The sequence below is a fragment of the Sander lucioperca genome, chromosome 6, assembly GCF_008315115.2.
Source record: "Sander lucioperca isolate FBNREF2018 chromosome 6, SLUC_FBN_1.2, whole genome shotgun sequence".
In the NCBI taxonomy this organism is placed as follows: Eukaryota; Metazoa; Chordata; class Actinopteri; order Perciformes; family Percidae; genus Sander; species Sander lucioperca.
The window spans coordinates 7,258,912-7,393,705 of record NC_050178.1 but is presented as its reverse complement, the minus strand read 5'-3'; the positions used below and the strand labels follow the sequence as shown (position 1 = coordinate 7,393,705).

At 40.2% G+C, this 134,794-nt stretch overlaps 4 protein-coding genes across 4 annotated transcripts in view; all 4 read left to right on the top strand.

Annotated features, from left to right (window-relative positions):
- Window positions 1-18,228: 18,228 nt before the first annotated feature.
- Window positions 18,229-22,263, top strand: rpl29 (ribosomal protein L29). Its single transcript, XM_031302084.2, has 4 exons — window positions 18,229-18,420; window positions 18,887-18,939; window positions 19,174-19,238; window positions 22,079-22,263. The coding sequence occupies exons 2-4, from the start codon at window positions 18,903-18,905 to the stop codon at window positions 22,178-22,180; spliced, it is 204 nt and encodes a 67-aa protein (XP_031157944.1). The 5' UTR covers window positions 18,229-18,420; window positions 18,887-18,902; the 3' UTR covers window positions 22,181-22,263.
- A 1,973-nt stretch (window positions 22,264-24,236) lies between these two features.
- Window positions 24,237-84,727, top strand: iars1 (isoleucyl-tRNA synthetase 1). The gene is made up of 34 exons (XM_031301678.2): window positions 24,237-24,494; window positions 25,213-25,336; window positions 26,495-26,651; window positions 26,744-26,863; window positions 27,195-27,277; window positions 28,439-28,556; window positions 28,678-28,825; window positions 35,235-35,322; window positions 36,026-36,086; window positions 36,333-36,428; window positions 39,347-39,469; window positions 44,368-44,459; window positions 46,313-46,411; window positions 53,359-53,485; window positions 56,786-56,859; window positions 58,314-58,508; window positions 59,002-59,088; window positions 59,725-59,808; window positions 61,077-61,221; window positions 61,907-62,027; window positions 62,188-62,279; window positions 62,607-62,684; window positions 63,350-63,471; window positions 65,694-65,796; window positions 66,016-66,099; window positions 69,928-70,102; window positions 72,253-72,365; window positions 77,760-77,855; window positions 79,988-80,164; window positions 80,482-80,602; window positions 80,781-80,906; window positions 81,341-81,487; window positions 82,592-82,744; window positions 83,647-84,727. The coding sequence occupies exons 2-34, from the start codon at window positions 25,218-25,220 to the stop codon at window positions 83,727-83,729; spliced, it is 3,807 nt and encodes a 1,268-aa protein (XP_031157538.1). The 5' UTR covers window positions 24,237-24,494; window positions 25,213-25,217; the 3' UTR covers window positions 83,730-84,727.
- On the top strand, window positions 40,243-42,577 carry LOC116051342 (desmin-like). Its single transcript, XM_031301679.2, has one exon. The coding sequence runs from the start codon at window positions 40,345-40,347 to the stop codon at window positions 41,479-41,481; it is 1,137 nt and encodes a 378-aa protein (XP_031157539.1). The 5' UTR covers window positions 40,243-40,344; the 3' UTR covers window positions 41,482-42,577.
- Window positions 84,728-104,116: 19,389 nt separating the features above from the next.
- Window positions 104,117-134,794, top strand: part of atp2b2 (ATPase plasma membrane Ca2+ transporting 2) — a 144,647-nt gene continuing 113,969 nt past the window's right edge. The window contains exon 1 of the mRNA XM_031301667.2: window positions 104,117-104,352. The gene's annotated coding sequence lies outside the window, so the exon portion shown is untranslated. The remainder of the gene's footprint in view (window positions 104,353-134,794) is intronic.

The window sequence follows — 134,794 nt, the reverse complement described above, 5'->3', positions numbered from 1 at the left end:
TAGTTTTGGATGCTGCAGCTAGATGCAGAGGGGGCTGAGAGGATTGATGGGGGCCAAGAGTTGGGTTACATCTAAAGTGCACCAGAGAATCAATAGTTTGTGGAGGCCTTGGCTCACAGTCAGAGTTATGGACTGGTCCCTCATGGGATCTGAAGCACATAGGCCTGCTCTACAGAACAGCTCTGACTAAAACAACAGATTGTGTTTCACTTTCAAAAAGCATTAGACTCGTCATCAATATTGTCAGACAAAATATATGTACCTTCTGCAAAAAAAACTGTGATGGCCTGGGTTTTTGGATACAATAGAGAGGCAAAGTCACTCCCCTTCAGGTGGACCACCATGAGATCTTATTTTGGAAAAATAAATGTACAGTAGTTAATGGCGAGGGACAAATATTTTTTTGATCCCTTATGAACTGTGCCATGAATTACAAATATAATGTTTGTAAATTTAAAAGATAATTTTGGAAGTCAAATAAGTCACAGTTTGTAGGAAAACTGTTGAAGTGTAATAGATAGATAGATAGATAGACAGATAGATAGATAGATAGATAGATAGATAGATAGATAGATAGATAGATAGATAGATAGATAGATAGATAGATAGATAGATAGATAGATAGATGGACTTTATTAATCCCAAACTGGGAAATTACTCTGTTAGAGCAGCAAGTTACAAGGACATAAACATACTCACTCACACACATACAGAAAATACAAGAAATATACAAGAAATAATAAATAATTAAAGATAAAATAAAATAAGATAACAGACAGCAGGTGTACCTGGGGCCCAACTGTGTTTTTTTCACAATTTGAAAGCTCCTCTGAGGCCCACACACCCGATGGACACCGGATGGAGAACCTGCCAGTAGCATATGCTTTTCTCAAAGATTCAGTCATGCAAGTGCAAGTAAACACGGCCAGTACAGTGAAACTGCGGATGGCTCATTCTCAGCATTTTATTCAGTACTCAATCCATATTCTCAGATTTGTATTCAATATTGAATATAAAAACAGGGCCCACAACAGGTCCCTCACCTTCCTCTCTCTGTGTGTTGCCGTTCTCGAACTCCCTTTGCTACGGGAAACAACAACAAACTTCAAGCTCGCAAGCTACACACTGAAAATGGCAAGTTTTGAAGAAAAGTTGGATTGTGCAACAACGGCAGGCCTGCTTGGTGAAATGATTGTAAAGATTTACAAGGAATATGTTTACAGCATTTACTATTTAACTGGGACGTTTTGGGACCTATGGTAAGGATTGCTATGGATGAAGTACACACGATGATACACTGGTAAGAGCAAATTATGTTTAACCATGTATCCAGCTAATTTAAATAGCTGACGTTACTGTATTGTGTGAACAGTTAACTTCATTTTATATTGTATGTGGCGTTTTCTCTTGCGGGGTGCAAATGTTCAACCAAAACAAGTTCCTTTCCAAGACCGTTTTGCAGAGCCACCGTCGCTGCGTCCAGAGCTTAGCTCCACCAAAGACAATTGTGATTGGTTTAAAGAAATGCAAAGAGCGTTTTTTTTATCCTATCCCAGAATGTATCTGTGGTGTAACCAGACCTTACTCCAAACGCTGTGGAGATAGGTCTGGCAATGCGAGACTAAAGTCACTGTAATTCATATGAAGTACTTTATTTCCATCTCAAGTTTGTACTGTTGCCTGTTACTGCTTTGAGACAGCAAAAGACAATAGTACAAACTCTTGTTTTCATTTGTAAAATCCAAGTTTGTTTTCTTTTTTTCTTTCTCCCTCTTTCTTAATATGAGCCCAGCTACTGGTGCTTCAGTACTGACTACTAGAGTGTGTGCTCATTAGAGCAGAACAACAAATCATGGGACTTTTCACAGATCACTGTGTTTCACTCAGGATGTTTGGACACAGCCAGCGATTCTGCTCGACCACATTTGTGTGTTCGGGTACACAATGGAGGCCAGACTGAGGCATGCACGTACACACACACACACACACACACACACACACACACACACACACACACACACACACAGAGTGAGTGCTCCACATTTGCCTTGCTGAACTGCAATGCAGAGCTCCAATCATAGTTAATCAATGGAGAGGAAATGTAGATCCTAGATTCTAATTATCCTTTGCAGTGGCCTCTTTCCTCTCTCTCTCTCTCTCTCTCTCTCTCTCTCTCTCTCTCTCTCTCTCTCTCTCTTTTTCACTCTCTCTCTCTCTCTCTCTCTCTCTCTCTCTCTCTCTCTCTCTCTCTCTCTCTCTCTCTCTCTCTCTCTCTCTCTCTCTCTTTCCTCCCTCATTTAATTGCCTCTCTCGTATCGTTTTTCATCCAAATTTGTCTCATACCGCCTCGCTTCATCTCTGTCAGCTCTGCTTTTCTGCCTTCATCCCATCATTCTCCTCACCCCTCCCTTTCCTCCGCCAAGACTCGTTTTTTGTTGAATGATATATCAAACAGTAGCTAGCTACTGAATGAAAAGGATTTGCTAACACCCCCTCTTCTGCAATCTCTGCAATCTCTCTCTCTCTCTCTCTCTCTCTCTCTCTCTCTCTCTCTCTCTCTCTCTCTCTCTCTCTCTCTCTCTCTCACACACACACACACACACACACACACACACACATGCACAGTACAGAGTGATCCACAAGAGGGGATCAAAGGGAGTATTAATTCCACTCAAGACATGCATACACATATGCAAGCGCGCGCGCACACACACACACACACACACACACACACACTCTCTATGCTGAAAGATATTCATTAATTAATGCTGCACATCTCAGTTTCACACATCACTGGCCTTTAGTTAGTGAAAGAGACGAGGGAACTAGAACGAGGGAGTGTGTGTGTGGATGCATGCCTGTGTATGCTCTCAATTAGTTGTTTTTCCTAGTACATGCACACGTTTTGTCTGCACATACACCGACACTATTGCTATAGGAGTATGTGGTAATAAAGCATGTTCACGCTTATGCATGGAGAGATACATTAGCATGTGCATGAATGGATGCGTAATTGTGCATGCATGCTCCTGTGCATTGCTGTCTATGCAGTTGCTCTCCGCCGCCTGCATGCTTGCTGGGATCTGCTATCACATGGCCTCTGGTCAAGAACACACGAGGCAGTGGCAGTGCAGAGGAAAATAATCATATCTCACCCTATCAGGATTTTCTTCTACTTCTCCACCTGCATGTGACAAAACACTTTAGTGGGCTTGTATTCATCAGCTTTGTTACAAATTATCTTTGGCTGTAAATGGGAGATGTTATATTGTTAATGGTTACAGCAATAACTAATCAACTGAAAACAATCCTCAACTACGACCACGGACTGTTTTTTCACCCAATCCTGCAGGATTTCTGTTCATTGCAGCTCAAACTCCTACAGATGCATCATCTCTCAGTGTTTTACTGGAAATATGTCTACCTCACCCTACAAGAAAACAAGACACATGCAGACGTTATGGATTAAACTTGAAGCTGTGGGACCTAAAATTAGGTAAAAATGTAATGGGCCGGGTCCCTGTTTCTCTGTTTGTGCTGTTTCCCATAGCAGCAGATACAAACCAGATGCTGGATTGTCTGATTTCCCAGAAGCAGTGGCATTTGCTACTATCTTTAGAGATCAGATTACGATAAGGGATAGCTGGTTTTTTTGGGTTATTGATGTTTGAGTGAAGTTTACGTAACTGTATATTACACATAGAGTGCAAGAGAGTGAAGGACAAACTAAACAGGAATTTTTAGTGCATATGGTGCTGATATAGGTGATATAGATTTAATTTCAATGGTGATGCTGACTTCCTGCTCTTGCCTACATTAGACTGAATACTGTATATCTGATGTGTATATCTCTTTGCAGTGCTCAAATGTGTCTAATGCACCCAACAGGCAGTTGGTTGAGTGGGTATATGTGAGTATCTCAACCCTTCAAGAGGGATTTTAAGACCTGCAGGAAAACACATCTGATCAACAGAGAGTGGTTGCACAAAGATTTTGGGCTGACCTTAAAATTTCCTCACCAAAAAAAGCCTCAGTCAGAGCTGCAGCTCTCTTTTTCTTTTGCCACCATGTTTAATCAACACCTTCATCTAGCAGCAAACTGCAAATGTGTGATTAACAAGACGAGAGACCTACTTTTGCCCCATCACACTGACAGCAGCGGGTTTCCAGCTGTAAGCACCGCTCTCACTCTGCATTGTGTGTGTGTGTGTGTGTGTGTGTGTGTGTGTGTGTGTGTGTGTGTGTGTGTGTGTGTGTGTGTGTGTGTGTGTGTGTGTGTGTCAACATGTACAGGCCAACCACCAAGAGCTTCCACTGTAATTACACCAGGCATTACACACACCTTGACAGCACATTAATTCCTGCTATGAAAAAGCGAGAGTGAAAGGAGGAGAAAATCAAAATATTGCACTTGAGGGAATTGAATTGGGTGTTGGGAAAGTGTCTTGGGGCTGAAAAGAGCAGTCTTAGCAGCGTAAAATACAGTTATTGTACTTGTAAAAGTGTGCTACACGTAAGACTTCTGTTTAAATAACGATTATGTGTGGTGATTTTCATTTTGAGCTTTAAGGTAATCAAAATACCTTGTGTTTGTCTGGTTTATTGTGCACATGGTAACACAAAGTTAAACAGTAACACAGACTATATGCTTACACACTGATCTACAAAGTTGTTTAAACAAAATCATTAGAAAATGATCCAGTAGTGGTTTTGTCCAGGCCTGAAGAAAAGAAGCATGATAATAATCAGAAGAAACCCAGACACAAACAAGCCCATCAACATACATCACTCAACTCTCTGAGGATCCTGTCCTTGTAATAGACGCTGTGTTTTGTTTCTCTTTAGCCTACTGTATCTCTTCACATTACCCAACAAAGAATATTGAAGGTCAAAAACAAATGCATGACCATCAATGGACCATTCTTTGCATAACAGTGCTTTTTTATAAGTTTTTTTAAACCAGAAATGTAAGACACAGTGTCAAAAGAGAAATCGAAAGTGGAAGAAAATATACAGGATTTACAGCAATTGACATTGATTCACAATAATATAGCTGAACTTATGGGCTTACCAGTCATCTCAGAGCAAAAACATTGTTCATTTAAATCATTTTTGGCTACCTAGCTTTATAGAAGAGAATAAGACACAGCCACATTATTAAAATAAAAATTATTATTATAAAAAATCAGTTGTTAGACCCCAGTCATCTTTAGTCTTATCCGTTTGTGGACTACATGCTGCTTTTCCTAAGGTGAAAGACTTTAGGGGAAAAGAATTACAGACCTAAAATACAAATACACATTAATTTTTTTTTTCTTGTGCCTCTTGACTGCATTTGAACCACAGTAGATCATCCTGTTAATGTGTGCACGCCCGATTTTCTTCAGAAAATTCAATTTCTTTTAATTAATTACTGAGCCTATTTTCACTGTAGTTTTTATGAAATTATAATGTATTGGCAATACTTTGCATGTTACAACAAATCTCAAAAGACCATTTGTATAAGTGTGAAGCTGTGACAGTAACGATTAGCAACAAGGAAAAGTGTCAGGAGCGGTGTTATTTCGACTCACTGAGGGTTCAGTGACTTTATTATATGGAAGAGTTTGGGAAGTGGGCCAGAGTGTAAATTGGTGTTAAACTGACACATGCTTTGCTTCCAACAGAATTTCTCTGCTAATTACGGCTTATATTGTTTATTTTTGTTACAGTGTCACTTTGTGCCTCTATGCAAAAGCACATGTTTTTTTTCACACATTATGTATGAAAATATGACTATATCATTGCTATTCTTTGTATGCACATATTTACTGTCACTGTGAAATGTCAGGAGGCCATGTTTGAAATTAACTCTTCCACATCACATCCCACAGCACAGGTGACAAGATGTATCTGTTACTTAAGAGGTGTGGGGAATGATTGACACAACTGGCACAGCAAGGGGAAGATTTCAAATAATGTGGCAGGTTGCTATAACTATACATTTAGACTGTGTATTTAGTTCAAATATGTGTTAGAAATGGATAGAAAGTGGTTTTAAACCACTTTTCTTATTGGTGGTGTCATTGTTCTGGTAACAGGCAACAGAAAGCAGGATCCAACTGCAGACATGGCAGCAGGGCTGGATGGTAAAGATGGTAGGCATTGCCCAGATACCTGACCCACGCAACACAAGTTCAGCTGGTCCATATGTACTAACTTCAAATCAATGCAGATTGTATTATTGTATACAAAACTTGTGCCCAGCTGGTACGTTTAGCTTGGTGTACATACAACATATCAGCACCTGGGGCTGTTTTTACAAAGATAGACTTCGACAATGGCTTAGATCTAACTAATAGTCAGACTTCATAACAAAGCGGTCTAGTTCTTGACTATCGACTAATTTGCTATACGAATTCTAGGTAAAGAAGAGATTGAATCAAACTGCTGAGATACCCCACAGTCCAGCCGTTTGCCCTCTGAAAGGATTCAAGTTACAAGGACATTTTCCTGGGGAAAAATTTAGAAGAGTGTAACAGTACAAAAAACTTTCAGTAACATAACATCTCAACACAGTGCAGAAATAAAGACGACTGATGATGTCCTCACTGCTGTATATTTCCAACGAGTTACTGCAATATTTTTCCCTTCTCATTACTCGCTCATTAACATTGTTAACAAACCACAAATTTTGAAGCCATGTTTTTTTGTCATTCGGTTCCACTTGTTAGCAGGTGTCACTGCCTGTTACCATAGAAACAAAGCTCTTAGTTCTAAGTTACCTTGGGGGTAGGGTGGCAAACTTTTTAGTCATAAAAATATACCACACAAGGGCTGAGACATCCCAGAATATGGCAACATAGAAATTATGACACACTAGTGGCAAAAAGCTGTCTTTAATGAAGCTAATGAGGGAATGAGGAACATCTGATGAGGCAGGTGATCTTCAGAGGAAAAATAACTCACTTTGGATGACCAGAGGGCAGGAGAGGCATGACTCCAGGACAAGTACTGGGACCAGGAAAAATGTAAAAAATTCCCCTAAAAAATGGCCACAAAGGAACGAAAAAAGTAGTGTCCATTGCACGCTTGTAATTGCAACCACAGTGCAGTTTTTTATTTTTAGAATTAGAATCATTCAAAACAACACCTGCAGCATATTGAGGATGATTCATAAGTGTCAGAAATTTCAATGTTATGCTAGCTATGGAGTCAAGTAGCTAGTGTTTACTACGTAGGGAATAGTAAATTAATGAATTTGATTACATTCATCTATATTGTCATTGCACACAGTAAGTACCACAGCAGAGGGCATAAATGACTTATTTTACCGTTTTTTATTGGCTATTGGGACCTTGAGTCTCCTGCCAGATGACATCAGATGGAATGATGAGTGAAGGGGGTGGGTGGGGTTATTATGATACAGGGTTGCCTTTTTGGTTATGGACCGGTTGTATAGGTTCTGTATTTGCAATTGTTTATTTCCAATGATCTTGCTGGCATGGTTAACCAGTCATCTTGTTCCTGTGTCTAACTGAGAGGTTCCCATACCAGGAGACAATATTATAGGTGAGAGTGCTCTCAGTGAGTGACCTATAGACCGTGGTCATGTTTAATTCAAAACCTCCTTTTCTAGAGCATCAAAATTACATTTTCATATCAAACGCACCTCACATCACAACACCCCCTCAGTGTTTTCTGTTCTAGTAACTCATCAGTAATTCAGTAGAAATGCCCAGTGGCAAAGGTGATAACTTTTAATCTAATCGTCATATCTCTCTCTCTCTCTCTCTCTCTCTCTCTCTCTCTCTCTCTCTCTCTCGCTCTCTCTCTCTCTCTCTCTCTCTCTCTCTCTCTCTGGAAGGACAATAGTGAGTCGTGCCTTTTTAAAGTCTCTTCCCACCTAAGATTGGCTGTCCCTGAGACACATATTGTATAACAGACTACCTAACAACACTGTGTTCAAAAATACCAAATGCTGAGCTTCACTCAGTGCAAGTGTGAGCGTAGGTGTGTTGTGAAAACACATATATGTGTGTGTCAAATATATGTGCATGCACTGTGTGAATGTGAGTGAGTGTGGCAGTGATACAAGTGAGTCACCAGAATATGATTAATACAGTTTGTTTGCCTCAGTTTCTGGTCCATTATTCAACCAGCGAATCGCTTTACATTAACCTATGTCATGTGTGATAAGGTGACGGTCCTCCTAAGAAGAACGGCAGTCGTCAGGCATCAGTCATTTCAACAAGAGCTCCAAAACGTGTACACGTTCAAACCCCTCCAGTGACCGTAGGAAGTCAAGTGACGTTATCATAGAATGACAAAGTCTGCTTAGGGAGGAGGTAGGGTCAACAAAACATTGGATTTTTTATACACATTAAACTGTTTGTTTCATGGTTCCAACAAACAGTCCACATTTACACTAAATGTTATTCTTGGTGGACTTGTTGAAGGAATGTTAAATGTCTTCATAAAGCCCTTTTAAATAATTGCAGTTTTATTGCAATTATAAGTCTTATAAATGTTGTTGCAATATATTTGGCCAACATAGCCAGCTAGCATAGCATTTCACGCATCACTGTCATTGTGGACATTGTGAACATATGCACTGTAATAAAAAAACAGTCCAAACAGTCAAACCAGTCCAAACCAGTCAAAAAATGATAAATCATGAATTATTATTTCAGTTTATTTTGTGCTTGCATGTGCCTAATAAAGTTGACACAAACAAACTACACATTAATAACTAATGCACACATATTGGACAGAGTAGAAATTAAGGGTTACCCAACAGTGTTAATCCAACCGTGCATCAGGGGTTGTGAAAAACTTGGATTTTACTTTAGCTGCTTTAGTTCATATTAGTGCTATTAGTGTATGGTTTCCTTGTCTCTTCCGTGTGAATGACGTGCTTGGGTTTAGCCTCCTGTGTGTATGTGTAGCCTGATATTTAGCCGTTTAAATGTTTATTTAGCAAATATGTGTTGCTTATTATTATTACTATAGTTGTATTTGTGTGTGTATTATATAGCCTACAGTATATTTGTATATTGCACGTAGCTATTAGGCCTACATAACACACTGCTGTATATAGTTTCTATATACAGCTGTATACATTTCTAATTTATGTGTTTCCCTAGTCTGTCGAGAAGCTACAGTAAATATGTATCCTGTGAAGAGACTGCAAGTGAATCAGTAATATATATTATTGTGTGGTGAAGGAATGTAATGCTTTTAGAAACAGAACTTTATAATCAGTATGTGCATTCACAATGCTCCAATGAAAAGAGACCGAGATAATGTAATCATATTTACTGGCTCACATTCCTTTTCTGGCTGCTGAGTTTTTAATTAGTTTGATTGAGAGCAGAGCGGGGAAGCCGGAGACAAGTACATTTCAGTAATTAATACTGAAAGGAATAACAGCATGTCTCAGTTTTTTAGGTCATTTAAACAGAGGAAAAGCCATAACTTGGGTACATTTCCAAGAATATTGGGTGTGTTGGCTATCACGTTGATACCATTTTCAGAGAAAATGTTTGATTCTTGAAAACATTTTGATGTTTAACAAATGAGATCTCTCTACAGTTATCATGTCTAAGTTATTTATCTTTGCATTCACACAGGAAAACCCAGTTTATTGCTATCTGTTACAAAAATAAATGGGAAACTGTTTGCTAACATGTTCACCATATCAACTTTTCAAAGTGAGACTATGTCCGGTCGTGTTTCCAACTTATTTCTGCTGTCCCCAAGTGGCCAAAAAAAAATATTAATAACATACATACAAGAACACATAATACAGTAATAATAAAAAATAGAAACTTCATTTTTATCCATCCATCTTCTTCCGCTTATTCGGTAACGGGTTGCGGGGGTAGCAGCTCCAGCAGGGGACCCCAAACTTCCCTTTCCCGAGCCACATTAACCAGCTCCGACTGGGGGATCCCGAGGCGTTCCCAGGCCAGGTTGGAGATATAATCCCTCCACCTAGTCCTGGGTCTTCCCCGAGGCCTCCTCCCAGCTGGACGTGCCTGGAACACCTCCCTAGGGAGGCGCCCAGGGGGCATCCTTACCAGATGCCCGAACCACCTCAACTGGCTCCTTTCGACGCGAAGGAGCAGCGGCTCTACTCCAAGCTCCTCACGGATGACTGAGCTTCTCACCCTATCTCTAAGGGAGACGCCAGCCACCCTCCTAAGGAAACCCATTTCGGCCGCTTGTACCCTGGATCTCGTTCTTTCGGTCATGACCCAGCCTTCATGACCATAGGTGAGGGTAGGAACGAAAACTGACCGGTAGATTGAGAGCTTTGCCTTCTGGCTCAGCTCTCTTTTCGTCACAACGGTGCGATAAATTGAGTGTAATACCGCACCCGCTGCGCCGATTCTCCGACCAATCTCCCGCTCCATTGTCCCCTCACTCGCGAACAATACCCCAAGGTACTTGAACTCCTTCACTTGGGGTAAAGACTCATTCCCTACCTGGAGAAGGCACTCCATCGGTTTCCTGCTGAGAACCATGGCCTCAGATTTAGAGGTGCTGATCTTCATCCCAGCCGCTTCACACTCGGCTGCGAACCGATCCAGTGAGTGCTGAAGGTCACAGGCCGACGATGCCATCAGGACCACATCATCCGCAAAAAGCAGCGATGAGATCCCCAGCTCACCAAACTGCAACCCCTCTCCACCCCGACTACGCCTCGATATCCTGTCCATAAACACTACAAACAGGATTGGTGACAAAGCGCAGCCCTGGCGGAGGCCAACTCTCACCTGAAACGAGTCCGACTTACTGCCGAGAACCCGGACACAGCTCTCGCTTTGGTCGTACAGAGATTGGATGGTCCTGAGAAGGGACCCCCTCACCCCATACTCCCGCAGCACCTCCCACAGTATCTCCCGGGGGACCCGGTCATACGCCTTCTCCAGATCCACAAAGCACATGTAGACCGGTTGGGCATACTCCCAGGCTCCCTCCAGGATCCTTGCGAGAGTAAAGATCTGGTCTGTTGTTCCACGACCAGGACAGAATCCGCATTGTTCCTCTTCAACCTGAGGTTCGACTATCGACCGAACCCTCCTCTCCAGCACCTTGGAGTAGACTTTACCGGGGAGGCTGAGAAGTGTGATACCCCTGTAATTGGCACACACCCTCTGGTCCCCCTTTTTGAAAAGGGGAACCACCACCCCGGTCTGCCACTCCTTAGGCACCGTCCCCGACTTCCACGCAATGTTGAAGAGGCGTGTCAACCAAGACAACCCCTCCACACCCAGAGCTTTAAGCATTTCTGGACGGATCTCATCAATCCCTGGGGCTTTGCCACTGTGGAGTTGTTTAACTACCTCAGCAACTTCCACCAGGGAAATTGACGACAATCCACCATCATCCTCCAGCTCTGCCTCTACCATAGAGGGCGTATTAGTCGGATTTAGGAGTTCCTCAAAGTGCTCCTTCCACCGCCCTATTACCTCCTCAGTTGAGGTCAACAGCGTCCCATCCTTACTGTACACAGCTTGGATGGTTCCCCGCTTCCCCCTCCTGAGGTGGCGAACGGTTTTCCAGAAGCACCTTGGTGCCGACCGAAAGTCCTTCTCCATGTCTTCTCCGAACTTCTCCCACACCCGCTGCTTTGCCTCTTTCACGGCAGAGGCTGCAGCCCTTCGGGCCCTTCGGTACCTTGCAACTGCCTCCGGAGTCCTCTGGGATAACATATCCCGGAAAGACTCCTTCTTCAGTCGGACGGCTTCCCTGACCACCAGTGTCCACCACGGTGTTCGTGGGTTACCGCCCCTTGAGGCACCTAAGACCCTAAGACCACAGCTCCCCGCCGCAGCTTCAGCAATGGAACCTTTGAACATTGTCCACTCAGGTTCAATGCCCCCAGCCTCCACAGGGATGCACGAAAAGCTCCGCCGGAGGTGTGAGTTGAAAGTCTGTCGGACAGGGGCCTCCTCCAGACATTCCCAATTTACCCGCACTACCCGTTTGGGCTTACCAGGTCTGTCCAGAGTCTTCCCACACCCTCTGACCCAACTCACCACCAGATGGTGATCGGTTGACAGCTCTGCCCCTCTCTTCACCCGAGTGTCCAAAACATACGGCCTCAGATCAGATGAAACGATTATAAAATCGATCATTGACCTTTGGCCTAGGGTGCTCTGGTACCAAGTACACTTATGAGCATCCCTATGTTCGAACATGGTGTTCGTTATAGACAATCCATGACTAGCACAGAAGTCCAACAACAAACAACCACTCTGGTTTAGATCAGGGAGGCCGTTCCTCCCAATCACGCCTCTCCATGTGTCGCCATCATTTCCCACGTGTGCGTTGAAGTCCCCCAGCAGAACTATGGAGTCCCCCACTGGAGCCCCATACAGGACTCCATTCAAGGTCTCCAAGAAGGCCATATACTCCGAGCTCTTGTTTGGTGCATACGCACAAACAACAGTCAGAGTTTTCCCCCCCACAACCCGCAGGCGTAGGGAGGCGACCCTCTCGTCCACCGGGGTAAACTCCAACGTAGCAACGCTCAGCCGGGGGCTTGTGAGTATCCCCACACCCGCCCGGCGCCTCACACCCTGGGCAACTCCGGAGAAGAAAAGAGTCCAACCCCTATCCAGGAGTATGGTTCCAGAACCGAGACTGTGCGTAGAGGTAAGCCCCACCAGATCTAGCACTCCACCTCCCGCACAAGTTCCGGCTCCTTCCCCCACAGAGAGGTGACGTTCCACGTCCCCAGAGCCAGCGTCTGCTGCCCGGGTCTGGTCCGTCGAGGCCCCTGACCTTCACTGCCACCCATGTGGCAGCGCACCCGACCCCAGCGGTTCCTCCCACAGGTGGTGGGCCCATGGGTTGGAGAGAGAGGTGCCACGTAGCTTTTTCGGGCTGTGCCCGGCCGGGCTCCGTGGCAAACCCGGCCACCAGGCGCTCGCTGACGGGCCCTCCATCTGGGCCTGGATCCAGACAGGGGCCCCGGGCTTCCTCCGGGCAGGGTCACTCCATCTCTACCTCGTTTTTTCATAGGGTTTTTGAACCATTCTTTGTCTGGCCCCTCCCCTGAGACCACTTTGCCTTGGGAGACCCTACCAGGACCACAAAGCTCCAGACAACACAGCCCTCAGGTTCATAGGGACACACAAACCTCTCCACCACGATAAGGTGATGGCTCATTTTTAGTATGTGGTAAAAGTTTTGTGTGTGTGTGTTAGAGGATGGATACCCGAACCGAGCCCGTCGGGACCCGGCATACCCGACGGGCCGGGCCGGGTTCGGACAGATATTTAGAAATGATGTTTGGGTTCGGGTCGGGCTCGGTCACATCAGCGCGATAAGGCATTGAACATTTTAAATTTAAAAAAGCTTATTATGTAGGTGTGTGCCTGTGTTAACGTGCGCTTGTTGCCCCGTGTGCGCTGATGTGCTCATCTGTTGACATTTCCGAATGCCTTCCTACAGTTGCTTAATAAAACCGGGCTTTCCACACAAACAAACGTACATGTGTCATTAGTATGAGAACATTTTTTGATTTTAACTGTGTCGCGTTTGGGTCGGGCTCAGACATAAATATCTTAATGCCTGTCGGACACGGGCCGGGCTCAGACAGAAAAATACGGCCCGATCCGCACTCTAGTGTGTGTGTCAGCCACAGTGATGTGGAGAATGGAAGAAGGAGAGATGAATGGATAGATTCATTCATCCCCTCCCATTAACCAATAGGAGAGCTAAATCTTAGCCAAGACCACCCACTTGTTTTCTCCCAGCACCAATATACACACTCTGCTTCCCTCTTCTACTTTCTCATTCATTCATTCTGCCTTTCATTCTCGTATAGTGATCTCTGTCCTAAGACCAGAATGAATGAAGTCAGTGCAGCAAAGCAAACAAGGAGTCAGGGCCAGAATAAATAGAAAGATGGATAGATATACGATTCAAAAGAGAGATTATGCACATTCGATTATTGCCTATGTTGCAGGTCATAAGCACAGAAAACTCAAACACAATATCTGTACAGTATTTAAGCATTCAGAATATGATGTATATTCAGGCAAAACACAAGCTCATACACACACGCACACACACACACACACACACACACACACACACACACACACATGCACACAGCAAGAGCGAGTGGATCACTCAGTGAATAAATGTCAATGCCAGCTTGATGTAGAAGTGGAGGGACTTTACAAGTGTTATGTACCAGTGATTTTCTCTGATGGAGCACAGTCAGTGTTTTGTTGTGCATCGATTTGCATTGCAAGCTTACAAAAAAGAGGGCATTACCATTGTAGTCATGTTAACCAGGCAGGAAAATATTGATATTGGATTTGCACAAATACACACGACAACTGCTGCAGAGTCTTTCTCCTGGGCAGCTAAACTTCTGTGATTCACTATGTTGCTCAAGGGCACTACTGCAGAAGCTGTTCAGGAAGGGCATGTTTAGATTGTCACCTGCTATTTTAGAGGGCTTTGCAATTTGTAGTTCAAGAGTTCTGCTTTTACATCTGCTGCATGTATCTGTTTACTTGATGATTCTTCTGACCTACTGTAACAAGAAATGTTCTGCATGTAAACCTGCCATATCCTGTAATATGCTGATTTAAGAGTTATTGTGAATTGACTTACAACAACCTGTACACCTGTACAGGTTGTAGCAAGGAAGCTAGCTAGCTGTGGAGGAGGGTAACCAGTGGAGATAGAGCAGAGTATCAGACCTATTTGAATCGCTGATCTGCTGCCTGCAGCCTCTACAAACGACACTGATGAGAGCAGTGAGAGTGAAGCAAAAGTAAAGTTACGTGCCAGCAAACCAAAACAATAAGCTGAAAGAAGGATGTTATGTAAATGCTAAGCATAGCTGAGAGGAAGTGCATACTCAGTGATAATTCTCTGCAGGTTCATTTCATCCATTGTTAACATATTTGTCATAGTTGTTTTAAGTTAGAAATTTATGTACACTTCTGTCAGAAGGCCCCATGTACTTTACTAAATCGGAAAGATGTCATGAAACAAGTCTTTAATGTTTGGAAAACTTATAAAAAGAGTATTACAACTTTACAGAGCTGATTTGATTAATCACACACAAAATACAACAATCTTTAAGCAGTAAGATTTGCCCCCTTCATTCAGTATGAGTACAGACTTTACAGTAAACAATCTCATACAGAAATACTAACCATTGGTTTATGGGCTTGTAAAACGTCAACCCCTTATTTACATTAAAGCCAAAGACAGAACCCATTACATATTGATAACCACTGTAACTCAAGCTTTCAATATCCTGGTGTTATATTCATTTGCACTTGTGCATGCGACACTTAATGGATCTTCCATTCAGTTTGGATGTGCCTCCGTATAATGTCTCCAAAATCCAGAGACATAATAAGCATCCTCTTTCATGTGCTGTGGTGAAGTGAATCCCTGAGGGACTGACTCTGTGCTGCTCAAAGACAAGATTTCCTCTCACAGATGAAAAGGAAATGAAAATGGGTGGGAGCAGTGAAAAAGAGAGCGCAACACAGGGAGTTCAGGGGTAAAACTGAGAGAGAGGTGCAAAGTGAGAAAAGAGCTAAAGACTGAGTTCAAGTTTAAGAAAAAGATAGCATGAGAAAGTAGGTGGGTCGTGATGAATGAAGAAAAAAGAGAGTAGAGGGGGATTTTTTTTTTTGAATGCAATAAAGCAGAGAGAAGTTAGAATAATAATTGGTGAGAGAAAACAGCGTTGTAATACCACAATGTAAAGTCCTGCATTGATAACTCATAGAGGTGTTAATTCAGTTCCATTGAGGATCATAATTAGTGATGTGTTGTACTGACTGCATTATATGAGATTAATGTGAATGGGACACAAACACCTCACAATGTAATGTAGTCCAGTTCAACACCACCTTTAATAAATATGACCTCAGTAATAAACATACAATAATAATAATAATAATAATAATAATAATAATAATAATAATAATAATACATGAGAACATCCTCCTGACGTTATATCATACTTTAGAGGCCTTTAAACCGTTCAACACAGAGAAAAAAAAAGTAATTACGACAAACCGATCATGGCAACAAATGAAGATGTAAAAGTAATTGGACTTTTCTGTGATATGAAATGCACAATGCAATATCAGGGAAGTAATATAGCAAAATGTTAACATAAACAAAACATAAACCACAATGGATTTGCATGTGCATTGATTTTTTGCAGTGAATATGTAATTGTTAAATGTATTCTGTAACTGAGTTAGTGTTGGTCTTGGCAGAACTGAAAGTGTGTGTATGTTTGTAGGTGTGGGTTTAGAGCAGAGATTGGATAGATAGATAGATAGTTAGATAGATAGATAGATAGATAGATAGATAGATAGATAGATAGATAGATAGATAGATAGATAGAACATTATTAATATTCATGTTGCAGTATTCAGTTGCCCCCCCCCAACAACCACAAGGGACAACAATGAGCCTATTCCACATATTGAGGAATGTTCCCATAGCACCACTTGTTGGGGAGAGTTCTAATAATTGAGTTTCAGTGAACAAAGTAAGATTATCTTGCTTTATTAATGAAGACTTCACACAGATAATACTGAGAAAATATTCAAAGAGATGTGTACCACCAAAACTACCATGTGTGAAGAATCTCACAGGACATGGAAACCAATCCTCTCTTGACTACTATCACATGAAATAACACATGTACCCAAATCTGCAATTGACTGAGCAGAGCCGAATGCTGCAGAGTGGAGCGGAGAGGCTCGTATGATCAAACAGGGGTCTAAATATAGGATGCTGCTGCTGCATGAATTCTTCAGCTTGAGCAGGGGTTCACCCAACCTCAGCTGAGAATGAGAAGAGAAGGAAGAGGAAGAGGAAAAGTTAGTTAATGTTGAGAAAAGTGTGTGTGTGTGTGTGTGTGTGTGTGTGTGTGTGTGGGCATATCTTGCTGCCCAATATGTATCAACATGCCACAACACAAGATATATACTGTATATATATATATATATATATATATATATATATATATTATTGTTGGCAAGACACAAGACAGTAGTAGTAGTTATACTTTATTATCATATCACATATATACACAGGGGAATACATGGAAGCCCATTTCTACCAGGAAAAGGTTATATAAGTTATAAGCCTCTAAGTAAGCAATATGAGATAGGAAGTTTACAAAGAATACAAAGTAAAAATGTTGTTTTTAAGTCTAAATGATAAGATAATAAATCAAAAACACTCCTGAGCCATGCTGGTGGCTGTTTGAAGCTGTACTTATAGGCACAGTGATGCTTTGAGCTAAATCCTAACACCAGCCTGCTAACATGCTCACAATGATAATGCTAACATGTTAATTGGGTTTGAGTTATATGGCAAATTATTTATTGAGACATATAACTCAAAACTACAAATGTGAACAGCATGGTGTAGCTAGAAGAAAAATCAGCAGATCACCAGAGTCATTAGGACACTTTGTCTGGAAACAAAGAATACAGACAGCACAACATTGCCATCAATAGAGCCACACTGCTAGTGTGAATTAAAATGAGACTTAGAAAGGCAAAATCATGGCATGTACAGATTAGATTATTTTATAATTCTGACTCACCTTGAGTATTTTTATTCTAATTATTCCTGACTTTTTTTTTTTTGTATTCATTTTGGGGTCAACAGCTAATGACAATATTGATGTATGTTTTTCCTCACATTCCATGACAATTTTCAATGACCTCACACTGCATTTAGAAGCTAGATATCCATCTTCCCCGTCTCAGAGAGACACTCATGTAGCGTGTACTCATCTTAGAGGCCACCTTGATTTATCATTTTTGTTCCAAAAGAAAATCCTCACAAATCAACATACTAAATGATTTCTGAACCGCATGCATTGAAGTCAAGAGGCTAACATTACACAGCTGGTGTGATATTAAGAGGAGTAAATTATGTAATAGAACAAAATATGAAACCTTTTAAGGCATATGTGTAACTACAAACCTTATTCAATTGGGGATAATTAGAAGGGCCTGTTGATAATACAGTACACTGCTCAAATAGAGCATGGTTTGGTAGTCTTCAAGAAGGCAGAATGGAAGAGGGATAAAGGGTATAGAACTAAAATAATATCAAACACACACACACACACACACACACACACACACACACACACACACACACACACACACACACACACACACACACACTTAATTTCATATGGCTGTCATACATGTAAAGGTGTCATATGAACAGAGGCTGACATCCTGTGGCCAGCTGTGGTCTATCACCCGTCATTTCAGAAACCACCAAATGGCGGCGCTGTCATTAAAACAGATCAGACTTACTTCCTCTCTTGACTCCCCTCTTCTTCTTTTCATCTACCGGGTTTGATTTTCTTTCTCTTCCGGTTGTCGTCTGTTCGTGCTGCAGGTACCCCGTTTTCCCACCTATGTGGACTTTTAAAATCTGAGTCAATCTGCTTGTATTTTACATTCCCGCACAAAAACAGTAAATGATTGTGATAAATCACCTTACTGCTCATATTTCCACCGCAGTATATTTTAGATGTGATCCTCATTAATGGTTGAATTTCACATTTGAAAAGTGCTAACGCTGCCTGAAGCAAAGTAGCTAAAGGCAGCTACCGGGCAACATTACCACTTAAAACACGGCTTACTTGTAGTATGTCTGTCTTATATGCACTTTTACATCGACACTTGACTGCTACTGTAACACCACGAAGTTGTCATTTAACAAACTCATCTTTGTTTACATAGTAACGTTACACAACTTTCTTGGTTGCCGGCTAGCGATTCAAACGTTAGCCAACATGCAAGTGGATGCAAATAAGTGATGCTAAATAAAGATAAACGTCTTTTTTTTCCCCTTTCTTCAGATTAACCAGTGACGAAATGGCCAAGTCAAAGAATCACACAACCCACAACCAGTGTAAGTATGACTAAAGTGTGAAGTTTAACGTTACTCATTTTGGAGCTTAACATTAACATTTAAAATTATAACAAGCATTCCAATAAAGGCAGACTGTCACGAATATTTCAATATTTAGTTTTACATGCATGACTATTATACATATATATTAACGTGGACTTTGCAGAGGTGAATGTTGCAAGAAATGTGACAAATGGACTAACTGTTTTGGGGTTTCTTCCCTTGTCTGAACAGCTCGTAAAGCCCACAGGAATGGCATCAAGAAGCCCAGATCTGATCGTTATGAGTCACTGAAGGGGGTAGGTACAATTCTGTGTTGATAGATAGGGTGTTTTGCATGTGCACAAGAAACCAGGTTGTCTTTACTCTGAGAAATCATTTATGAAGTAAATCAGGCGTGTTTGCATGCACGGTGGTAACCTGCTTACTGCAAAGTCGCTGTGTGTAAAATGTGGTTAAATGTGCTGAGTGACAGGGAGGTCCTTAGTTTCATGTCCCCATTTTTATGATTTGGGATTGTGATTACGTCAAGCCTTGTATGGAGAATAATGAAAGTTATATTTTCCTTTTAGCCAAGCAGTGTGTTTTAAGAGGTCATTTAGTAATTGTAAAGTCTTCAGCTAAGGGGCTGTTTACAATGCTGTTGAATTCAAAATTATCATCGCATTGTCTTATATGAAAAGTTAATGGAAATTGGTTTCAAGGCAGACTTTAAGACTGATTACATTTGATTGACATTAACTTTTAGATTTTGAATAATTAGATTTCATTTTATGTAGAAAATGTTCCTGCTACACAAGCAGCTGAGAAATTGATAAGAATATAAGGCCCTGTTTACACGACAACGCTTGTGGGTGAAAATGACAAAATATTTTATCAGATGTGCCTTTCGGTTTGACGCCGACTGCGTTTTTGGGGCTTAAAAACGCAAAAAAGTGAAATCTTAAACGCTCCACCGTCGCATTCCCATGTAAAGGGTAAAAACAAAAAGTCTGCTCACGGTGGCACCCCATATTTCTTTACATAAATCAAAATATAGTGATTACTCGCCCATGGCCACTCTGCCATTGGGTATCCACAACCTGCCTATACTTGGTCCGGATGGCTTTCAGCTTTGATGATATCTGACTTTTACAGATAGCGGCTTTCTCATGTGGATTTGACGTCCCTCCAGGTACGGGATTCTGCTGAAGAAATTTGGTCCATATGTCTATATATTTTGACTGGCAGGACTCCCAGTCCACGCCCTGTTGTGGCTTTGTAATCTAAGGTTGTTTGGAGCAATAACTCCACCTCCTCGTCTGTCCAGACAAAATTGTCAGCTTATGTTGTTCGCTTCGCCGTGTTTTGGTTTCGCGCTACTAGGGAGAGGAGAGAGGAGGAGGAGAGGGAGAGAAGTAGGAGGAAGAAGGCTCTACGCGGGCGCGCAGACTTGGTGGTATTGTGTGGCAGTGCTTCACACTACCACCTAGCCGCCTGGTGTGCAGTCACCATATGTACGCAGCTTTCCCCCCAAAATGCTTGTCTAAACGCGGAATAAAAAGTGAGAACGCAACGCCACTTAGGTTTTCTCTTCAGATCGTTTCCATCTAAACATCAATGTTAAACACCTCAAATGCTGAAAGCGTCATTGGATGTCGTCCTCCTGTTGGTAGCTGTTCGTTGTATTGTGGGAAAATTGACTTATTCAGGGCTTAAAATTCTCAAGCACCATGCCTGTGCAGTTTTACATTTATATAGTACTTAATTCAATACATTGCAGTGTTTCTGCTAGGATTTTTTCCAGCAGAGGGGAGCGGGTGTCGCAGTTTTTTGCAACAGTTTGCAGCTTTTTTTGTGCTTCATTTGCAATCGTTTCTTCAAATCGACAGTCTTCAGAATATAATCAGTTTTACTACTGTGAGTCCAGCTTTGAGAATTAATAAAGAGAGCTAATGAACAATTCCAAATACAAAACACATTTTCCAATCACATGTTCACTTACTATGACCACTACTACTGTCATTATTAAAAGTGCCAGAATATGAACAATAACATCGCCGTCAGTGGGCCTATTTAATAGTTAATAACCGCTAAGAAAAATCCAGCATCTAGATGCCACCTTAGGATACGGGAAACGGGTGATTTAACGTCTCTGCTCATTTTACATACAATTTGGCAACAAAACAAAATGTTTGGGGAACATTACAAAGTTTTTTCATGTTGGTTTTGAGCAATATACATTCCCACTAACCTGGAACAAGTTTTAAACCCTAACGTTGATACAGCATGTCAGTAATTTGTCTCCTGCAGCGGTAAGTCAAAGGCAGAGGGACCACAGGGTTTGCTAACATTAACTTCTCAGCAGATGACGTTCAACTTGAGTTCAGTGAAGCAAACAAGCTCTGCAGAGTCGCATAATTACGACTTCATGACATTTCATAAAACACCACTAAGAAATGTGTATATAGCCGAAACACTGCATTGTACACATTTCATGCTGGGCAGCATTGCAGGCTCACAAATGGATTCATGCTTTAACCCATGCTTATTTTTCCAGAGCTTACTGGTGGGCAGGTTTAGCAGTTGTAGCTGGTTGATCAAAGCTTTGTGAAATGCATTTTTTTCTTAGCTCACACTGAAGCATTGTTTACTCAAGTATACAACTTAAGCACATCCCCTCAAGATACCCTGTGCTTTCACTTACAGAAAACTGATCCTTTTTTTTTTTATTACTTCTCTCACAGGAGTGCCTATGAAATGATGCTACTTTTATTGTCACAGTTGTTGCTGTTAAGACCAGTTTAAGAATGAATTTGCTCGAGACAGATTGTCTGTGGATGAAAATATGTTGTGCCTTGGCCACTGGTTACCTTCACAGTTCAACTGTGGCAGTAACAGGACATTTCTGATTTGTATAGACCAGCTACTAGTGAGGTAGTTCTGTTATCTAGTATTTTTATTTTTTTTTATTTCATTTCAACCAGAAGCCAGATGTGTAACTACACTACTCTAATGCAGATTAACAAGTGTTTGGTTTGCTTTATTCTAACTTAAGCCCTTGTCATTTATTGTGCTGGAAGTTGCTTTAAAAAGAAATATTTTAAACGCTTTAGTCCTGCCTGCTCACTTCACTGTTTGTTTTCTTTCTTTGCTGCAGGTGGACCCTAAGTTCCTGAGGAACATGCGCTTTGCTAAAAAACACAACAAGAAGGGCATGAAGGCGGCGGCGAAGGCAGTGGCTGCAAAAGCAGCGAAATAAACCGCCATCCGGTCACCTCCATGTTTGTCAGTGTTTCATAGACTGTTTCCACCATCACAATAAAGCTATGCTTTGTTAACGAACCAACATCTGATTTTTCCCTTTTATTGTAACTGCCTCAGTCTGGTCATATGTAATCAATCACTTGATTGGATGTCTGGGATTTCTTTAAGGCGATGTTAGCTGTGTTGGTTCATCATTCATTAAAATCACAAAATGGGGAATGAGGATTGAAATGTAAGGTTTCACAGTGCGTCTGGTAGCTGAGTGGTTAAGATGCATACCATAACTGCGACGTCCCTGGTTTGATTCTGGCCGAGGACCTTTGTTGCATGTGGAACTCCACCAAGCTGTTTATATACAGCTAATTAAATCTTATAAGAGGCCTGGGTGGTATTTCAGAAAGCAGGTTCAGTGAAAACTCTGAGTTTGTTAACCCTGAGATGAGGGAAACTTTGGGTTTTCTGTTTCAGAAAGAGAGGTAACTTAACCTCAGTCAGTTACTATGGTAACTGAGCCTGTGAACCTAACCTGGTCAGGAGCAGGTTTTCTTCAAGAAACCTCGAGTATCTCTGTCTCCTCCCTCTGACACAGTGCTCTCTCATTTCCTCATTCATTCATTCAGTCAGTCTGTATCAGGTGCATTTTAGTGCAGTTTGTTATCGGCATGAATAAAAAAAGATATGTTTGTTCATGCTGCCTTTTTATTGTGGTGGTGCACGCGCATGAACCTACTCTGAGTTGATTGAACCAACTCAAATCAGCTGTTCTGAAACCGAAAACTCAGTTTCCCATCTCAGGGTAAATCAACTCAGACATCAGGGTTAGACTCAAGAGTTTGTTAAACCTTCTACCTGAAATAGGGCCCTGCTCTGTGATTTGGAAATCCTAATCTGTCCAGATTTGGATAGTACCATCTCAAATACAAGATTGAACTGTAGTTATCTGAGAGACAACCTTGCTGAAGTAGGGATTTTCTGTGAAAAGTGCCTTTACGAGAGGGAGTTTATTTCTCAAACATCCTAGATGCCTACTTTCCTGAGCTTTTGATGCATTAGGGCATAAGTCCATTTTGCCTACCTGCATGATCTAACAACCTAGTGATAGGTCTTACTTGTTAAATCATAGAAAATGGTCATTTAAGGTGATTATCTGGTCCAATATTTTTGGATTTTCCTTTCTAGATAATTCATTTACAAACTTGGGGTACATATCTACTGGTAAATTACACATTCCCACCACTGGTCCAACTAAAAGTGGCCATTACTGGGGTTTTCTGTCCCAGCATCCCATTGTAGCCCTGCGTGATATACTGTGCGGTGACATAAAGATAACTGTTCTAATGAAAAAAATAATTGCGGTGTAAACAAGAAGAATTAGGGGCTGTATGGAAATTATTGGGGTAGGGAGTGGGGCTGAATCTTATATTTCATTTAATGAAAAAGTGAGATAAAGTAGAGACTGTACGGGCTAGTGAAAAAATCACACGCTCTTTACTCAAGACGTTTAATGACTAATAAGATCCACATTGATTGTTTTTTTTTTTTTTATTAAAAGGATCTTAGCTGCTCGTTTGATGGTGATGAGAAATATAAAACTTTGAAACATCCTCAGCATGTAAATTTCCCAACTATTTTGAATAAGTCATATCTTTGAGTAGGGATCACAATCAAAGTAAACAGTCTTTGTTATATACATTCTGCAACAGCTATTATCAATGTCAGAAAATCAGTGGTGAATTACTCTTAATTATAATTCGGCCTTGAAAATCTCACTTTAGTAAAAGTAAAAGTATTACCATCTACTTAAAGTATCGAAAGTAAATGTACTAATTCTGCAGAATGGGAAATTTCAGAATGATAAAATATTGGATTATAATTAGTGATTAGTGATAGCATTATCCATATAATGTGCTGCACTAATGTTGCAGCTGTTAACGGTCGGGTTAGTTTCAGTTTCAGACACTTTATAGTAGCCTATCTACATAATTCATTAGTTGATTTATGTTTAATGTTGTCCGAATGTACAAAAGTAACTAGTTACTGCAGCTGTCAAATAAATGCAGTGGAGTGAAAAGTAAAATATTGTCTTTTTAAAAAGTAGAAGTATAAAACTAAAACGACAGTGGTAAGGTAGTATAAAAAGTTAATTTGTTTCATTTATTATGTTGGTTACGCAGATGGATATATTATTTGGTTACGCAGCAGCATTTTATTTTCGTCAAAGATTTCCTTAGTTTGCGTTATATCGTCACTTCCGCTCACGCTGACTCCCCAGCTTGCATCATTTCTTGTCTTTCGGGGGCAGATAACATGTGAGTAGGACCATTCAAACTCTATATTCATAAATTAAAGGTTTTGATTACAGCCACACTTCATTGTACATCTGATAGTATTTATGAGCGTCCAAACGCACCCTTTAACAAACTTTACTTCCCGTTTAGCTAACGTTACAAGCTAAAGAACGGCAACTAAAGCATTGACCAGCTAGCTTAGCCTGCTAGCTAACAACAAGGAGGTGTCATTCTTGTGAACGAACTGCAGTGGAAAAGTGACTTATTGGACGTAATAAACTAGTTTGGCCAAAGTTTCTGCGTGTACATGTTCGACGTGGAAATAATGTATTAGATAGCCTTGACTTTAGCGCATAAAGTGTTGAAAAGGACTGCATGTTCTGTTGACAACTGTCGAGCACCGACAGGTTTTGACAAGTTATTAATAAGATCCAAAAGGGTCTGAGGAGGGTGCGAGACATTCCCTGAGTTAGACACATTATATTTAAATATAATGTAGGTATAATTTCCTAACTTGTCCTAAACTATACGTAGCATTTAGGGTCAATGAATGTGTGACTCAGTCTTGGATCATTTATTTGTATTAGGGCCAATCATTGATATTTTAATGGGTAATAATTTGTAGGGAAAAATACAAAAAAAAATCATCATGGGCTCTTTGTGACGCGTAGAATGTGATGCATTTCAGTTTCTTCCTTCTCATGAATTGACTTTCTGATTTGGTTTCTGTTTTTGGCAGACGCCATGGTGGAGCCAGTCCCTGAGTCCATCAACTTTCCCTCTGAGGAGGAGAAGATTCTGCAGTTGTGGCAAAAAAAGGATTGCTTCCAGGAATGCCTCAAACAGTCCAAGAACAGGCCCAAGTAAATCAAACGTTCTTGTTTATAATTATGTACTATGCAAAATGTATTCCCATGGCAAGCTGTTGAAGGGCAAGCTCTTACGAATAACCTTTCACCCATGACAGCTGAAATACAATTTTCTTTGTTTAGAATGTAACTGTTTTAGGATCAAATAAAACATTGCAAAACATTATCTACAGATGAATCACATTAGCATGACTCCTTTTTGACCTACTTGTTAAAACAGTTTTTAAATGTAATAGATGGTAAAATATTCTTTACATATTTGTTAAGAAAATGTATTGTGAAATTATTATGAACACTTCATAAGTGGTTCAAAATAGCACCATAATCATATTGCTGTATATGAATGCTGTCATTGGTTCAAGTTTGTTTTTATGCATTGTCATTGGCACTGCCAAGAACAGAAGTTGCATTTCCTGGCTAACCAGTTATTGTCAGACTCCATTACATACTTTAAGAATTTGATCTTCGTAATTATCAGTACTTGTCCATCATATGAAAACATGTAGTAAGCAACTATGGAGCATTGATGTAAGCTAAATAGGTAAATACAAATGTCATTGTGTGTTAAAAGTCTGTAAATGTTAAGTACCAAGAATGGTTGTTTTTTTTATAAGTTAATTAACCACAATAAGTAGTAAAAGGGTGTTTAAAAAAAATCATTGACCGTGAAATTAATTTTGAAATCTCTGCTCAGATATCTTACTAAACTGCAGGACTTTTCAAATAATATAGATGTTTTTCCTTTTAAGCCAACAAGAGATTCAATGTCATGATGACATTTGTTAAACAAAGCAAAATTTCAGTACAGAGGAACTTTGGTCACAAGCAGACACTCACCAACACTATAGAGATTTAACAGGATGTTTGCTTACAGACACTACCAAGTTACCTTCTCTGTTCCTCAAAACTTTTACTGTTTGTTATATACAGAGATACACAGAGTAGTGAAGTTGCTGTTTTCCCTGTATGAAGCAACCATGAATACTCTCGTATAATGGAGCAGTCTTAGTGTTGTGTGTCTGTTATCTTGCAGGCTTGGTTGAGTGTTTCCAGACATCGCAGTCTTTTCGTCTCATATCTAACTTTTTTTTGTTTTCACTGAGAAGATACTGTTGACCTTAACAAATATTTTACTGCCCATTTCCCAACCAGGTACACCTTCTACGATGGCCCTCCTTTTGCCACGGGTCTACCCCACTATGGGCACATCCTGGCCGGCACCATCAAGGACATTGTTACTCGCTTCGCCCACCAGAGCGGCTTCCATGTGGACCGGCGCTTTGGCTGGGACTGTCATGGCCTGCCTGTGGTAGGAATTTGTCATCTTCAATATTGTTAAGTTCTGCCTAGATTTGCAGATTCATCCTTGTTATTTATTTTTCCCATGTTCTTTCTTTATAGGAGTATGAGATTGATAAGACTTTGGGGATCAAAGGGCCTGAAGATGTGGCCAAGATGGGCATTGCCGAGTACAACAAGCAGTGCAGAAACATTGTCATGAGATACTCCACCGAGTGGGAGGTGAGCATACAGGAAAGATCAATATGTGAGAGAACTTTGTAACCATACTTCTGAGAAAAGTTGGGTTTTTCATTTCATGTATCAATCAAAATAAAGCTTGTCTAACTTAGAACAGTGCATTGAACCTGCTCTAAAACGTAGTGAGGCTACACCATAGGTATATCTCACATGTGCAGTATATGTGTTTTTGTCTGGGAGGTTTTATGTGAGCCTTGATATGGACTGAATGGACAAAAAAGAAGAAGTTTAAAACGAGTTTCCCTGCAGAATTTTGGCATATACTTATGATGTGCTTTTGATTTGCTATGTGTATGTTTCTTTTTATTCCTAGACTTCAGTGACGAGAATGGGAAGGTGGATTGACTTCAAGAATGACTACAAGACTCTCTACCCATGGTTCATGGAGACCGTCTGGTATGAATAGGGTTGGGTATCGTTTGGGTTTTTTTTCCGATACCGGCGCTAAAACGATACTTTTAAAACGGTGCCGGTGCCTGAACCGAAATATATATAATATATTTATAATGTATATAATATAAATATAAAAAAGGAGCACAAAACGACAGTTGGCGACATTAAAGAATGGCTTGTTTATTGCTAAGGCCAATATGGTCAGAATTAAATGATTGATTAATAATGTTATAACAATTTCACCAGTAAATTGCTGGTAAATGACAAAAACAAACACCAGATGGGAAAAGGGTATTTTACAATAACTTAAAATGCACCACAAAGCTGGCGAGTTTCAAGTGAACACACCATCTGGGTTGTTTTTCCAACAATGGCAACTGCAGTCAGACTGTTACGTCTCGGTGTTTGAATCCTCTACAAGGAAATACAGTCACACTTTACACCGCCTAACGTAAGCTGTCAGCATTTTAACCATTGTGTTTAATCCAGATACTAGCTAACGGTAACGTAACCGTTTACGTCGGAACCGGTGCCCTATTGGCACCGCGTTTCTGTACCCAACCCTAGGTATGAAAGTCAAATCTACCATCTTATACATCAGACACCACCCACCAAGAGTCTGGGTCTTTTCCTCGCCACTGTCGCAATAGCCACTGCTAATGCTTGCTCTTGGGGGAACTATTGGAATTGTTGGGGCTTTGTAAATTATAGAGTGTGGTCTAGACCTACTCTACCTGTAAAGTGTCTCGAGATAACTCTTGTTATGATTTGATACTATAAATAAAATTTAATTGAAATTGAATACGTACAAGTTTTGGCTTAAAGATACATCATTTGTATTTTACTTGTATACAGTACAAGGAAATAAAGGTAGCCCCTATTTGATATACTAATAACACAAAGTACTTGTCATCAGGGAGTTCTTTTAACTTGATTATTATCCCAAAGGAAATGTAGTTTTTAGCCAGGCTTTAAACACTTAGGTCACAGGAGTACACGCATGATAATGAAAAACAACAATCTACATAGAGTAAAACACTTAAAGCAATATATAATAAAAAATGCCATACAAATCAGACTTAATCCGTGTCTCGAGTCTGTCCAATTGTGTGCAGTTTGTCTCTCCTTCTTTACATTTTTTGTGTGCCTCTTCTTTTCATTCAGGTGGGTGTTCCAACAGCTGTACGACAAGGGTCTGGTTTACCAAGGTGTCAAAGTCATGCCTTTCTCCACTGCCTGCAACACACCCCTGTCCAACTTTGAGTCCCACCAGAACTACAAGGTTGGCACAAATCACAACCCCCATGACACCTCAAGTGGTCTAATGCAGCCCTAGTGACAAAGGTTACTGTGTGGATGTAAATACTGAATTGACTTAATCTCTGTTTCACTCTTGTCTCCAGGATGTTCAGGACCCATCTGTGATTGTCACCTTCCCATTGGTTGGAAATGAGGATGTGGCTTTGATTGCCTGGACGACCACGCCCTGGACATTGCCAAGCAACCTGGCCCTCTGTGTTAACCCGGAGTTCTTGTATGTCAAGGTCAAAGGTGAGAGACGAAGCTTGACACAAGTGCTGTGTCTCAGTTCCATACTACATACTAATTGTATACAGTATATACTACAAACTAATCTTTATAGTATACTGTTTTTGGATGATGCTTGCGCAGTTAGATGTCAATCAAACAGTGACTTCATTTTTCTTTTTTTGTTTCTGATGTGTTCCTGGAGCTGTTTCACCTCCATCCCCAATCAGTTATAATTTTTTTTTCTAGCTGCTCCATAACTCCTCTATTTCTTTGTGCTTTTGATTTAGTGAGAAAAGTGTCCATCCACCAAGTTTTTTTTTGAAGTATGCATATTAACTGTTTTGAGAATATATTATTTGGTCACTTTTCCACTGTGAACACACTACATACTCAAAACCTGCTTAGAACTGGTGTGTAGTACGAAATTGGGCCACAGCGTAGGTTTTTGAAAATTAACGTTTGGTCACTCGTGCCGACATTAAAAAAAAAAAAAAAAAAAAAAACCCTGATGTGCTGATTGGGACTGAATGCTTCTCTGTGGAACTTGTTGGTCTGAAATAGGGCTGGGCAATATATCGATATTATATCGATATCGTGATATGAGACTAGATATCGTCTTAGATTTTGGATATTGTAATATCGTGATATGACATAAGTGTTGTCTTTTACTGGTTTTAAAGGCTGCATTACAGTAAAGCGATGTACTTTTCTGAACTTACCAGACTGTTCCAGCTGTTCTATTATTTGCCTTTTCCCCACTTAGACATTATGTCCACATAATGTGATGATTATTTATCTAGAATCTAAGTGTGAAGATATTTTGTTAAAAACCAATTGTCAACCCTAGAATATCGCCGCACTATCGTTATCGAGGTATTTGGTCAAGAATATCGTGATTTCTTATTTTCTCCCTATCGCCCAGCCCTAGTCTGAAATGTTTTTGTACAAATAGAATCTGCTCCCATTGTGTTATCTTGTGGTCAGGATACTTTCTGATTGTTGTCAAGAAACACCATTATTTTGTTGCTGTCGTCTGTACTTTCTTCAAGTCATTTTAGGAAAAAAAAGAGGAAATATCTGCTCTCTTATCCTGCCTTCAAACTTGTTTGTGTTGTGGATTACTTGAATTACCAGGATTGATAGTTTTGTTCAACGATGTTGCTTAAATGCTGTAGCCGAAGGCCAGAGTTTTCTGGCTGAAAATGTTGTTTCCCTTGTGGGTTGATTGTTCTGGACTACAGTATCAGCTGATGGGTGTTTTTATTCAGAAAGAACAAACAAAAACTAATTAACAGAGAGGGAGTGCTGCCTTGGCAAATTTGCACCCAGAGGAAGGGATTTCTGTACCATAATGTGTTGGAGTTTCTAGCCTTTGGCTTAGCTGAGTCTTAGCTGATGAAATGAGACTTTATTTTCCTTATATGCCAAGAGACTCTCAGTGACTGGGACTTTGTTTTTATCTACATCTAACCAGATGCTTCACATTTATGAGCACTAACTTGATGCTTACACATAACTGATGCGGGAACATTAAAAACATTATCTGTCCTCCAAGTAGGCCTGCACGATTCGGGGAAAAATATGAATCACAATTTTTTAGCTCAGAATTGATATCACCATTCTCTACCACGATTTTTTTCGCACAATGTGTAATGTTTATTGCACACATGAACTATGACAAAACAAAACAAAGTGGCAGTACCAAACATAGATTTATTTTGGCACCTATAGCACATTGCGCATCACCACAAGCCTGTAAACATAAAGGCTTCAATGAAGAGAAGGGAGAGCATTGCAGCGCTTGGGAGTGCTTTAAAACCTATTTTATACAGTCTATGTTTAAAACTCACAGAAGAAAGTAGTAGCGTTTGTGATGCAGTCGGCTCGTAAAATTAAATTAAAAAAATTATTAAAAGTTATAAAAAAAGTTATTTAAAAATTAAATCGTGAATCGAGATCGCGATTTTATAACGATTAATCGTGCAGGCCTACCTCCAAGTGCATGTAGACTCACCCACGTAAAATGGCCCTGTCAGATTTAAACAAAAGACAATTAAATATAGTTGTGTAATAACTTTGCTAATGATTTATATATAACAGGTTGCACTTACAAGTGTTTTTGCTATTTGTATTTATGACTTCTTAACGGCACCATCTCAAATCGATCGTTTGTAAAGGCACAAATGTGATCCAAATTTAACCTGAAAATATCTTTCTCAAATTGACAGGACTTTTAATACACAACACGAGACAACATCCATATTTAATTCTAAAGCAAATTTAAGCAAATTTAAGCTATTAGTTTTCCTTTAATTTTAAGAATGTTATGAAGGTGCTTTTTATCAAGTATTTCTGCTTCAAGACTACACTGCTGTCAGACCAATAATATATACTGTATACAATAGACACAATAATATATAGACACAATAATATACACTACCGGTCAAAAGTTTGGGGTCACTTAGAAATTTCCATTCCACTCCATTACAGACAGAATACCAGCTGAGATCAGTTGCATTGCTTATTAATCAGGGCAGCAGTTTTCAGATTACATTATGTGCTTACATAATTGCAAAAGGGTTCTCGACTGCTGTAGAAAGAAGTGGCTGATCTTTAATAAAATATCTACATTGCCCATTATCAGCAACCATTCATCCAATGTTCCAAAGGCACATTCTGTTTACTAATCTGATATAATTTTAAAAGGCTAACTGAGAAAACATTGGAGAACCCTTTTACAATTATGTAAGCACATAATGTAATCTGAAAACTGCTGCCCTGGTTAAAAAAACAATGCAACTGATCTCAGCTGGAATTCTGCCTATAATGGAGTGGAATGGAAATTTCTAAGTGACCCCAAACATTTGATCGGTAGTGTATATACAATAGACACACAGTTGCCAGTTTATCAGGTACACCTAGCTAAAACTAATGCAGTCTAATACAACAGCCCTGCATTAAATCCTACCCTCATAAAGTTATAATGTTCAGTTTTGGTTGAATCAGTTTTAGAGAGGTGTTGATTCAACTTTCTGGTCATTTTGAAAGCCGTAGTTTGTGGTCCTTTTGAATTGTACTGTTATAATGAGGGTATTTCTAATATTTTGTCCACCACCATTCATTTGAAATCAACTTTTTACAGGGATGTTGTATTCAGAGCTGCAATGATTGGAAGGGCAAAACAAGACATTTGAAGATGTGACTTTAGCCAGTAGGGATTATAATGGACATTTAAACTTTAATCTTGACAAAACAATTAATCTGTTTATCGATAATGGACATTTTGCAGCCCTAGTTGTATTAGACTACATCCGGTTTTAGCAAAGTGTGCCGAATAAACTGGTCACTGAGTGTGTTTATAGTTAGCTAAAATGATGGGTTGATTAGCTGATTGACAAATAATTGATGTATGACGATTTAGATATTCAATTAATTGCTTAAATCATTTTTACAGAAAACATTTGCAGGTTTCACGTCCTCAAATATGAATTTTTTTAAGTTTCATATCAATGTAAATTGGATATCTTGACTTTTTTGGCTTTTCAAATTTAGTAAAGATTTTTAAGATGTCTTTTCGGGCTCTGAAAAGTTGAGACTCAGATACACAGAGCACAAAACTTCATTTCTTCCCCATGTTAAAGCCAATTAAAAATTAATTAACAAAGAAAATAGTCATACATTTTATCCCAATATGTGTCATTTATTTATCAGCTAATTTCATAAGAAATGACAATGGCACAACACCAGGACCCTGAAACTGAAGCAGCTAAATAAAATTCTGCCGTTATTGATTTTTATTTTTATTCAAAGTCATCCTCATTGGTGTGTGATTTAGACCTGAGAAATGTGGATGTGCCTGAAATCAGGTCGCTTAAAAAAGTGTCCTTGTTCAAATATAAAAAAAAACAAAATACTCCAGAGAGGTGGCTAGTGCTTTTCTGTAACCCTCCTGCTTTAGTTTTTGGTTCCCTGTGAGAGAAACTGGTGGGTTTTTAAAAGGATGACCTAGATTCATACCAGTGTGCCATGACCTGTTTGATCCTGCAGGGGGCACTGTTGAAGCACAGTCTGTCGTCCTAACTGCACCGCCTGTGCTCTGCTGCATGGGAGACTGCCTTGGAATACCAATGAATGTTGTTTTTTTTGTATCAGCTCAGTCGTTCCTTTTTTTTTTATCTCCCATCCTCTCTCTTGCTCCATCTTTTCCCCCCTCATTTTCTTATCGCTTTCTTTGGCTCCACATCCACCTGTTTTTGTCCTTCGTTGTTCTTATTTTCTGTCTCTTTTTGTGTCTGTCTCTTTCCCTCGCTGCCTTTGTTGCTGTTTGAGTTGAGGGCTGTCAGCAGCAGCAGGTCTGAGCTGTGCAATCATTTGTCAAACCACTGAGGGGAAGAAACATATTTTATTGATGCTGCCCCCTTCTCTCTCTTTTTGTGTCTCACTGTCTCAGGCCGTTTGGTTTTTGCCCTCTTCACAACTGTTGTCCCTATTGTTCTCAACTTCTCTTCTCTTATTTTTCCTAAAATCCCCATTTGGCCAGTTTTCCAGAAGTGTTCAGTTTTCTAAACTGTCAGGCAGTTATCCTACATTTTGGTGGCAACTTTTCAATAAGCCTCAGTGTTTCCCCTACCATTGTTTTTTGGGGGGTGATGATGTGTCTGCTCCGCGGAGATCCGCTCTACAAGCGCAAAAATAGGACAATCTTCTATTTATATTTTTCACATGAGGTGTGTGCGGCCCTTTTACACAGAAATGGATCATAAAGTGTAATTATTTCTTTTAAAGGTCTCATGGCATGACAATTTCACTATGAGGTTTTTTAACATTAATATGAGTTCCCCTAGCCTGCCTATGGTCCCCCAGTGGCTAGAAATGGTGATAGGTGTAAACCGAGCCCTGGGTATCCTGCTCTGCCTTTGAGAAAATGAAAGCTCAGATGGGCCGATCTGGAATCTTCCCTTTATGACGTCATAAGGGGAAAGGTTACCCCCCTTTCTCTGCTTCGCCCGCCCAGAGAATTTGGCCCGCCCATGAGAAAGAGAGAGACATCATGGCTTGAAAACAAGCGAAGCATGGCAGTTGGTCAAGGCTACACCCCCACCCTCCACCTTGCCCTCTCTCCTCCTCAATAGCATTTAAAGCTACAGACACAGAAATGGCACTCCCTAAGGAAAGTTCATTGTGGGACTGGCTCTAGTGGCTGGAATTCTGCACCAAGGCTGAATTTCGGGAAAGAGACTTCAGATACAGTATTAGGGGACCACTAAGGCCTATATAAAAGCATCTTGAGAGTTTCTGTTTTTATTTCTTTTTTCCTCACCTGCTTCCTCTGATAACAGCTGACAGTAGATTGACGTTTTCACAGCGCTGTGCCAGCTCCGAAATCGAAGAAACAACAACAATCCCATAGCAAAAACTCTCCGTCTTGCCTGTGACTCACACAATCCTACGCAGTGTGTGCACAGCTGGTGTAGCCAGTTAAAACATACATTCCGTAGCACATACGCTCTGGTAACGGTCCGCAAGTCGAGCAACCCTGCCCCTATTTTCAACTGTTAAAAACTGTTGCTAAATATTTGTGTGATGTGTAAATCAATGTTGTTTTTATTTATTTTCAAAAAGTATGTGCACTTAACCACAATTGTGCTAGTGGTCACACAGTTAATTGTTTGGACACCCTCATCATGTGTGATGTGTAAATCAATGTTTTTATTTATTCAGCAACACCACCACCCACAGCACCCACAGTTTCTTTGGCCTCGAGTCTGTGGATGTACTGTCCATATCTTTGTCTTTTATTTGTAACCTACTTTCTCTCTTTTATGCTTTATGAAACAATGAATATTCAAATGACAAGGAATAAAAACAAACAATTAAGTAGTAGAAGACAAGTAAGTTAATAAGTTACATATAGTATTGGATTGGTGCTTCCCTTCTAAAAATGACAATAAACGAGCACAAACAAAATAACATAACATAATATAATATATATGTTATATAATATAATAATAACATAATATTGAATAAATTATAACCTAAAGTGATCTTCAAATTTAAAAGCTTATTTCAGTCAGGCTCTATTAATATCTACAATTTTACAGTTCTTTTGCTGATTTTAAAAATGACACATTTCAGAGGTTTGCAGTACAACTGGAATTTGTTGTTAAAAAGCATTAAAAGTGAAGATTGTTATTGTTATGTAGGGTTGTGACGAGACACTCAGTGGGACGAGATTTCGTCACAACTCTATTTTTATGTCATGTCAGTGCTCTTTAATCTGTCTTCATCTCATTGTTCTTACTGTTTGTGTCCTGAAATGGGACGTGTTGTTAAAAGATTAGTAGGTAACAGCGATACAGGATTTAATATAAGGAGCCTTGGGATGAGTCTGGAAAAAGCATTCACCTGTGTTTTTCTGTTCATTTCTCAGACAACGCCACAGAGAAGACCTACATTTTGATGGAGGCCAGGCTTGCAGCTCTGTTTAAGTCAGAGAGCGAGTACACTATCCTGGACAAGTAAGTACACAAGACCCTATATAGAGTTGCAAACTATCCAGCATGGCCTGCCTTTGGCGGGGGGGTGGGGGGGTTCTCTGCATCAGCTGTATGCTTGGCCAGCAAGTGGTATTTGAGACTTGGTGTACTCCAGTGGTAACTCAATAAAAATCAACAGTACATGCAAATAACATTAGTCTTGTCGAGAGAACCATCTGGAAGGGCTTTGAAACTGAACTTGCCATTTAAAAGACCCTTTTCTTGATCCATTTCTGCTCAAGGAGGCCCAAGGCCCAAATCACAGAACACATGTACGTTAATCGCACATCAAAGAAATTCGTTATTATCGCATTATTTTTGACAGCCCTACTTAAAGAAATGCAAACAAACCAGAGCATTTTCCCATATCCCAGAATAGATAGGTTCATGTCATTGTCATCGTCATTGTGAGCATGTTAGCATGCCGACATCACATTTAGCGGATTGCACCAATGGCTTCAGACTGTAAGACTCTTATTGTGTTATTTGTTTTTTTACCCTCAAACATGCAGAGGAGTTGTGTTGACAGTCTTTCTGTCGGGCTGCAACAACCTTTCAACAATCTGAGGGTTGGGCAGTATCAACAACTGAACAGTCAGAGGATACTGTTTAGACGAGTAAATTTGATGAAGGTGAATTACAGATATTGAAACATGGACTTTATATGTGTTTTATGTGTTTCTAGATTTCCCGGAAAGACACTGAAAGGGAAAAAATACAAGCCTCTTTTCCAGTACTTTGCCAAGGTTAGTAGTCTTTGTTCTTGTTCCTGGCTGTTTCACTGGCTTATGTATCGTTTGCCACAAAATGAAGACAGACCTATGTCTCACCTAAATTACCTGTCTGACTACAAATTGGCATCTCAGTTTACGTTCTCTAAATCTGTCTCTTAATCTCTCTCTGTCTATCACTATCTGTGGCTCTATTTCTTTTGCTTCCTCACACCACTAGCCCTCCTTTATCTAATTCTCCTCATCTTTGTTTCTCTTCAGTGTGGGGAGCAAGGAGCGTTCCAGGTAGTGATGGATAACTACGTCAAGGAGGAAGAGGGCACAGGAGTAGTCCACCAGGCACCTTACTTTGGAGCTGTGAGTGGTCTTTCACTGTTCTCCTGCTTTGTTCATTTTTTTTTATCAAGAGATTAATCTTTTGGTTTATAAAATGTCAGAAAAAAATGAAAATTGCCCATCGCAATTCTTTTTGTGACCAAAGACTAAGACCTAAGATATTCAAGTTAAACTGATTTTTAAAAGCACAGACTAGCAATAGAATAGCAATTATGACTTGATAAATGATCCTTTAATAGTATATAACCAGTCAATCGACTAATTGTTTCACTACTGTAGTTTACCAAAAGTACACAAGTGTATGATAGCAAGATATAAAAACTGCTAACTGAAGTCAAGGATTAGCAACTACTTACAAGTGTCTTAAAAATATTGTGATACATTTCCAGATCAATCAGATACTAGAGGATGGATACCCAAACCGAGCCCGTCGGGACCCGACGGTACCCGGCGGGCCGGGCCAGGTTCGGACAGATATTTAGAAATGATGTTCGGGTTCGGGTCAGGCTCGGTCACATCAGCGCGATAATGCATTGAACATTTTAAATTTAAAAAAGCTTATTATGTAGGTGCGTCCCTGTGTTAACGTGCGCTTGTTGCCCCGTGTGCGCTGATGCGCTCATCTGTTGACATTTCTGAATGCCTTCCTACAGTTGCTTAATAAAACCGGGCTTTCCACACAAACAAACGTACATGTGTCATTAGTATGAGAAAAAAACGAGATTTTAACTGTGTCGGACTCGGTCGGGCTTGGATATAAATATCTTAATGCCTGACGGGCTCGGGCAGGGTTCAGTTACTGCTCTGTCGGATGCGGGCCGGGCTTGGACAGAAAAATGCGGCCCGATCTGCACTCTAGTGTGTGTGTCAGCCACAGTGATGTGGAGAATGGAAGAAAAGAGATGAATGGATAGATTCATTCATCCCCTCCCATTAACCAATAATCAATCACAATCAGATACTAATGAATAATGGATGTTCTTTGGCAGTTTGTCAGAGTCTTAGGCATAAGTCTGGTGGTCAAGACTCTCAATCAAGACCCATACCGACCAAGACTTATAAGACAAGACTAACATGGTGTAAGATATAAACCACTATGCCTATTCAAAATTCAGAATTGCACAGATATACAGTGTACTGTGGTGGCTGAATGTACTGTGTGCAGTCTTTGCCGTTGATCCTGCTCCCTTCTGTCACTGTCGCGAGGCTCCACCTGTCTCTTGTCAGGCTAACTACGCTCAGCCTCCCCCTTTTTAATTATAATGTACTTCTCTTCCTCAAGTGATTTGGAATGAAGTTGAGAAATGTGCTTTTGAAACGCTGCTTCTAGTACGCTTGTTATCCAGTCTTGCAGATGCTCATATGGAGCACACTCTGGAGGAAAACGAGGTCAGCTTTTGTCAGGTGTAACTCTGTGGATGGATGGTTTGCTGCCATGTTAAAAAAAAAAAGTGCATCCAGACCTGTTTAGTCGCCCATGTCCCTCATAGAAGCATTGCCTTTACCGATGTACAATTCCATTATGTTCTATTTCTCTATTCCTTATGTTTTCTGAATTAGCAGTTTTCAGTGTTTGCTTCGATTTGTGGTCGATTTGCTTGTTTTCTCCAGTTGCACTGCGTTGAGTGCCTTTAGCCAACACAAGTGTAGGACTAACCTTCACCCGAAACAAGATTTGTTCTTGACACTAATAAATGATTAATAATTAATAATATTATTAATTATTTATACATTTGGTGTTTCAACACTTGAGCTCAAGGCCAACGCATTTCATCAAGACTAATCAGGACCCAATGGTCTTAAGATCTATGACCCTGTTTGGGGAAATCGTTTAATTAAGAGCTATGTCTTTCCATACCCTCCATCTTGATTCCTTATCATTTTGTTAACTCATTTCACATTGATGTGTATGCTTATTGAAAAATGTTAGGGAATATTTGTATTGCATGCTACAGTATCAATGTATTCCTACAGTGCCATAAGCTGTATTGGATCATTGCTAATAGGTTAAATGCCCTTGTCAAGGGTAGATGGATGCCCCGGTGGCTGTAGCCAGCTGCAGATACACACTCAGTCTTTCTCTCTTTCTTAGCTTCCTCTTCTGCACTCTGTGCCTAGTTCACTGCAGCTCACTCCATATGGGGCTGTAAAATAAACCTTTCACATAAACATCCCACATACATTTGCATTTAAATGTTTGTGTTTTTTATTTGGTAACAGTTTTGTTATTTAGTGATCACATTTACATTGATATGAACACAAATGCATTTCCTCTGAAGATATAGTGAGAAGAAATGCGCTGCCAAAGTACATTTTTCAAATTTTATGTTGTTATGACTGGATGTGAAATGACCCTGTGAACCATCCGTCTTGGATCTTGACAGGGTGTTTGAATACAAAATACATTTACAGCTGCTGGACAGTACTCCAATCTTTCATGCATAGCTGTCACATGCCAGTAGTGCTTCTTTCAACACTGCAAAAAGTATCCAGCCCAGCAATGAATTTAATATGGAGTCATAACATATCTTTAAACAAGTGAAACTGGCTGCCGAAGGGGTTAGACAATTACTTATTTTCATCGACAGCTTGAAATAAATGGTCACTGTATCAAGATAATGTAACTTCATTACTTACAAACTCTGGATGTAGTAAATGGCTAGTGTACATTGTTATAATTAGCGCAGCAACAGTTATTTTCATTATTAATTAACCGGGCGATTATTTTCTCAATTGATTAATTGTTAGATCTATAAAATGCCAGAAAATGGTCAAAAATGTCCATAATTTCCTAAAGACCAAGCTGAGATTTTCAGCTGTTTGTTTTGTCCAACAAACAGTCCCAACCCCTAAGGTATTAAGTTTATTTTCATAGATGACATTTTTTTGTTAACAAATGCACTCACTAAGCCTTTTAAACTGTATTATTCCCTCTGTAGGATGATCACAGGGTGTGCACCGAATACAAGATCATCCAGAGGGACCAGGCTCCTATCTGCCCTGTGGACGCCTCGGGCTGCTTCACTTCAGAGGTCACTGACTTTGCGGGACAGTACGTCAAAGTGAGTGACACATTAGACATTTACATGTAGATTAGGTTAGCAGACATTTTGGGTTTCCACCCGTGGTAAGAGCCACTGATACACAATATAAAAACCCTCAACGATATTGATAGCTGGGTTAATTCACCATTTCATGTACTGCTTTCTGAGCACTCACTCTCCTATTCCTCTCCATTTCCTCTTTTTATATCTCTGGAGAATACATCTTTCTATAATGATTTATTTCCTCTTTCATTCTGAACAGTTGCACTGAAACATGCCCTTTAATTTTAGGTTTAATGCTTTTTATAATGTGGTATCTGAGATGAGAATATGACATTTTCATCATGTTTTCCAAATGTAATTTTACATTATTTCTTTAGATGCATGACTTTGACATTGACATTGATGTGGAGAGAGTTAAGGGAATCAGCGTCAGAGCAGTTTCACAAAGTTGTGTAGGAAAACTTGCTGCCAAAGCACCTTTTCACTGTTTACCAGTGTACTGGGTGCCCTCCCTGGCACACCCAACTGTACTATAACAGTAAGTTAGATAGTGAGTGAAAAATAGCAGTCAAACATGATCTCATCACTATTTCACATCCTGGCTCAAATGCCAGGGAGTGGACTTGACCCGCTTGGTCAGTAACAGTACAGCGTTAGCTAATAAAGAGCATGCAGCCACAGTTCTCTGAAAGTCTGTCATAATCCACTTTTGAAATATGTTAAAACCAAGCGTGAGTTTCATGGCTGTCTGAGACATTCTTTATTGCCGCATAAAAACTCGGAGGTGATCTGAGGGAGCGTCAGTCGCGAAGTGGGCTACACATAAAGAGAAGCTGAGAGAGCAGCTGTTCCTCTGTAAACTAAAAAACAAACCCAGTATTTTACACAACATGAGAGCTGCATCTTACACCCAGAAGAGCCTGCAGGTTAGCGGCTCCAGCGGCAGAGTAAGGGTTCAGAGCCCGTCACCTTCCCGGTGCCGTGGATCCTCCTATGACAGCCGTGGCCGCTCCGGTTATCGCAGCACTGCTGTTGAGTTGGGCACAGAGATCCACCAGCAGCATGCCAACGAGAAAGAGGAGATGCAGGAACTCAATGTCAAGTTTGCAGGATACATCGAGAAGGTCCAGGCGCTAGAGCAGAGAAATGCTGCCCTTCAAGCTGAGCTAGCTGCACTGCATGGCCGCTACAAGGGAGGCCCCACAGGCATCGGAGAAGAATATGAGCTCAAGTTTAAAGAGGTGCGGGAGCTGATTGAGGCCCTGACTAATGAGAAGGGAGTAGCTGATATCGAACGAGGCTACATTGAAGAAGAGGTTGAAGTTTGGAGACTAAAGCTGGAGGAGGAGCTAGCACTCAAAGAAGAGGCAGAGATGATCCTGAGGGAGTTTCGCCAGGATGTTGACAGTGCCACTCTGCAGAAGGCTGAGCTGGAGAAGCGTATAGAGCAACTAGTGGCCGAGATAGAGTTCCTCAAGAAGCTGCATGATGAAGAGGTGGCTGACCTCATGAAGCAGATTGAGGACGCAAAGATTACCGCGGAGATGGATGGCGATCGGCCTGACCTGGCTGCTTATCTGCGCAACATGCGTGCAGAGATAGAATCTGTCGCTGCCCGCAACGTCCAGGAAGCTGAGAAGTGGTACAAGAGCAAGTTTGACACCCTCAAGGAGCATGCCGGCAAACACGAAGAGCAAATGAAAACCATGAAAGACGAGATCACGACCTTCCACAACCAAGTGACAGAGCTGCAGAACCAGATTGACGGGATGAGGGCTCGCAACACAGCCCTGGAGCAGCAGCTGGAGGACATGGAGATGTCCCACATGGATAAGGTGGGGAGCCTCGAGGGTGTCATTGCTCAGTTGGAGGCCCAGCTCTGCGAAACCAAATTAGAGATGACCAAGTATCTCCAAGACTACCAGGAACTGCTGCACATTAAGCTCAAGCTGGATGCGGAGATCGCCACCTACAGGAAGCTGCTGGAAGGAGAGGAGCATAGGCTTGGAATTGCCAAAGATGTCTAAATATCCAGGATGAGAGGAGAGTCCAAAGCAGCCACAGAGAAGACCAGCAGAGCATTGTGGAGAATGCTTCCCTATCTTACCTGATTCTTCCCCTTTACTCTTCTTACTCTAAGGGGCTGGGTATTGTTTGGAATGTTTCGACACCAGTGCCGGTTTGACTCCTGAGTTTCAGTACAGATGCTAAAATGATACTGACTTTGAGAAATATGTTTTATCTACAAAACTTTTTTTTCAATTAACAAACGGGGACAATGATATAAAATTTAAAATGTTGTCTGAACACGGTATATAAATATAATATTATAAAATTGTAATAAACTGAGGGGAAAACGCATGCCTACTCTAGTGAAATGCTGGCCTGAAGGCATTCATTCCCTCCTAAATTTGGATTCAAATCAGGAAGTGTCTGATCAAATAAATAAGCAAACAAGATTACGAGTCTGACCAAACATTTGATACCAGCTTTCTGTACTTGACAGTTAGGGGCACTCTGTGTTACAGAAGTATTGAGGTTTGATACTCAGCCCTTCTTAACCTATTGCTTACCCTGCCTCACCCTGACCCCATTATCCTTACGTCTTTGCTTACAGTGTCTGCTTGCCTCCCTATTTCTCCTTCGTACTTCAAATCTTACATAATTTTCTCAAAACAACCCTGTCCTCCTCCTTTCCTAACCAGCTCTACCACCTTTTTGTGGGCCTTTGGTCTCCTTAGTTACTCCTTCTTTTCCTTTACTCCTTTTCCTACAACACCCTTGCAAAATTCACCTTCCCTTTTTTGCCAAATCAACCCCACTACATCTTTCACCATTTGTTTCACTTTCCTTTGCTACATCTGCTCACTTTTCGCGGGCACTGCTTCTCTTGAGCCAACTTTAGGATCCCATTACACCCCTTTACAAAAAACCACCTTTGTCCTGCTGTGATGTGTCACATCTCAACCTAAACACAGCAGAACCGACATCATCAGTGTTTTGCTTGGTCTTTACAGTACCCCCTGATTATTCCAAATGTTTCGACAAGACACAACCATTGACCATTTATTCTAATGTTGACCAACTGTTACTTAATAAAGATTGAAGTGAGTGCATACAAAATAATGCATTGATGATTTTCTTTACACTTGTGATTTGCCTGTTGTACTCTTTAATGACGTGTCTTTACTTCCTAGTCTACTTTGCCTCTTCTCCGTCTGCTCTCTATCTATGTCTCTCTTTACCTTCTCTTACCCTTATTATAACCTACAAAACAATAAATCTACTGAAAAGCAGTTTTTCTCTGAGTCAGGCTCAGTAAATAATAATAATAATAATTTTAGTATTTTGCTTTACCCTGTATATAACTTCTAAATACTAAATGTGCCACTAAGGCATACAATTGCTGTGTGAATCCAGCCTTAGGTTGCTAGGCAGGCTGGGTCTGGTGGTTTAGCTTGGGTGGTTCAAATTAAGAAACTGACTGTTTTGGATCTGGAAACATTGCTGTGTAATTATGCTATGCAGTCACAAATATGTGTGAGTAATCAAGTAAATATATTGAATAACCCTTGTTTATACTAAATTGGCCAGCTGGTGACATTTTCTCATTTGGTTGCAGGCAAAGTTCCAATGAATCTCCACATCACAGGTGTTCTTTCATGTTTTAATGAGCCTTGGTCTGGGCATAACAAAATGTACTCCTGGCTGAGGAAGTTTTAAAACCTCTCTCTCTAAAAAGAGGTCACGACCAACAGTCTGCCAAACACCTTGCTGAAAAGTCATATTTATGAGCTTCCTGTGAATTGCGCTGTGCGTAATAAGGCACAGGGCTGATTGGATATTAGATTGTTTGCCGTAAACAAGGAGCCAGATGCCAAAGCAGACAATTTCTCCCTACCTTTTTGGTGGTATTTATCATACATGAATGAGGGAAACATAAAGCCATGGTGCATTCATGGATCCAGTGCTTACCTACCTGAAGGAGAAAATAATTTTTAAAAATCAAAAATGTTAACCTAGTAATAAATAATTTTTCTGTTCTTTTTCAAAGCTCTAGCCATAGCAGTGGAAACAAACTGCTAGTACTGCAGTAGTCTTACAGTGGTATGGTTTCACTTTGTACCTCTCTTAAATACAATTGAGTAAAAATACTGAAAATTGATGAGTAAACATCTTTTTTATAAGTTGCTCTTGTACAAGCGAACCACTGGTCTGTACTGAATATTATAATAATAATAATAATAATAATAATAATAATAATAATAATAATAATAATAATAAAATATATAAATATATATATATAACAATAAGATACAAGATAATATAGTCTAACTAATGCTAGTAGTTTAGCTGTATTTGTGCTACTGCACATTATGAATATACATGATTTTCTTGATTTGACGAGTTTTACAAAATATGTAAAGGACAAATGTTTAAGACAATTTTGTATAGTGTTTTTAAATTAAACACTGTTAAAATTCTGTTAATTTCTGAGATGCAGAAAATGATGGTCATCCATTTATTTTTTCACTGCAGTTTTAAATACTGCTGACATTTGTATGGCAGTATGTACAGTATATGATATTAATATTATGTGAGAAAGATGATAAAAAGAAGACTTGATATGTTTAAACAACTTAACATCTTGTTTTTGCCTACTGACCTCCCTTGCTTTAACTTCTCACCTTGCAGCAATGATGTACATGTGTACTCAAGGGTGTTTCAGTACACTATGACATCACAGCTGGGTGTAGTAATAGGTGCAACACTGCACACTTCTGACCACACCCAACCGCATGGGAACTTTAACCACAGAGAACTGTAAAACACCACTTTTCAGCCTGGTTTTAAGTTACTCTTTAACGCTGCATTTTGTAAATCATGTCTTTTGTTCTGGTGTTTTTTTATAGGATGCCGACAAGAATATCATCAAGTGGCTGAAGGAGAAGGGTCGCCTCGTCAATGCCAGCAGTTTCAAACATAGTTACCCCTTCTGCTGGAGGTGAGACAAACAATGAATGAATGAATGAAATCTTTATTATATTATATAATGAATAGAAGAGTAATAAAAAAATGAATAACTAATTTATCATAGACAAATTCACAATCCAATAAGGTAAACTAAACAGACAATTTTAAATACTACTCCAATTTACCTGATGCTCTATCTAGCTATTAAAAGAAAAAAAAGGGTTTTTATTTACCCTATTTTGCGACGGCAGTCAGACAGTGCGGCAAAAACGCAAGTTCTTCCATTCATTTTCAATGGGGCTATTGCGTTTATGCTGCGGTGGGGCTTGACCGGGTTTACCGGGGGGACAGGCAAAAAAACGCATCGGGCCTGCGGCGAAAAGTTGAGACTGACTCAACTTTTGGAGAAACGCAACCCCACGTCACGCTGCGGTGGCCAATCATGTAACCGCCGATCAGACTTATCAGTCGGTTTCGAGGCGGTGTGAGAATCCCGTACAGTAACAGGAAACATCACTGCCTCTATCGCTGCCACAAGAAAGTTTTAAAATGCAAAAGAAAAGCACCGAACTGTCCAGGAGTTTTTGTAAAAGCTGAAACAACCAAGCACAGTCGATCTGTCTTCCTCGTCTCTTTTCTTTCTCTCTTTCTCCGTGAAGCTGCCTTCAAGTGCGGTCGGAAACGTTGAGATCTCGAAACGATCTGACGGAAAACAGTAGTTGTGAAATATGTATAAAGTCTACTTGTGCTACATCGGGGGGTTAAAGAACGCAACAGGATGCCAAATAAATGGGCCGTTTCATTTTCACTCCCCCCGCGACACAACCCTGCAGCAAATCGCCGGATCGCTGTTTCCCTGTCTGAACGCAGCCTTAAAGTGCTCCTTACAACTCCCTTAAACTAACAGCTTCACTCTGTCTTCCACCGTGGACCCTTAAAACAATGGTTACCTGCTGCAGATCAGGGTTAGAGATCACAGATGATAGGCTTGTACACATTAAATATATATTATATTGAAATATATATTATATTTAAATATATATAGATATTTTCTACTTCTGTACAGGCAGCCTTATTTAGTGTTGGAGGACATAATGTACAGTTTAGCGTACAGTGTTAAAATGCAGAGGTTTGAGGTACTTCCATGCCTCTTTCTTCAGCATCAGCACAGGACGACATTAGAAGTTTTGTGGTCTCTTCACAAAGCCAATAAATGAGAGCAAGGCGACACACATAGCCTCAAGTTTCCACATTATCAGTTATTATTATTATTTAGGCACATGCATATCCGTTCCCCCGCTATTTGGATCATATTTTCCGCTGTTTTACTGTGGTCGAGAACAGGTCTTTATCCACAGCCACGCTGGTCTCTCTGAGACTGATGGAAATGTCGTTGGTTTTGCAGATATTTGGACACATTTAAATTGTGACCTGATGATGGCGCTAGATGAAAGGAAAGGGGGTCACCAAAATCATTAGGAATTAGTCTCTCTGCACCATGAATGACCAATAGTTCAGATATTTCAGTCTGAGGTAAAAAGCAAAGTGGTGGACTGCCTGGCCGAGCGACATTCCTGGAGCCATGCTGCAAGCGTGGCTAAAAAACACTGCCACTGAACCAGCCCAGTTTGTATTCAGCGGTCAATACAGCATATCAGTAGGACAAATGTATAACAAAATACACAATATGCATAAGTAAATAGCAATCGTTAAAGTCCAACTTTAAAACAAAGGGCTTGCTTCATGAATTATGACTTGTCTTAGAAATGCAATTTCCATCAATTCTTTGGAATATTATTTTTTCTTAACTTTCTTTTAAGTCAGTATGTTAGGCCTTGTGTTTTATCTGTCTATCTTTATCTTTATGTGTTTATGTACCATTAGGTCTGACACGCCCCTGATCTACAAAGCCGTTCCCAGTTGGTTTGTTCGAGTGGAGCACATGGTTGATAAACTACTGGACAACAACAGCAAATGCTACTGGTAAGCAGTTTTTTGAGACGGGTGATAACTAGCTTTTTGCTAAGTGACAGTGAATCGGCAGCTATGAGTGTCAAGTGGTCTAAAATATTTCAAGACAAGACGAACCGCATTCGCAGTCCCAAAACAATCACAGCTGCGATTCTGCACGACCACGTCAAGTTGTTTGTCTCTGTAGGACAGCTTTGTATTACTGGGCATAGCAATTTTAAAGTTAAAGATATTGGATTTAAAATGCAAGTCGTTGTAAGGATTTTCCTTTATTCGTTGCCATTAAATGGGGATAAAACATTAGCATGAGGCTAATTGTAAAGGCAGAACGTGGAGCAAAAGAAAGCGTCAGCATGATGGCTTTGCTAAGTGGTATTACCTTGGTGCTCCCAGTGCTCCTTTCTGAGCCACAGTAGCTGCCTCTGGTAATGGGACTGTCAAACTGAGATGAATGAGTAGCCGCTAGGAAGGTAAAGATGCATGCACAGAGACACATGTACACAGACCAGCACAAATGCACACACTACTTTAAAGGCTATATTTGTTTTCTGTAGAATATAAGTGATTGATTTAATACAGGACGACCATGTCCATATGTATATTGAAGTAATTTACAGTATGTTGTATTGTGTTTTCTCAGTAGAATTGGGTCATTTTATTGATTAATTAGCCTTGATTAATTTTTTTTTTTCTACTAATCAGTTAGCAAGAAATGCCCATCACAGGTTCTCAGAGCCCAAGGTGACATCTTTTGTCTGATTTAAACTCCAAAACCCAAATATATTACATTTTTCTTTTTATAGAAAACTAAGAAAACTTGTGCTGCTTTTCACATGTGAGAAGCTTGAACCAGTGAATTTGTAAATTTTTCTTAAAAAATGACTTGTCTAAATTGTTACTGATTACATTTCTAATCGACTAATCGTTTCAGCTCTAGAGTAGAAGGCATTAATTAATTATACTTTTTGATGATACGTTTAGCTGTTATACTTGAAATATTACTTCAGAAAATTACACATAAAGTATTTACACACATATTTCCTCCCTGTGTCTGTTTGGCTGCACAGTGAGGGTGATGCTCTTATGCAGCTTTCGAATTAAGCTTATTCTCCAACATTAATCCTTCAGAAAGCAAAGAACTCGTTACCATATTCTCAAAGTGATTTGTTCATTTTATTTCTTTTTCCTCAAATGGTGCAGTGGGTAGACTCAGGCTAATTTTGAGCAAGTTCAGACTGATTTCTCCAGATGTCTGTCTGTCTGAATAAATGAAGGACCAAATTAACGAGTGCTCGCAGGGGGAGCTGGTCTCTTTTGAGGCCCAAGGTGCAGGAAGCTCGGTCACAGTGGCGCCTAATTTCAGAATGTAGTTTCTTGACCATAAGTGAGAAAAGATTTTGATGTTAAGTGACTGGTCCTACAATGACTCAGGATTTTTCTCCCCCATTGGACTTTTCTTTTCCTTTTCTTCTTTTTCCTTTGTCTGTCTCTTTGATTCAAACCCAACTGTTTGCTGAACCACTTTGAAATTCATAGTCAACAATGGGTCCTTGTTTTCAGACGGTGGTACACAAAAGTAGGCTTCTCATTTCTAGCAGGCAACTGTCAATTCTGTCGGCTGAAATGACAACTGTCGCTAACAGATTTGAGTAAGCTAGTTAGCCAGACATGTTAACATTTGCAGCTAACATTCGAGCGGACAGACACACAATTTAAACCAACACTTTTGTTCTTGTATTTTTGGTTTTAGAGAGGGTTGAAAAAAGAAACTACCAACCAAACTCTTCATGTCCGAGTGTCACTCTCACTACAGGCCTGTGCACACTGCTTCAACATGTGGATGAATCCAAAGCCTGACAAACCTGCCGTGCTAGGGCTCCAGACTAACTTTTTTCACTAGGAGCACAGTGGCCCCCAACTGAAAATTTTAGGGGCGCAAACAGAAAATTTAGGGGCACACACTGTAAATCAACATGCTAACCAAATATTCATATTTCTACTAATTTCCACTGTATTAGTAAAACATACTTTGATAATAGATGCAGAAATTACAATGTTCTGTTTCAAATTCAGTGTCACTTTTGAAGATGCAACATAGGTTAATCGACAGCACCATCGCTGTCATGAAATGTTTATATATATATATATATATATATATATATATATATATATATATATATATATATATATATATACATACACACACACACACACACACACACACACACACACACACACACACACACACACACACACACACACACACACACCAGCTCTAGTCTACAATTACAATGAATTCAACTTAAAATTAAACATGCATTGTTTAGGCTACTACTGAACCAATATTGGTACCGATACCTGAAATTCGGTACCGTTACGTAACGGTACTTTTTTTTGGTACTTTCCCTCTATAATTACAAAACAATTATTTCAGTTGTAAAAAATATTGTCAAACCTATTTATCCTATGTACTTAGAACAGTATGTTATTTTATTAGAATATGTTACACTCTAAAGAAATTAAACAAAAATAAAAATAAAACCCCTCCCTCTCTCCTCCCAAACCCATCCCTACAACCTATTAAATTGAATAATTATTCCTTTCTTACTCACTGTAACTTTTATTCTTGTATTTGTATAATCTTTTTTAGCCTGTTTTATTTTCATCATGACCGTTTTTAACTGCTCTTTAATGTTTCATGTAAAGCACTTTGAATTGCCTTGTTGCTAAAAGGTGCTGTAGAAATAAAGTTGCCTTGCCTTACAACCTCAGCCTGTCAGTCAGTCCCCAGGGCATGGAAACCACTGTTGTGCCTGAAGTGTAACGTCAACAGCACCGCGACTGCTTTCGGCTCTCCATTACGGTGGCCTACAGGGGCAAACGCCCTGCAACTTAAGAAAACACACGCAAATAGACAAAACACAAGACAATTAAGAAAACAACTTCATTACTTTGACAACACATGCGCAGCATTCAGCAAACGCACTGCAAATATCACAACACAACCAAATAGATAAACGCACTGCAAATAAAAAACGATGCAAAAAGAAAAGCACGCAAACCCCGAAAAAAGAAGCGATGCAAAAAGAAAAACAACTTCATTAATTTGACAACACATGCGCAGCATTCAGCAAACGCGCTGCAAATATCACAACACAACCAAATACATAAACGTGCTGCAAATACACACAACACAACCAAATACATAAGCGCGCTGCAAATACACACAACACAACCAAATAGATAAACGCACTGCAATTATGAAACGATGCAAAAAGAAAAGCACACAAACCCCGAAAACAAATGCAACAAAAAAACGCTGCATCCAGATTACACAACGGAAGTTCTCCAGGCCTCTAGAGGGAGCAGCTAGTGGAACAGCTGGATTTTCGACCGTTATTAACCGATATTAAATTCATATTATTATTATTATTAATAACATAATATATTATTAATATACAGTCTATGCTCCGTCTCATGCCCTCCCGGCTGGTGCTGTCCCCGAGCTTCGGCTTTTCAAAATAAAAGCTCGCGTCTGGTCCGCTATGTGTTTGTACTTTGGTGTGTTGGATGTTTGTGAACTAAACAGTACGGCAATCATGCTAATAAATACAATAACGTTTTCAGCAGATGTCTTACTTACAACACGTTGGAGTTAGCAAAGCAGTTTTGTGTTTATATGTGCGGGCGGGATTTATTCAGTTTGATAAATCCCACGGTAAATTGGCTGGTTTACTAACAGGGAGGGACTAGAAATCCTGTCTGTTTTTTGTATTTCAAGAGCGAATTGCTCCACAATATGAATACAGATTGATCACTTATTTTGTTGGTAACTGTTGTTGTATAATCACAATATTACACTTGAGGAGGCCTACACTTCAGTAATTTCGGACCTCAAAATTAAACCCTCTCATGTAATATGCTTAAACAAACGTCAACGTTAAACACTGATGCAGTTTTAAATGTTTTATCACCACGAGTTTACAGACGTCTCTGCTGATTGAGTATCAGCTGGGACCTGAGCCGAGACACACCCACCAAACGAGAGAAAACAGATCTCAAACGTAGATTTAATATTTACAGTCTATGCAGTTTCTCTCTCTCTCTCTCTCTCTCTCTCTCTCTCTCTCTCTCTCTCTCTCTCTCTCTCCTTCCCTCTCTCCCCGTGAGGTCGAAAATCCAGCTGTTCCACTAGCTGCTCCCTCTAGAGGCCTGGAGAACTTCCGTTGTGTAATCTGGATGCAGCGTTTTTTTGTTGCATTTGTTTTCTGGGTTGGTGTGCTTTTCTTTTTGCATCGTTTCATATTTGCAGTGCATTTATGTATTTGGTTGTGTTGTGTGTATTTGCAGCGTGTTTATGTATTTGGTTGTGTTGTGATATTTGCAGCGCGTTTGCTGAATGCTGCGCATGTGTTGTCAAATTAATGAAGTTGTTTTTCTTTTTGCATCGCTTCTTTTTTTGGGGTTTGCGTGCTTTTCTTTTTGCATCATTTCATATTTGCAGTGCGTTTATGTATTTGGTTGTGTTGTGGTATTTGCAGCGCGTTTGCTGAATGCTGCACATGTGTTGTCAAATTAATTAAGTTGTTTTCTTAATTTGCTTGTGTTTTGTCTATTTGCGTGTGTTTTCTTAAGTTGCAGGGTGTTTGCCCCTGTCGGCCACCGTACTCCATTAATGTCACATCGCAGCAAACGTTGTCTGCGTGAAGTTTTGAAAAACTGTAACCACACTTGAAACCACTTTATCGGCATTTCCGTGACTCACTGTGACTTCAACAAAACTGCAGCCGACGTAGTTTGCACCGTCCGCAGCTATGCGTGTGTGTGCTGTCAATTTTCAGAGAGGACAGGTAAGCTTGAGCTTTCAAGTACCGAAATTTCGACGTTTAACGTGTAAAAAAGGGGGCAAATTTACTGGTCGCACATGTGCGACTGAATGTAAAATTTTGGTCGTAAAATGCGACCATTTGGTCGCAGTCTGGAGCCCTGACCGTGTATAGTTACAGTTACTAAGCCTTGATTGGACAATCACTGTTCAGGAGAAGGGGTTTATCGAACAGTCAATTGCCCTATTAGTTGCATGTTGTCCTTCATCAGTTTTTTTTTTTTCTTCCTTCTGTTTTGCTAATTTTCCTATCCTCCTTAACTTTTTTTTTAATCATGCACAGGCTCAATGTCCACAACCTCTGTTCCTCTGTCTCCCTCTTGTATCCATCCCTAGTGTCTCTGACTTATAAAAGAAGCTTGTAAATGTTAAATGGATCTTCTGTGTGTGTCAAGCACAAGACAGCACACTTTAAATTCTACATTTAGCATGAAGCAAGAGTGGGAGGGCGAGGGATGGAGGAGTGTTCAAGGGGGGCTGGTGAGCAGCAGCAGCAGAAAAAAGAAATCATTAAATTGATATATTAGGGGCCTAAATAGAAATGCCTTCTACAAATGGGAATTGATGAACTCGTTGCTTAGTGCGTGGATCCTGGTGACAATTTATACCCCCCCTGCTCTGTTCTCCTGAGCAACACTGCCTGGCACAGCAAGAGAGGGCGGCAAAAAAAATGAGAGGAAAGGGAAAAGATTGTGAGATAGGGGATTAAAGCTAGATATCGGTCGAAGCAAAATGGGAAAAGGGGAGAGCAGAAATGGGGTGCAGAGGAGGAAGATGCCTTGAAGGGAATGTTAACCTTTGCAGTTGAGCTTCACAAAAAGAGCAGCACAATTTTATTTTTAGGGCTAAAACGAGGAGGAAGAGGAAAATAAGCCACCTCAATAGGAATAAGGAATATTAATGTACATCATAATAATGCCTGCTCTTGTTGCGAGCAAATGTATTGCACATTAAATTAGCAGCGCATCTGCAGGTCTTACAAAGCACTTAATTTGAGGAAAAAGGCCTTAGAAGGTATTCATTAAATCTTAACTTTGATTATCAAAAGTCTGAAATATTTTCTTTTGTTTGCCTGTAACGTTCGTTACAAAATGGGTTTGTGTCAGATTCCAGGCTGTTGGGAAACATTAGGGAATGTGGGATTGTGGGGCTCTTTTTTTGTTTCAGACTTGGAGCTAACACTGTCACTACTGCCAGCTATAGTATCTAGGGAGCTCATTCATTTGGCATGAACCTAAATGAATAAATCACTTTTAATTGGTTAATACATCTATCTATGCCTATCTATGCCTATTTATCTATTTGTGCTGCTTATCCGGGTCCAGGTTGCGTTAAGTTAATGTTAGAGCTGGGCAATATATCGATATTATATCTATCATGATATGAGACTAGATATCGTCTTAGATTTTGGATATCATAATATTGTGATATGACATAAGTGTTGTCTTTTACTGGTTTTAAAGGCTGCATTACAGTAAAGCGATGTACTTTTCTGAACTTACCAGATTGTTCTAGCTGTTCTATTATTTGCCACTTAGACATTATGTCCACATTATTGATGATTATTTAATTAAAATCTAAGTGTGAAGATATTTTGTTAAAACACCAACTGTCAACCCTAGAATATCGCCGCAACATCGATATCGAGGTATTTGGTCAAGAATATCGTGGTATCTGATTTTCTCCCTATCGCCCAGCCCTAATTAATGTATTATATCATTGGGAATTATTAGTATACTGCTGGTAAGTACAGAAAAAAATTAAATACAATAATAAATAATGCAAGGCCATATTGTTCCTACTGACAGTGAAACGGCTATTAAATTGCATTCTATGTGGTGTTGAAAAGGTTTTAGAAAGTCTTCAATTTAACTTGGTGAACCCCACAGAAACCTTGATTAAAGGGTTGTAAATGGATGTTAAAGGAGGTTTAAAAATGGCAATATTCTTGTGTCATTTCAAGTAGACCTCTATCCTAGATGCAGATTTGAATCTCTTTGTGGTTGAAAGGATGTTCTATATTTTAAAAGAATAACTGATACCAGAACACACACCATAATGTCTGTCTCTGCAGGGTTCCAGAGTTTGTGCGTGAGAAGCGTTTCGGGAACTGGCTGAGAGACGCACGAGACTGGGCGATTTCCAGGAACCGTTACTGGGGAACACCGATCCCTCTATGGGTCAGCGACGACTTTGAGGAGGTCAGAAAAACACACACATAAGCACTTGTTGTGCTTTAAAGGTGCTCTAAGCGATGTCACACGTTTTTTAGGCTACAACATTTTTTTGTCACATACAGCTGCCTGTCCCCTGAACACACTGTAAAAAAAAAACACGGTCTCTGTAGACAGCCCAGGCTCCCCACATGGCAACAAAAACAAACTGCGCCAACCTGCACCACGAAACATAACAAACCGTGTTCCAGCCAATAACCAACAAGAAGGATTTGGGGTTGGGGGTTGGGGGGTTAGTGTGCAGAAGGGAGGGGGACGGGATGAGGAGGATGGAGGGGCGAGCTAGCCTCTGTTTTGTTTGACAATACTTCGAACGTCAACAAGAAGTGACGTCACCCAACATCGCTTAGAGCACCTTTAATAGAGTACTTAATGATTCTAATGTGTCTTTGTACTCTGTGGAGGCGACACAATTTGTCTGTGTCATGACCAAATACCAAGACAGTTACTCTTTTCTTAGCGTTGGCACCACTCACAAATTAATCTTGGCATAATTGAAAAGTTGAACCCTCTAGGATATAGGAATATTGGTTTGCTGCAGGGGTTCAGAAATCCAACTCTTCTCATAAATTGGCAGAGTGAAATTCTTTCACACTGACCTCCTTTTGACACTCTTTTTGTTTGTTTGGAGGCTTGTGTAGGAGAGCCTTTCTGGCATGGCAGAGTGAGGTGACCGTGGTGTCAAACCAGAGAGTGTAGCGTGACTCCGTACTGCAGTCAGAGTCAGCTCCCCTCAGGCACTATTGTCAACTCAACACATGAATGATTCATTAATGTAAACAGCAAATAAACATGAACCCAAATGGGTTTGGTTGCTCTTCGTGCCGGTTAAGGTGACTTCAAAGGTCCTTAAGAAAAACAGCGATCGGGGGGAGGAAAGGATAGCCTCATGAGACTGCCCTGATCTCGTAAGCTCCAGTTTTTCACTCGCAGATCAGTCTGGCATCTTGAGACAGAGAAAATTTGGAGCCGTTCGCCAAACGACCGACCAATCAGCGTTGGTTTTGAGGCGGGTTTGGGTGTGACGCAACGAGAAGCGACTGTTCAGTCTAAACAGCATGGCGGCTTCCACGGATGAGATGAGCGTAGCTATCGCGCAAGTTTTATCCGAATTAGAAAGTATTCTTTCATTGAAAGAAGAGCAAAAAAACGGCGCTGGAGGCTTTTCTCGGAGGAAAAGATGTTTTTGCTCTTCTCCCGACTGGTTTCGGCAAGAGTTTGATATATTGTTGATCTGATTGGTTGATTTGGCCCGTCTATCACCAAGATAGGTGGTGATAGACAGATGGTTTATCCAATCAGCTAACCAGTATTTTCGCCCCTTCCCAAAAGTTCTCCAACGGAAAGTTCCCAGATGGATATGCCGAGCAAATCCATCTGGCGGAGTCAGGTTAAGGAAAGGAAGGAAGACACGAAAAATAGTGGGAGGAGGAAAGGGGTCAGAATAAATTAGTCGGTGAAGAGAGATAAGTGAGAGATGAAAAGAGGGGGAGGGAAATAAATGGAAGAAGGAAAAAGAAGCATACAGTGGAGAAGCCAGCCAAACTGTATGAAGGTTTGTCTGGTTATGGATGTTCATTGCCAAACCCGGCCGACTGTGTGAAGTAGACTGAACTGAATAGAGATGTCAGAATTGGGTTGTTTGAGCGTTTGAAAAATGAAGTGTTGGTCCCCTGTCTGAAAGAGGGACATCCAGTGACCTGCTTGCTGGAAATAGCATTGTGACTGTTTCCAGAATACTCATGCTCCCTTGTGCCTCTTTCACACACCCCTCAGCAGCAAATCACACACCCAAAACTAAAGCTGTAAACGAGGGTGTCAGTCTGTGTGTGGCAGTATGATTTTTATCTCTCAGTATGTTTCTTTTTGCGCTTTCACTCTCTGTACCTGTCTTTTCTGGATATGTTTCTTTTACTCTGTCTTCTTGTGTATCTGATGGTGGTGTATCGGGCTGTATCTGGGCCATGTTACCTGGTGCTGCTGTGGTAAAATTAGAGCAGAGCCTACAGGTTGACTCTCTGAGGAGACCAGATAACACACTTTACCATACTTTCTAAGGTAAAGTTACTCAGAAAGTGTGTTGAAGTAGTCCTACTTTTATGACAAATAACTTTAAATTAGGGTACCACTGGCTTCAATTCCTGTGGGTTTAAAGTAATAGTTTGACATTTTTGGAAATATGTTTTTTGCCAAGAGTTAGATGAAAAGATAAATACCACTCTTATGTGTACAGTAAGTATGAAACTAACACCAGCAGCCTGTTAGCTTATGTTAACACAAAGACTGGAAACGGGAAACAGCTAGCCTGGCTCTGTCCAAATGTAACAAAATCCACCTACCATCACCTCTAAAGGTCACTGATAAACATGTTGTATCTCATATGTTTAATCTGCACATTTTCTCATCATTAGCTTAATGCAATACATTAAAATAGTAACATAACGTTTATTATTGCACATGGTCCTTTGCAAATAAAATACAACAAAAAAAATCTAAGACATCTAGGACAAGAAAGTGAATAAGTGTGTTTCCCAAAATGTCATAAATTCCCTATCCCAAATAAAAGGAACTGTGCGAAATAAAGGGGTTAAGTTGCCTAGTTTACACTGGCAAATACAAAATTGCTTTTGTCCACAACATTGTAAAAGGTCGCATATACTTCATTGTACACACTAATCCATTTTACTTGCTCATTGCAAAGTGTAGCCCGACCGATGACATTTTTGAGGCCAACACTGATATTGATATTTGTTTTAAAAATTACTAGTACTAATTTTATTCAACATAAACACATACCATCAACCAATAATCTGTATACAGGCTGCAATGTTGATTTTTTTTTTTAATTAACTGATTAATTGTTAAATTTTCAAATTGCTTGTATTGTTGGGCCAACAGTCCAGCGATACAAAACAGTGAAAAGCAACAAATGCTCACATTTTGAGAAGCTGGAACCAGGAAATGTTTGGTGTTTTTGCTTGGTGATTTAAACAGTTAATTAGTTATTTTATGATATAAAAGTGTTGGTGGTTAATTTTTTTTACATCAACTAATTGATTATCGACCTATAATTTCAGCAAAAATCATACATTTTTGTCTTCAGGAAACTTGCAAATGTGAATGCTGCTGACAATGCTCACTCAAACTGTACTGTGTGTGTGTGTGTGTGTGTGTGTGTGTGTGTGTGTGTGTGTGTGTGTGTGTGTGTGTGTGTGTGTGTGTGTGTGTGTGTGTGCGTGCGTGCGTGCGTGCGCGCTTGTTCATCAGGTGGTGTGTGTAGGGTCCATGGCTGAACTGGAAGAACTGACTGGAGTCAAAGTAACTGATCTGCATCGGGAGAGGTGAGTCACTGATCAAACACCGAGGTAATCAGCCAGCCACCACCTGAGCATGTACTCAGTGGTGTGGGTCTGCTGTGGTAGTGTGATACCCTCAGATTCACAGGCTATATGTGTGTACATCGGTGGACATGAGATGACAACTTTATGACATGGTGTCTCTGCTTGTCTGTGTGTGTCGGTGTATGACTTTGTCCATGAAAAATCTGCCCTCTGCCACTCTAATGTCCTGTCTGCCTGAACCAGACGTGTGCTGTCGAACAGATCACTTTACTCTTCTGCTCTTCATCCGCTAGTTACTGTTAATCACTTCAATGGGTTGGCAATCTTTAATTGATGCGGGAGGAAGAGGTCACCTTTGTCCTGCTTCTGTGTTTGGTCTGTGTTTACAGGGTGCCTGTACATGTCTGGAAGACTTGGAAGAGTGATGAAAATGATTCATGCAATATTCAAGATTAAAAAGCAACTCATGTAATTAAAGAATAACTGATTAGCTATGTAGCAGTTTATCATATGTTAAAAACCGAGTTTGAAAAGTGTGCAGTGGTTTGAACTTTACTAAATACAAACTATGTATGGATCTCTAACAACTAAATGGACAGACTATAACATCCCATTTATAAGTGGCCAGCTCCCAGAGATAATGGCCCTGCCCGCATTGCGAACATTTAATCAAAATCTTAATAGACATAATAAACTACTCAAAATGTACTGCAGTGCATTTCTTTTAGGAATATTCCTGCTTAACGCTCCCCCTTTCCTCAATAGGCCTAGTAGCAGAGTACTTAGGAGCAGCAGAGCACTGCAGCAGAGCAGCTTTAGTGGCCAACAGCAGGTTACTAAAGGTGTAATCTGCCCTTCATTGGCCTAATATTTCTAGAAATGTGTAGCAGGTTGTTGCTGGAGGGGAAAAGGGTAAATGTGTGCTAATCAACTTTCTGATATAATATATGATGTTTTGTTGTTTTTCTATTCATACAACTGAGGGAACTTTCCATACACATGCAATTAATGTAGTTTTAGTGGGAACCTCTCACAGGTTAATACTTTGTAGTTACTACAGCCAGGTTCATCTATAACTTTACTGTAGAAACAATGATTTTGTTCTTGGGCTGAATCTGAGTGAGTAGCTATATGGAGTAAATTAATCCATATCCTTGTGTCTGAAGTTTATGACCCAAAGCAATAACCGAGTTTATTCTAGTGGGTGTCAGCACAATGTTAGCACCACTGTTCTTTTTTTAAACCTCGTTCCCAGGGGTAAAGGATTATAAAATCGTTGTTTTGGACTGCAGCCAAAAAGCCTATAGACCCATGAAGCAAACAAAATGTTTAAAAAGTTCCCCATGGCAATAATAAAACCGGACTGGTCAAATTGTTATTACTGCTGTTTTTCTAAACAATTGTACCTCCTTTCTCTTTCTTTCCCTCTTTCTGTTCACACTTTCTCTGCCCAGCATCGACAGTCTGACAATCCCATCACGGTGTGGTAAGGGCGTGTTGCGGAGGGTCACAGAAGTGTTTGACTGCTGGTTTGAGAGCGGCAGCATGCCTTACGCCCAGGCCCACTACCCCTTTGAAAACAGGAAGGAGTTTGAGGACACTTTTCCCGCAGAATTCATCGCTGAAGGCATCGACCAGACGAGGGGATGGTAAGCTGTGGATGAATGGATAGATGGAAAGAGGTTGACAGAGGAGGAATGTTGACATAGAGACCTTTGCTGCTGAGTTCATTGAGGGAATTGACGAGAGCAGAGCATGAATGGATGGACACAGATACAATCAGCCAGATGAGTGTGTTCTATCATTTTTATGCCTCCGCAGGCGACAGCCATGGCCGGGTTGAAGATGTGTGTAAAGCATCCATGTTTTGCCAAAAAATACACTTAATACCTTTTATTAAATTGCCTCAAAGTCTTCACTACATATATTTTATGAGTCTGGATCGACGTGGATTTAAACTGCAACATCTGGTTGGCGGAGACTTACACCGCGGTACTTCTAGTTTAAATTAAATGGATAATGATTAAATAATGGCAAATGGCGGATTAAAAATGAATCGATTAAATTAGTTTGTTTGTTTGTAGGATTGAGGAAGATATCAAAGATGGACCTTGTGTATTATCTCTTTGTATCCTACTGTAGGTTCTACACCCTGTTGGTGCTCTCCACAGCGCTGTTTGGCAAACCGCCCTTCAAGAATGTAATTGTAAACGGATTGGTACTTGCTAGGTGAGTACAGACTTATTAACCAACCCGTCTTTCATATCGTTCTTTAATTTGCAAATAAAATTTATTTTTGTTAAAGATTAAGGCTGGTCTATGTTTTTCTTATTGTCAATAAGTGCTGTGAAATGATTAAAACCAACATTTGTCTCTCGATACTTTCCAATTTTTCAATCGGGCTTTGACTTCACAGGTAATACTCATAGCAGAATCCATTTTTGTTTTTTGTCTTTAATGAGATTTGTTGACGGTAAGAAAAACACAGTCAGTCAGTCAATTTCATACTCAATTCTGAGACATCATTTTTCTTTGCCTCCACTAATCCACGGTTTGCTCTCCTGTTTACTACCATTTTTAGATTCCTTTTCTTCTCCCTTCACCTGCCTATAATCTCCTCTTTTTTCTGCAGTTGCTTATGATCAGTGTGATATGTGGGCTGTAACATTAAGCCCTTAGAGCTGCTCTACAATAGGGCTACTTGTCCTCAGCCCCGGGGTCTCAATGCAGCGCTGTGCTCACAGGCCTGCTGACCTGGAAGGACTTGACTAATTTGAATACCAAGTGCATGGTTTCCAACATACACGTATGTGCATGCATGCGTGTGTATGTGCATTAATGCCTTTGCTTGTCTCATTCCTGCAGCGATGGACAAAAGATGAGCAAGCGCAAGAAGAACTACCCAGATCCAGGACTGATAGTGCAGCACTATGGAGCTGATGCCCTCAGGTCAGCTCTGTGCTTGAATGTGAATAAGTGTGTGTGTTTCTGAAGCATGAATGCCTGTGTGCCAGTGGCAGGGTTCTGTGTGTTAGTCTACCTTATGTAATTAGCAGGCATGGTTTAAAAAAAAGTTTGAATCGATAGTCACGCTTAGCTAGGCTTTGTCCTACAAACACTATAGACACACGCATTCTGTACATACACATTGTTTCTCCTCATACATTCACTCATTTGCCCTGAGCAGTGAGAATGCCATGGCCATATGGCCTAATGAATAAAGCACTATGCAGTTGCGCCATATGCTCACATATATACTGAAGAAGAGAGAGCTGCAGAGATAAAGAGAGAAAGGCGACAGTCTGTTTCTCTTTAAGGCTGCCATTTCTGTTTTTTCTCTTTTGTGCCTTAAAACTTTAGTCACAGTATAGCTATTATGGTACAGTGAGCTCTGTAAGTATTTTGATATACATTAGCTTGAAACTGAACCAGTATAGACTGAGGTTTTTTTGTTAAAGTTTTTTCAGTGACTCTTCATGTTGGCTCATTTTGAGGTGCCCAAAAGTATTTAACCAACTGATTGTTCTGTCTATTCTGCCTTTTATTTCAATGTATCTGTAATAGTTGCTTTTATTAAAATTGTGCAGGGCCTATTGCAGGAAGTTGCATCATGTTAGCTTGCTTCCAGAATCATCATCAAAACCTTTTCCAACCACTCTAACCCAGTGTGCTGATGCCTGCCACAAACTGTTATATTGATACGGATTATTCTGAATTTCTGTTATTGTCATGTCAACGCTGTATTTTTTGGGCTTTAATAAAGAGAAGAGATTAATTTGCACTGAGATGCTGTAGGTAAAATTAGGTTTTGGCCCACAAATGTGTTTAGAACATTTTCAAGGTGGACATTTCGACAAATTGGTGGAGCTAATCCAATTCAGATAAATTTGACAGTTGAATAACAAAACGCAGCCGGACTAGCAGCTTTCCTTTAATGGTGTCCGATAAGTGTTTTTTTTGTAGTGCTATATAATATAATATAATATTAAGAGTAGTGTGTGCCTTGGATTGTTGCAAGACGTTTTGATCAGGGTTTTAACCGTCTCCGCATCTGCATGAGCAACATACTGAAGCTCAAAGGCTGGTACTTAATACAAACCCTTAATCACTCATACACATCTATGCACACATTTAAGTTATTACCTGTGTATGTACACACTGTATGCCCTGAGTCATCCTGCCACACTCACCAACTCCTTCACTGTATCTCTTTGTAGATTATACCTCATCAACTCTCCTGTAGTGAGAGCAGAGAATCTGCGTTTCAAAGAGGAGGGTGTGCGAGACGTGTTGAAGGATGTCTTCCTGCCGTGGTACAATGCTTATCGCTTCCTGGTGCAGAACGTTCAAAGGTTACAGAAGGTAATGAACAGAATAAAAAGCTCATTCCTTCCACAACTCCTATGTTCCTTTAGCTATTCCTGGTCTTAAAAACACAGCACTGCTTGATAGTATAGCAGATTATTACTATCATTATATCAGTTCATTATTGGTACAAAAAGAAAATTTTTTGTTAGTGCCGTGAAATGCAGTAATTCCTTCCCCTAACGTCACTATGGGATTGGTTAACGGTTAATGGCTGGGTATTTGGGTTCAGATTGAAAAAAATCCATTAAAACACCAGATATTAGTTTTTGAAGATTGTATAAATGAAATCTTAACATCAAGTTATTTCAGGCACTTGGCCATCAGACAATGGGTCCTATGTGATAGTTGTTCAGCGAAGCAGTCAACTATTTAATAACTATATCAATAACATTTTTCCAGTGAGCAACATATATGTAAGAGCTCAAAAACAATAATATGTCAAACAACATCACACACACACACACACACACACACACACACACACACACACACACACAGTATCTAAAAAAAAATAGGAAAAACTGTAGTATGAACACTATTGGCCTGTAGGTGGCATGTGTAAAACCTGATCAGCCGCTTCACATCAATTATATTGTCTTTGTTAAAAATTATATTTTGTGTTAATGCTTTGTTTAACTGTGTGTGTGTGTGTGTGTGTGTGTGTGTGTGTGTGTGTCAGGAGGATGACATTGAGTTCCTGTACAATGAAAACACCGCAAAGCAGAGTGACAACATCATGGACAAATGGATTCAGTCCTTCACACAGTCCCTCATCCAGTTCTTCAAGGCTGAGATGGACGGTGAGACAGACATCCTCAAAACACACGCACACTGGTATCATCACTTGACTTTGACAGTGGCAAAGAAGATAACTACTTCATATCTTAAAATCCATCCCATCTGGTAACCTATTCATGTTTCTACATTCAGTGTAAATAAAGTGACGGTTTCTTGTTGCAGCTTACCGCTTGTACACCGTCGTGCCTCGCCTGGTCAAGTTTGTGGACATGCTCACCAACTGGTATGTGAGGACCAACAGACGCCGTCTAAAGGTGAGATAACGGCTACATCTTTCTTTTGTTTTTGTTTTGTTGACAGGCACATCAATTATTCATTTGATTAATGGAAACAGTAATTTAAGCTATCACCAAGTCTCTTCATCATAGCTTCCATCTGTGGACATTTTATAGCAATCAGTTTGTGGCCCTCCTAGTCAACATTTGGTTTGAAGGGAATTGTGGATACATTCCCTGATGTGTGCTGAGGCACTTTTATCTTTTCACTGTTCAAAGGGGACTGACTGTGTGTGTGTGTGTGTGTGTGTGTGTGTGTGTGTGTGTGTGTGTGTGTGTGTGTGTGTGTGTGTGTGTACTTTGTAGGGAGAGAGTGGCACTGAGGACTGCCTGTGGGCGCTGGAAACCCTCTTCAGTGTTCTGTTCTCCATGTGCAGGCTGATGGTGAGTCATACCGTTTCTCTGTGTGAGTGTGTGTGAGACCGAGAGAGAAAAGAGATTATGTAGGGGACATTTCTTGTGGTGAGGTTTTGCTTTTGTGTATGCAAGACACAAAGAAATAATGCTGGTACGAAAGAGGTGTGTGTGTGTGTGTGTGTGTGTGTGTGTGTGTGTGTGTGTGTGTGTGTGTGTGTGTGTGTGTGTGTGTGTGTGTGTGTGTGTGTGTGTGTGTGTGTGTGTGTGTGTGTGTGCGCGCATGCGTGCTTGCATGGCTATGAATTATGCATGAGCAGTAGGAGTTTTTATTTATAACACATTGAAGATGTTTGCATGTGAGGCGGGATGCACACTAGGAGCCAGTTAGCCTAACCCCGATCAATAAGTATCAGCTGTGAGCTACACAAATTAATTAGCCATAGCAGAAATGGAAGAGAATTACATTAGAAGTAACCTCACTCTGGCACAATTCTTTTTGAACTTTTGCACCATTTGAGGGGAAAAAAAGACTACAGTAATAATGTGTTTTTTATGCTGGTTTTACAGCTGCTTCTGACTTTTAGCCCTTTATGTCAGAATATGTAAATTAACTACATTACAGAGCATATAATAATCTTCTTCTCTTTCCTTTTCTCTCATGTCTACTTGCTTTCTTCCCTTCTTCCCCTCAGGCTCCCTTTACACCCTTCATTACAGAGATGATGTACCAGAATCTACGTCACCTCATCGACCCCGCCTCTGTTGAAGAGAAGGACAGCAGCAGCATCCACTATCTCATGCTGCCCCAAGTTAGGTTGGAAAAATCCTTCAATCAAGTTACAATTCTACAGACATCGACTGCTTCATGCGACTTATTGGCATATACATATTGGCTAAAAGTAGCTGAAAGCGATTGTGATGGTCAATGTGTCACCTGTTTTCCCCCAGCCTCTCTGCACACCTTTTAAATATTCTGGCTGAAAGGAGCAAGGCAGGAATTGAGGATGTACGTACTCTTTAAACGGAGTTTCCCACAGTGTCGAGAGGCCTGCTGCCTCACCTGAAATACAGGTCGCCTATGCTAACGTTAGAAGAAATTACTACACTATCATGAAATGTATGGAGCTTTAGGGAAAACAAGCAGAGTCGCTCAGTAAATGCTCCACAAGGTGACATTGATTGATCATCCCATCGTACTTTCGCTTTGCAGTAATTATTTAGAGCAGCACTTTACAGTAATAATAATAATAAAAATCTACATACGCACAATGCACATCAAATGTCGGGAAAACAGAGAACCTTTCGAGGTCATCTCGTTTAAAAACTGCTGCTCTTCCCACAGAGTCACCCTGCAACTCACACAGCAAACCCCCTCGTATAGTTTCTAGATAACAGTATGGCTTCACAGCAGCTGTTCCTTTTGTGTATTAACCATTTATCCTCTTCATTCTGAAGATACACCACCCCTCTGATTGAATTTTCCATTTTAATATTTAGTAATGTTATTTCTTGAGATTGATTGGTTCCGTTGACAAAGATTTGCGGTTGATTAGTTTCTGACCAGAATTTCTGTTCATGAGTCAAATGTAAGGCTCTTTGTTTCTGGGTGATAAAAGTTAATCACAGATGATGCATTTTCCACATTAGTACCATGTTAGTTCCAAGCAACAACCAGGTCATCTGTTATAGGTCATAGAGAGAGACATTGAAATCGTTGTGCACAGCCTTCCTCAAGTTCACTGCTATCTTCTCTTAAAGCAGCCTAACCCTGTTTGCATTTTTTTTGGGGTAAAACTGTTGATCCCTTCTCTGGTGAGTGATAATAGATTAAGAGAAGAGTTTGTGCACTTTTAGCAGAGAAATACCCACACAAAACTGCACAGGGCCTGTTTTTAAATGTCAGCACTGCAAGGATATTGCTAAAAAATATGATAATTTCATTCATTCATTTCAATTAATTAATTCAATTCATTTTGTAATGCCTGGGAGGAATTTCTAATTGCCCAAACTTAATTGCATCATCTTGAACTACAAAGAAGTTCGGACATGATTAAATATCCATGTGATTTAACGTAAGGAAAAAAAGTTTGTGTAATGGGTCATATAATCTCCCCTGTCACTCTGGCAGCACACAAGCAGTGCTGCTGCTTTATTAGCCGCTTGTCCTTCCGCCTGTCGAATGGGAGTACTTCACCCCCCTCCCAAAGGTCATACACCAATCAGGCGGTGGGAAGAGCTGCTCCTCAATCAGCTCATTAAATGATTGGCTGTCCCTGGAGTCCTCTCCACTCTCATTTTACTCCACTGTTGTGTGCACACATGGAGAAGCAGACTGCTCGAGTGACCAAGCATTGTGCACACACACAAAAACACGGAGTCTGTGTTCCTGCAGACAGTTAGGGCTAATATCGCAATTATGTGTGATTATCAGTGGCTGCACAGCTCTAATTTGGATTCAGGGGTGGAAGTCTCAGTGTACTTTATTAGTGGATGCTCCTAAGTTAAACTCTGGCACTGGTGGTTCTGAACTCTGTATTTAGTTAGACGTGTGGTACTGTCCTTGTCACCCTCTATTATTCATTTTCCTCAATAGAATAGCAAATTGAATTTCTAAACCAATGATTAACCAGAATGACGATTGCTGGCTGTGAGTTATGGCAGAAATGCACCTTCGTCCTCTAAGTGTGCCTTGAAATTGTACAGTATTTTACAGCATACAGAATGATTCTCGTAAGAATGTGGGTTGTTGAAAGATGTTCCTCTCATCCCCCTAAATATCACTTATTATAAGAAGGCAGTGTGTTCAGGTGGCACCCATTGTAATTTCAAAAGTCTCACATGGTATAGAGTTTCTGATAAAAAAGAAAAGAAAAACAAAGTTCTCTCCTGTATGACCCAAACTGCACAGTTATGGTTATTCAAACGCTCATACCATGGCATTGTGACTAAGGATCAGTCCGTGCTGCGTTTGGTGTATGACGCTACTTATGATGTGGCGATTCCTGGATTTTCTTTATTCGTGTTTCTGTTTTTCAGGGAGAGGGTAATTGACAAGCGCATTGAGAGTGCTGTCTCTCAGATGCAGTCTGTGATTGAGCTGGGCCGAGTGATCCGAGACAGGAAGACCCTTCCCGTTAAGGTGAATCATCAATTTTACTCAAAGTGTAAGAGGTACAGTGAAATAAAACTCAAGGAAACATACTATATATCGGCATGATATTGGATAATTGCAGATGTAGCAAGGTCGGCCGATTTAGTAACAAGAAATTGCAGCACAGACAGTTTGTCCACCAAAAAGCACTGACAACTGACACTGGCTGGAGCTATTGACCTACTGTAATGTTGGTTTGTGTTTCAGTACCCATTAAAGGAGGTGGTAGTTATTCACCAGGACCCAGAGGCTCTGAAAGACATTCAGTCCCTGCAGAAATACATCCTGGAAGTAAGTAAACCAAAAGTGCTCATTGGTTGTAGTGTGTGGTAATCTGTCTTGAAGTCAGCTTGGTGAAGTGTCATTTTACCAGTGCTCTGCTTTAAGACGAGAGGTGCATCTTCTTCTCATCTTTCCTTTAAGTGTTTTTATTTTCTCTGTTTACTATGCTTTGGTCAGTGCAAATAAATGTCTAAATTAAAGAAAAACATCCTCTAGAACCTCGTTGACACTCCAAAACCGTTTTTGGACGACTTGATAGATGGGATGTACAACAGGATTTTTTTTTTTTTTAATCCTCAGCTGTAATAAAAATTTCTGTACTCTGTTCATTTAAAAAGGGGGTGGAGCAGATGCCTTTTTTTACGATTATTTTTTGTGGTATTTTATTACTAGTACTTTATTTTTGACAGATGAAGACTTGAAAGGGGAGAGAGAGGGGGAATGACATGCAGCAAAGGGCCGCAGGTCGGAGTCAAACCCGCAGCCGCTGCGTCGAGGAGTAAACCTACACATGGGCGCCTGCTCTACCAACTGAGCTATCTGGGTGCCCGAGCAGATGCCTTTTGATATACTCCCATTTGCCACACATGCAAACTCTTCATCAAATATAGATTTCTCCAGCACACGGAAACATTATAATAATGTTAATGTGTTTGTGTACTTCATAGTCACAATAATATGCATCATTACACACGCAGCTTTTCTAGCTCTCGTTTCACATATAGAGCCGGCCAACGTTACTGAGTTGTTGCCTTTGTTTGTTTAACTTTCCAGGTAACGTGCTGTGTGTTTTACTATATGAAAACAAAATCATATAGTCAAGGACTGGGTGTTTCCAATGTTAAGTGTCATTTTTGTCAAGTACCATCATCAGTGTATGCTTATGTAACGGAGAGTGCAAATAAATTACAAAAGTTTGTCTGGCCTATTTAGGTGCTGTCCAAGAAACAGGAAAAACGAATACTCAGACAGTAGACAGTCATAGCCTTTTAGTGCAGGAAGCCATTAAACTGGCATTATCCCTTTTGTCTTTGGGTTTGATTTTCCACCAACAAAACTCAAGAAGTCAGTGCTGTTCTACAGCTGACTCTGATAACTCCGCTATGCTCTTAAGTAAGAATGCTTCAACCTTTCAGATGCTGTTGCTGGAAATGTTGCTACTTTTGTTACCGCTATAGCCATGTGAAGTTTTACTAGGTCCCAAACTGAGAAATGACTGATGCGTCTTAGATGGAAAATTGATTCCTTCTTGTTCCCATATGCTACTGACCAGGGAAATTGACACAACATATAGAGATTGAAAATTACGTGGAGAAAGGCTTCTGGTGCACCCTCCTGTTGGATCCCACAAGCTTGATCTTAGTTTGAGCCACTTCTTATCTTTCATTTTTGGCGAGGAAAACATTTAACCTTGCCGGTTTCTAGCTTCCCTCCAGTAAACAAGGTTTATTTGATCAGAATTGAGAGAAATTCTATGTCCTGCAGCCCAGGGAAGAACCTTCAATCTCTCTTACTATTGATGTAGTTTCAGTTGAGCTGAGCATTTAAAAGCGTATTATTCTATAATTATAATTATTTAACTGGTACATTTATTTTACCACTACTTGAATGTGCACGGATCGGGCACTGACTGGTTGATTTCATGGCTGACTTGCTCTCTGAGTGAATTACATTTTTTGATTGTCTCTTTCAGCACGTCTGGAGCAATTACAGTTTTTAATTTGACTCCTACAGGATGTGACAAAGCATTTAGCTTAACTTGAGACCCCTCAGAATTGCTTTTTCCAATGTATAGAGAAGCGGATACCATCAACATTAAAGGTCCCATGGCATGACCATTTCACTTTATGAGGTTTTTTAACATTAATATGAGTTCCCCTAGCCTGCCTATGGTCCCCCAGTGGCTAGAAATGGTGATAGGTGTAAACCAAGCCCTGGGTATCCTGCTCTGCCTTTGAGAAAATGAAAGCTCAGATGGGCCAATCTGGAATCTTCCCTTTATGACATCATAAGGGGAAAGGTTATCTCCTCTTTCTCTGCTTTGCCTGCCACCCACAGCTGCCCAGAGAATTTGGCCCGCCCATGAGGAAATAGAGCTACAACTGTGGCCGCAAGCTGGTCAAGGCCACACCCCCACCCTCCACCTTGCCCCCCCTCTCTCCTCCTCAATAGCATTTAAAGCTACAGACACAGAAATGGCGCATCCTAAGGAAAGCTTAGGGACTGGCTCGTAGTGGCTGTAATTCTGCACCAAGGCTGAATTTCGGGAAAGAGACTTCAGATACAGTATTAGGGGACCACTAAGGCCTATAGCATCGAAAAAGCAGCATGTCATAGGACCTTTAATACTAGCACTGGCATATTTCATGGGTTTAGTGGCCAGTGCTGAAGTCCTAACTTGCAAAAGGAAAGGAAGCAATGGCAACTTTGCATTTCAGAAACTAGCCACAAAATTAGATTCACTGTTGATGGCCAATGGCCATTTTAATTGTAGTTCTGGTCAGCGTTGCTTGGCCGACAAGCTTGTTGATGACTCCACTGTCAGCTGAGCTTAAGATGTTTAGTGGAAATATACAATAAGTTTCTGTTTGATAGCAGCCTGAATATATTGTAATGTACCAACATCACACACACACACACACACACACACACACACACACACACACACACACACACACACACACACACACACACACACACACACACACACACACACACACACACTGGGCCGCTCCGCAGTTTGGGAAATCAGGAAGCGATACAGCAGTAATGTTGGCAGAAACCAAGAAGTGCTCTGTGATAACATCCAGGGGTTGACCAAGAAGGCGTTCCTAGAGTACGTGATCTGTGATGCTTTCACCTACACCGAGCACGCCAAGAGGGAGACGGGGACAGCCATGGATGTGGTGCACGCTCTGAAGCGGCAGGGCCACACCTGTACGGCTTCGAACGTTAAACCTGATCCTGAATCACAAATAAAGAGCCACACACTTAATCTAAAGAGAGACTTCCCGTTCTGAGTAACAGGCTTTATTACTTACAACTAAATCAATGATCATTACAAAAGCAGCTCAAGACCCCCCAAAAAACAAAAGAAACAAACCTCCTTGAGCAGAAATGGATAAAGAAAAGGGTCTTTTGAACAGCAAGTTTAGTTTCAAAGCCCTTTAAGATGGTTCTCTCGACAAGACTAAAGTTATTTGCATGTACTGTCGATGTGAATTGAGTTACCACCGGAGTACGTCGAGTCTCAAATACCACTTGAGCATTAAAAACTTGAAAAATATCCCTTTTAAAGTACATTTAGAACAGATAAAATATGTGCGATTAATTTAACTATGGACAATCATGCGATTAATCGTGATTTTAATTATTTTAATCCATTGACACCCCTATTTTTTTTATTTAGTTTTCTATGCAGCGTTAGTTCACCTTTTAATGGGCATTTGCAGTTTAATAAATGCAAACAGTGTTAATGTAACTGACTCATATATGTTAAGTCTTACATTGCATTTGGTTGGGGTGGAGATATGTTGGGTGCAGGACGTGCATTGTAAAGGTTATACTGAACAAATTCAGTCGGATCACTTAACATTCATTATCATAACGTAATTTTATGCATCATTTAATTTCACTTTGGTTAGTTTTGCATTGCACATTAGTTTCATTTTAGTTGATTTGTTTTAATTTTTGAATTACTTTTCATGTTTGTTTTTATCAACTGTAATAACCCTGGTGACTGGCACTCATCAGTATACTTGGGATATTAACACAGGAAGCTACAAGACGGTGACTTCTTTTCTAAGACATAGGCTGTCTCTTTTTTTCATCCTCCAGGAGCTTAATGTGCGAAAGTTGACGATGTCAACAGACAAGGACAAGTACGGCATCCGTCTGAGAGCCGAGCCAGACCACATGGTGCTGGGCAAGAGACTAAAGGGGGCCTTCAAAGCTATCACTGCTTCTATCAAGGAGCTCACCAGCGAACAGCTAGAGGCCTTCCAGAAGACAGGTATTGCTGTGTGTGGCTGTCTGGTTGTGTGTGTGCAAAAAAATCAGTGATTTAAAAAATTCCACTCATGCAAAGGAAATTACATCCCAGAAATCTTTTTTGTATTAATTTTTCACCAAGTACTTGTGTTCTCTATACACGTGAACACACATACCAACGACCTTTGTTTACCAAATAGTTCATTAGTAAAGAGAAGTAGGTTAGTGTCAGAAAGCAAACCCTAACCCCTCTATAACTATAATCAGAGTTCGAGTACGGATCAAAGCAGTGCAAGGTATCTTGTCTCTCCAATTATAGAAAGACGAAGAGAGGCCCCAGAGTCTCTGGGGAAGGAATCAGTGGAGGTCAGCTGGGCTGTGGGAACTTAACATTTCCAATCACTCAGATGTTTGAAGTCTAGCCAATTGGTAGGAAAGAAGGATGAGCGATGGCAGGAAAGAAATAGTTGTGCTACAGGGTGGTAAAGAACTATGGAGAAAGGTAACACACAGATGAAAATGTGCACAGCGGTACCAAGTAACATTTCACTGACTTGTGATCACAGGCGAGATGCACTGTAATATTTGTGTGTACTGTACAAACCCTGCTTTTAAGATGCTGAACTGTGTTTTTGTTTAAAATGAATGGTTCAACACAGTATTAAGCTAGCAGGCAGTTTGAGTATCTTAGCACAAAGACAGAGTGGAAGCAGGGGGGAAACGGCTAGCCTGGCTCTGTTCCAGGGTAACAAAATCAGGAGAAAGGATGGAAAAAAGTTGGAATAAAAAAACTAAATAAACATCTGTTAACAAATCAGTCAGTTGGTGGAAAGTACACTACTGTCTGTGAAGCAGTCTCTGAAATAATGTATCTATAGAAAGCTACCAGCATACACTCAGTTGAGAGTCCACTTTTAACCTTTTGAGCAATTTCTAGCTTTTCAAAAAACCTTTTTAGCCTTGAAGGGTGGCAGTTTGGCTAGAAACTGATTGTGCGTTCATGGCCATTGGTTGTATTACTCATTATTCCTTACCTGTATCTTTTGATCCCATCATTTTGACAGGGAAGAAGAAAAGAGGTTAAGAGAGAAGGGGGGAAAGAGCAAAGAAGCTGGGAGGGACACAGGAAATCAAAGCATGGAAATCTAGGATTAGAGAGAAACGGAGTGACTGTTTCACCCAGCCTCTGGGTGTGGAGAAGTAAAGGGGAGAGAAGAACACGGTCACGGTTCTTAGTCAGAACACAGATGTGGGTAATTGCTGCCACTGGCAAATTGGAGATATAAACCTGACTAGATTGGATTGGCTGTATTATTTTAAAGCTCAGATCTCATGTGACCAGGAAGACTGCAATGTAAGGAATCTCAAAAATGCAAGCAAACACTGGTCCAGACCCCAGCTAATTCAAAACAAAGCCTCGGCCTGCATGCGAGTTAAGAGAGCACTTTATTCAGCATGATAGGATGTAATTAAAACCATTTCTAGAATCCTTCTCAAGAGACGGAACACCAAAATAAAGACACACAATTAGTTGGCAATTCATTCAAATTTAATAAGGAGAATAGTGGGGCACTAAATAGTTCATCATCACATTTGCATTAAAGTCTGTTGTCAGTCAGCACTGATTTAATCATAATGGTCATCAATATAAATTATTTTCATCCTCTCTGAAAATTATCCATTTTCAGCTTACTGGTGGTATTTAAGATTTTCACAGGAACACATCTGAAAATGAGTGTGTTATACTTGTCTAGTTTAATTATTATGTTATCTACTTTAATTATAATTTAGTGACGGAAGTGATCTGACATAAATGTTATAATTTTGTCCTACATGATCGTTGCTGAGAATATCCCAATCCAAGAGGAAAATCTTGTGGTTGCAAACTCTTTTAATGAGTATGTGTATGTATATTAAATATGGTTTTACTCATTTTCTCCTGGCCCCCTGGTGAGTTTTGTACGGACTGTATAATGTATAGTCGTTTAGCTATACGGTCTGATTATGATGAGACACAGTAGGGTTCCATGGTGTGGAGTTCCACATGAACAGCATATGTACACAGTTTTTCTATGAACTGATGAATGTCATAGTATGCTGCCATATAACAGTGTTTATATGTTTAGGTTCATTACCACAACTGACTAATTCATATTGTTTTGGTTAACTAAGGATCCATCAAGGTGGATGGTCATGAGCTTCATGAGGAGGACCTGAGGCTCATGTACACTTTTGACCAAAGCTCTGACTCAGCAGCACAGTATGAAGCACACTCTGATGCACAGGTATGCTTGAAATTTAAACTCCTTTTTGCATTAGATAACATTTGCATGCAAATTGAACACCAATCAAAACAAAAGGAGGAAAAAAAATATTTTGTGGACAAACAGCTTCCCTGTAAAGGAATAAAGTGTGTAGTGTGTTTGCAAGACAATATTGGGCTCCTCCTGACAGGACTGCTTAAGAATAGATGGGCCTCCACTGTGAAAAGTGGAAGATAAAAAAATATGATTTCTCTGCAAAGTTTTAGACATAAATGTGTGTGTGCCAGTTTCTGTTCAATTTTGTACAGAAAATGGGAAGAGTCTAACAAGAGTTTAACAAGAAAGTTCTTGTCTTTAATATGCATTTTTATTTCTAAGTGCCAGTTTTTAAGAGACTATAAAAACAACCTTTTATTAAAGCAATAGTTTGACATTTTGGAAATACGCTTATATGCTTTCTTGCTGAGAGTTAGATGAGAAGATCGATTCCACTCTTATATCTGTATGGGAAATGAGAAGCTACCGCTAAAGCTTATTAAATAACACAAAATCGTGTTTATTCTGTACAACAACCGAAGTGTAGCAACATCTCGTTGTGGATTTACAAGGGGGTTATGTGCCAGATTATTTTCTTGACCCAGAGCATAGACTTTTTAGAAAAGATGGAGGACGCGTCTCCACTTTCTCCCACTGTACAAAAGTGAAGCCAAAATATCCCACATACGGGTGATGCCATCTTGTAATTTTGGAGCCAGAGTCTGCGCCGTAGTGATTGGGTGGTGGAAAGTCCCGCCCAACCAATCGTGAGTCAATCACAGCTGTCAATCATGACGTTTCACTGTTTTATAGCATCAAATAACTAATAAAAAACAAACTTATCAGAAAAATGAACATTTGAACAAACATCAGCGAGATCAGAACTACCTAAAATGACCGAAACCGTCATTGAGGAAAGAGACGTGTTCTTTGACCTTTTAGTTTGGCCCATGTCCCATCCACTAACATGGAGGGGGTGGGATTTATGACATATACTGCAGCCAACCACCAGGGGGCAATTGAGATGTTTTTGGCTTCACTTATACAGTCTATGCATCAACCACTGGCCCGGAGCAGCAACTTTACTGGAGTCTTGTCATCACCACATAGTTGCCAGCCGACCAGTGGCAACTTCTAGAAGTTACTGCACCCAGCCAAGAAATAGTCCAGTCTAATGCTAGGCTAAGCTAATCATCTGCTGGCTGTAGCTTCATATTAACAGGGTTTGCGTGGGTTGTGTCTAGCAATGACAATGTCTAAAATTTCTAAAACAAAATTTTAGGCCTTAAAAAGTCTTAAATTTGCTGAAGTATTGTATTCTAGGTCTTAAATCATTTTAAACGGGTCTTAATTTTCCTACGTCCATGTAATGCTACCTCTAACGCTCATTGAAATGCTCCGGCAGCGTGCTGTGAAGGCTCTCCAGCAAACAAGCCATCAGCCAGTTCTGCCAAGTATCTGGTGGCTCCAGCCACGGCCCCAGCACTACCTTCACACTGCCTAGGCGAGACCCACACAGCAGCTCCGCAACTCCGTAAACGACCTCCGTATCGCTTTTGGATCAGAGCCAACTCTAAGAGCGGAGGTGCTCTGGGTTCTCCACACGGTGACTAGACACCAGTCCTATAATGCGAATTAGGAAATCGGGGAATTGTTTCAGACGATGTTTCCGGACTCTGACATCTGATGTTTACTTTCTTTTCTTTCTTTTTTTTTTACGTTGTGATATAGGTCTTAAATTTCATTCATAGTGGTCTTAAAAATGTCTTAAAGTGCCCATATTATGAAAAAATCACTTTTTCTGGGATTTGGGGTGTTATTTTGTGTCTCTGGTGCTTCCACACACATACAAACTTTGAAAAAAATCCATCCATGCTGTTTAGAGTGAGATACAGTTTCTGAATGTGTCCTGCCTTCAGTCTCTGGGTGAGCTGTTCAAAATCGGCACGGCTTGTGACGTCACAAGCCAAAACGAGCAGGCTAACCGCAACCATTAGCTCGTAGCGTTAGCATGCTAATGCTATGGCTAATGCTAGCATGCTAACGCTAGCATGCTACCTCGTTCTCAATAGCAAAGCACTGCTACAACACACAAGTTCACCATAATCTACAAAAGAACTACTTACATGTGCGCCCTCATTTAGAAGTCTCCCAGCTAATCCTGCCTTGTAACTGACCGAAGTTGTAGAAACAGCCTTTCTTTTACTGTATGGAGCTAGCTAGCTGACATGATCTACATCTGAGCTACTGGGCATGTGCAGTGCAATCAAAGATAGTACAGAAGAAGAAGAAAAGAGGTCTCACTCTGTAGCTAAAACAGAGACCAGGTGAAAAGAGTATCTGCAGCAGTTAGAGAGAGCACTGCAGTACAACACAAATATGGTGTTTTTTGAAAATTAAACCATGTAAACCTATTCTGGTACAACCTTAAAATACAATTATGAACCTGAAAATGAGCATAATATGGCTGCTTTAAAAAGTCTTAAATTTGACTTGGTAAAACCTGCAGAAACTCTGTATTTAGAGTACAGGCATGAGGGTGGTATCGTTTTCATCTAACTCTCAGCAAGAAAGAGAATAAACGTATTACCCAAAATGTGATGCTGTTCCTGGGACCTGGTAGCCGTCGCATCCTTTTATTTTTTTTTATTTATTTATTTTTATTTATTTTTTTAAACATTATTTTTTTGGGCATTTTTAGGCCTTTATTTGGATAGGACAATTTAGACTTGAAAGGGGAGAGAGAAGGGGAACGACCTGCAGCACAGGGCCGCAGGTCGGAGTCGAACCTGCGGCCGCTGCGTTGAGGAGTAAACCTCTATATACGGACGCCCACTCTACCAAGTGAGCTAACCAGGGGCCCGCATCCTTTTATTTTGAAGAAATATATTTTGATCTTAGTTCGTTTAGATGGTTTGATGTTTTAAATGCACATTATTCTCTTAACTATAAAATATTTTGTATCTATTTTTTCTTAAACTTGCTGCACCCACGCTTGTGGATGGTATCTCACATACCTTGTCATTATTGATAGGTCATTTGTGTACTCTTATTACACAAAGGGTAATGAATAATTTGCAAATTTGAGTCACTTGTTAACACACATCAAAAGGTATAGAAATACACACGCATACTCACACAGAGTACCCTCTCTCCTTACTGCTACATTACTATACTATAGATTGAGCTGCAAAGTATAATGTAACCTGATTTAAAGCAGCCATATTATGCTCATTTTCAGGTTCATAATTGTATTTTAAGGTTGTACCAGAATAGGTTTACATGGTTTAATTTTCAAAAAACACCATATTTTTGTTGTACTGCACCGCTCTCTCTCACTGCTGCAGATCCTCTTTTCAGCTGGTCTCTGTTTTAGCTACAGAGTGAGACCTCTTTTCTTCTTCTTCTTCTTCTGTACTATCTTTGATTGCACTTGCACATGCGCAGTAGCTCAGATGTAGATCATGTCAGCTAGCTAGCTCCATACAGTAAAAGAAAGGCTGTTTCTACAACTTCGGTCAGTTACAAGGCAGGATTAGCTGGGAGACTTCTAAATGAGGGCGCACATGTAAGTAGTTCTTTTGTAGATTATGGTGAACTTGTGTGTGTTGTAGCAGTGCTTTGCTATTGAGAACGAGGTAGCATGCTAGCATTAACATTAGCATTAGCATGCTAACGCTATGAGCTAATGTTGCGGTTAGCCTGCTCGTTTCGGCTTGTGACGTCACAAGCCGTGCCGATTTTGAACAGCTCACCCAGAGACTGAAGGCAGGACACATTCAGAAACCGTATCTCACTCTAAACAGCATGGGTGGATTTTTTTCAAAGTTTGTATGTGTGTGGAAGCACCAGAGACACAACATAACACCCCAAATCCCAGAAAAAGTGTTTTTTTTCATAATATGGGCACTTTAAAAAACATAAATGCTTCTCCGCTGCTGGTCCTGCACCAAGCTGCTGTATACTGTAAATGCATTTATTTGTCTTTACTGTGCAAGCTTGATGTATGAAATCATTTCACAGCTAAGTGGAAACCAGCATGTTTGCATTTCCCACAGGCCCCTCTCTAATCAGTGCTCCTCCAACTGTATACACACCACACGGCTGCACCTTAATACCAGTTTACTGAGCTGGCTTTTTAATTCTCTCTGCTACTCTCGCTCGCTCGCACTGACTTTCCAGCTCCCATCTCTCTGTTTCTCTGTTCTTTCTCTCTCATATTCTTTTTTTCGTTTGCTTTCGTGTACTTTTCTCTGTCACCCTGTCATCTCTTTCCCTCCTTCCCATGGTAAAGTGTTCGGGGCTGGCAGCAGCTTAGCCTTACACAGCATGACACTCATTTCACTTTAGCGACTCACACAGACTACAATATTGTCTTTATTGGTGCTTGGTTGGTTGGTTATTTTTTTATTACTTTTACATAAATATAAATGTAAGGCAGATTTATCTCATAAATGTTGCTCTCTGGATTTGACCCTGCCTTTTTAACTGTATAGTTTGTAGTGTGGGTCTGAAGGAGTCTGGTTACTCAGTGGCTACAGTAAACTCGAAGGTCTTTATGCCATGTGAAATTCTGTCACTCTCTGCTACTATTCTGTCAAATGCATATTGCAATAATTGTGGGCTGTACGTGATTAGAGTACAACCTGTCAACATTAAAGTGTTGCTGCCAGGAGCACACAGTGCAGTTTGTTGTTACAGTAACAGAAACATATTTAATTCATACCTTAACTTCATCACTATGGCTCGGAAGTCAACAAGGTTTTTCGTGTTTAGTGTGCCAGCCTAGAATTGGATAATTTACATACTTAGTTGATTGATCAAATAATTTCAAAATAAAGTATGGAGTAAAAAATACTTTTCTTTGTCCAACTATTAAAACTTAATGTCCTGATGAAAACATGTATATTTGTGCTCAAATGCATACTGAATCATCCTGGTTTGCCCCTACTTATTTGTGGGAACCCTATTGAAATTGGTATTTTATTTAATGATTGCTAGTGATTAATCATCAGGAATCCATACATTTGGTATTTAAACACTTTATATAAAGGATAACATATATTACGTATGAATATGAGGTTATGAAAATTAAGTAGTGCTGCACAATATCTAAAAAAAAGTTATCGGCATCGCAACTTTTTTCTGCGTCAACTTGCGCGATAAACATCATGAATGACTGCGATATACTGCACTGGGGGATTTTTGGGTTCGTTGAAAGAGAGCATCAGTAGAAAACTGCACTTTAAAATGTAACTATCATTGTTTTTATTGGTGCCATTAGTCTTTGGAAACATCAGGTCTGTGATCACTTTCATTATCAGTTCAATATGTAGCTTAAAACCCCTCCTGTTGTCCTCTGGATCTGTTGTCCTTTAGGTGCTGGTGCTGCTGGATGTCACCCCCGACCAGTCCATGATGGATGAAGGCGTTGCCCGAGAGGTCATCAACCGCATTCAGAAACTACGCAAGAAGGTGGGACAATTATTTCAGGAGCACTACTAGAGTGACACATAACACACTACTAGTGAATTTTACAATCCAGTGTCTAATGAATAGGGTACGACATATTAAACCGTTTGCCAACCCATGTAATTAGGGCTGTGCCAGGGTGAGCATAACATGCCGCTGAGGCAGTTTGAGGAGTTGTTCTGGAAGACAAAATACCCTTAAAAATATCCTTACCACACACACACCCCTTCCTCCTCACATATTTTGATCAATATAGTAGAGTTAAAAGATTTAAATGTATCGTTTGAGTGATTCATTAAACGAAAATACCAAATGATCGGTTTACAGCTTCTGAAATGTGCCCACCCATCTCATTATTATTTATGCATTGGAACATGTGGAATTTATTTTTTTTTGCTAATGAAAGAGAAATAGAAGAGTCAAATAATAATAATAATTTTATTTTAAGTTATAAAGTGGAATTATAGAGTATAAAGCTTCATATCACTTTTCACACTCCATTTGAATTATTATTATTATGATCATTTATTGATGCATTCAGTTATATTTTTGACTTGTCAGTTTGGGGGTTCCATACTGGACCATCGGCCGGACAAAATAGTAATTTGATGATTTGATAATTTGATTGTGTTGTGCTCTAGAAAACTGTGATTTTTTACTCTTTTCTGACATTTTATAGACTAAACTTCGAATTGATTTATTGAAATGAAAATAATCGTTAGTTGCAGCCCTACAATGTAGACCAAGCATAGAAAATTTGCTGTATTATTTTGTTACATTTCCCCCCCTTTGATCACCCTGTGCTCCCCCCTTCCTCTTTATGTCCCATGCTAATTTTGTCAGGGCAGTTTTGAAATCTTTCCACTGCAGCGTCACAGTTAGAAGTTTCTCCATTATAAGGCAGGCTTAATGGAAGCTTAATTACAGTCTGGCCCCTTTCAGATTCTAATGTTGGAGCTTTGAAGTGGTTTGGGGAGTAAAGACGGATTAGCCAACAGCCCCTTGTTTTCACAAGCAACAAACAGTTTTTTCCGTCCCCCTATAGCAGTGGTGTGCACTGGCTCCCGGCCAGGCTAAATTCCTCCAGTTATTTCAAACTGAGATCTGTTAGGAATTTTCCACCCCGGGGATGGGAATTAATTTTTAACAATTCTTTGACATGTTTGGTAGTAGTTTGTGGGTGTGCATGCAAGTCTTTATCAGTGTTTGCGTGGATTTTTGTGTGTTAGAAACAGAGGTCAGCGGTTCCTTTTTGTTATTGGACTGCTCACAAACTGAAGATCTCTGTTGCTCTGACGACACACACACACACACACACACACACACACACACACACACACACACACTGTGCTAGGTACGGTCAGTACCTTGACTTGGCAGGAAAAGCCTATAAACCTTCCCATATTGATTGACTGCTCATCTGTATCTAGCTAATGCTATTCTCTGCCCTTGAGCTACATACTGCTGTGTGTGTGTGTGTGTGTGTGTGTGTGTGTGTGTGTGTGTGTGTGTGTGCGTGCGTGCGTGCGTGCGTTACACGGAATATATATATATATATATGTGTGTATGGCTGTGCACACTGCAGATTATGATAAGATCAATGTGTTTGAATGTGTCAAGGTTAGAGGAAGCTGTCAGCACACAATGCCAAAATAGACAGGCTTCCAAAAAAAATCTCCCATTTTCTCTCCTGCCTTTATTTGTTCCTGACTTTTTTAATCCCCACCCTCTCTTTTTTTGGCCACCCTTCCATTTTGTTCATCCCATCCTCCCTTCTTTCTTGCAGGTGATTGTTTCTTCCCGATATCATTTTCTTATAGAGGAGAAAAAAGCTTTGACAGGAATAACTTGTTGCAAAATTGTGATTCTTTACGTCCTCCTTGGCAATCATTTGTTTTAATCAGATAACAAGTTTTTCTGTTATGGTGCATCGTTGTTTGAAGAGCTATTCAAGCAATACTATTAGCATATTTCCTCACTTATGGTTCCTGATGTATTTTAGCTCTTTTGCTGGTGAATCTTTTTTTCTTTTCTTTTTTTTTTTTTTACTTCTCTTTGTTTCTGAAAAATGCTGTGCTTGGTATTTGTTTCCATATGAAAACCCACGACCTGTCTCTCAATCTCTTGTCTCACAGGGTCATTTGGTGCCATCAGATGAGATAACTGTGTACTACCGCTGCCAGCCAGAGGGGGAGTACTTGGGCTCTGTGATCCAGGCTCACACTGACTTTATCCTGGCTACCACCAAGGCTCCACTGTTGCCCTTTCCTGTCCCCAAGACTGCCAGCGTCATCATAGAAGAAAAGACTCAGGTATGACAGGACACTTCAGGGCAAGCAGGATTATTGTTCGCTGTACTATGATACAAGTTCAGTTTAACAGGCAGCTTGTTGTGTACCACAGCCTTTCAACATTTTTGAAACATGCTGGTAACAGACAATGTGTAAGCGTGAGTGATACCAAAGGTTTCCTCTTAGTGGTTCCCATATTACCACTCTGAATGTGTGTGTTACAAGTCAAAATTTGATTTTTAGTTTAAAAAACATAAAAAGTCAGCACGTCTTTCTCTCTTTGCCTATGTCATACTCTAGTAATACTTTTTTTTTTATACAATTTTTTGTTGTTGCAGCTGAAGGGCTCAGACTTGGAGTTAACCATAGTAAAGGGATCTTCCGCCCCTCGGCCTCCTCTAAATGGACCAGCTTGCACCTATATGAACGTCAGGGTGAAGGTCAACAACAAAGAACAAGGTAGCACCTGGGTTGGTCGTTAAACTGTTTAACTGTCAATAGAAGTTGCTTTTAGGTTATTTTACATTTTGGGGGAAATTGAACATCTGCTTATAGTGGAGATAATAGGATATGTACCACACCATTTTTCCTTATCTTATCTTATCTGTAATTCCTGTCCGACTGGTTTCTTGTTCAGAGGGGGTGGTGCTGTTGGAGAACCCCAAAGGGGATAACCGACTTGACTTGGACAAGCTGAAGAGAGTGTGCAGCAGCATCTTTGGAACAAATAACACCCAGCTCAGATTCTTCAACGGCGGGACTGGTGAGAACTGGTTCTGGCCCCTCAGAAAGACTTAAATGCAACAAATCACTGTTACGGTAGAAACATCTGCCATCTCATATTATTTGAGTGACTGTGGGTCATCTACAGCCACCTTCTTGCTACATCCTCATGTAAAGACTAAAGTAACTAACCTTTACTGTTGTAGCATTTTTTTTAATGATTGTAGTTAACTATGGAGCCTGTAAAATGTTCTCTATGATATACAGTATAACTGGTGTAGCATCATTGAATAAACTCCTGCAAATGTAGGTTAAGCATTTGAGCCGACGAGCTAACCCTATCAAAGTTAGCTAGCTACAACTGTAATGCTACTTTGTCTGATGATTTACTCAGTTTAGCACCTCCATAGTAACCCAGGTGAAATTCTAAAACTCCTCGGTGTGCTTGTGTGTGCATTTGTGTGTTTATTACAGAGTTGACTAGCAAAATGGACCTTCAGGCTTTGAGCGGTAAAACTTTGTCAGTGACTTCAGGCTCTTCCTCCCCTGGCCCCACCCCCACTACCGACACCCTCCTGTGTCCTTATGTAAACCTGCTGCTCTGCAACGCACAACCAGCTGGTGAGATATTCACACACACACACACACACACACACACACACATTTACTGTACATGCAGCCATGCACAGATGATAAGTCCTTCAGTCCTTCTCGCTGTTATAAGGCTGCCATTACGCTTTTGAATTATAATCAACAAATGCCCTGGAGAGACCAAAACCAACAATACATTTATCTTGCTAAATTTTGTCAGTGTAGTCAAAGCTTTATTTAACTTAATGCATGGAGCATCATAGCTCCAACAGATCAGACCCTTTGCTTTAGACACACTGATCACAGTCTGACCCAGACACTGTACATTTCTCAATAGTTCTAAGTGGAAAAAATACTGCGATCTTTTACTGAAGTTATATTAGCAATACCACTATACAGAAATCACAAATTAAACTCCTGCATTCATGTTTAAGATGGAGCTAAATTTAAAGGAATAGTTAGAATAGTTAGGCATTGGGGAAAATAATTATTGTATGCCTGTTGTTTCACTGTTTGTCATTTTTATGACTCATCTGGCCTCAAAACATATATATATATATATTTATTATTTTTATCTTTCTTGCTCTAGATCTGTGCTGCCGTCTCTGCCAGCTGTTTTTAGTCTATTATATTTACCATACGGGAAAAAAATAGAATGTGTTTTTCCCAAAATGTCAAACTATTCCTTTAATCTTCATATTTTACAGGTTGATCATATGTTTTGTGTATAAAATCTGAATCTGTACAGCAACTAGAAACTGTAGCTGTTAAATAAATGTGCTTAGTTATTTTCCACCTCCGAATACGCTCATTGTGTGTTCTACTCTGTTCATTATACTGAAGGCAATGTACCATAATCCAGTTTTATCCTTTAAGTCATTCACACTCAAACCTCTCACCTTGCCCCTTTGACCCTACATCTATCAGTTGATCAGCCTGGCTCCCTCTCGCTACCTTTCTTTTTGATCTATCGTTCCTTCTCTCTGTCTTCTTCCCTTTTCCCATGGCTTAGGATTGTTACCTTTCCAGGACTTGTGAACAAGCTTCACTAACAAGCCAATCATTTCTTAATTTGTAAAGGAAATAAAGTCTGTCTGGTTCACTTTTCTTCAACACTCTTCCTATCTCCTCCAGAGGGCCAGACAGGAGAGGTGGGCACCCTCCTGGTGGTGAACCCAGTGGGCCAAAATGGGCTCGACTACTCAGGCCTGCTATCTGAGGCTGCCAAAGTTTTCGGCCTCCGTGGCAGACGGCTCAAACTCTATCTGGACCAGGACCTCACTGAGGGTAAGAGGAAAAGATGATGGCTATCATATTGACTTTAGCATCCACTTAGAAGACTTTTAAATGGATTTTAAGGCAATTAATTCTTGGCGGTGAGGGGAAAATCTGATTTGATAGTTCTTACCTTCATCATCTAACATGTCATTGATAAGAAAAGTAGTTTAGAGAGTGGGTTTGTTATTATGTTTTAATTCCTGGCTAAGAGAAAAATGTCTACTCCTGTCAGCTGGCAAATTTTTTTTTTTAAAACTCAGTTTGTTAAAATCAGCTTAAGCTAATAAAGCCATATTATTTATTTAAATGTTTTTTGCGGTCAAAGACAAATATAAGATTTACTTCACAAATTGGGGCCCACATGCAAAACATGCAAGTGACAGTAACTTTGTAGCTGCCTATGCTGTGAGAGTGTTGTCTCAGCAGAAGCAATTCACACGTCTTGTATAACAATAAACATCTTGAATCTTGAGATACTATAAATATCACTTATACTTTACCAACATGCATTTCAGTTATGTGGCCTGCAACATAGGCTACATTTAAAATGAATTACATGCTAGAGGAAGGTCAGATGTCTTGTTATCCATAAGTGAACAGGTCAGTGAGTAAGTGGCAATGGTATGCTGGCACAATTTGGATGCAATAAAGTTGTGCATTATAGTGAAAACTTTGCAGCACATTCCTTTCAGAAGTGTTTTTTTCTTAATATTTTTGTATCTTTTTTTAATGATCTCATTTAAATAAACTAGACTAACCTCCCAATTTGAGCAGCTTAAGATCTTTGGAGTGTTTAAAAAAAAAAAAAAAAGTGATCTTTTGTGATTGCTTAAATGTTTTTCCGGATTTAATTTTAGCCATAAATATAAACAAACATACTTTGTAACTGGTTGTTTCTCTATGCTTTTCAGAGCTGCCAGCTGATTCATCAGTAAAATCATTAGACACCAAAACTCTGTTTGTGAGAGTTCTTCCAACAACTGCCGAAGCATAAATCCAGAGAAGACCTCTTTTGGAACATTTGTCTTAGATGTCTCACAGGTTCCCTGAATTAAGTTTTTTACCAGTAAAATCCCACCAATAACCCCTTTGATGCACAGTGGATTTATGTCATTTGTTTAGATGTTTTTTTGGAAATCCTAATGCAATGCAGGCTTGTCTGTCAAGTTCACAACTGTTAATCCATGGAGTCACTATCACCCATGTCTTGAAATATCTGAAGACGACTTCAGGCACAAAATGAGCCTGCCGAAAGAGTTCTTGACATTTGTATTGCAATGCATTCCAAGATGTGAGGATAGCTCTTATTATTCATCATATTTAGCCAAGACTTACAGTACTGTTCTCCCTGACACAGTTTCTTTCCGTCGTACTGTCTTTAATTTGTCACCAATTATAAGTGACAGTTTCCTAAGAAAGCACAGTGTGTTGCTAGGCTATATTTATTCTGGAAGAAGAGGAGATTTACATAATATCTACACTAGAAAGTTGACGCGCTTCAAGAACAGAATGATTGTTCATACACAACAGCTGAATAGACCCGCCTGATAGATGTGTAAGTGTGCTCATGGAAATTGGGAATTGTCTGAAGGAGGGAAAGAAATGCCAAAATAAAGATTGCAGGGACCTGTCTAGCCGTCAGTATTACCAATGGATGTTTTGTCTTTATTATGCTAATGATAAAAATTACGCAAGCTACTTCTCTTTAAGGGTTACTTGAGGTGAGCTTAGTCCAGAGTAATTATTGCTGTGGTTCATAATCGGGGAACCAATTTGGCCCATTGTGCTTACACACACTTGAATTTCACAGATAAACCTGCTCTGTTCATTGCATTGAGGATTTGACTATTGTAAAGGCATTTAAAAGGTGAAATGGATTTCCGGGCTGCTGTACCTTAAGGACAAAAAGGTTCTCTAATAAAAAGAGAAACAAATCTATAATGTACTATATTAAGTGGCAAATGGAATAAATCAAAGGTGACTAATAATCAATATGTTTTTTTTTCTTACTGCTCACTCAAACCTCTGTATGACATGGGACACATCAAGTCTGTGATTGACTTAACTGCAGATGAAAAAATGTGTTTGCCTTTTTTCATCTGGTTGCCTGAGCCATTTTGACTGACTCATGGAACTTTAACTTCAAGGTCAAGGAACAAATACAACAAAGGGGTTAAACATGCCTTCAGCGGCAATAAATGAATTTAAAGGAATAGTTTGACAATTTGGTAAGTTTGATTATTCGCTTTCTTGCTGAAAGTTGGATGAGAAGATCAATACCACTCTCAATCTGCAGAGTGGTATCTATCTTCTCATCTAACTCGGCTAGAAAGTGAAAAAGCGTATTGTCCAAAATGTCAAACAATCCCTTCAAAATAATGTGTGCAGTACAACTGAACAGCTAAGGAAAGTGACAGACAGTTTTTCCTTTGTAAAATAATTTAGACTTGTCAACATTCATGTTGAAAAAGAAGCTACTGTGAGAAGATGAATTGTCGTTTACTGGTAGAAATGAGGCCACTTGACACTATGTACTGGTCCTAGGTTTGACTGGTTTCTGAATAAATCAGCCTCAACAAAGCAGCAAATCAATATTTTACCCAATGTAAAATATTGGGCTCCTCTGGCTAGAAATACCACATGATGGTACTATTTATCCTAACTAGAGGATCTTATTCTAAGTGACCTGAGGATTCTTAGTTTCAACTGATAGTGTGCACTGTGCTCTTTCTAGTTTTAGGTTTGAGTGATGAAAAGCTACTGTTTAATATTATGTTCAGGCTGTGGCTGACCCAGTAAGAAATAATTAATCATCCACTGGGTCATTCAGCTCCATTTGTTGTAACGGTGCCTCAGTTCTAGTTTTTAGTTGTAGCAGCATGTCTGAACAAGGGATTCGCTGTAGACATGATTTGAATTCAGTCACTTAAAAACTATAAAAATGTTGAACTTTTGACAAGAATACAAAGGTGCGGTGTGGCCAATATTGTGATTAGTCCTCTGTGTTGATTAATGAAGGGGCCAGAAGAGGGGACTGCTTGTTGGCAGTTCAGGTAACTCTCAATTGGGGGCGCTGCTGCAGTTCCTCTCTTCTCCTTGGATCTTTACAGCGCAATTTACTACTAATTTTCACAACACATAAATACACTATTAATGTTATACTATACTAATATTGTTCATTAACATTTGCTTACTACAGGCTGCTACACCCTTGGTACCAGCACAACATTACATGTAAACTACTTCTCCCCGCAGTATTGTCATTGGAAATACTGTGGAGTAAAAGTGTAGTCTCCCCAACACTTAATCGGTGTCACTTTAGTGTGATGCCTTTATTTATACCCCCCTCCCCTCCCCCCCGGGTGGAGCAGCATGCTGCTTCACTGGTTAAATATTAAGCACACAGCTCTTGTATCATCCTCCTCTCATCCATCTCGCTCCCATCTGCTCTTGCTGCTCAATTTGTGCTTCTGCACACCCTGGCCCGGGTAAGAGAGCAGGTCGCGACCCATCTGCTGAAAGACATCACAGAAATACAGTATTCAGTATGGGTGAAGTGAACATGAACCCTCTCATCTATCTCTAATAATGGACAACAAAACTCATTACAGTGTGCTGCAGTGACAGCGGGCAAAGAACAAAAGTTTTGACACAAAGACAGAGTGGTTTCAGGAATACATAGCCCAATAAGGTCCGTTTCCAACCAACCCACCCTGGCAACACGTGTGCTGTGTAATGGAAAATTCTAAATCTCTGCCAGTAAATCAATTTTCAGCGCCCTGCATGTTGCCCACTGCAGAATGACCGAAGCAAATACTACCTCAAACAAGCAAGCACAATAGGCAAGAGAGTGAAAGAAATAGGCATGTATGTTGTTTTGGTTGTAAAAGGTCTGTGATCTGACAGAAATTACCCTGACACCCAATGTCGTACAAGTATAACCATTTGTGGCATTCTAAAATTTAGAAAACAATTACAATAGTGGAGGGGAAAAACACCCAAGCTCAGTTTTCCCAGCTTTTAATGAGCCAGCTGTCTCTATAAGGCTGTCTTGCAAATATAATAGCTGTCAAAGTGAAGTTTGGAGGATGTACATTTATTGCCTTACAAACTACATGATACGGGGCACCCTGGTAGCTCACCTGGTTGAGCATGCGCCCCATGTACCAAGGCTCAGTCCTTACGGCAGTGGCCTGGGTTCGATTCTAATCTGTGGCCCTTTGTGCATGTGGTCCCCCCTCTCTCTACCCCCTTTAATGGCTACAGCTGTCCTATCAATTAAAGGCAAAAAAGCCCCAAAAATAATACACTATACCAAAGCCCGTCTACGGAAAGCCGTTCCACTCCCTATTTAGCCCCATTGTACCTACTTTGGTTGCAGTTCCACCAGAGTTCCACTGGGGGTGATCACGGTCCAGTGCAAAATGAATGGGACTCTATGGAGCTAGACGGCTAAATTTGTCTCTTTCACCTGATTGTCGTTGAGAAATCTCAGATTTGATTGTAGTTTTTGCAAGTTCAACATGGATTATAGGTCAAAAGTTGTATGAACGAGTACTTATGCCCTTTCGATTTGTTACAGGTTGAGTCGTTGTTGCCCATAACACGCTAGCATTCTGCTAATGAATGCTGATTGGTCAGTGAAGGACAGATTACGATCGGAGATCCCGCTTGACGGCATCCGAAGCAGAACCAGAATGCCAGAGTGAATATTTCGGCGTGGTCTTTAAAACATTAGCAAACCTCTTTCTAGCACGTGTATTAACAGGGAGAGTCTAATCTGTCAGCTGTGTTGTCGATGCCTCGAGAGAAAAAAGGAAGCGACTCAGAGCTTGCTGTAAAGCAGAATCTCTGGCCGTATATGTGTATGACGTCATTGACATTTTAAAAGGCTTTTTAGAACAAAAAAGCCACTTTAAAAAAATCTAACACCCAGCAGTGTGTATTTTCTTAGCCTCCCCTTTCAAATGCAACATTCAAATTACTAGACAAAAAATTATATTCTGAGAAAAGTGGATTTTGAGGGGTATAGCTCCATAGAGTCCCATTCATTCTGCACTGGCCTGTGAGCGCCCCCTATATGGAACTCTGGTGGAATTGCAACCAGTTCAGAAGCCGGAAGTAAGGAGAGAGTGGAACTTCTTCCCATATTAGAAATTCTTTGACTATACCTAACCCTCTGTCTTTGAAAGTGCAATATTGACATCTGCAGTGAATTTTCTCTTTTAACAGCTTGTTTGGCCAGTATGTCCACATTGCCCAGAATATCTATATGACCAGGGGCCCACATAATGTGACCTCTGTGCCACATAAAATGCCAAAAGTGACATGTTTTGTTGCTTTTCTTGTACTACACATTAGGCTGTCCAATAAATTGGACAGGCCAATAAGCGTATTGCAGATATATTTGTATCAGCATATTTGGGTTAAGTAAGAAGAAATGGCACTAGGCTACCAAAATTCCCAAAATACCGAATGTTAGGTCATTACAAAAACAGTGCTGCCGTTTCATAGGAAAGCAACGCCAGCTTATTTTTGAACTGTACACATTGTGGTCACAATGGTTTACAAAAAGTAATTTAAGGTATCCATTATGAAAATAATTGTTTATGTAAAAAAAGAAAACAAAAATAGACAATCCAGCTTTATATTGTAGGCATACGTTAGGATTTTACAAATACGGATTTTGAGTACAATTAATTTATCTTTATTAATCTTAATGTGTTTTTTGTCTTCCAGTCAATGCATTCAACACAACAAGTCTTGACGTTTTCTTCTTCTTCTTCTAACTCCGAAAGGTGTTGTTTTCAAAGTTTGGCTTGGAGTTATTGTTGAGAAAACGAAATGCTAGCAAGCTAACAATATATCTACACGTTAATGCAGATGATAATGCAATGCGGGGCGGTAGTTTATTGTGGTTGTTATTAAAAGGCGTGTGAATGGATAAAGCAACTTGTTGGAATTCACTACCAGACACCTGCATTGCAATTAGTTAGCTAACGCTACGCTACGCTAGAGTGGAGATAGGTCTGGCAATGTCAGACTAAGTTAACGCTAATGCTTCGTTGAAGTAGTTATACTGTTTAAGGCGGGCTTAGAGTCTATAACGTTAATGCCTAAGTTCAACGCGATGTTATGATGATGTAAGTTACAGGTCACGTTAGCTATGTTTGCCTCCATAAAAACCGAATTCATGGTTAGCCCTCCTTTAATAACATCACTGGTTAGAAGCTTTTCGGAAAAAGAGGATTCAGTTAAGATAACATTGCGCAACAATGGTGCTCCTCGCCTGCAGTATAGAAGCTGTGCTGAACGAGCTAGGGAGCAGCAGCACCACTTTTCTGCTACAGCTCGCTTTCTGTTATCTCCTGATCTTCTAAATGCGGCATCTATCTTCATCCTGATGCGCCTGCTGCTCCTCCTCCTCCTCTCCCTCATGGAACAGCAGAAACAGGTAGGACACGCTTCCGATTTGGCAAAAGATCACTCACATTTCCAGTTAGTGTGGGTGGGATATTCCTTCACATTCTAGTGTTTGCCTTTGTTTTTTAGTTAGTTAGTTTAGTATGTCCTGGTTGTTAGGTAGGAAACTGCTGTCAGATGAGGAATCGGTGATACGAGATGCCCTGGCATCCGTAGTGAGATGCGTCGGCAGCATTGACACACTGTTGCTACCCATTCTGCCTGCTGTCGTTGCCACAGAAACGTGCATTCTGCCGCAGGTATGCAGTGGAACATTGGGGTTGGATGCAAGTTGGATTGTGGTAGCCTACATGTAACAAATTACTGTTTTACTTTCCACTTATCTGTGGAGATGAATGCTGCACATGCAACATGGTGCATCTTCTTTCTTAATATTATAGTTTGAAGACATAATGAGTGGTTGATGATATAATAGGGTGACCTATTTTCAGTACTTTCCACTGAGAGCAGTAGGATTCAGTTAGTCAGTAGGCTCAGTGTGTGCCTCTTATGTATGTTACTGCTGTTTTGAAGGTATTTCCAGAATCCTCAAAAACTCCTCTAATCATCTGGATGAAAAAAAAAAAAATTCCATCTCTGGCATGATTAAACACTGTTACTGTAGAGTAAATAGGAAAGTATGAGTATTTACCTGTAGCCTCGGGCAGCTGCAATGACTTGTTCAGCCTCAGTCTCTGCCGATTGTCCTCACTGCACTTAACTGAAAAGTCAGATAGTTGTGTGACATCATGAGACAACAGTGGGGCGTCGCCATGCATTAATGTCAATACACTTATAATAACACTTTTGGAAAATGTTTATAGAGGCTATGACACCATGTATTAAATGGTAAAGCCCAAAACACACCGCCTACTCTACCTGTTATTGACGGCTACCTCGCTGAACTGCTGCGGCTCGCGTATGGTGTCCACACAGACAGCGTTGCTGCTGCCAGCCCCATCTTTCTACATTGAGTTTGCCCTTTGATAATGACCATCAATAATAGAGCACATGGGCTACATGGCTGCTTTAACCTGTTAACATGGCCGTTGTTGCACACGCGCCACTCAGGTAGGCAGTGTAGCCCTGGCTAGGGCTTTACATGAATTTAATCACATTTGGAGCTATTAGGTAGTTGCTGATGAGAACACAAATATGTTGAAACAGTGTTTCCCACAGATTAGAAGGCAATTTGTGGCGGGGAATACTTATTTTCATACAATCATATCAAAAACTGAGGAGGACACGATGTTGGATGCTGTCCTCCTCTCCTACTTTTTCTTCAATGCCTAACACATCTATCTATTTCTCTCCCTGACCCTGTCTTTATGATTGAGCAGCACTGGTTGAAGCCTGAAAATATTGTAAATAAATTAATAACATAACTAATTACACTGGTCGGACTGTTCAGCTTTGTTTCAGACTGATACCTCCGGTTCAGGCTGGTCCTCATCCGTGTAAGAGTCAAAAAATGACATAACATTTTTTATAATAAGTTTATTTGATTCAGAGCTGCTACATATAGTGTTTTGACCTCGACAACCCAACAGCATTTGCGACTTGCGACTAGTTAACTTTCTAAAGCAGGCGCGTGTATGGGAAACACTGTGAAAACTAAAATGTAGCATAAGTTAATTTCTATGTCTTGGATTTGACATCAATACATGGATGTATATATATATATATATGTGTGTGTGTGTGTGTGTGTGTGTGTGCATCGTATAGACCACCGCACTGAACGGGAGAAGGTAGGTTATGGGGAAACCAATCATGGTTTTGACTTAAATAGCGATAAAGCCCTAAAGATAAACTTCTGACTTGTGTGCCGCCTGCAAGAAGCATGAACGCTGAGCTATTGTTAGCTGGCTAGGCTAAATGGTGAATCAGAAATACTTCAGAAATCTTACCTGACTTCTCTGGAGATTCCCTACCAAAGCATGAGTATTTACCTCAGGGCTGTTAGATTTGGAGAAAAAGTCGCGATTGTGATTAACAACACTGTGATTGCGATATAATGGTATCATGAATCTACTTGCTTGATTAGCCTATCAAGGAAAATGCACAAAAATACAAACATTTTGAAATGTGTAGGCTATTTCTCAACTTGTACATGCAAATAAGCACAAAAAATGTGCAATACTTTTTTTTTTTTAAATAACCTAATCTTTTACAAAATTGAATAACAAAAAATAATCTTTTTAAAATAGACATTTTTGCTTTGCTCAACAGTAGAAATTAAACAAATAGGCCTAGAACAATAAATAAGAAAAATACTAATTCTTATTAAAACAATACATTTTGTATGTCCTTATAAACAATGACATTTACGATGGGTGTAATATAATAACTAGTGATTATGTTACAAAATCTACTTTGTACAACCTCCTCTTAATGTCTGCATGCTCGGAAACCCTCTACACTCTTGATACTCATGTGACCATACACGACACACACGCTACTGCCTAAACAGACTGATTGGTCATACCTTTTGTGGACGTTGTTACGAGGGTAGCACTTAAAGGTCTTTTCAGACGAGAAGCGATTGACGCGCCTAGTAATTCATTTTTAATGAGAGGCGAGCGGGATGGTAGGGGGGCGTGGGCAGTTTGACACGCGATGCGACAAGCAGGCGCAATCCCGTAAAACTGTTTTTAAATGTGGCCCAAGATGTAATCAGGGATACAATCGATGTTTAACTGTCTTTTTGGCTGACATTTACTTTATTTACCCTGTAAATCATAAGTTATACATTTAGATTATGTGAACCGTATGCTTATGATAATTGTTGTAGACTTTCTGATGGTAGTTAACTTCACACCTCTGGGGTTAAAAGAACCCCTGGCATTTACCATTTATTATGAGAAATGAACTTCAGGCACTACTGTACAGTAGGTGTAACTGTCACCAGTTGTGGCTCAGTATTTGTGTTTTCTTTTTCTGTGTGCAAGGTTAAGTGTTACAGTTGTCAGCAGTCATAGTGTCCAAGGTGAACCAACGTAAATCAAGATGGCACACTCCACATTAATGATACCTACAGTAAAAAGAGCCTGCACAGCTGCACACAAAGAAGAAATATGTTCATCTCAAAATATAATCTAAAGGGTTTTATATTAGAAAAGTCTCTTATTTTTGTAGTTGCAGTTGATTGTACATTTTGTTGACATTTAGGATGTTGCAGTGTTTCACTTGAGGCCCCATGACAAATACACCTTTAGGGTCTCTAGTAGGGGTGCACGATTTAGAAAATGTCACGATTAAAAAAACGATTCACAGTATGTAAATGTAGTTACTTTCCCCCTGTGATTGCAGTAGACATACAATTTAAAAAAATATATATAAATAGATTTTTGGAATTCTATGAATCGATTTTGAATCGGTAGAGCTTGAATCGCGATTCGAATGTGAATCGATTTTTTTGCACACCCCTAGTCTCTAGTATTTCTTTTGCTCCTCATCTTAACAAGCAAACATCCTTGATTCCTGGCAGGTATTCAAATTTAACAAAACTCTACTGAGGTCACCAGAAAGTAAAAGTAGTTACAGAACAGATTCTTAGTCATTCTATCTAACGTCACAATAGAGAACTGCCTGTCTGTTTTACCCTTAACAGAGTGTATAGTAGTTATGGTGGGCTTGTAGATCCCCACTTTCTCCAGTTTCCTATTTGGATAAGAATTAACTTTTTCATCGTTATCAGTTTCAGTAGAAATATTGTCATGAGATTTGGAGACACAGCCTCTCTGCCACACACAGCTTTACAGTGGAGGGGGTTGGATGCAACCCTGTGAACAATGTGACTGATTTTAGACAAGCCTTTTGTTTAACACATTACAGTATTTAAACCACTTATTTTGAAGTGAGAAGAAAGATGGACTAGGCTTTGCATAGTTGCCTCATAATGAAGTACTGTAGTTACTGCACTTCCAAATATTTATTTTAGATGCCTGTTTCTTTTGTTGTTTTTCGTACACTGTCGATTAATAATGCGTACATTAGGGCTGCACAATATATAATTTTTTATCGTCATTGCAATATCAACTTGCGCAATATACACATCGCAAAAGGCTGCAACGTATTGCAATAGACAATTTTTGTTAGTTGAAAGAAAATATCAGTAGAAAACTGCACATTAAAATGTAACTGTCTTTCTCTTTTTAAGTGATTCAATTTTAATGTTCAGTTTGTTCAATAGAAGAATGTTGTAAATTATTTCCTTTCATTAGTTTTAAACTCAAACGATTTGTTGTATTTAGCAGAACATGAAAGCAGCAGAAATGCAGAACTAAATACACTTTAATATCTATTAATTTATCGCAAGTAATATCGTTATCGCCATATTCAACAATGTTATCACATATTTCTCTCATATTGTGCAGCCCTATCGTACAAAATTACTTTGTTTGCAACAGAGTAAGAGGTGACATCTTATTATGTGAGGCTGCTGTCTTACAGAGGTAGTGTAGTTCTCAAATGAAGGTTGATAGAGCAATTGTTCCAGCTGTAGAAATTTGGCCAAAAGTAGACAATCCTGTCAATTCAGCATTTAAGTAAAACTAAAAAAACAATTTAATTATGTTTACACAAGCATCCGCACATTAAATACTTAATTAGCTAATAAAATCATGAATTCTAATAAGCCATTTAGGGTGGTTAATTACTGCTGCAGATTCAGTGTTCCTTCTGTCTGTCATTTGCATATCATGGCACAGTGTTAGAATCGATTTAACCATGACCAATTCTCACTTTACAATCAAAAACACTATTGCATGCATTATGGTCCTCACAGAATCTCTGGACAGATGGATGAAAAATCAGTCTCTCATTACGTTTGTTGTATGTGTGTTCTCTCTCCCCTTCATCCTCCTCCTCTCTCCATATTGCTCAGTAGCTTGATTGAATGCATGTTTTCCATGGTGTAAACTCACAATGATAAGGGCATCATTGTTTTGGCTGTTCAGTAAAAAACTTGAGATCACAGCTACAGTATTTCATATCTGTTTCTAAATCTTTTTAGTGTTTGGTTGTTATGCTTGGTTTTTATACTTATAAGGTGTACATGTCAGTTTCCTCTTTGTATTTTATAATATCATCTTTATAAATAGTACTGGTAATGGACTGCATTTACTGTAAATAGCGCTTTTCTAGTCTTAACGACCACTCAAAGTGCTTTACACTACAGGCATTCACCCCATTCACATACACATTCATACACTGCCACCTGCTTCATCACATGAACATTCACTCAGATTTACACACTGATGGCGCAGCATCGGGAACAATCAGGGGATTCAGTATTTTGCCCGGGGACACTTCGACATGTAGCCTGCAGGGGCCAGGGATCAAACCACGACCTTCCGATTGGTAGGCGACTGCTCTACTACCGCCCCGCCCCGCTTTAATGCAATGGATAGGATACACTGAAGCAGCTTCTGTCTCTTATTCTGTATTTGTAAAATTTGACATTAACGACTTGTTGAAATAATGTCGATAGTGTGGCCAGGATTTTCTCACATACAGTCAGACACAGTGTTCACTGGATACATGCAACCATCATCCTGTGAAGGACACATTTTTAAATTAACAACACACCAAAGCCTAACAACTGTTATGTGTTCGTTTTACCATTTTGATGTTAGCAGTACTGCTTCTAAAATATTTGACTGTTCGACCTGTAAATCGACTGCAGTTATGCTAATAGCCATCTAGAAAGGCTGATAGTGCTTTTTGCCAACAGTGCCCTTCAAGTGTAGCTACCAGATTGCACTCTACCCTTAAATAAACAGCCACATTTTAATTAGCTTTTATTAACCAATTCAGCTTTGTGCTACTGTTTACCTTATTATGTAAAGAATGTCTAAATAGGCTATTGTTGGCCATGCTGGGTCGACTTGCCTGATTTCTGAGTCTTGGCAAAAGTGGACTTTCAGCACTTGCAGTTAAATAATCTAGACTCCAGGGTAAACTGCACATTAGAGAGCTTACAGTGGGCTGTGTGTATTGGGTGCATTCAGGTTAAACCTTTTGCTCAACAAAGCCTTCAGTAAGACTGAAGGAACTTGCAGGATTTCATTTCCGAGGAATTGCGCTTTATAACAATGTAAGTGACAAACTTGTAATTAACTAACTTGTAATTAAATAGAAATCCATCTATATATTACTTTCAAATGCTCTTAGTATCATACATTTCTGTATATGTTTTATACATGCATTGTTTTTAGGAATTTTCATACTCCTAGGCTTAAAATTCCTGCCACGAATGAGGCACAGCAGGTACCTCCTGAGTTCCTTCCTCCTGACTTGCTGTTCTGTGTTACACTCCCCCAGAATTCACTGTGCATGTTTGTGTGGCATAAAAAAAGAGTGGAACATTTTTAAGTTGCATTGTGGGACTGCACATCATGTTTGTGAAAGGGATAGCTAATTGCTAAATGCTCAGTGGAAGATCAAATTGAATAACTCAAAATAGATGCAAGTCAGGGTTGTTCCTACTTCGGTCCAGTGTGCGCTGTTAGATTCCATATTCCTTTTACACATTACCCCCATTTAAAGCAATTCAGCAGGAGAGTAATCCTAAACATACATAAAAGGCTATTTTTATACTTTTTGTAGTCTAACAATAACATTTTCTTCACCTGACTTCAATCCAACAAACATTTTTTCATTTACAGAAGACCAGACTGAAATCAACCCTCAGCCAAAAAAACAAAAATGGAAGATAACTGCAGTACAAGCTTGGTATAGTATCATCAGGGAAGAGACCAAATGTTGCCTGATATCTACAGATTGTACATTTTAAGGCATTTGCAACCAACTATACAGAAGCTGAATTCAAACAGAGATGGTTTAGAACTGAGACACCCCAACTCAGAGTCATTTCCTGTATCTGTCAAATGGGTTTCTCCACTGCCACGCCTATCTAGGAGACTAGACTAGCGGAGGTCTATTGATTCCAATAAGAGAAGTGAACATGAACACTGATTATGACCAATTATTTCGCCCCATAGTCACCAAGGCAAATATTGGACTCATTTTTCACAAGTCACATATGTATCTCCCGAACATTCTGACACGCACATGGCATTTTTCAGTAGAACAAATCAGGAGGAGTTTGAGACCTGTTTCTGTCTCAGGAACAAACTCTTGCGAGATCTGGCAACACAGATACTGTAAGCTAACTAACGTTCCTGAACGGCGTAACAAAACAAATTTTCGTGATGCTAAATATGGCTTTTAGATGTGTAAATAGCTAATGTTAGCAAAAGAAAATAATAAATGATACAAATGTATATAATCCACACGACGGTTCACTACACTTTCAAACGAGGCCACGCCCATTTAGGAGACAGGAAGTGTATACTGTTTTTTATCATCGTGCAGCTGGTAATGCGGTATCTTAGTTATAGAGAATCTTTGATACAAAGGATTTGCAACCAAATACTAAATATGATGACTAAGTTCATGTTAACTTGTTACTCTCCTAAATTTAGGAGGTTATGTAGTTATTCTGATGTGGATTTCAGCAACGTCAAATTGAATTGAATTTAAATACAGTGACAGAAAGAATACAGAAAAAAAACTTTTTTTGACAGCACTGTGCAGTATGTAACCTTTCAGAGAGAGGGTGTTCGAAATGTTGCAATTGCATGTGACACTTGACATTTGTTTTGTCGGATTAGGTAACACACTTAGGACCTGCTGTCAGTATGAGCAGATTTCACGTAAAATGGAGGGGTGCTCTCCGATTATCATTTCCTTACACTTACAAACTGTGATCATGCACTGTGCTCATGGATCAACATTTAACAGGCAAATGTAGATCAATTTTGAATTATGTGAAGTAAAGAAAAGTCATAACTCAGTTTATTTGCATGTTATGCATTGGAAATATTGTCTCCTCAGCATTTCCGTCTTTCCCTGTCTATTTTTTATTCCCTGTCTATTTTTTATCAAGATTCAGGTATAACCATTGTTGAGGTTCCACTACCCCTGAACAACAGCAAATGCTGCACTGCAGTGCCCTTGTTAAAGATGTATTGTTTATAAAGCAGTTCAGTCTTCTCAAATACCAAATGACATAAGTGATTGTCAACAGGGCTGGACTGGGGTAAAAAAAATCAGCCCTGGACTTTTGAGACCCAGACCAGCCCACCACAATCAGCCGGACACCAACCGTCCTTGCACTCCCCTTCAACACATGTACATACCAGCAGGGTTCAACATTAGCACCAATTACCAGCCAAATGCTGGTGAATGGTGCAAGTGGCTGGTAGATTTGCTTAACTCACCAGCCAAGAAAAGTAAAATCTTAACATTCACTAGCCATTTGGCTGGTGGACAAAAAGTTAATTTTGAACCCTGCATATCAGCCCCTAATACTCTTATTTAGCTGAGTGGTAAGTAAGATAGTATGATGGAGCATGGCTGTCATCAGCATTTTGTACACAGTATGCAGCTTGTGTTATAGTGGAATGTGGATAAATCAGAACGTGCATGTTTGCAGGTGCCTTAGCTTGCTTATACATAACCAACATTTGCTTACTAACAGCTAACTTGTCCTCTCTGGTAGAGAAAGGGTGCTAAAGTAATCATTTGACATGCTTAAATCTCGTGTTTTTAGCTAGCTACCGGCACTTTGTGGTGTTATTTTCGCCGCCGGTGGGGGCATGACTTAAATGTGCTCCCTCTCTATGGTAGGATGGAAGTGGGCCATAGTAGGATGTGATTAGCTAGTGTTCAGATGAGAGACAAATCAGTGGGCCAATCATGTGATCTCTCTCCTCTCTGTGGGCCTGTCAGTCAAAGACCAAGGATGTGAATGGCCAGTGTTCATATGAAAGACACACAAGTGGGCCAATGATGTGATCTCCCTTCTCTTTATGGGCCGATCAAACCGGAGTGCAGCCCATTCAGCCCACAAAAATAGACTGGCCCACCGGGAAATCTCCTGTTACTCCCGATGGCCAATCCATGCCTAATTGTCAATCAGTCATTTGATTGTTTGACTTTGCAAGCTTCTGCCTCACTTCTACTAAAGTTCATTTGAAAAGTGTTTAGCTGCAGTGGCTGCTGCAGGACTACCAGTAAGAGGATGCATGATGTAAGCAGTTTACTGTAACATCCATGTCCCAACTTCGAGCAGACAAATTATTTCTTCACTGCCTCTTGATTTTTGGAGTGCTTTTTGGCTGCAGGGATCTGATCATATGTCAAGACATCTCAGTGTCTGTGTGAGTTAGTGTGTTTGCATGTGTACACATCTTTCCACCGTACCTAGACTAAAGCCAACGGTAACAATTACACCCACCTGAAGAGCAAAACAAACTAACATCTAAAATTACATTAATTGACTCTAGGTTGGCTATTGCAGTATTTTAACACAGTACATTTACTGTGCAATCTTTGAAGTGGTTCACTTCTGACAAATAGTTCAATAAAACCTTGTTTCTGTTCTGAGGTATTGCCTCCTGACACATAAATTATTACTGTGATCTGTTTGGACGTTAACAGTTACAGATGTTCCATGAGCTTGCCAGCGAGGCTGGAAGCTGCCCTGTATGTGGTGAAATCCTCTGTGCTGTTGTACTTTATCAAACATAAGCAGGCCAATGTTTGCAGAACTATCTTAAGTTGTACTATTTCACGTTCATTTCAATTGTATTCTTCCTGTAGTGAGAGAGAAGATGTAGCTTTGTCTCTGTTTAAAGAGTCAAGCTGATGTGCTCCATCTCACTGTGGGGAGAGGTTTGAATATATGGAGGCAGGCCAGAGTAGGCATCTAAGTATAGTTGTCTGTGTGTGTGTCTGTGTGTCTGTGTGTGTGTGTGTGTGTGTGTGTGTGCGTGCGCACGCACGCAGGGGTATATGTGTTTGTGAATGTATCTGTGTTTGTGTGTGAAGGTTTTGGGGGTACTGACTATTTACAGCTCAGCCTGTGGGAGATGTCCAAGTCCAACAGAAAGGGCAGGGGGGGGCATGGGAAGACCTCCACTCTGCCACATGTGTCATCCTTTTCTGCTTGGATTTTAAGCACTGTGTGTGTGTTTGTGTGTGTGTGTGTGTGTGTGTGTGTGTGTGTGTGTGTGTGTGTGTGTGCATGCATAAGTAAAAGAATATAACACTCTTGCTCATGCACGCACAATTGTTCAGGGGAAATTGTCTAACAAGATTATCCTTGTGGCTCCCCCCACAGCTGGTTGTTTACAAGGCCAAATACTTTCTCTTCCACTGATAGGGATTCATTATTTTGAGAGTGGAAGAGAGAAAGAGAGAAAAAAAACAAATGGTGAAACAAACTTTTATTTTACTTTGAATTGAAGAATGTTTCAAAACTCTGATTACTTCACGAAAAATGAATGTGTTGAGATATTTCCAAATTAACAAGTTATCCACTTTGAGATCCTTAAAGTCCCACTCAGTAATCTTTTTGAACATGTAAATTACAGTTATTTTCCACACAAAATGATCCTAACACAATGTCCATTCACTGGCTTTTTGCAGTGCTTTTCGTTTAGTTTGCTCAGTTCTCATGAAGAACCTTATGAGATGTGGATGAAAGTTTTGGTAAGTGGACCTTAAGTTAAAAACTACAAACTACTCAAACTACTACTTCCAAGGTCAAAAATGAACTCTCAAACTGAACTGTTATTAAATAATTGAGTTGAGATTGAGTAGATGAAACATCTGCATTTTATGTCATTCTTAACTGATTATGAAAATAATAATAATAATTTTCACTGGGCCTTTAAATGCCCGAACTCCCCGCCAGGCCGTAGAAATGGAAGAAATGACGTTTCACGTTAGGATCTGCTTGAGGCATCCTCAGCTTCCCAGCCCAACAACACTCTTCTGGCAACTGCCTTCCTCATGGGAACAGGTGTTTACCTGCTATGCTCAAGGGAACCTAAACAGCTGTAGTGGTAGAGGTGGAAGCGTAGACTAGCTCACATTAATTTCCCTTTCCCTTGTATTTCTCAGGCAGTCAAGCAACTTGAACCCAAAATGCTACATTCATAACCATCCTTCTGTAAACACTTGGTCGCCTGCAATCTCTCAAAAAAGTTTAAACAACAACCTACTATCTACTATATACTTAAGAGCTAGTAAACCATTCACTTCCAATTGACTTGCTGTACTGCAGGTGTACCATAGTTGATAAAACTAAATTAATCAATTGTGTTTAAGTTGTATCATTAAACAGGTAGCTCAAATTAAGCAATCTGATTGGTTCATAGCTGTGATATAATCACCACAGCTATGCTGTCCCGTGTTACCAGGGAAACAGTTTGAAAAAAAAAGTTGTTGTTTGAAAAAACTTTAGAATTTGATTGCAAATGTGTGAACATATAAATGAATGGTCTTAAAATGATTGTTTGGCAATTGACCATGGGCTAAGCAGGTTAATGCCCTTCAAAGTGTCCATAATCAGGTAATGAATTAACTCTGGTGGAGGCAACTAAAAAAGCAAGCTAATCCTCACCTTTGTGAAGCTGTAACTAGCCAATGTTTGGTATTTTAATGAAATGACAAACAAATTTATAATTAGGGTTGGGCAATGTCTACCGAATAGGCATATGACGATGCCCACAGTGAAACATCACGATGGACAATGACATCATTGTCAAATTTGATATGAATTCAATATTCAGGCATCTTGGTCCCAGTGCGCACTCGCTGCATGTCTGTATTGGCCTGTCTGTGTCTCCTCTCTACTGTTTCCATCCACTTGTCAATCAAATTATCTGAAGTTTGGTAAAAAAAACTCATGCGAATAAAGCCGGTGAAAGTGTGTTTCCATCCAATGGCTTTAAAGCGAATAAAAACCTGTGCGTAATGACGTCACATGCTGTTCTGCAGTCAAATTGGTATATTGAATTGATTTGACACATTTTATGGTGTTTCCATTCATTTTCGCACTGAATTGCGCAACATTCGAGCTGACATTTGCGAACAAAGTTTTGCCACACAAAATAGATTGCGTCGTCTACCTAAAAATGAGTAATATTTCACAAGTAGTAATAGTGCTTATGTGTCAGCTGATAGTGACAAATCAAGCTATAATAAGAAAACAATGACGCTGTCAACACATTGCTATGATGATGCAGATGCATGTAAATGCCCGACGGAGTTGGCCTGTGGTGTGGGAACGAGAGCGCTCCAAACTGTTCTGGGAGATTGTTGTTTAGAGACACTTCCCGGAAACCCTTTGGTTGAAGCATTTTCGGATTTGACCTGTTGTGTAATTTTACTGGCCCGTCCCTTGACCCAGATAAGTCATGGCCCTCCGGTTCCAACCGAGAAGTGTATCGCCATCGCGCTCTACAAATTGGCTACATGCGCAGAGTACAGAGTGGTAGGTAAAACGTTTGGGGTCAGCAAGACCCCTGTGTGTTTACGCCGTGTGCAATGCCATACGAACGAGGGTGATGGGAAGGTATATACCTACCTGGAGTGGATGAGGCGCATGAGATCTCGCTGCGTAACTCCAGAGTAGGATTGGGCATCGAGAACCGATTCCTACTTGGAATCGTTTCAAAAATTACGATACTAGTAGAATCGTTTCTTTATTGGAATCGTTTAGACGATTTGGTTTCAAATCCGATCATCGCTTCCCAATTTAATATGCGCAAGTTTTATTTACTTTATTTTACATTGAAAAAGCCCTGTAAAACTGCAAACCACCATTGAATCAAAATAAAACTTTCCTCTTAATTGTGAAAATAGGCATGTGAACCGTTTCAACTCCACCCCTCAAAGAATCGGAATTGGAATCAGAATGGTGTATGGCGCAAAAGACGGGACTCATGTCCCGATTAGACCCCCTGCTGAAGGCTGCAGGGATTTTGTCAACAGAAGGTGCTGGCCATCAATCGTACTACAGGCTGTAGTAGACGATCGTTGCAATGTGATGAGCTTGAATATTTATTAACAAAAAATCCATACAGCAAAAGGTGTCCAAAAACAGCAAGCAAGGTTATCCAAAAAACGAAGTAACAAAGAAGAACAGGAACCACGGGAATAAGCAACACGGAGACAAAAACAGGCAGACTAATACACAGCACTCCGACACAGAAAATACAATGACCTAACAACAGACAAGGGAAACACAGAGACTAAATACAGGAGGTAACGAGCAAACAAGGCACAGGTGATACAACAGGTAAAACACATAAGACAATCACAAGGGTGGGAAAAATAAGACAGGAAGTAAAATTAGACAAGACAAGGGAGAAAACAGAGACTTCAAAATAAAACAGGAAACACTAACAGAAACACACAATCATGACATTGTGACGTCGTTTCACTAGAAATTAGTGCGTTCTATACAGTAAAAAAAAGTGTGTTCGTAATTGTACCAGTACATGTACCTCTCGCTCACTTTCTCTCTCTCTCTCTCTCTCTCTCTCTCTCTCCCTCTCTCTCTCTCTCTCTCTCTCTCTCTCTCACTCACACACACTCCCTCTCTCTGTCTTTCTATCTCTTGGGTGCATGCTGTCCAGAGGCAATACGCAATAACAACTATCCAAACTGATTTTTTTGGGAACAGAGTGACAGAGTGTCCATCTGCAGTTGCACTCGCAAAAGCAATCTGTGCCCGGTGTTGGTGTGGGTGGAGGGTGGAGGGACATCATTATGTCTGTCATGACATCAGGATGGCCGTCTTCACCGATGGACGATGACATCATCCATCAGACCAACCCTATTTGTAATAGAAGTAATTGCTGCCGTCAATACGGGTTGGACCAGCGTTACTGTGTTGGTCTGAAATAAGGTGTAAGAGTGGGTCCTAATTAACAGATGGGACTGATTCCCATCACATTCCCAAATTTAAATTGAAAAAAACACATTTTGGCAGGGACTGTCACCACCCTGCTGTGAGAAGGTTGCCACCCTACTAGCTCTAAGAGTGCAACCTCGGCTGTAACTTGTCCTCTCTTTATGAAAAATGGATAGTATTTGCATTTTTTAATTTAGAGACTAACTGCACCTTTTGGGTGCACCGAGTCAAACCATGCCATGCTTATTTGCGTTTCCATTAACAGTTTAAATGTGCGAAGTCGCGCCCAAGATGGACCATCTCCGGAGTCGGGCCAAACCGCGTCCGACAAAGTTTGTCCTTTGTGAACTGTTAGTTTGTACTTTCAAATATCTGCTTTATTTTACTGTTTAATGTTCACTTTGAGCTGTATAGGAGTTGTGTTGAGTTACTGCTTATGAAAACCCAACATTTACTGATTATGCTGCTTCATAATAAAAGCTTTTAAATAACAAAATAACAGGGGACTTTTATTGTGATAATATTTAGGAAATGAGATGTGTTTATCCACCGTTTTACAGCCGCTACTTTGACCACTAGTCACAGAAATGGATCAGCACGCTGCTTTTAAACGTCACCAACTCAAGACAAGCGAGTTACAGTTAAAGACACACCTTCAAGTGGTTACACCTGATACAATGGAGATGCAAGTCCCTGCCGTAATGGGCTGGCACACTGAGTCAAAACCGAGTCAAGCCAAAGCCAGCACGTGTATGGAAAAGGGGCTTACTGTCTGTAACGCTCTCTTGCTCTATATTTTTGTCCAATTTTCGAATGAAGCTCACCACACAGAATGCAAACCAAGCATATACTCATCTTTTGCAGAACAAGAGGAATCCCTTTGAGTGCAAAGTTGATGATTTATCAGTATTTTTCCCGATTGACCAAAGGCTCTGGCTATGTGTATGTCAGTGAGTGCTCTGATTATAAGAGGTCATGCTAGCAGGTTCTATATATACTCATACAGTATATACCCAGCTCAGTCCCTCCCTGCCTCCCTCTCTCTTCCTTCATCTCTCCCTCCCTCCCTCCCTCCCTTCCTCCCTCCCTTCATTTGTTCTAGGGACAGAGCCCTAGTGTGAAGCTTCTTGTTCCTGTATTTCCCCGTGCAGTGCAGCTTTCCAGCCGTTCAGAATGAGTTGGCCTATGGCAAATACACTGTCCATGTGGCGTGGAAAAGCCCAATTCGGCCTGCTGTCTGCTCCTGCTACAAGCTCTCTAGGTTATATTTAGTCTTGGACAGGCCACCCTGCTTCTACAACTATCATCAGCACCAAAAGGGATACCTGGGGAAACGGTACCTAGCACCACCACCACATTTTCCTCTCTCTGCTGTTTCACTGTAAGTAAATCCTTTTGAAACAATGGCATTTCTGTTGAATTTCAGAGTCTGGTTTTGCCACTATGGAGAAGGCACAAAGGGATTAGTTGGAAGCAGTTACACTACACTTGACATGTAGTGAAGTACTTCAGTTTTTGTAATCCTTTAATATGGTTCCACTTGATATTTCCTGTAACTACTGTGGTAATATCCAACGTCACTGTATGCCTCAATGTATCAGACTGCCTTTGAAATGGGCTCAATAATCAGAACTGCTCTAGAGACGATGGTGTGGAAAGAAACATGAGGTTCAAGAGTATATTAGTTTTTTATTTGTGGTCCAAAAGCAATGATAAGAGTCTGGCTTCTAAGTGACTTTGTGGAATATAATATTTGGACTGTTATGACATAGTCAGTGTATGAAAGTCTTTAGAGCCTGTACAAAGATCAAGTTTGCCCTTGATAGCCTTTGTTTAAAACACAACTGCATATTACCAACAAGCTTTATTAAGACTGCGGTGTTAAAAAAATCCAATATGTCATTTCTTGTTTTAGTGCCCCTTTCCTTTTAATCTTTGTTCGTGACATTTTTCTTTTTCTTTTCTGCAAACACACCATGCTTGACATGGGTTTAAATAGAGAAATGCTGCAGTTAGGTAAATATTTTCTGCAGGGAAAACATTTATCCTACTCATCACTTACAAAGGAACGGGAGGGGGGTGGGATTTGGGCGATGGTTGTGCTCGCAATTGACAGAGGAAGCAGACAGCAAGACATGGAAACTTTAAAAGTGAGTTTCTCATCCCTAAAAATGGAAAGTCAGAGAGAAGGCAGACATTAAAAGAGAGAGAGAGAGAGAGACAGGATGGTGGGAACATCTGGAGAAACAAGACCAGTGCCAAACCCTGTGACAACATGAAGGGACTGGAAAGTCTCCTGAGAGGTTTGAACACACTCTCTTACACACACACGTGCATACATGACTAAGTGCACACCACAGTTGGATGATAGTATGAATACATTGGCAAGTGGCAAAGAGCTGAGTCTATGGCCAATGGACTTTATTTTGGCCAATTTAAATTACCGAGCTGAGTTTTGTTTCTGCTTTTTATGCCTCGTCAGTATTCAAGGTGTAAAGTGTGGCACAAAATGTGTGTGTAAGTCTCATATTGCCGCTATATAGGCAGTTGCAATGTGATTGACAATATGCATCTTCATTCATTGCCTGTGCCTGCACAATGTTCTACACAGCTCACCTGCTGCACACTACTGTGGCCTTCAACGAGACATCATGTGGCTATATGTTCTGTTTAAAGGCTTTGTAATCCAATGGCATACTGCCGTTTTTATACTGTAATCCAGTGGTATACTGCAGGGGGGATCCTGAACAGCAACAGGAGTTACCTTTAATCAAAATGTAATTAATTGCATCTGTTGCAGATGTGTTTTTTCTTTCATCCTAGGCGTTAAGTTACAGGAACTATTAAGCAATAACATTCAGTTTTCACGTTTAGTCTAGGATGGCATTTAATTCTCTACAAGTAGCCAGGCAGGTTTATTTTCTTAGGATTCTCATCTTTTTTTTTATTGAGTGCCATGAAAAGTAATTGGTTAAAGACAGATTTAAGTAGTATAAGGACTGAGGAAGCTCAAAATGTGTAGCACCAAATAAACCTGAGAGATGGGGGTGGAGGGCAGGAAGATGATGGGGTGAAGTGCGGGGTCGGGGTGTAAGAGAGCACTTCTGCCTTCAGGTGGACTGACAGGCTAGTTTTCATGACACCAATTATCTACAGTGGATAGTGTGTGTGAATGTGTGTAGAATTACCCCAAGCAAGTCATCATTTACTGCAGGGGAAAAGCTGTTTGATGGATAACTCCCACCTGGATTTTCCCTCTCTATTTGTTCTTTCTGTTTATTCATTACTTACCCTCACTTCTCCTCAGCTTCAAGTCTTTTTTCTTTTCTCTTCGTCTCTCCATGTGTAGGGAAATAGTAGTTAGACAAAGAAATTCTTAGCACAAGGGCCACTCACTGAACATTTCCAGAGCTTTCAACCTCATCTCATGGCCTTAATTTTTTTTTTTTTATGTGCTCCCTGTATACACCAGTCAGTGTATAGGAAATAATGGAAAAATACAGCTTGCCGTTTTCTTTCACAAGTTTGAAGGAGTGAACGGAAAAATCCTGTTCGGTCAGTGGAAATAGCCCCTGAGAGGAAATAACTTGACCATGCTAATGCTGGGTCCAGAGACGAGTGTACCACGACCATTAAAGTGCCAGGAGAGAGATACAATCAATGAACCCACGCACTCAGTTCACCAAAGAACAGTGCAGGATGGAGCATAGTGAGGAGCTACCTGCATGCCCTAGCTCACACAGAGTTCCTGCTTCACAGAAATACAGGGACACAGATATTCTTCTCTGCCAGCTGTCTTTGTTTCTGATGGGGCTGAGGGATTGTGTCCATACTATGCAAAGTATCTCTATGCTGCCTTAACAGCAAACTTTTCCTAAAATAGCCAGCTGCTCCAGTCCACTCATGGGGTTACTCAGTTCAGTCATTGGACTTAGTTAATTAGCTTCTTGTAATGATTGCAGCTAGGAGGAAAAAGAGGAGATATGTTGGTATAATGGTATGATGGTAGAGAAAGAGGAAGTTAGCGAGGAGCAGAGGAGGGGGAAGAGGAAAAGCTTCTGAAATTTTCATGTGCACAGACAAAGAATTTCATATAATTTACTGCCATAAACATGCTGTAACGTTATGTTGTTATGTTATGTTGTGCTTGTTTTTGTACTTTCACATACATTTCACAGTAGGAGCCACTGTAGAAGTCTCTGTATTTTGCATTCATTGTGCAGTTGTCCCCAGCAGTGGCTCTGCTCTAAAGTTTAATTTACATAAGGGATTTATTGGTTTTAAATTTTTTAAGTTTCTGTATTAGCAGTGAAATAAGCCATGAGTGCCAGTGCCTGTTTGGTCATTATAACCACTAGGGCTGCACCATATTATTATTTAGCTTGTAGCTGTAATTGTGGCTCACAAACGTGGCTGTGTTTGAGCTATGTTACTGGTTACTGGTTGCACGGTGTTCGTCGTTCAACTGGTCATGACTGTTATCCAAGATGGCGGCTGCATGTAAACATTAACGCTACTGTCTTTATAATCTATCTTTGTAATAAACTGTCTGTACACTTACAAAGTTCTCAATGCTTCAGTTTGCATATAGGGACCCTCATTATGCTACTGTTTAAGTGTGGTGCTATTTCGAGCCTTGTTAGTGGTATCAAATAGTGATTTACCCTGTGCCCTGAAAGCTAGCGTTAGCAGCTAACCCCCGGTTTGCGGTAGCTTGTTTCAAGCTAGAGACACATTCGATTAGCATGAAAACATATCCCAGAGAACGTTCGACTCGGTAAACATAGGTTAATTTTGTGCCGGAATTGTCCTTTAAAATAACTTAGTTAAAATGCAGAAGTTTTAGCGTGGCAGTAGAGAAGACATCCTCTTAATACACTATGTTGATGGTAGCAGCCAAGCGGTACAGTCTGCTTGAAAGTAGGAAAGGGCCTTTCAGAGATACTGCAGGTCCATATTCCCAAATGCACCCTGCAATTAATTGGGACCTAAAATAATTTGAATATTAAGTGTTAATCAATTGGGCCATGCCCCTGAGGAAAATTCTGCTTCAAACAAATATTTTTTAAGGTTACATTAAAATAAGTCAATAATGTGAAAGTTCCACATTATTGGCCCTCAGCAGCTTATTGATAGTACTTGACAGTATACTCTTTTTTTGGAATCAGACACAATTACACCTGTTTCCTTCTATGAGAGGTTATTCTAGCTGACTGTTCTCTTATAGTATACAATTAATAGGACACCACAATGGAGAGCTCCCTGCCTTTGAAAGAAGGAAAAAGTAGTGAATGTAATGGTTACGATCTAAACCAGGTCAATCACACATAGTGCATTCCTCCTAATCTAACCACCTGTGCTGTGCACCTGTGGTTAAAGCATTTCCATTACCATACATTGTGCACTCGGGCCATGTTCATTTTACTGTGCTTCGCAGTGTATGCCATTTATACATGTTGTGTGTTGTTTTTATGTGTGTTTGTGAAAGTGATTACATCTCTATTTGTACAGAGATGGTGCCGGGAGATATGTACCATAGTCAGTTGACTTAATCAAACATGGAAAAGTACTTATATCGATTTTGCATCTTATTAGTTAGTCACCAGTACACTCAGGCTGACTATCAGTTATGCCAATTCAAAGACAAAATGAGTATGCAACTAATGCCAAAATGAGGCCAAAAGCAGTTGACTACTGAGTAAGTGCCTCTTTAACTTTATTTTTTTACATTAACTTTTAATTTATGCACTGTAACATGGTTTTCATAATGCAGTGGAGTGGTAGGTTAAAGTAACTTGTAGAATGTTGGCAGCTTCTTAGAAAAGCTATTATAAAGATGTGGTAACACTTCAATTTAATAACCATTATTAATAAATGGTAAATTGATAGTTAATTAAACTTTAGTTAATAGTTATTATACTGTTAACAATGAAATTATGATTTATAATGTTTACTAATATATTAGTAGTGTTATAATTAGTTTTTTTTAATCATTAGTTTAGTGTAATATAAAATAATTAAAACTATTTCACGCTATGATGGTTAAACTTTAATCTGCGGTTCACATTCGTGCCATGGGGGGCCTCCCTACGGATCACGGATACGGTCCGTTACACCACTACTGTATATTGAACGGCACCAACAATATATAGATCAATAGAAAATGTGTTTCAAAATAGAAAAAGTTACACTTCATAACATATTGTATTCGTAACATGAGGTACTATGGACTGTGTCCGGATTGACTTGTCGTTCAGTCACCTTGATCCGGACCTTTGAAAAGCTCTGAATTTTACTTTTGTCTGGTGCTGCCAAATAATGGTGAATTAATTGTATCTTCTTCAGTTTTTATCTGATATTCATATTAGTGTTTTGCCTGCTTTCACTTTATCCTTATACATTTTATATTTGCGGTGGCTGGTTGATGAATGTGACATACTCTATATGGCTATATCCAAGGCCACAGGGCCACTCCTTGTTGGAGCCTACTTTGGGAAGAAGCAGGGAAGGAACTAGGACACCGAGGACCCTTAATATCTACGGGTCCTTGGTGGGGAGGGTGGACAGCTTCAAGTACCTTGGTGTCCACATCACCGAGGGTCTGACCTGGGTACTGCACACTCAGTTGTGAGAAATGCAAGACAGAGACAGTTTCACCTCAGACGCCTGGGCAAATTCTGGTTCATGTAATGCAACATCAAACTATATTGATATAAACTGAATTCTCTCATCCCATATCTCGTTTATATTATATTAAAAAAGTTGATATACAGCCCAACGCTACTGAAAGCATGTTCTGATGTTAGTCATTCACATTTTATGTGAAAGGTCCATACTACAAAGACCTTACTTCTTATGTCATACTGACACAAAAAGCTATGAATGAAAAGCCTGGCTCGCTTTGGGCCAGACTTGCATGCTTTATGCTATGTGCTAAATGTGACACATATTTTCTGCACTGTTCTTACTTATACTGCTAAAGATAGCTAAATATAGCCATGATGTTAAAGGCATGCTGGTGTTCATTCTTTTTAAGTATTGGCATTATGCGGGAGCTGCTCGTTGGGGTGTGAGATGATGTTCTAGTTTTATGAGGTCATGAAAAATGCGTCACGCAATGGGACACTCATGGCATTTAAATAATTTATATTTTTGATAGTGCTGTCTTCATTATGCTGGACTTTAACAAAAAATTGGCAAAAAATATTTTGAAAGCTGTGTTTCGCAACCTTTAAAACTCAGTTTTTACAAAAGTTTCTGTAGAAAAGCCCTTCTTCCTCAGCTCAAGCACAGCGGTGGTCAGAGAATAAATGAAGAGAGGGAGTGCCGAACAAAGTAGTGAATCGGAAGAATAAAACAGTATTTTCTACACGTGTGACGCGATATCTTGCAATATTAAAATTTGATGATATATCTCGTGGAGGTAAAAAAGTTTTCTCACGATATCAGTACACAAGTGCAGAGAAGCAGGGAGCATGACGGAGTCTGGCTTTAAACTCAAATTAGCATAGAACAGTGGTTCTCAAACTTTTTACACCATGTACCACTTCAGAAAATATTACGCTCTCTAAGTACCACCATTATGGCCCACGTTAAAATAGTGTAGCATAGGCCTACCCTATTCAGCTACGGACATTTCACGCAGTAGGCAGGTTTATTCCTAAAACAATGTTTATTGTCGACAGCCACAGCCATGCTGCATTTCTTCTGTCTCGCTCCTCCAACTGAATCTACATTTGAGGTGACTCAGGTCATATCTCCTTACTGTTTTGCCTCATTTGCTGCTAGCAGGTGCTGTGGAGACTAGCACTTTCGCTAGTTTCAACCAGGCTGCTCAAAATATTCTCCTCATCCGCACTTCTCTTCCTAATAGTTCCTGTTTGGAGCCGCAATGCCGTGTTTTTCAACCATTCATTTTACCTCGGCTTACTATCTTGCCATCACAGCTCGTAATCATAGATGTTCATAAACGTGACTACATAGCAGGCTGATATTGAAACAAAAAATATTGCATGTAAGGAAACACTTTGTTACTTTTAACTGATCAAAGTTAAAGTATAATTATTCAAAATGTATTTCTATAGGATCATGTTTTTAAATTAATTCATTTCATTTTTATTTTTTTTAATCCATCCGGAAAAAAATGAAACGAAACAACTCTACAGCACTACAGATCTAGCTGGGATTCGAACCTTGGATGTCAAAAAGTTAACAGACTAGCTTCTTACCCCCAAAACGGAATAAAGTGTTAAGTGGGGTCATGCCTGTTTGTTGTACATCAGTTAGGTTTTGGTATGTGAGGCAAAGATGAACCTACTTTACTGTTTCGAGGCTTGCATTTGCCCATGTTAAATTGTGATATCACCAGTTAACATGGGCGTATATTTCTCTCATATGTTAACCTGTGTTAACTTAGACTAAAAGTCCAATAAAAGTCCAATATATAGATAGAAGTCACACTAACATTTCAGCGGTGTGTAGTCAGTGGCGGTTTTTGGTAAGGGCCACCCGGGCAGCCGTCCGGGGCGGCATTTTATCATGAGTCATGGGGGGGCGCAACGAGCACTTGAAAAAAAAAAAAAAAAATCCTCTGCTCCGCGAAGCAGTTTTCTATTATACTGTGTGGGGAATTGGCAAATCGGCGCCCTCCTTGCAGCTGCAGGCGCCCTGCTTGCACCCCCTACTTTCACAATGAAATGGACTAGTCCATAACGTTGCGGGGGTGGGGCCCGGCGCGAACACATGGTGACAGGAGAACTCAGAAGTACACAGAGACGGAGCAAGACGAATCTAAAGCTTTCTTTTATGGCAATGGTCTAAATGCGAAAATCAAACAAAGTTACCCAAGTGGCTCAAATAAAAGAAAAAAGAAGACATGTTTTCGGCAGTAGCAGGATCTTGCTTCATCAGTTCCCGTGGCTGATGCTAGTCGTGGTGGTGTCGGTGAGAGTGGCAGTTTCATGCAGAGTGAGGAGGAGACAGGAGGAGAGAGACAGAGATGAGGGAGTGGTAAGCACAACTCCCCTTAAAGCACTTTGCCCCTTGATAAAACTGAGCCCAAAACTGAGTGGTGGACAAAACACTACAACAATAAACAGGGCTCTCAAGTTTTGAAGACAGGCAAGAGTGACATTCTATCCGCATGGTGACTTATGATGTGGGGGTCTGGTGGTCCTCCCCCAGAAAATTTTGAGCATTAAACATTTCATTTCCTGCATTCTGGTGAATTTGTATGCACTTATTTCTACCTTTTTCTGAATCAATTTATGCTGGAAATATCTTCATGTAAAGGGAAACAGATTACAATCCAAATATAAAAACATAATGGAATATATTGCAATAATGCTCTCAGGCATTCTGTATTGCTGTCATCTATTTATTCTACTGTAGATCGACTTTTCTAATTATATCTGAGTCACCACACACGTTGCCTAGGCATCATTTACTCCTCCCTCCTCTTTTGCATCTTTTGTTGATGAAGTAACCTCCTTAAATGTGCATATGACAATTATTCACCTCAATGATACATGGATTCATTTTAATTTATTAATAAACACCTGGACTATAATATTGTGAAGTTTGAGCAAGATTTCTGCTCATGTTCAAAACTTTGTGCACATTCAAAATATATCTGTGTTCTCTGAGATTTGGAGGAGTCGTGATATTTTGAGAAAAATAAAGTTATAATAGTCACTATATTTCAGAAAATAATCTACCTGCACCATAGTCTGTTGTGCGTTACGTGATTGCTCTGCTGATACAGTAGATCTCAGACCGTCTGACAGACTCAGAGCCCCGTTTGGGTCTCTGGTCTCTGAATGAGAGAAAGTTTAGGGAAGTGTCTGTACGCTGCTCTATGCTTTGTTTTTTCATTGGTTGTTGCGTTAAATCTTACCCAGATACAATAGTGCTATTTTCTGATTGGCTATTGTGTAACCCCTTTCTTTTTTTTGATTGGCTGATAAGTGGCAGGCTCAATTAAGAACTCCAGGGGAGACGCGCCTGATTTCTGCCGGTTCCATAGTGAGAGCAGCGCGCCAGAGAAATTTTGGGCGCTGCGGCATATTAAATATATTATAAATAGTTTTTCCGCGTGAGAAATACAATGTGTGGCGGGAGTGCGTGACAAAAGACCGAAATGAGTGACTGTCACGCTCAATGCGTGACACTTGAGAGCCCTGAATAAAAGACGTAGGCATGCTTTACTGTATGATTGCATTAGTAGCTTATATAAATGTTGCACATCATGCAAACTTTCTTAACGAGAATTGTAGCTTTTCTATCTGCTTAGGCAGACAAAAACTCATGATAGACCTCAAATTCAGCACAGGGCCTCTTGAAATGATAATATATATATATTTATATTCTAATGTCACCGACTGTTGTTTAGTACCCTTTTTTTTCTTTTCTTTTTATACTTTCTTAAAAAGTATCGGTTCAGGCACACCACAAGCAGGTCAGAGACAGCAGAAGAATGGAAGAGAGGAAGAGGAGCGCTGTGTCGCTATATTTTCAGGCCGAAAATGAAACAACGGCAAGCTGTATAATTTGTAAAAAGGCCGTAAGATAAAGTGGTAACACAACAAATTTATACAAGCATATGAAAATTCTGTCCTGGGTTTTAACTTATTAATAATCCAAAGTTAAAATCACAAAACCACTTAAAGGTCATGACAATTCATTCAGATTTAGCAATTTGATGATGCATTTGCATTTTAAGTATTGGTATCGTATTGGTATCTGCGATACTGGCCCTTTATTTATTTGGTATCAGATCGATACCAAATATTGCAGTATTGCACACCATTACTAGAGGGTCTTTGCGTACCACCAGTGGTACTTATACCACAGTTTGAGGATCCCCGTCTGTTCTCCAAAGTTGACTCTGAGTTAACTTTTGCAGAGTGTTAGTGGAGTTGCGGTTGGAAAAAAGCTGCCTGTAAAATCCAGCGTTAGAATGTTAGTGGGTACCGCCGTTCTCTCTCCCCATCTCTCTCGCCCGAGACACAGGTCTGCAGCCTGCAGGTCAGTGTGTCGCTGACTCGCGCAAATCACTCTGTTTCTCTGTCTTTTTCAAAATGAGTTGGGAAGCCGACAGCTAACTTTACTTTTAATGATATTAAACAATGGTCATAAATCAATACTAAAGTATTTTCTTCCTTGTTTACTGCTGCAATGAATAAAATGCAGAGGAAGAGAAAAGAGCATCTGTCTCCACAAAATCATCTGTGGAATCTTTTATTTGTGTTTTAGAACATAATCACTGTGAATCAATCGTATAATAAGCTGTTTGTCTCTCTCTGCTGTACAATGACAAATTCAAGTACAAAAAAACTGGTTCAACTACTGCGAGAGAACATGGACATATGACATGGCTCATATTCCTGAAAAAGAACATCTTAGGCTGAGTAGTATATCATGCTTGAAGAAAAAAGTTGGTCAGTTTCTGTTTGCACTTTGATTACTGAGAGAGCAATACTTTGATTATGATTGGCACTTAAAAAAATAAGACTTAAAAAAAACTTACATTTTTGTTATTTTTACCGTTTTTATTTTTTATTTGAGGAAACTAAAGTAGTTCAGTTAGAAGGTCACACACCTTCAATTAGAAGTAAGAAGCTTACACCACAGTTATTATGTCTGCAGACGTTAGTTATACAGGAGAGAAGCCACTCATTTGAGTTTGTGACAAAGCCTTTCACAGTGCTCGTTTTTCATTTTGTGACTTTCGATTGAATAAAAGACTTTTTTCCAGTCATATTTCATCATTGAAGTTTTCTTTAAAATAGGGTTAAAGTCTTGTCTGTTTTTCGTGAACCCAATATCGTGTATCGTCTCGTGAGCTCTGTGTCTTGTCCCTTAGTATTTTTTGATTGTTTCACAGTGGTTAAATTCTAAAGTGCAAATAAACACATCCACACCTCTGGTGGAAAATGCCGCATTGTGGAATTTTGCATGAATGCATAGCTTAATCCTGTCGCTGAATGTGTGTGTGTGTGTGTGTGTGTGTGTGTGTGTGTGTGTGTGTGTCAACAACACACAGCAGTGGTCTCCTCTGGGTGCCTTGTGTGTCGGTATCAAATATTGAGGGGCATGTCAAAGCGGCTATATTGGGAATGAGAACGGGCTGCACACCTTGCACGGTGTTTGGTGTTTTTTTGCCCCCAAAGTCGCCTTCCAGGCAGTGCGGCAATGGTTATGTTTAGGGTTAAGGTTAGGGTTAGCTGCCTGGAAGGCGATGTTGGAGGCAAAAAACACCATCGAGCACCTTGCACACTGTTAAAGGCTCTTTGCTGACGCCCATAAACGTCCTGCACACATCGAAATAATAAGAAAAAAGAAAGTACAGGCAGAGGGAAGGGTCTCTGCAGATACAGACACCGCCACACACTAGTTGGTCATAAGTGATGATTGAGAGGGATTACTTTTGTATTAATCTATGCATTATTTTTAGGAAATTCCTACACATACTTTACATAATACCTTTCAGAGTACAGCCAGAAGACATGCAATTAGTTTATTCAAGCATCATCTTGTTGCATCATCAGCCTAATCAAGGTCATCAGTTTCGATCTCAACATCTTTTTTCTGTTTCCCTCCTTTTCTAATGCTTATCTTCTTGTCTTTCTTTTTTTCTCCTCCCTCTCTTCTTCTTTTCTTTCTCACTTCCCTCTTCCTCTAATCTACCCTTCCTATACTACCTCCTATCCCTCTTTCTACTTCTCGGTCTTCCCTCAGTTTGCTGCAGTGCATCACTTGCAGGCACATTAACATCTCATCTCCATTACCCAGCAACGTCCTGTGCTCTCTCTGCTTTTTACCACCTTCAGTTATCTCATCTTCTTTCTTTCTTCACCCGCACCATTTTCATCACTCTTCCACTAAATTTCATATTACCAATTTTCATGGTTTGCACGTTGTTTCTTTTACACAGGTGGGTAAACAATGAACCTTTTTATAATACTCCTTATTTTCAAGTGATGATAATCATTAAAGGGACCTACTCTCCTCTCTCTCCTCTCCTTCCCTCTCCTCTCCTCTCCTGTGATGAGCTGTGCTGTACTGTTTCAAGGGAGTGGATGCCCTTGGTGTGACCGTGAGAAAGATGGGCTAAAGCTCTGCAGTGGAAAGCCAGTGAGTGAGCAAGTTGCTGTCACTTTGTATGAGTGTGTGTGTATTCGGATAATAGGAAAAAGAGATGGAGAGTGAGAGAAGCATAGCCTGTGTTTGTGTCTGTGTGTATGTGTGTGTCCTGGGCAGCACAAGTTGGTATTATTTGCTTCATCACACACTTCCTGGTCATCTACTCTGACTCTCTTCTCCTCAATTGAAGGGAGTTAGAAGTTAATCTTACTTTTTTCTTTTAAATTTACTGACACTTTATTCTGTTGCTCATCGTCAGAGCTTCGCCTCGTTGAGCCCATTTCTGGAAAGGATTTGAGGTCATCTTTGATTCATAAAGTAAAGCAGTATCAAAATGACAGAATGCAGATGCCAAAGTATATTGTATGGATTTTTTTTTTTAAACTGGCGAACATACATTGTATCAAGATGGTGTATTAGGGCCAATCTTTTTCAGCTGTAGCCTTTATCTAGGAGTAAGTATTCAGGACTCCTTCTTAGGACCTCCATTCAAATAGGAATGGTGAATGACAGAGTAATACATTTTATTTCTTGAAAGGATTAGGGCTCTTGTCTGATTACTTCCTTGAAGGTGTCATTCAAGATTAGTCTCTCTCTCTCTCTTTCTCTTTGTCCCTGTCTTTCCTTCTGTCTTTCTATCTGTTTTTTTACAGTTATTATTATTTGTAGCAACACGGTTGTTATAGTGTATTATAGTCCTCCAACATGGATCAAAGTATAATTACAACAAAGTAGCAGAATTATTTGGATTGTTAGCCATCTGCATTTCTTTTGGAAATATAATTTTGTAAAATTAAAGCATGCTGATACTCACAGGCATGTTAATATACTGTATTTTGATCTAACATAACAGTACTGTTCTTAGTTTCTCATATGCTTAAATGTGTCAGTGAAAAATGTCTTTATAATCTTGCTTTTTAAAACAAAGGTAGCAAAGAACAGAGTCAGAGACATTTTGTCATGTACCAGTTTGTATTTCCCTATGCAATAGAATTTGTTCTAGCCTGTTTAAATGTAAAAGCATTAGGCATGAGAGAATGAAAATCGCTGTAATGCATAAGGCTTATTTAGTCAGAAACAATACAGAGTAAAGATGTTTTGTTCTTACTTGCTTTAATAGCCCAATCTTGTTTAACAAGCACAGGATGTAGGCTAAGAGCTGCTTGGTGAGATTTTGTGTGTGTCTGTGTGGGGGGAGGGGGGGTTGTACTCTGTGTAGCCTATGTGAGCTAGCATTTTCTTGGTGCCAGGCAGATTAGTTGCATAGCAACAAGAACTTTTTGAGGGCAGGAATTCTTTCACCAGTGGAATGTGTCAGAACAGTAAAAATGGAAAGCTGTTTGTTGTTTTGTTGATTGCAGCTAGAGATGTTCCGATACCGGCTCCGATACTGCCTAAAACGCTAGTATCAGTATCGGGAAGTACTGGAGTTTATGCACCGATCCGATACCACGTAATAATGCCCTAAAGAAAATCTACGTTGACGTAGTTTATTTATGTTCTTTTCCGTTATAACTGACTGTCAAACTGCATAATAAAAGAAAGTTCTGTGGCATTCATGTTTCACAAAGAGTTTAACCTGAGCCAGACCGACAACAAAGATAGAAATAATATCACATTCATACAGGGATAGTAGTATACAGTTGTTAAAACATAATGAAATATATGACACACTGGTATCGGATCGGTACTCGGTATCGGCCGATACGCAAGTTCAGGTATCGGAATCGGAAGCAAAAAAATGGTATCGGACCATCTCTAATTGCAGCTGTTTGTCTCCAGCTGCAATCAAATGTTGTCATGGTGATGGTAACTGCTGATTGACTCCTGGGTCAAGTCGTAGATGTATATTTGGTGAGAAGTCTCATGCTTTTTTATTTTATTTTTGCCCTTACTTACTAATACATCACTGGTTCATCCTTTACTGTATTGTAACTGAAAATTTAGAACAGACAAGGACTGTGATTAGTTAACAGAAAGTACCAGAGTTAGCCAGCTGTGTCTCAGTAAACATTTAAAGTAAGTAAGCGTGTGGAGCTCTTTCTCTCTTGTCTTTTACAGACATGAACATACACAAAAAACTTTATTTACTCTTAGTTTACAATATATTTCTGTCTCTTTCCCTTTTCCTCAACATCTTGCTGACACTGCTATTAATGTGACAAAGTCACCGTTAAACACATATTACATGAAATGTGTTTTTATGCTGTGTTGTCATAGCTGTTATATTTCTTTTACAAGTCATTTTTTCTGTAAAGCCTTGAATTATCTTGTTAATAATAATAATTATAATTATTAATAATCTTCCTTTTTTTATTTCTGTTTCCTCTTCTTCTATTCAAAAGCAAATTCTAAGCACATTTCTCAATTAACGTTAGACTAAATTATTCACTGACAGGATGAAAAAACTGTTTGGCTGATTAATTTAAGATCATTGCAGTTTCCAAACATTCAATCATTGGATCAGAGTATTTGAGAATTAAGAAAAAAGAAAAAAAATACTTTTTATGAAAATATGTTTTATACCTTTACATACCTCTGCCTTCTTTCAAGACAGTATTCTCACTGTCTCTTAGTCCATATTATCTATGTCGACTTTACTGAGATGTTTAATCTAAATTCAAATGTCCTCAACAATTCAGAGTACTGTGTGAGTGATGTTGCCACATTGTCAGCAATTTTCTCTTGTCAGCGTTCAGCACAGTAGCCTAAATAGAGCTGTTTCCTCTTTAGTCTGCTACTTCTGCACTAGAGATGTTGTGAGGGGGGAAATTGGCTTTTTCTTGGGTGGAGAAAAAAAAAAGATAGGATGCAATACCGGGCTTAACAAAATATTCAAAACCCCCTTATTTGTTATTCCTTTCTCATTTACAAAATGGCGCCCCGGATGTCCCTCACCTTTCGCTCTTTGTGTTGCCGTTTTTAAACTCTGTTAGGGGAAACAACAACCAGAACCTCAGAGGTAACTACACTCTGAAAATGGCAAGTTTTTAAGAAAATGTGGATTGTGCAACAAGGCAGGTCTGCTTGGATCTTTAGGGGAATGATTGTAAAATTTACAAAGAATATGTTTACGGCATTTACTCTCTAACTGGGAGATTTTGGGACTGATGGCAGGGATTTGTTATGGAGAAAATACACACGGCGATACACTGGTAAGAGTAAATTACGTTTAACCTTGTATCCAGCTAATTTAAATGGCTGATATTACTGTATTGTGTGAACAGCAGTTAACTTCTTTTAATATTGTATGTGCCGTTTTCTTTTGCGTGGTGCAAGTGTTCCACCTAAACAAGTTCCTTCCCGAGACCATCATGCAGAGCCATCATCTCTGCGTCCGGAGCTTAGCGCCGCCCAAGAAAATTATGATTGGTTTAAAGAAATGCAAACAACCCAGAGCAGTTTTCTTTCTCCTGTCTTGAAATCTATGTGCAAAGGAGCCAAACCTTACTCCGCAACGCTGTTGAGTAATGTCTGGCAATGTGAGACTATAATATAGCCTAGGTAATGTAGCATGGTCATAGTCTGCACTGGTGTAGTTTCCCACATCAGTCATTTGAATGATAAGAGTGGCACTATATTGAAGTAATGTATTGCACACTGTTTTGTGGCTGTAAATTTGCTGTTTGTCTCAGGTGTCTGTATATTTTAATGAGAGTCAAATGTTTCAAAGCTTTTTGACATGTTGTGTAGGCTACACTTACTGTAGGTTAGGTTTCCAACCATTTTTCCACCATAACATACAGTATATTACCAAGCCACACCACATTACTGATACAGTAGTAGAACCTAGTTGATCCCACATTAAAAGTGGGGGAGGGACAATAGATTGGCTTGCCTGCCCATCAATCTGTCACACACTATGCTGACATGCCAGTAATCAAATTTTAAGACACCTCTAGGGAATAATGCATGTCAATATTCATTTCTGGCATTCTCTGAATTGCACTGATTGGCCTAAGCGGGTACTGCAATGTTTGTTTAATTGTCTAGGCCTATAGTATATATCCTCCATCCTGCTCAATATACAGTATTGGATGTGGATGCTGCTGATCTGACCCAAATAAATGTTTGGAAGGGCGATAAGTATAGCATTTGCTCACTTTTGTGTTGCATATCTCACTGGATATTTAACCCCATATCAATTTTATTTTTGACAAACCATAGTAAAATAATTTGTAAATTTCAGATTACACGAAGGTTAAGCACTACAGTGTATGTATTACTACCAGGCCGTAAATCCCATACATGTTGGACACCAGCGAATGGGAACTCCTCATTGCCTTTCCATACTACACTAAAGGTGACATAATTTGTGGGTAAAATGTTAAGCAATATTCACTTTTGTCATTTGCTTGACAATTTGGAAGGCTGATGGATGGCAATGACTATAAGGTTTTAATTTCTGGAGAACACGTGACCAACACCCGCAATGGTTGCAAGAGACTAGAGCTCCTGCACTCGCCTCCGTATTTCATTAAATAGCCAGGTCTATTACTTTTTATTCAACGCCAAACCGTTGTGTCTGTTATTACGGTGACTCAGTGAACCGCCTGCAGACACGAAAAAGCAGGTCTCGTTGTCGCCTAAACTATCTACTCGTTCAGAGAAAGTTGCTAGCATGGCGGCAGCTAATGGAGAGGTAGCTAACGGAGCAACCAATGTGAATGCGTTCTCTAACATGGAGGACTTAATCGCTCGGGTCTTGGAGAAGCAGCTAAGTGTGCTTGAATCAGTGATCTACAACGCAGTGAAGGGAATGTTGGTGGAAATGAATGCCTCGAAGCAACACATCGGGGCAGAACCTGAGATGCAGGAAATTATGGTATGTATTTGCTGCAGCCGCGGAGCTGGGTATTTACTGGCTGGAATTGGAAGTGGAGGAAGGCGTGCCACACGTACGGCCTGCGGGTCGTTGCCGACAGAGGAACCGGAGGGCGGCGGTGGGACTTCGTGTTCGGTGCCGGGGCCACGACTGGAGGACTCAGCACCGGTGGACTAACGGTATTTGGGCTACTCAACCGAGTTTGACTGGAGGACGCTGTGTGTAGGTTTTGGAACCAACCTTTGAAGGAATATTTAACCAGACTGTAAGAAATGATGAATGCTGGCTACTCAGTCTACAGTCTATGTTTTTGTGGACATTTAACTGGGCTGAAACCCCCCCCCCCCCCCCCACCCCAAAAAAAACAAAACAAAAAAAAACATGATAAATCCTGAGGACACGGTATGTAAGTTTTGGACCCAAGCTTTAAAGGGACACTTAACCAGACTGAAAATACATGATAAATACTGGCTGGTCAGTTTACAATCTATGTTTGTTAACATTTAGCTAGACTGAAAGAACAAGAGGGATGCGGTCTGTTCAGCTCATAGTCTGCTTGTTGCTCCAACTAGATTGGTGTGTTTTTCACACAGCTTATTCAGAAATTGTTTTTGCACATAGCCCACTTCAGTAGTTAATAGCTGGCTGAGACCTAGTTCTAAGGTGTTTATAACATTGTCCATGTTTAACATAAGAATTCACTAGACCTGTTTCAATTAACCTGTGACTTAAGTCAGGAGGTGCAGTTTTGAGCTGGAGTTTTGCACGAACTGTTTGATGTGGTCACGCATCTTACAGATAGGGGAGGGGGTCTGCGGTCTCAGAGGGTTAGGGGATTTATTTTACTTTTTATGTTTTTGTCACACCTTGCTCAGAGCTAACAGTTTACCCTTTGCCACAGAGTTGTCAGCAAAATCCGGTAGGGTACTCGAGACATGTATGTGTGTACATTTTGAAGATGGCTGAGCTTTCAATCCTTTCAGTCAACATCAGGGGGCTAAACGGGCCGATCAAACAAGCTAAATTCCTGGACTATTTAAGAAGGAAAAACATAGATGTGGCGCTTATATACAGGAGTCACATTTACATAAAAGAGATATAAATTGTCTACAAAATAAATATTTCAAGGTTGCTGCCTCATCTAGTGACGACACCAAAACCAAGGGCTCCATTGTGTTGCTGTCGCGGAAATGCGCACTCACCGTAGACAAACGCAGTAAAGACTTATCAGGCAGGATATCTTATATGTACCACAATAAGGAGTAGGAAAATAGCCTTTGTTTCGGTATATGCACCGTCTACTTATGATGAAAGTTTTTTCCCACGCCTAACCAATGAATTGCTCTCTCTCAATGAATATTCACTAATTATATGGGGAGACATGAACGCAGTACTAGTTCTAAATCAGGATAGGTCAGGGGTCAATCACACGAAAGGCCAAAAACATATGTCGGACATGTTTAAAGCAGTTGTGGAATCCCACCATCTTACAGATATATGGAGGATGCATAATCCTACTAGCAAGGATTACACCTTCTTTTCCACATGTCACCTCACCCACTCCCGCATTGATTATGTGTTGTGCTCCAGTGAGCTTAAGGCAATGTTCCACACGATAGCAATAGAACCAGCAATTCTGTCTGATCACAATGCACTGATAACCACATTCCGTTGTGATATGTTAGGAGAAAGGTCTAGGAGATGGCAATTTAATAATTCCGTTCTCCAGGACACAGCTTTTGATACAGAATTTAGAACCAAACTGGCTGAATTTATATCAATTAATACCAACTCAGTTTCTCACCCTGCATATACATGGCAGGCAACTAAAGGATTTATTAGAGATTTTACATCCTCCTTCGCGGTCAATTTGAAGAGGAAAAGAGCGGCAAGGATAGCAGAGTTGGAAGAATATTGTAAATCTCTTAAGAGATGTTTTTCTAAATCTACACATACTCTTCTAGTCACAAGTCGAACAGAGCTGAATGATCTGCTAAGAAGGAGAGCTGAGTTCATAATGCACAGAGTGAGGCAAAATTACCATTTTAACGGCTGTAAACCAAGCAAATTGCTTGCTCTGAAATTAAAACAAAGTGAATCCAGAGCTACTTTCAACAGCATCTGCACAGACAGAGGTATCCTAAGGATATCAGTGCCACTTTTCAATCCTTCTATTCAAAGTTGTATGAGTCCTCCTGCAACCCAGATCCAACGCAGTGCCAGAAGTTGCTAAAAAAACTAAACCTACCTCTTCTTGACCCAGAGGAGGCAGAAAAACTGGGCCAACCTATAACGTTGGGGGAACTTAAATCAGCATTAAAAACAGTTAAAAAAGGGAAAACACCAGGGTTGGATGGAATTCCATCAGAACTTCTTCTACAGTATTTTGACATATTAGGACCTACCATTTTACAAGCTTTAACTTCAGCCATAGAGAAGGGTACTTTCCACCAACAAACCAACACCGCGCTGATTTCCATTATGCCAAAGAAGGGCAAAGATCCTACGGATTGTTCAAATTACAGGCCCATCAGCCTCATCGGGACTGATATTAAGCTTTATTCCAAAGTCCTGGCTCTCCGCTTAGAGCGCTTTATCGAGAAGCTGGTCCACCCCGACCAATCAGGTTTTATACCCAAGCGTCATGCTGCAGACAATGTACGCAGACTATTCCATGTAATAGAAAAAGCCAAAAACCTTCCAACAAGTAATGGAGAGGCTTGGTTTGGGGGCCAAATTCATTGACATAGTGCATACTTTATATGCGAATCCCACTGCCATAGTCTCAACCAATGAATTGCACTCTCAGCTATTTCCTATTAAGCGGGGCTCGTGACAGGGATGTCTGCTCTCCTCCATGTTATTTGCAATCTCTCTTGAACCGTTAGCCCAAGCCATAAGGCAACATAAAATCTGTAATATCCAGATTAATTCCAGTAGCAGCTCAATATCATTATTTGCAGACGATATTTTGTTGTACATTGCTGATCGTGAGGACTCTATTCCAAAAATTCTTAAGATCTTCAACGAATTTGGCTCAATCTCCGGCTATAAAATTAACTGGAATAAATCTAATCTTCTTGTATTGAACAGGCATGTGGCATCAACCATTAGTGTTACAATTTCAACCCAAAGCAAAATTACATATTTGGGCATCACCATACATGCATCCCTACAGCGAGTTGTCCAGGACAACTATGAAACTATATTAAGTAGTGTTCAAAGAGATCTGGCCAATTGGTCTGCGCTACCGGCATTACTACGCTTCAGGATTGCTGTTATTAAAATGAACATAGTTCCTCGTGTGAATTTCTTAAGTACAATGATCCCCTTACCCCCACCGATAAATTTCTGGAAGAAACTTGATACCTTAATTCGGCAGTATATTTGGAATAATAAACAACCTAGGCTAAAATACTCTACCCTACAACGTATCTCAAACACTGGAGGCTTGGCCCTCCCCAACCTTAAAGTGTATCACAGAGCCTTTCAGCTACGGACCCTCAGAGTGTGGATGGACCCCTCATCTACAGTCCCATGGAGAGAAATAGAGCAAAACCTCACTGGAAGTCTAAGACTGCAAGACCTTGCCTTTGCAGGCGTGTGTCCAAAAAAGTGTATGCAAGCCTATGGCCCTATTATCACCAACACATTGACTAACTTTAAACAGATGGAGGAGCAACTATGCTTCACCAACAAGTGGCATTTGAACACCCCAATTTGGCACAATACACAATGTCTGGTAACAAATCCTTTGCTTGCAAGCAGTGGAGTGACAGGCATTTATACTGTAAACCAGCTATTCAATGAGAAAGGTATGTTGAGTTTTGAAGATCTAAGCTAGTTTTGAGGTCCCCAGGACATCCTTCTTCTTGTATCTGCGCTTAAGATCAGCCCTAAAATGTTATGGAGTGCCATGGGGAAACAGTCTTGAGCCGCGCCTAGTCATTAAATGTTTTTTTGATTTTCCGGTATAGGATTTTCTCCATAGGAGAACTCCCAATAGCAAGGAAATGGGAGCGAGAACTGAGTCCTGAGGGGAACGCAGTTAATTGGGAGACAGTTTGGGACAACATTTCCCATTGTTGCAAGAACCCAAATCACCAGCAGTTCAACATATGTCATAGGACCTATTGGACTCCTCAGAAGAGATACGTCTCTAAAGTCATTCCCACTCCCTATTGCACGTTTTATCAACCTGAACAAACAGGAACTTTCCTGCACATGGTCTGGGAGTGTGAACAGGTGCATGAGTTCTGGAATAAAACATCAATAATATCTGATGTGATAGGATGTTGAATTCCTACTGATCCGATTGTTTTGTTACTTAATGACGACTCTAAATTACACTTGCTTGAGAGACAGAGGAAAGTTTGGCTAGCCGGCTCAACCACAACCAAGAAACCCCCCCACTCGCTTTGTATAAAACAGTGGTTGGCGTATTTTCTAGACATAGTTATGCTTGAGCTCTCTACAGCAAGGATTAACAAAGCCAAATCATCGACTATAGACCTATGGAAAAGCGCAGCAGCACAAATATCAGACCTAATGACCTCAGCATCACAAGAAGTAGAGGAGAGTGACTAGGCAAGGTGTGATTTTTGTTTTTCTGTTTTTTTTTCCTCGAGACCGCAGAGGTTGGGGGGTGGGCGAGGGTTTTTGTTCTTGTTCAATTGTATTTGTATGTTCTGTATGTTCAAAAATAATAAAAAAAATTGATCTAAAAAAAAAAAAAAGGTTTTAATTTCTCAGCTACAAAGATGGACGGAAAGCAATAGACAATACTGACACTGACACACATACTAGACACCAGTGGCACCACCATTGGTGGAGGTATTGGACTTCATGCACTCAGGTAATCTGTCTCCAGCTTTTTTCCCATTCAAGGTCAGAGACGATCTGTTAAGGAGAGCAGGGCCTCTCTGTCAGCACTCTTTGTCTTCTCTTATTGCCCTCTTCCTCTTCCTCTCTGTCTACACTGTCATGTCTGGTGGTAGAGAAAGCTGGTAATCGTTCAATGTAACTACATAATGTAGCTCTCATTTTTAGAGCGAAACGCAGAGCGAACCACTTTTTTAAATCGCTGATATGCCCACATTTTTAAGTTTATCAACATAAATTTTACATGAATACGTTCACAAAGGCCTTGTGGTGGTCACGATTACATCATTTCACTAATACCCCTTATCATTTTAGCAGTCTGAGCCTTTATTTGAGAGCTTGCTCTGTGTCTTTGAATAGCTCCAGTGTGGCACAGCTGACAGTTTCAGCAGGTGACACGATCGTTAACCTGATTAAAGATCAAAGAGATCTCATCACAGACTTCAAAGGGTGTTTTCACTGGTCATACGTTACCATGACAACCCTTTCACAGACAGTTGAATTGAATACTACAGGCAGTAATATGAACATTAGTCTACATCTTTTGTGTTCCACTTCTGTCTGTCTGTCTCTGTCTCTCTCTCTGTCTGTCTCTGTCTCTCTCTGTCTGTCTCTGTCTCGCTCTGTCTCTCTGTCTCTCTGTCTGTCTATGTCTTTCTCTGTCTGTCTCTGTCTCTCTCTGTCTGTCTCTCTGTCTCTGTCTGTCTCTGTTTCTCCCTGTCTCTGTCTGTCTGTTTCTGTTTCTCTCTGTCTCTGTCTCTCTGTCTGTCTGTTTGTTTCTCTCTGTCTCTGTCTATTTTTGTTTCTCCCTGTCTGTTTCTGTTTCTCCCTGTCTCTGTCTCTCTCTGTCTGTCCCTGTCTCTCTGTTTGTTTCTCTCTGTCTCGGTCTGTCTGTCTCTGTTTGTTTGTCTGTCTCTGTCTGTCTGTCTGTCTGTCTGTCTGTCTGTCTGTCTGTTTCTGTTTCTTGTTTTTATTCCCTCTTCCGTACTTTTTTTGGCTCTCCGTAACTTCTGCATACGTTCAGCTATTAAAACCATTCAACTTTTAAAATGTTCAGCTCTTTCAGCTAATGATAGGACTTCTTCAACTTTTTTCTACTATTTATACTTTTTTTAAATATTAAGAAATGTTCAGGTTATTGGAATGATGTGTGGGTAGAATTGAAAACAATACTGGGATATGAACTACCAAAGACTTGTGAGATATTATATCTGTGTAACCTGAGAGGGGAAATGTACAACATGAAGACGGATTCCTGGTTAAAATTCTGCTGGCTGCGGCCAAGAAGGCAATCACCAGAAATTGGTGTAGAGAGGACCCTCCCACTCTGAGGAACTGGCTGGACGTAGTCGAGGAGATACTCAACATGGAAAGACTCATATATATATTGAGACTCCAGCAAGCAAAATACAATAAGAAATGCGAAAAATGGACGGAATACCAATCACAATGAAGAGTCACCACCGGAAACTTTGATGTCAGGGACATTTGAGTATTATTACTAAGAACACGTACCCCACTGATGCTGTGCTGTGTGCTCTGTTCTTTATTGTTTATACCAAAAATCAATAAAATCTGAGTGAAAAAAAAAAAAAAAAAATGTTCAGGTAATTCATTTCAACTTTCATCTTTGACAGTATTACAGTTCATCTTCCAGCTTTTCTAACAATGTATATTAGCGCTTCACTTATTTAGGTAATGCAGTTTAGCTTCCAACTCTGACAATTTTCCAGATGTTTCAGCAGTGCAATGCATTTGGGCTTAAAGATTTTTCATACAATTTGTTTCACATTTCTGCATTTGTGAGTCATTATCAGTTAGAAAATATACTCAGACCTCACAATGTTCTACATCTTTTCCAATCCTTATAATTTCCCCTTTTTCAAGAAATCTGTCTCTGAATAGCTGCAGCGTGCCACAGGTGACATATTAACAGCAGGTGTGATAATTACAGATCAAAGAAAGGCTTTATTAGAGCTGAAGGAACACCCCTCAGCTATACAGATGAGTGTAGTGTGGTGGATATGGCGCATGCCTTTGGTGTGGGAGACCTGGGTTTGAATCCCACTGTGGTACATCTGTCAATGTGTCCCTGACCAAGATGTTATTTCACTTTTTCAACTATTCTCACTACTTCAACTTAATCTTACGGATTTAAGCTATTCAACCAGTTTAGCTTTAGCAATTCAGCTATTCATGTTTTATTTTGGCTCTCCGTAACTTCTGCATACGTTCAGCTATTAAAACCATTCACCTTTTAAAATGTTCAGCTCTTTCAGCTAATGATAGGACTTCAACTTGTTTCTACTATTTATACTTTTTTAAATATTAAGAAATTTTCAGGTAATTCATTTCAACTTTCATCTTTGACAGTATTACAGTTCATCTTCCAGCTTTTCTAACAATGTTAGCTCTTCACTTATTTAAGTTATGCAGTTTAGCTTCCAACTCTGACAATTTTCCAGATGTTTCAGCAGTGCAATGCATTTGGGCTTTAAGATTTTTCATACAATTTGTTTCATATTTCTGCATATGTGAGTCATTATCAGTTAGAAAATATACTCAGACCTCACAATGTTATACATATTTTGTCATTTTTCAACTTTTAAAGCCGACAATTCAGTTTTAGGTCAACTTTTAACTTTTTAATGAAATTCATACTTATTAAAACGATTTCCACTTTTTCAACTACTCTCACTACTGCAACTTCTTACGGATTTAAGATATTCATCCAGTTTAGCTTTAGCAATTCAGCTATTCAGCATTCCCACGCATTTTCTGCAGGAAATGCATTTTCTAGTTTTGTTAAAAGTCCAAGTGAAGGCCTATTGATGCTCACAATCACAATGCTAACCTGCTGATGTTTAGCAGATGAAATGATCACCATGTTCACCATCTTAGTTTAGTATGCTGCTAATGGCCTTTACAGTCCTCTATCAGAAACGGAGGTCAGAGTGCACATTTAGTTGTGTGAATACGACACAGGAGACTGAAGATATTAAGGGCAGATATTTACTTTGTGGATGTTCCTTTATAACAATATTGACCCATATCATAGTGTGTTTAGAGTTTTTTCCTCATGCCATTGGCTCAGAAAACCTGACACCGCTAATGTCAACAGAACAGAAATGGGTTATATGATGTATTGAGACAGTACCTTTAACCTTTAAGTGATGTTTGTTTGTCCTCGAGAAAATTAGCATTAGGTTGTTTTTTTTCCGAAAGCCAGTAAGTCATAGTCATACTGGGCAAATAGTCTGGTGAGAGTGTCAAAATCCTTATCTGACAACGTGTTTTAAAATTAATTTAACAAGATAATTATGTAAATAGTGCTCATAAGGAAAATAATGAAAAAACATTGCAACAAAAGAGTATTTATAACACAATTTAAGTTGTCCTGTCTTGCTGGGAAGACTATTGTAGTCAACTATGAATGAACTACATTCAAATACAATTTGCTTTATCTATTCATATGCATGTTCTAGTATTTTTATAAACTATGGTGAATTGTCCATTTTACAGACATGCAAGATTGATTAATCCTCTCCCACAGCTTAATCCTCACACATCCTCACCTCAACCAGGCATTAATTTCCCCTGGAAATGGGGGAATAAGAACTGGATATATAGCTTTTTAGGAGGGAGTGTATATGTTGAGTGGGAGAGGAGATTAATGAAAAAGAAAAAAATCGTAGATTAATGGCTTTGGACACCCAGCTTTTTCCGTCTGTACCTCAGTGAATACCCTGCCCGCTGAACAGATGTCAGAAGCTGGCATCTTTGTTAGATTATCAGTGCAACAATGTTTTTTTTTTTTTTTTTAAGAATTAGCTCTGCTCCCAGGGGTCAGCCAATCAGGAACAAAGACCCCCATCCCCAAGGTGATGGGTTTCCCCTGCAGGAATTGGGTGGTTGAAATTAAACTTTTATACTGTACATGTAGGGATGCTTTGGAAAAAATAATAAAAAATAAAGAAATGAAGAATAAAGAAATCTCCACATTTCGAGAATATTAATACAGCTCTGTGTTATCAAGACTGCAGTTACAAGAAAATAAATGATTTCGGATTTAAATATATTCTTAGATATTTAGCTATTTTTAATTGAGTGTAATCAAATTAAATTATTTTTATTATTTAATTACCTTAGCAATAACATGTGACAAATCCAAACACTTAACACTTTGTTTTTTATCTATATTTGTATTTGGGATGAAAAATAAAATAAAGCAAAGGAATATAATTGTTTTAATTTTAATGCCAGGTGTAGAGAGCTAGCCATTTCAACCACACCTTCCATGTGCTACCTTAACTGATCTCTTTGTAGAAAGCCAGTTACTGACGTGGGGAGGAGAAAAAGTAAAAGCTCTGTTTGACCTGGATGTCTCAGCAGTGAATCTTAGTCCTCCACTCACACATACAATTACCTCTCACCAGACTCTTTACATCCTTCTAAAACCCATGTGTTTGCACTTGTTGTGAGGTGTTAAAAATGGAACATGTGGTCATTCACTAATATTTCAGTACCACCACAAGTGCTGAGCCACAAGCCTTTCTGCACAGTTTCTGCACCGCCATTCAGCCTTTGAACATTTTGTCCAGATTTCGCTGTTCAAAATTCGCCGTTTTGAAACCAAAATGGGTCACCTACGTGATTTGTGCAGATCCGATGAGAAAATATTTTAAAAAAATATCTCTCTTGTGTTCAATGCTAATGCTTTCTATGCCACCCCGAATAAACACCAACGAAGAAACCCGACCCCGCTGTACGCGTGCACGCTCACACACAGACATGCTAGGAGACATGCACTGTAAAGTTCACGGCTCCATCCGAGACAGTATCCACTGCAGTTATCCACTAGTCAAGACGCACTTTTATCATTATCAATGCACGACAGCAAACGGATAGCGTTACTGAAGAAGTTATTATTGATAATTAACGTGACAATTTACTAATGTTAGCTAAGTTAACGTAAGTTAGGTGTTAGCTAACAACGTTAGCTGACAGTCTCCTCTCCAGCTTATTATGACAAATGATGTATAATGTTTGTAATGTTATATCTAGTCAAAATACGTTACGTTCTCCACTCCTCGTCCGTCTCCTCCAATTACGTTAAAGGGAAGCTATGCCGATTTTCCACCGGTGTTTGGATAAACGGTGTTTAGCTTCCCCTCATTGCACTAAACGTTAACTTAGATGACAAACTACATAACGTTAATCTTCTTAACGAAAATATGAGTACTGACAGTGTGCTCCAAATGCACCTTTTTCCATTCATTTATGTGATATCTTCAGATATCCATTAATAATGCAGACATTTCATTGTCTGTTGAGCTAGCTTTATTGCAGGCAACACTTTGGGAGTGTTACAACATGACCTACATGGGATATTTACTCTACGGTCTACTGCTGCTCCCCGCTCTCTGTTGTTGACTGTGGAGTGATGCGGTAGCTGAATAAAGCTCTGTTTAGCTTTGTCTCCAGTGTATCACTTGTACTCTTTTTCATGAGGTCTTTGAAAGTTTGTACAGCTCTTTCGGCCAGGCCGTTAGATGAGGGGTGGTACGGCGCTGCTGTGACATGTGTGATTCCATTTCGTGTCATAAAGTCTTTGGTTTGTTCAAACAAAATACTGAGCGTTGTCAGACGCAATCATCTCTGGGATACCATGTGTGCTGAAGCTGTTTCTGAGACAGTTGATTGTTCCTGCCGATGTAGTGGAAGTCAATGGGTACACATCTATCCACTTTGAATGTGCATCCACAATGACTAAAAACATTTTACCCATAAAAGGACCTGCATAGTCTATGTGGAGTCTTCTCCAAGGTTTCTCAGGCCACTCCCATGGGTGGAGCGGTGCACATGGAGGTGCCTTTCTGTTTTCTTGGCATATGGTGCATGCTTTGACCTTGTTCTCGATGTCTGTGTCTATTTGAGGCCACCACATGTAACTCCTTGCCAGTCCTTTCATGCGGCTCATCCCTGGGTGTGACTGATGCGGCTGTTTCATCATGAGAGCTCGTCCCCTCTCTGGTATCACAACGCGAGCTCCCCAAAGCACACATCCATCCTGCACACTCAGCTCGTGTTGTCTCTGTTTATAGGGTATGAAGTCTCTGTCTAGATTGTGTGGCCAACCTCTTTGTACATAGTCACGTACCCTTGACAGTAGTGGATCTTTAGTTATCCATTTCTGCATCTGGTCTGAGGTAGTTAGTGGACTCTGCTCCTGGTCCAACATTAACACCCATTCTTCTGATGGTGGACTTCCAGGTGTCTCTGGCAGTGGGATACGGCTAAGCGCATCTGTGTTACCATTGTCTTTACCCGCTCTGTAAAGGATCACATACTCATATGCCCTTAGTAGTACAGCCTCATCACATCTCATTATCCTCTGTGACGCCATCTGTGGTACAGCTTTCATCTCATGGAATAAGCTCATCAATGGTTTGTGATCTGTGTAAATCACAAATCTCCTTCCATACAAATACTTGAAAAATACTGTACTCCAAAAATGACAGCTAATCCCTCTTCATCTAGCTGGGAATAGTTCTTTTCTGCAGCTGAAAGTGTTCTTGATGCAAACCCTATGGGTTTCTCCTCTCCATCTGCCATGCGGTGAGCTAGCACCGATCCCACCCCATATGGAGACGCATCACATGACAGAATCAGTTCTTTCTTTTCATCATAGTGTACTAACACACTGCTGGCTTGAAAAAGTTCTTTTGACTGTTCAAAAGCCTTGACTTGTTCTGTTTCCCAAGACCACAGTACATCCTTTCTCAGCAGTTTATGCAGAGGTGCCAGTACTGTGGACAAATTTGGTAGAAACTTGTTGTAAAAGTTCAACAATCCCAAATAAGCTTTGAGTTCAGTCACTGAGGTGGGTGTTGGCGCCTCCTTCACAGCTTTCATCTTCGCCGGCAGTGGATGCATCCCTGTATTGTCCACCCGATGACCTAAGAATGTCACTTCCTTCTTCATAAACTGGCACTTGCTTCTTTTCAAGCGTAATCCAGCATTCTCCAATCGTTGCAGCACTTGGTCCAATGTCTGAAGGTGATCTTTGTCATTCTCTTCTGTCAAAATGATGTCATCAAGGTATACTGCCACATTTTCGATTCCCTGCAGTACACCCTCCATGGTATGCTGAAAGATGGCTGGGCTGGAACTCACTCCAAAAGCCTTGTATATGTGAAAAGCCCCTTATGTGTGTTCACAGTGACGTACTTTCTTGACTCTTCATCCAAGACAATATCACCTATCACTGGCAATCTATGGCCACCATATGTTCTGAGTTTTATCTTGCACTTGGAAAGCTTGGGTTTGCAGTTGTCACTAAATAACCTATAAAATGCCCTCTTTGACATTATGGTGTATCCACAACCTGTATCTACTTCAAATGTTGCATTTTGTCTATTTACTTTGAGCTCTTTTTTAATAGACTCTTCTCTGGGGATGACTATCTCTTCATCTATGCTGTACATGGTCATGTTACTAGCCTTCATGTGGTACACAGTCAAAACCTCCTCAGTTTCACTATCCTCCCTTTCACCTTGTATGAAATTAGCTCTCTTGCCAAACTTATTCCGCCCCCCCTTTACCTTGTATGGTCTTTTCTTTTTGCCCTGTTTTGGTTCTGCAGGCTCTTTTTATGTGCCCCACCTTCCCACAGTTATGACACTTCTCATTAGCGAACCTGCAGTCTTTAGCCAAGTGGCTGTCACCGCCACATCTGTAGCATTTCCTCGCGTCTGGCTGTGGTTTTGCGCGGGTGTCGCTTACCTTGTTCACCGAACCCGTGGCTTGGTTCCACTTGCTATGTTCTTGCATGCCATGCAAGTCCACGATATCCCTGTTAGCCGCTTCCATGGCTTGTGCAAACTTGAGCGCTCTCTCAAAAGTCAATCCGTCCTCCGACAGCAGTCTCCGCTGTATTCTGTCGCCATTTATCCCGCAAAGCAGGCGGTCTCTCAGCATCATCATCAACGAATCACCAAAGTTACAGTCCTGCGCTAGCTTTCTCAGTTCTGCTACATATTCACTTTTTTCATTTTCATCAGGCTTTCTATTTCTCGTGTTGAATTTCCACCGTTGCATTATCTCACTTGGCTTAGGGTGAAAATGATTTTTCAACAGCCTCACCAGTTCAATGTACGAGCGATCTCCTGGTTTATCCGGAGCAGATTCCTCATTAGTGCGTAGATCTGGGGCCCTGTTCCACTTAGCAGCACAGCTTGTTTCTTGTCTTCATCCTCAATGTCGTTCGCCACGAAAAAATGGTCCAGAATTTCACAGTATTCCTCCCATGACTGTGACTTGCCATCAAACGGAGCCACCGCACCCACTGAAGCAGCCATTCTTGCTAGCAGCACGTTGTCAATCCTTCGACTGTTAGCAATAGCTTCACTTCACTCGTCAAACAGCACGGCCGACATTTCTTGCCACAGGATTTTATCCTATTTTATTTTATCTGGCTGCCCATGGAAAGTCTCCGTCGTCGGCTTGCTTGCCTTGCTAGTTTGACTGACCAGGACCCCATGCTGGCAGAGCTCACCACACCAGACGGTCAAAACCAAGAAGCCCCAGCTACCACGACTGCAGACTGGGCTGAGCAGATGGATGAAGTGGCTCCGCTGCTCGAGTACAGCTGTGTGCGCGGGGGCTGCGAGGACACTCCCGACGCCGAGCTGGATTTCCTCGACGGGTCGGACAACATCCTCTCGTATGACGACGAAGATGATCCGTTCCTGCCGGCCTCAGGGGCAGCGATGTCCGAGACCCCATATAGCCTAAGCACTGAGGATGCGAGAGGCAGCGATGGGGTTTCCCCGGCTATCGGCACGAGCCTTCACGAGGTGTGCAAACGTGCTGCCAAAAAGCTAGGAATTGCATGGCCTAGCGCTCCGCCTGAGAAGACCGGTTCCCGGTACGAAGGCAAGCGCCTGCCCAAGGTGAAGAGTGTGGAGAGACA

Coding starts and splice junctions, on each gene's coding strand:
- rpl29 (XM_031302084.2), top strand. CDS start 18,903: ATGGCCAAGTCAAAGAATCACACAACCCACAACCAGT. Junction 18,940..19,173: donor TCACACAACCCACAACCAGT/GTAAGTATGACT, acceptor TTGTCTGAACAG/CTCGTAAAGCCCACAGGAAT. Junction 19,239..22,078: donor GTTATGAGTCACTGAAGGGG/GTAGGTACAATT, acceptor TCTTTGCTGCAG/GTGGACCCTAAGTTCCTGAG.
- iars1 (XM_031301678.2), top strand. CDS start 25,218: ATGGTGGAGCCAGTCCCTGAGTCCATCAACTTTCCCTCTGAGGAGGAG. Junction 80,907..81,340: donor ATTCTTCAACGGCGGGACTG/GTGAGAACTGGT, acceptor TGTTTATTACAG/AGTTGACTAGCAAAATGGAC. Junction 82,745..83,646: donor GGACCAGGACCTCACTGAGG/GTAAGAGGAAAA, acceptor TATGCTTTTCAG/AGCTGCCAGCTGATTCATCA.
- LOC116051342 (XM_031301679.2), top strand. CDS start 40,345: ATGAGAGCTGCATCTTACACCCAGAAGAGCCTGCAGGTTAGCGGCTCC.